Below are 103,948 nucleotides of genomic sequence, written 5' to 3' on the forward strand. Positions count from 1 at the left end.
GCCCCCTCCACAAAACTGATGACTTTACCCCCCTCAGGACAAAGGTCCTCCCACCTGTGCTTTGCCCTGTACTGGGGTCACGTCTGTCCAGGTGCCAGGACTTGGCCCTCGCGGGTCAGCAGCTCCTGACTGATGTTGATGGGACCCAGGGAAGGACACTTGTTGTCCTGTGTGGAAGGTGGCCAGAGCCCAGCAGGTGCCCCTTCCAGTTCCCTCCTGCGCCCCCTCTACCCCCAGCTCTGAGCTGCAGTGCCAGGGGCTCACTCTGGGCGCCCAGCGGCTCCAACTCAGAGGAGCCAGGCCCTCGCCATCCCTCTGGCTCATGGTCCCTTCTTCCCTTGCATTCCTCACAGTTCTGCCAGCCAGAGGTCAGGGCAAGACTTGAGGGTTCCTGATGGCTAGCTGTGTGGGGCAGTCCCCCAGCTGAGTAGAGACATGGGGGGGCCCTCTGCAGCCCCCTGTGAGGGCCCAGGGTCCCTCTTGTCATCAGGAACCACCCCACCCACATGAAAGTCTAAATTCCCAGGTCAACAGGGCCTGTCCCCCTCACTGTCCCCTAACCCTAACCGTCCTCCCTGACCCCCACCTCTGTGGTCTTAGCAACAGTTGGGTGCTTTTCCAGTTCACAGAAATGTTTTATCTAGTTGTCAGCTACAGTGTTGGGCCAGTGACCAACCCAACACCGCAGGCAGGCCGGGGTGACAGCCCCCCCCCCCCTGTCTCCTCTCTCTTCCTCCATTCTGTCTCTCTCCTCCTGTCCTTCTTTCTCTGTCTCCTCTTTTTTTCTCCTTATCTTCCTCTCTCCCTCCCTTTCTTTTTCTGTCTTCTCCCTGTCTCCTGCCCTCTTTCTCATCTCTCTTTCTCTCCCTCCGTTTCATTTATCTCCCAGTCTCTCCTCTGTCTTCTCTGCCTCTTCCCTCCCTCTTTCTCCCTGACTCCTGCCCCCCCCCTCTCTCTCTCTCTCCAGTTCTCTGAGTCTCCCTCCCTCCCACCCCCCATCCCTCCGCGTCCCCGTGAGGGCCCTGCACTGGGCTCTGCACATCTCCTCCGCCTCCTCCACTGAGCTCGGCGGCTGGGTCAGCCTCCCCTCCGTCTCTTTCTCCTCTTCTCTTCCGTCCCCACCTCCTCCCTCCTTGGCCCGTCTCTTTGGCTTCCCTCTTTCTCCCCAGTCTTCTTCCTTTAGCCCTGGCCGCCCATCGAGACAGGGGGAGGCCTCTGCGGGGATGGGGGTCGCCTTCGCCGGTGCCGCCCGGCCCTGGCGGCCTTGGCTGGGCTGAGCGAGAGCCAGGGTCCCGGACGGCGCTGGCGCTGCCTGCGGGCTCCAGGGACCTGCATCCCTCCCTCCGCGCGTCCCCGCTCCTTTCCTCTCCCCGGGGTGCGCCCTGCCCAGGGCCCGCTCCCGCCCTGCCCTGCTCGCTCCCGGGCCTCTCCCCCATCCCTTCCCTCCCACTCGTCTCTCCGCCTCCCGGGCTCACTCTCGGGCTCACCCTCCCCCTCTCCCCAGCAGGCCCAGGGGCCCTGGCGCCTCTTCCTGGCTCAGCTTCGACTTCAGGTGCGCGCGGTCCCTGCAGTTCGTCGCTGCAGCTGCCCTCTCCTCTTTTCTGTTTCTCGCTCCCTTCTTCCCCACCCGTGTCTCCTCCCCACTCCTTCCCCTGACGTTTCCTCTTCTCCCTCGCCCCCTCTCGCCAGCCCTCCCGCTGGGCGCGCCCCTCTAGCTGTGCTCCCCTTCTCTTCTATCTTGCACTCTTTCCTTTTTTCTTCCCCTCTCACTTTTATCTCTTTTTCTTTCCTCCTCTTGTCCTTTGAGCTTTATCCTCTCTGAATCTGCCTCCCCTTCCTCTCCCTCTTGCTCCCCACTCTCTCCTTTGGGAGATCCGTAAATCTCCCCACACCCTCTCCCTGCTTTGCTTTGAATCTCTCCCCACCCTCTCAATCCTCCGGAGTCCGGCCTCCTCCAGTCTCAGGGAGGCGCCTGCACTCTCCCTACTCCTCTCCTGCTCGTGCCCTCTCCCTCCCTCCCCTGCCCCAGCACTCAAGGTTCCCAGGCTGAGAAGGAGGTGGCTTCCACCCAGTGCAGGAGGTGGGCCACCAGAGGCAGAGCTGCCAAGCCAGAGCCCAGGAGCTGAAAGAACTTTGTGACGTTTGTTCTCTCTCTTTTCTGTCTGTCCTGGACGCTGGATACCCCCTGGAGAAATCAAGCCCACCCAAAGCCTGGGAAGGAGGAAATGAGGAATGGGACCAGAGACAGAAGCAAGGTGCATGTAAGTGACAGGGCCAGGACTGGGTGGGCCCGTGGGGCAGGCTAGGGATCAGCTCCTGGACTGGAGTTTGAACTTGGTGGGAAGGGGACGAGACCTACTGCTTTGTTCTCCTTCCCAGCACTCCACCCTCTTCTCAGCAGAGAGCACGTCCATGTGGAGGACCTTCCTGGATCTCCTTTTCACCCATGAGAAACAGGCGCCCAGGACTTCAAAAGACCAGCAGCAGTGAGGACGGAGACTCCAGGGAAGACCTGGCCTGAAGGACCAACAGCGCCACCTGCAGGGCACTTCATCCATGCGGGGCCCTCAGTTACCACCTCCTGGCAGCAGATGGAACAGCACCCGTGCTCTATTAGAACTGAGTCTGTCCTCAGGGATAAGGATAATGCCAAGAATGCCTGGGGGAGGTGGGGAGACTGGGTGGGGAAGACAGATTTGCAAAATGCTGCAGAAATAACCACTTTTACTTCCAACATATAAATATCCTGCCCCACAAGCTTCCTGGTATGCCAGCTTACACCCGGACCCTCCCGTGTTGTCAGGGCATCCATTCAAGGAGTCTCTCCTACACCCTGTGACCATGCAGTGGGGACTGCATTATGGGAGAGAAGGGCCTGGGATCTGGCTTACACCGGCTTGCTTGAAAAACTATTTCCAGGGACTGGGCCTAATCGAGTATGTCCCCTTTGTAAAGGGAAGGTAGATGTGAGCCAAGGTGGGGGACCAACAGCTGGAGGCCCAAGAACAAGTCCCTGTTCCTTGCCTTGGAGTCTTCCAAGGGTAAAAAGCCCACAGACTTATTTCCAGAAGCCACAGTGGGGAGCAGGAGTCTCACAATATCCAAAATCTAGCCTTCCACATCCTAAGGCCACGTGCCACACAATTAGGGCTAAAAACAGCCAAATGCCAGTATGAAACCCTAGATTGGAAAGGGGGAGTACTCACATGCCAGGGACCAGAAAAGGGCATTGGAGGGGTGAGGCAGTCCCCTCGCTGGGGCCTCACGTCTTAGACCTGAAGCCATGCTGGGGACAGAGTCCAGAAGAGAATGAGGACTGAGCTGGGGCCAGGACCATGGAGCAGAGGAGGGAACATGGCAGAAAGAGGCAGGAGGGATAAGGCTGGGGGTGGGCAGATGAGGACAGTGCCACAGGTTTGGCCTGGTGATTACCTAACTGATCCCTCAATAAGGGATATGGTATCCCTCAATGCCAGGAGGAGATGGCATTTTGTCCAGTGGATGCTGGGGAGCCACAGGAGGGCTTCAGTAGAGGCAAGCTGCGGTATCAAGCTCCCCATGAGGAGGATGGATGGTGAGTGGGGAAAGCTGGAGGCTGGAGGCCGAAGAGGACGCTGGGCTGATGGACCAAGATTAGGCTTGAGCTGAGGCTGTGGCCACATAGGAACAGAGAAAAGAGAAGGGACCTGGAGGGGTAGAAGAGTGGAACAGGGTCCTGGGCAGGATCCCAGAGCAACTAAGGGTGGGAAGTGCTGACTTCTTCAGTGCTCCCTAAGGCAGGAGGCAGGTATGGTCCAGGTGATGTGGCTCCCTGGTCACCAAGCCATGCAGCCAACCCACTGGACCCTGCTGAGAAGTGGCAGGGAAACAGTGAATCAGCAGAGTGGCAGCTGGGCACACAAAACACAGGCTGAACACAGGGTGCCTTGGGGAGCCCTCCATGCCAGCGTGGATCTGAGGTGCGGTGGACCAGCACCTAAGTGGGCCGGGAGAAACCGACCTGTTACCCCACAGCAGCCCAGCCTGCACACGGGCATGGATGCCTGTGGAAGCGCACTCCAGTGCTGCATCTCCAGACACCTGATACAGTTACTGAGCATGTACAATTCAATGACTTCAACCTCCCACTTCCCAAAGTTAGGAGAAAATGAAAGCAAAGTAAACCTGAGTGGAATTCAGGGCTAACCAATAGCGGTATTAATTTTCCAATGCTACTTAGGTTAAGTTTGTACCAGGAACATTGGCCCAAGTGCTATAAACCCCTATCACACCCAGACAGCAACCTGTCAGGTCCCCTCTAATCCTGTGAGGGTTATTTCTATGCACCCTTAAATAAATCCTGCTCTTATACTCACTCATCCTGGTCTCTGGATTTCATTCTTCAAATGAAATCGAAAGAGCCCGTTGGCATGGCGGGCTCCCCTAGGCACCCTGTGTTCAGCCTGTGCTTTGTGTGCCCAGCTGCCACTCTGCTGATTCACCATTTCCCTGCCACTTCTCAGCAGTGACCAGGTGAGCTGCTGGGTCTGCTGCAACACTAGAGGGTGTGGCCAGCCATTAAGAGCTGCAACACTTCCTAGCTTCAGAGGCTGCAGCTTGTGCAGAACCCACCAGCGGAAATCTTTCCAATTTATGTTGGAGGAAGGGGTGGGTCAAGAGCAACACACTTCTGCAAAACAAGAGCATCTGCTTGTTGATGTAGAGACTGTCTCTAAATCAGTGGTCAGGTCACAAAAACCCCAGGCTGCCCCCTGCCAGGGGAATTGGGGGCAAGAGCCTGGGGTGGGCAGAAGGCTCCTTGCCATGGATCCTAATGTATTGAAGACCCTGGAAACCCTGGTCAGTAAAATAAAACAGTGAATGAGTTCTACAGGGACAAGCCGGAATGGGAAGAGAAATTTAATAAGGACAAAGTCCTGGGGACCTTGAAGAAACTCAGACATCTTCTAGAATACCAGAGTAAGTGCCAGCCTGAGAGCAAGCAAAAGTATTAGAGGAAAAGAATGTGATCAGATATATAAAGATCCCAAAGCCTAATCCAGATGGCCGTGCAAACTGCTGTGGGAAGAGGGATGTGCAAATTTGACCAAGGTTAAGAACTGAGTAGTGAACAGATTCCCAAAAAGCATCAGTAAACACTGCTGGGGTAATCTGAGAGACAGAAATCCACATGGAACAGACCTAACAGAGCGTGGTGGCATCATAATCTCTCACCATCAGGGAAAGATGTGGAAGTCAGAGGAACCCTGGGACACCTTTTGTAGTACAGCTACAAAAACTTATTTAAAAGAGGTACCCCATGGCTGACAGGCACGTGACACAGCAGACCCTTTGTAAATACTGAGAGTATGTAAACTGGACAATGCCTGGGAACTCTCAGGCCTTATGCCAAAGTGCACAGGGGAGGGGTGTGAGCCACTGGAGTGCTGGGAAGGAGTGAGAAGGTGAAGAGCAGGCCCCAGTGAGAACATGCACACCTAAGCTGCCTCCCGGTTGGGCTGAAGTACCAGATGAGCTCTAAGAGCAACTCAAACCGCGTGTACGTGCCACCCATGAGCTGGCTGGAGTTCTCCAGAGCCCTTCGCAGGGCTTGCGCACACACTGTTCTGTTTTTGGAAGCACAGGATTGGAGCAACACATGCCGTTTTGGTTTTTGACGTAGGGCCTGGCTAAGTTGCTGAGGCTGGCCTGGAACTTGTGATCCTCTCACCTCAGCCTCCCAAGCAGCCAGGATTATAGGCATGCACCACCATGCCAGGCTGTGTGATACCATTTTCTAACCTATCAGACCCTGGCCCAGGTTTGAGAAGTCTGCTGGCAAGGATGTGGGGACAAGGCTGGCTGCCTGTGGGCTGGCCTGGGACCTCACCCGAGTTAGGCCTACGTGTGTGGAGCTGGGACAGGAGGGGTTGAATGGCCCCAGTACATCCTTCTGGCAGGGCTTCATAGCAATTATAACGTTATAACGACAACGATGGCCATTTTCTTATTTCTGAATAAATATATTAAGTGAACAGCAGAACTCAAGCCACACTTGGCTGTTGAAAGCTGGGACCTTCAATATAATGCAAACGTTTTTCAACAGACAAGGGGCAACGAACAGCAGAGGCCCAGCAGCCTGTCCAGGTGCTGCACCCTGGGTAAGGTGACCCAGGTAAGACTGAGGAGGGGATTCTATTCACATCACTTGGCCCTGACTCCATTGTCATTTCCTGATTAAACACCACCACTCTTCACACCCAGAAGGCTAGTAGAGGCCTGGCGTCCAGAAGGCCCAGTGCTTCCCCCACAGCCAGGCAGGGTGACAAGGGTGCTGCAAGTGGAACCCAAGGGCACCCACAGCCAGCTACTCCCAACCACATCCTCAGAGGGGAGACCGTGGAAGGCCAGAGACACACACCAAGTGAGGAGGTGCCCTGGGAACCTGGTCGAGGCCAGGCAGGGCAAGAACACCCAGAACAAAGGCACAGAGGCTGGAGAGGACGTGGCATGTTCCCAGACTGCAGGGCTGGAGTGGGGTGGGCCATGGGTTGCAGTGACAGAATTCCCAGAGCTTGGACTCCAGCCTGTGGTTTAAGGGGAGTCCATGAGGCTGAGGTGGGGTCATGGGAAAGGGGGCACAGCAGATGCACCCTAGTTTGCCACCCCTCTGCTAAAAAGAACAGAGAGGCCCCCGGAGAATATGGGCTCCCCGGGCAGCCTACAGGCCCCCTAGAGAGGGGGCATCTTTCTACCTCCATGGGATGAGGAGACAGGAGGGGGCCAGCAAGTCCTTCTTGGGATGACCAAGGACATGGGAGAATGGGTAAAGGAAGTTCTTGGGTAAAAGGGTGTGCTGCTTACCGGCCACTACCCCCGCTGCCACCCCCACTCCCACCGCCACTCTGGCCCCCGGCGTCTGGTGCTCCTGACATCATGAGGAACAGGACAACAGGAATGATGTACATCCACTGCAGGGCAGAGGGGGACAAACAGAGACAGAAAGGGAAGTAAGTGTGGGTGCCACTCTGCTCAGGGTAGGGAGGGGGTTGGTGTGGGGGGGACCGCGTGAGGGGAGGGGCCCAGGTCCCCTACAGCACTACAGGCAGGGGCAGGGCCCGCGGGGTACAGGAGGGTGGAGGCGGGAAGGGGTCTGGTCCTCACTCAGGCCTCCTGCGGTGGTGGCGCGGGCCCCGGGGCAGCAGGACGCAGGGCCGTAAGCAACACGGCCCCCCCCAGGATGAGGTGCCACTGAGGAGGGAGGGGAGCGCAGGTCAGTGGGCTCCGGGGGCCTCAGGGAAGGGTGGGCCCTCAAGCAAGCAGCAGACAGAGCAGTTGAGCTTCCACCTCTCTGGGCCTCTGTTTCCTGCAGCTGAACTACCCTGACCTGGGAGCTGCTGAGGGCCTCAGGGAAGGTGCTCAGCACTCACAGGCCACCAGCACCCTTCCAACCTGAATAACACTGACCCTGCTGTCACCTACCTTGCCTGGGGGCCTGTGCCATGGGACATGAAGGTTGGATGAAACCAACCTTCTCTAGTAGGGCTTGCTTCTTCAGCACCTCCCCAGCCTCCCGCCCACCTCGGCCTCTAGGCCTCTGACCACAGATCTGCTTCCAGCAGTGCAGGTCCTTCCTTCCTGGGCCCTGGGCCCATTCCTGGCCACCTCCACCCTTATGTCCCTGAGCAACCCTCCCCAGATCCACCCCTCTCTGCCTTCCTGGGTGCCCCCCTCCCCCAAGCCTCCCTCACTCCTCTGAAACCTCCGCCCATCCCTGCCTCTCCATCTTAACAGAAGCCTGCCCCAGCCTGTGCCCTCCACCCACCCCACACTATTTTTCTACCAAATAAGCCTGTGAATACTATGCCCGCGAATCCCTGGCTGGGGCCTTCTGGGCTCCTAGGGCTACTCAACTCTGAACAGTTTCACAAGCTGACACAAGCAGGAGTCCACAGCCCTCGCCCCTGACTCAGCCCAGGTGCCAGAGACAAGCACAGGTCATCTGGCCAGGAGAAGGGAGGCCCAGCCAGCTGGGCAGGACCTGTAGGGAAGAGGGCAGGGAGGGCAGGGGAGCCCCACTCACATATTTGGCAAAAAAGGACTTCTGCTCCTGGGGGTTCTTGGCCTTCTGGGCCTGCTCCATCTCTAGGCGCTCAATGAAGGCTGCTGTTTCTGGACTGGGGAGCAAATGGAGGGGAAAAAAGTGGGTAAGGAATCCAGGGACCCAGAGACTTGAGGCAGCCAGTCAGGATGCCAGCACAGGCAGGAGCAGGACCCTCCCTCCACAACCTCCTTTCAGGTACTCACCCTGGGGCTGTGCCTGGGGGCCGCAGCTGCACAGATGTATTAAACAGCTCCAGGTCCACATCCTCCACCTCATGGCCTCGGCACCCCCCAGGGTGTGTCACCACTGACACACCCACCACATTGCCAGCCACATCCACGTGCAGGGTCAGCTGGTCTGAGAGATGTGACTCCACCAGGGAGCACTGGGGTGGGGGGGGAGCCAAGTCAGAGGAGCAGGGAGAGCAGGAGCTACTCTTCCAAGACCTCCTAAGCATCTCTCAAAACCCTCCCTCAGCTCTCTGCCACTCTTCTGTGAGCCCATGTTCCATGTCCTGCTATGATGCCACCCCACCACCACCTGGAGTGATCCCTCCAGAGCAAGGTCAAGTCTCCAACCACCTGCCCTCTGTTGGGCAAGGGGTTTGATGGGGACCAAGGTAGGCAGAGGGAACAAGGATGGGGATAGTCCTTGTAACGAACTCACCGCAGGGACAAAGGAAGAGACATAGCCGCCAGCTTCAGACCCATCAGGGATCCCTGGCTGCCTTGGGACCCGCACCCGGTACAGGCCATTGATGGCTGCCACATCCTGCAGGTCATGCAGAAGAGGGTGCTAGTGAGAACGATGGTCCACCAGGCCATGAACCCACTGGGCCTGTCCCAGCTTCCCCACCCGGCACACTGCATTCCTGGCCTGGCCCACCCTCGTCTGTCCAGGCTACCCATTCTGGGGGAAAAGCTACCCAGGACAGCAGAGCCCCCAGTTCAGTAGCAGAGTGGGTACCAAGGATATCTGTCCCATGCCTCACTCTCCAGTTCCACTGGAAATAAAAAATTTTCTTTGGGGGCAGCTGGGACAGTGAACCACAAAGGCACAATGCAGGCAGGCTATCTGGGTCAACCTTGCCCTGCCCTCTTTCACAGGGAGGGCACCCTGGGCACGTGGCTTCCAGAATGAAGCTGATGCTCCCAGCCTCCCTCCTGCAGGGCACAAGTGGGACTGACTGTGCAGAAGAGAAAAGAGCCAGGCCAGGGGGAAGCCCAGCCCATGAGGAGGCCCTGGAGGAACACCCTGTCTAAGGAGGGCCATTCTTGAGGACTTTTCTCCTCACAAGTAAGCCTCCTCCCAAGGGGCCATGAAATGACTGTTATAACTGGAAAGGCAGGAGGAGCCAATCATGGGAACCTGTGGGAGAAGAGGCAGAAGCCCGGATCAAGGCCTTGAGACAGGCACCCCAAAAGGGGCATAGAGGGTAACCAAGGTACCATCCAGCCTGGGCAGCTGCAGGGACAAAGGGCAGGAGGGCAGAAGGGGCACCTGAAGGGAGGGGGGCAGCTGGAAGGGCTCACTGGATGCCCCCCATCCCCAGTCCAGCCTAGGGACCCCACCTCACCCGAAGTCGGCCCCGCTCCTCCTCGCTGAGCTGCCGCTGTGATAAAGACAAGGTGCCATCCTGCTGATTCCAGAGTAGTGAGCCCCGTTTCCGAAAGTGGGCACTGTCATCTGTGGGAAGCTGGGCTCAGTGACCAACACCCTACGCCAGCCCTACTGCATGACAGCTGAATTCATATCTTGGTCTGGCTCTGCCCAAGAGTGACCAGGTGGCTTCTTCATCCTGAGCTGCCAGTCTCCCATCTGCAAACTGGGACACCCCTATCGTGTACTGATCCTGGGACAGTTACATAAGTTCTCTGAGCCTAAATTTTCTCTGGGCTGACCAGGGTCTAGCTTGGGAGGTCTGGGGAGGTGCCCCAGCTTCACTGTAACAAATGCCAACACTCTGGAGCCTCTGACTTCGTTACTAAGCCCTGTGTAGTGCTGACAGCTGGCTCTGGCTTGCCTGTCACAGCTGTTTAAGTGTGAGTTGGTTCCAGTTCTGTCATTCACTGATGCAGGGACCATGTGTTAAGCCTACCCTAAGCCTGTTTCCTTTTCTGAAAAATGGGGCTAATGCTTAAATCCACAACCTGGAAAGACTGTCACGAGGATATCAGACACATCCACAAAGAAGCATCAAATCACTAATGCAGCAAACTTGGCAACTGGTCAGAAAAGCTCCGAAACCATTACTTCAGCATTGGTCCTATAGGTCAAGGGTACTTGAAGCTGGTGTTCCATCTCTCTCTCCTCCCTCCCCAGAGCAACACTGTTAATGAACAGGCAGATCACACATTGTAAAGACTGGACTTCACAGGGCACCAGATAAGTGTTGAGAAAACCACATCGCTGGACTCACCGGTCTCAAAGGAGTGCTCCAGCAGCAGTCCCACCGTGCCGCAGCCCTCAGCCTCTCGCCCTTCAGTCCCCACCTGCAAAAGAGAAAGAGGGCCCGAGGTGAGGACTAACTCAAGCTCTCTGCAGGGCAGGACCCACAGGTTCCAGGAATGCCTGGCAGTAGGACTTAAGAAGCCTCACCTTGATGTTCAGGTCCAATTATGCGCATTTCACCAGGACCTTCCATTCATGATTATTCATGACCTGGACTGCCATTCTCAGAAACCAAGACCCTACAGACATGCTTAGGATATACTCTTATTTTCAAGGCAACTACTCCCAGTCACTTTCATGCCTTGCATTATAAATATAGGAAACCCTTCTCCCCGGGGGCTCCTTTGGTTGCTAATATCTAAATGTCCTCGTTTGCACCTTAAAAGTCCCAACAGCCAAGATGCTGCCTAAGTACCGCCCCCACCAAGTACACTCAGGATTCTCCGCCTTTCTCTCTCTAACCCTTCAAATGTCCTCTGCTCTGCACTCTCCACCTCCTCACGCCTCGCTCCTGCGCGACCGGGTATCCTGACGCATATTCAAGAGACTAAACTCCTCTCCAGGCCTTGGAGCAGCCCGCGCGCCTTTGTTTCATTTTGATCACCTTGACGTCTGATTCGCCAGGATTCCATCCTGGCCACACCGCTCCTGCGTGTCCACGAACTGCGGGCCCCTCACGCCCCAGCCGAAGCGAACGTGCCCAACCAGGCCTCCGGCAGCGTGCCTTCCCGTTCACCGCCAAGGCCCCCACAGTCCGCGGCTCTCCCTCCAGGTGGCGGCGGGCTGGTGCCGGGCCTGGCGCCCTCCCACGCCTGCCTCACTCTCCAGGGTTCCTTCACCTCTCATCTTTCCTCTCCACCCTGCCCGGCCTCGTCACCACCTTAATCCACCTACAGTCCCACGACTTCCGTCGGCCTCTCCTGGTCCACGAAGCTGATGGGCACTCACCCCTCGCGCGGCGGCGCCGGCCCGGCAGCCGCTGCCCCGGGCTCGGCTGGGAGCTGCTGCCACCATCAGCAAGAGCAGGAGCAGCCGGGCGGCCCCGGCGCCGGCGGCCGCCATTTCAACGCTTTCCCATCAACCTGGAGGATGTGAACCAAGCACCGCGGAGCACGCTGGGAGCACCCGGCTGCATCCTGACACAACTGCGCCTGCGTCGGCCCCTTGCGCCTGCGCATTGGCGTGCATCCGCTGGCACCAGGGCCTGACGTCATCGGGCTGCCGCCCCTTTATCCGGGTCTCCAGGGCCTGCTTTTCAGGTGACGCCGCCGTTCTAGGAACTTCTATGACGTCATCAAATTTGGATTTCTCGTTATGACGTCACAGCGCTCGCAGTTCGTCAGTGTGGTTTTCTACCCCGGCTCCTCCCTTCGCTCCCACCAGGGCTCTGGGCTTTGCGATGAAGCGGGGGTACCATCCTAAGCCAGCCCTTGGTGGAGCAGGTGAGGGGGGACATATGAGATTGGACGTGGGATGGTACGAGGGAGGCGGAGCCAGGCCTGGAGGGGTTGGACCTGGTGAGCACAGAGTAAGGCATGGGATCAGCTTTTCGGAGATACCCCATACCATCGCCTCAGCACTGTGCTGCTCTGGGCCCGACCTTCTGGGGGGTCTGGGCTCAACCTCTTGGCATAGACCCTCAAACTTTGTCCCTCTAGAACGTCCCGTGTTTCCAGCGTATCCCAAGGGACGACCTGGACGGCTCCAACGCCACCTCCTGAGCGGCGAGTTTGACCAGCTGCGGGACTTCCCTATCTTTGAGAGCAACTTCATGCAGGTGTGAAGTCTGGGCACCTCGGCCCAGAGCCTGGGCCCGACCTTCATCCTTCTGTCTTGGGGAACCCCATTTCTGCCATTCCAGCTATTTCCCCATAATCCTTGCACAGTTGTGGACCTCCAGCTGCACCTGTGCCATCTGACCACCTCCCACCCCATATCTCTGGCCCTTTGGTTTGTCTGTGAACTCTGGCCTTGGAGTCCTTTGTCTCAGTTTCCCTGACTTCACACCCTCAGTTCTTGTCTTTAATCCCAAGGTATCTGGCCCCTAGCCCCATGTTTACTCCCTTGGTTTATGACCTTGTATTCTACTAAGATTCCTGACCTCTAGTTCCTTTCCAATGTTCCCCTGTATCTTGCCTCTAATCTCTGATCTCTGGTCCCAGGTGACCCGGTTTGGAGAAGTTGCCAACAAGGTCACCATGGGGGTGGCAGCCTCGAGTCCAGCCCTGGAACTCCCAGACCTCTTGCTGTTGGCTGGCCCTGCCAAGGAGAATGGACGCCTGCAACTCCTCGGGTGACTGTCCCAACTAGGCCTAGACCACTTCCTCCCTCCGCTCGGGGAACCCAGGCCTCTGGCAGCAGCTCCTTTCACCCAGACCACCCAGGAGCACTGGGTGGCTTCAGCCCTCTGGGCAGCTGTACATCCAGGAGAAAGAGGACAGGGCAGTCCACAGGAACCAGAAATCAGAGACTAGACAACAGGGCAGGGACAGTTCTCAGCAACACCCTGCAAAGGTCAGGACAGTGACCATTTATGAAGTGCCTACTACATGCCAGGTGCCCTTGGGCCATGCACATAGCCACATTTTACCTCATATCCTCATGGTGGGGCTCCTTAGTTCCATCCTCCAAAGAAATAAAGTGAGGCTAAGAGAAGGGAACAGTTTCCCAGGGTCCCATGTGGGCCAGGGGTCACATTCCTTGTAATCTCAGATCTCCTAATTCCTGAATCCCACTGCCATGTTACATGCTATACTGCCCCTCAAGGTCTTATTTTTTCATTAAAAAGTAACCCACACTGGGCACCATGGTGCACACTTGTAGTCCCAGTGACTTGGGAGGCTGAGGCAGGAGGATCATGAATTCAACTCTGTCTCAAAATAAAAAATACAAAGGGCTGGGGATGTAGCTCAGTGGTAAAGTGCTCCTGAGTTCAGTCCCCAGTGACACACGTGCACCCGCACACACGCATACAAGGACAAAAGTGACATGGCAGGAGATATACCTTTTCCCATCCTAGGCTCCTCCCCCCAACTCCAGCTGCAAATCCAGAAGCACAGGCTGAGTTTATAGACAGTGCTGCCAGGGACTTTACTGTTTTGACCACATCTCATCGTTAATGAAAGAGATGGCAGGTTGGGGAGAGGAGGAGGGAAGGGAGGGAAGAAAGTAAGGAGTGAAGAATGAAGGGATGTATCTGAGCCTACTGGAGGTTCACAGCCTTTAGTTATCCCCCCACCTAAGTGGAGAACGTTTCACAAAGCACTATCCTGTCACTATTGTGTTTTTTTTTTTCAAATATCTTAAATGCTAATTGTGAGCTGGGCATGGTGGCACATACCTATAATCATAGTGCTCAGGAGGCTGAGGCAGGAGGATCACAAGTTCAATGCTGGTCTCAGCAATTTAGCGAGGCCCTGAGCAACCTGAGACCCTGTCTCAAAATAGAAAACTAAAACGGGCAGGGGATGTGGCTCAGTGGTTAAGTGTCCCTCGGTTCAATCCCTAGCACCAAGAAAAAGCTTATTGGGTCCCCCAGTTGATCTCACCACCCGCCAGGAGATCACCTGCAGTTGGAGAACACTAGCACCGTGCTAAGGGGAGACTTTGACCTTCCATCATCTCCTTCAGCTTCCTAAGCTCCCTGCCCCAAATAGACCACTGAAGGAAAAACAAGCAGCTTGCTCTGCAGACAGGGCCTGGGGACTCACCCTGGGTGCCCAGGGTACAGCCCTGGGCTGTGGCTGACAGGCACATGTGAGTGTTCACCTTTCTGTGCCAGCAGCAGTGTGCACACTGCCTCCTGCTGGGCTCCCTCCTCCGCACTAGACGCTGCCCCCAGGACACACACCCTGAACAAGCTTTTGTCACAATGTGGCAGGGGACATCCTTGAACCAGTCTGCCTGCAGATGGTCTGGGTTCAATCCTGCCTTCAAGGTTTCTTCACTGGGTTTGGCCAAGCTTCCCATCTGTGCCTCCGTTTCCTCATCTGGAAAGTGGGAATGAGGGGAAGTCACTTCCAGGGCTGTTGGGGGGTAAACTGAGTCGGTGTGAGGTGCAGGAGCAGCACCTGGCAGAGCCAGCCCTCTGTGGAGGCCAGCAGCTCCTCCTCCGTATGGGGGCATAGTCAAGCTGCCCACTGTGGGACTCTGGTTTTTGTCCACTGACTTGGAGTTACAGCCAGCGAGGCAGGGGACATCTGTGTGGATACGTCTGTGCACTGGGGTGAGGGTGTCTTGTTAGATCAGTTCTTGGAGGTCACTGCCAGAACAGAGCTGGATGTGGCTGCCCAGTTGTCATTAAGAATGTTTTGTGGTTATGAACACAGGTCTTGGTCCCAATCTCAGCTGTGTGGCCTGGGCCAAGTTGTCAGCCCAGTGACTGTTTCCTACTCCATCTTGTTGAAATTTCAGTCCAACTGGGGGCCTGAGCAGTTCATTTATTCACATATGTAACAAGTGTCCCTTGAGCACCCGCTAACATCTGCTCAGGATGCAGGGAAAACGGCACTGGAAAAAGCCAGACCAGGTCACTCAGAGCCCTCAGGTCACTCACATTCTATTGACAAGGCAGATAGGATAAAGGGCAATTTGCTGGTCAGGGTATGGTCTGTGAGGAGATAGGGGAGGGCCAAGAGAGGTGTACGAAGATGGACGTGGTTGTATGTAGGCCAGGATCGTAAATTCAATTCTGTTTCAAAATACCACTGTAGCTCAGTGGTAAAGTAGCTTAGTGGTAGATGCTCAGTGGTAAAGACCTCCTTGAGAAGGATTGCCCAAGAGAGAGATGAGGGAGATGAATAGGGGAATCACAGAAATGACTAGAGAAAGAGGGTTTCAGGTGGAGGGAACAGCCTGTGCCAAGGTCCTGGGGAATGTCAGAGCCGGCTGTGTTTATGGACAGAGAGAAAGCTGGTGTGGATGGAGATGCAGAGATAACAGCAGATCAGATCCCACAGGGTCTTGTGGTCCGTGGTGAGAACTTGGACTTCAGGTGAGCTTTTTGGCGCAGAGTGGAGGTAAAGTGTTGACTGGCGCCCTCTGGCGGCCTCATGGGGAACTGGTTGTAAGCCTGCCAGGCAAAGCCCTGGAATTGAGAAGACTAGGGTGGCCGTGGAGTTAGAGAAGGTTGGATTATGGGTATGTTTTAGAGGTGGAGCCATCAGGATTTGGTGGCACGATAGGATATGGGTATGGAAAAGAAAGTTGAATCAAGGACAACTCCCAGAGCAAGTGTAGGGATGTAGCCAAGACGTGAAGACCCAGAGGGGCAGATTTGGAGAAGGGGAGGCCTTCAGGGATGTGGTTGCTGAACACATCATGGGACCGTGGTCGATCCACTGTCCAAACGGGCATGTCACATAGGCATGTTCGGGTCCGGGGTTCAGGAAGAGGCCCAGGGGAGACAAAAGGGATGGGAGGCTGGAAGGAGGTTGGGATGAGCTTAATTCAACACTCAACGAAAGTAAAACGGAAGCCTCCCGGGCAGAGGGCCGCGGGGGTGGTGGGGGCAGGCTGGACGGTGAGCAGAGCCGCCTGAGCCCGCCCTCCCGCCCGCCGGCGCAGGCTCTTTCCCTTGCAGTTCGTCCAGCTGTTCGTCCACGATGAATGCCGCCGGCAGCTCAAGGTCAAGTTCAGCACTGGCCGTGTCTTCTACCTGCAGCTGCGGGCCCCGCCGGAGACCCGCGACCGTGAGTTCGGCCAGTGGGTGCGGCTGCTCTACCGCCTGCATTTCCACTCGGCTGAGGGAGCTGTGCCGTTCACACAGGAGTACGCGCTGGAGGACGACGGGGAGGAGGAGGAGGACGACGAGGAGTCGCGGATGGGCGGGGAGGAGGTGAGGGGCGGGGCGCCTGGGTGTGAGAGTCCAGGTGACCCACCCTCTCCTGGTCCTTCGGGGTGTCTGAGTAGAAGACAGCAGGGTGGGGCCGCAGGACCTGCCACTCCTAGCTAGGTGGTCTAGCTTGCTAATGGGTCCAGCGGGAGGGATGCCTGCACCTGAAGAGCTGGGCTCCCACGCCAGATGACCACTCCCAGAAAGGCCGGGACAGGCGAGGAGCAGCCCTCCCAGACCCTGAGGGTGCTGCACCGGGCTCCCCTGCCTCCCCCACCGCCCAGAGGCCCACCCCACCCCACCCCCCGCAGACGCCCCTGCAGGTCAGAGCGCTGAGAGACACTCTCCCCACCCAGCTCCAAGCCACAGAAGTCAGACTTGACCCGCAGGCCTCTGAACTCTGGGGACTGTGATTCTGCCAGCATCCTTCGAGGTCACCAAAAGACCCCGAGATCAAGTACTTTACCTCAGGGCCAACAAATGAATTATAAAGCTTAATAAAGATCGTTCACTTAAGAACTAACCACCACAGGCACTTCGCAGCGGGCACTTCGCAGCCTCCCGGGGTCTCTGGTTAGCTGCACCCAGCTCCTTGGGCCATTGTCAAAACCCGGTGCCCACCACTGACACATGGCTCCCTCAGGAGCATGGCCTTCCCGGCTGGGCCTGTGGCTCATTTTCGATTACTGCAGCTGCAGCTGCGGCCAGCCTGCCTCCCTTGGCTCTTGGTAGCTGGTCCCAGGCTCCTGCATACGGGCTGCACCTCTGCAGCTCCAACCATAAGCCATGGCCTCTGGTTGCCCCCTAAAGTCCCTGCTGCAAGACGGCAGCCCCAGTGCTGGCCTGGTTCACTGTGACTGCCCCATGGTGGTGGCTGCTAGTCCCACATTACCCACCCAGAGAGCTGGGGGACAGGAGGGGGCAGGGGAGCAGATTCAAGGAAAGACACGTGAGAGTCCAAGCAACACTGTCTTGTTGTGTGAGATAAGTAGAGGAGGGGACAGAGGCAGAGCACTCGGGCTGCAGTCAGGCTTGGTCACCTCCACAGGTTGGAGTCGGTTTCACTGCGGCACTGTGGGGACAATGAGAGAGGTGCCTAGATCTCCAGCTGTGTCCACATGACATGTTCCCGTCCAGCGACTGTCCCTCATTTCCACCCCAGAGTAGGCTGTTCTGCTATAGACAGCTACAGGACTCCCGAGGTCAGGCCATTTTTAAACAGATTCAGTTGGTTAGAAGGGACAGAAAAATGTTGGATGTTGGGGACCCCAGAAGAGCAACAGTCTAGAACTGCAGCTGCCTGGGTGTAGAGAAGTCCCTCTGAGCCCCTGCTGAGGGTCTGCAGTGAGAGTCTTCTCTCTGTTGGATGGTCACCACTGAGTACAGCCCTAAGGGGCCTGGTAGTGTCCTCTGCACTGGCCCCTGACTGGCTCCAGGCCCCAGGCGGGGGAGGTTGGAAGAGTGTTGAAGAGGCACCGTGTGTACTGAGTCCCTCGGGGGCATCTTATGGGCTGTCACAACACCAGGGGCTCCACGGCCATCCCATTCGCTCAGCCCCCAGCGCCTCTCCCCACATAGGCCCAGGCCTGCTGGAGGCCTTGGGGACACTCACTGGGCTCTCCTGCCTCTCCGCCTCTGTCCTCCTCCCCTTTGGAGAAACCTCACTGAGCTCTGGCCAGGTGGGCAGGCGCCCCTCCCTGCCTGCACGGCCCCTTGTTGCCGGCCCAGCCCTGTGCCCAGGGCCTCCCCGGGCCCCAGGCTGGCTCAGGTCTAGCATCACTTGGCACAGAGCCCCAGTCAGGTGGGGTCGGCCCGGGTGGGGACCCCTCCTCACCTCGGACATCCAGCTTGCACTCAGCCAGTGCCTCCCCCAGCTCATTGAAGGCCCGGCAGGAGTAAGTCCCCGCGTCAAAGGGCGAAGGGCGGCGGATGTTCAGCGTCAGGACCCCCTGGTGGTTGGTCATCAGGAACTTGGGGTCTTCCCTGATTTCCATCTTGTTCTTCATCCAGACCACCTTGGGCTGCCGAGGAGGGAGAAGAGGCCAACTCAGGGTGTGCCCTGGGCCATGGCAGGCGGGCTCAGGAGGCAGGTTTGGTTTCTAATCCTGCTGGGCCACCTCCTTGTCAGTTTCCTTGAACTTCCATTCTCTGACCCTCAGTCTCCTTTTCTGTACCCCACTGCACAGGTAGTGGTGAGGGCTTCCCACTGTCCTCAGCATAGCAGCCCACAGCCTGACGTGACTTGACCCCGTTACTCTCTGCCCCCACCCTCCAGGCGCTGGCTGGGTGCTGTTCCCGAAATGACCAGATGTGCTCCATCGGGCCTCCGCACTGACATTCCCTCTTCAATACTGTCCCTCCTCCTCTCGTCTCTGGTTAGCACCTGCTTGTCCTTCACTCCATTGCTCATGTCACTTCCTGACCCCTGCCCTGGGACAGGGACACTACTCTCTCAGAACTGCCTGCATTTCTTGTCACCCTTTGTAGTTTTACATTATTTGGGTGATTTTGGATCAACCCTCAGTTGATCGTTGATCCCCAACTTCTTGGACAGGAACTCCTTGTCCTATTTGTCTAGCACATAAAAAGCCTTGAAAGACTAAATGGAGCGAATGGAGGCATCGTGTCAGCTCCTGGCAGAAAGGGCTGAGCCGCGGGGGTGGGAGCAGGGGAGGGGACGACGGAGGGCGTGACTGGAGGGGGGCTGACCAATGCCTCCCTGTGAAGGGCCAGATCATAACTATGTCAGGCTTTGTGCCCCCAAGGTCTCTGTCACAGCTGCTCAGCTCTGCTGCTGTGGTGCAAAATACAAACGAAGGTATGTGGCCCACGTGCCGATAAAACTTAATTGGGAGAAACAGGCAGCAGTCAGCCTTGGCCCCTGAGCCCGAGTCGGCCAGCCCCGGGTCTGCACGGCTCCCTGGAGCTCAGGGCTGCAGGTGTCCATATTTCCCAAAGAGCAGCGGGAAGCCCTGGGGGTTCCTTGCAGATTTAGACCCCCCACCAGGTTTCTGTGTCCAAGGCACCGATGTGTGTCCTTGAGCAGGACAAGAGACCAAGTGGCCTCTCCTCAGGCTGCCAAGATAAGCTGCCCCCTGGAGGTCACACAGCAGAGAAGAGGCAGGGAGATGACTGTCTGACTTGGGCTTTGGCCAGAGGAGGGGAACAGGAAGTGGGTCACAGGGAGTGATTCCCACAGGAAGAGCTGTGGATGGGCCCGGGCTGTGGGGAGAGTCCCCGCGGGGCCCACACAGGGGCACCTGCAGGCCAGCCTGCCCCCACACCTTCGGGTGGCCTCTGACAGCACAGTTGAGAGCCGCGGAGTATCCAGCCACCACCACCCGGTCGATTAGAGGTGTGAGGAACATGGGAGGCGTCCGGAAGTCATGTTCCTTGTACTCGAGGGGTTTGAAGGTGATTCCTGGTGAGAGATGCCAGTAAGATGGCCCATCTAGACGGTCCCAGCCCCGGCCAGGGAACAGACTTGGCCATCTCCACCTTGTGGCCAGGTGCCCTCCCTTGGAGCCCCAGGGGTAACGGGGCCCCATGAGAGGGTGGCAGCACCTGTCTTGAGGATGCAGGCCGTGTTCTTAGAGACCCCAGGTGAGTCACTGAGGCCACAGATGTTCTCACTGAAAACGCGGAAGTAGTACTCATTGCCCACGATGAGGTCAGACACAGTGCAGCTGGTGTGGCGGTTGTGCTCATAGACGTTGAACCACTCCTAGTGTGGGGACAGGGGACATGGGAACATACACAAGTGGACACAGACACAGGAGGGTCATGGAGAGTTGAGAAGACCTGTCATTGACAACAGCGCTATTCACCATGGCCATCAAGGGAGACATTAGCAAAATGACAACCCTCATATATTGGAATATTATTCAGCCCTAAAAAGGAGAGAAACAGTGACGAGGGCCACCAGGGTGAACTCTGAAGACACTGAGCTCAGTGAAGAAACCAGACTACTGAAGCCCCAAGTTGATTCCACTCATGTGAAATGTCCAGAGCAGATGAGTCAATTGAGACAGCACGTGGGCAGCCTGTGGGGACTGGTGGGTGAAGTGGGGGCTGCCAATGGGGACGGGTCTCCTTTTGGAGTGATGAGATGCCTTCACACTAGATGGAGGTGGTGGCTGCAGGCCTTGGAAATGTGCTAGAAGCCCCCGGGGGCTCCTGGAACTCTGGGGCCTGGGGTATGGCTTGGTGGAACAGCCCTCGCCTGGCAGGGGTGGGGGTCTCTGGGTTCCATCCCCAGCACCACAAAGGACCAGTCAGTAAAATGGTTACTGCCTAATTCTGTTCTGTGAAGTCTATCTCAATCCAAAAAGAGCTGCATCAAGCCTCAGCCTCGAGGGCCCCCCCAGCCCCTGCCCCCTGCCCCCCCCACTCTGGCCTCCTTCCCCGGTGAATGGGACCCTGGGCTCCGCTCTCGAGGCCCTGCGTCCTCTCACCATGGTTTTCTTGTCTGCTTTCTGGACGAAGTAGCCGGTGATCTCGCTGTTCCCGTTGTCCTTGGGGGGCTGCCACTCCACCAGCGCGTTGGTGCCCCACACCTCCTTCACCTGCACGTTCTCCGGGGGCCCTGCTTTCTCTGGAAGGAGGCCCCATGGCCGCTGTCCACACGGCCCCTCAGTCCTCTCCGCTTAGACGCCCACCCATTCTGGTGCCCCAAACCTCCTCCCTCTCACCTCCTCCCACCCGTCCTCCGCCCCTCACGCCTCCCCTCCTGCCCCCTCCGCCCTTCCCCTCCTGGATCACGTCCCCCCGCCCCACCCCCACCCGCTGCGCACCCACGACCCGGATGCGGATGGTGGCAGTGTCCTTCATGTTCTCAATCTGCACGGTCAACTCGTACTCCCCGGAGTCGGAGCGGGCCGCCTGGCGCACGAAGAACACCGTGTCGAAGTCGCTGGTCCGCACGTGCACGCGCGAGGTGTCGATGGGGGCTCCGCCCTTGGTCCACACCACCTGGGGCCGGGGCTTGCCCTGGGGGAGCGGGCCAGCGGGTCAGGGGCCTGCAGCACCGTGGGGCCACCGCAGCCGCCCGTCCCGCCCCAGCCCGGGCACCTGGAAGGGGATGACGAGGTTGAGGTGCTCGCCCACTTTGCGGATGTACGTCTGGCGCAGGTGGCGCGGGAGGCGGATCTTGGGTTGCTCTGAGGGTAAGACCCAGGTGGGGGCTCAGCGCACGGCCCAGGGGACATTTGAAGGACAGAATGGGTGAGATTGTCTGGGGGAGGCCCTGGTGACCACCCAGCAAGGGCAGATGGGATGTCACTGACTTGGGTTCTAGGAGGGCTGGGTCACCCACCCACAATCTCCCGGATGGTGACCGGCTGGACCAGGGTGGCCGGCTCACTGCGACCTGCAATGTTGACCCCAACCACCCTGAAGAGGATCTTGGCTCCGGTTGGGAGATCCTTGACCGTGAAGCCACAGCGCTCCACGGGCTCCTGGTTGGCAGGAAGCCACTCCTCGGCTGCAAGAGAAGTGCCAGGCGGGTGCCTCAGTCCCGGCCTCCAAGCTCCCCCGCCCCCTGCTCACTGTCCCTCTGGTGACCTGGGCCCCAGCACAGCCAATACTGAGTATTGCCCAGCGTTCCTGTGAGGGTCCTCAGGGCAGTCATGCGTGAGTGTGTCCACCTTGCTTTGACCCATGGTCTCCCCATTTTAGGGACAAGGAAACCGAGGCCCAGAGAGCTCAGACCAGGCAGCCTGGGCAGCAGAACCAAGCACTGCTGAGCTCTGCTTAGGGGCCACTCTGAGGGCACAGCAGAAGAAGGCTGGGCAGCCACACCCAGGGCTGCCCGAGCAGGCAGCGAGGCTAGAGCTCCCTGGACTTCCGCCTCTGCTGCCGCCTCTGGGTAGGTGAGGCACTGAGGGTCAGAGCAACCACCAGGGGTGTGAGCCCTCACGGCCCAGCTCCAGAGTACCAGGCTTGGGCATAGGGGATCAGCCAGGTCAGACAGGGTGGAGTGGGCTGGCAGGGGGAAGGTACCTGTCAGGATGGGCTCTACCTCCGCCATATTAGGAGGGAGCTGACGCCTGAAGTCTCGGCCAGGGCCACACAGGCACAAAGCACAGGGACAGGAGGGCAGCCATATCTGCCTGGCTTTAAGGCCTCCCAGTGACTGGCCACATCAGAGACAGTTCCACATCTGTGGCCCTGGGGCTGGCTACAGTCAGTGTCCAGTGAGTGTTCAGGGGCCAGTGGAGAAGTGGAGGATGGAAATATGGATGATGGATGGACAGGTGGAGAGACAATATGTAGATAGGTAGACAGGCAGGCAGGCAGTCACACAGGTAGAAGAAGAAGGGAAGGGAAGAGAAGGCTGGATGGATGGGTGGGTGGATAGATACATGGGTGAAAATGTTACTGGATGGATGATGTGTAGGTGGGTGGATGAATGGGTGGGTGGATGGGTGGATGGATGGATGGGTGGATGGATGGGTGGATGGAGGATGGATGGGTGGATGGACAGATGGGTGGATGGATGGGTGGATGGAGGATGGATGGATAGATGGGTAGGTGAGTGGGGGATGGATGGATGGGTGGATGAAGGATGGATGGGTGGATGGAGGATGGGTGGATGAGTGGATGGGTGGGTGGGAGATGGATGGATGGATGGAAGATGGATAGGTGGGTGGGTGGGTGGATGAAGGATGGATGGGTGGGTGGATGCGTGGTTGGGGGATGGATTGATGGGTGGTTGGGGGGTGGATGGATGGATGGGTGGGTGGATGGATGGATGGGTAGTTGGGGGGTGGATGGATGGGTGGATGGATGGATGGGTGGGTGGATGGATGGATGGGTAGTTGGGGGGTGGATGGATGGATGGGTGGGTGGGTGGATGGATGGGTGGTTGGGGGGTGGATGGATGATGGATGGGTGGATGGATGGATGGATCAGTAGCTGGATGATCCAAAAGATTTTCCAATGGAAAGAAGGATGGACAGATGACTGACTAGGCAAGTGGAAGGAAGGATGGAAAGGAGGGAGGGAGGGAAAGAGAGAGAGGGAGAAATAAAAAGGGAAAAGGAAGAAGGAAATATGGCTGTCTGGCTGGATGGAAGGAAAGAGGGAAGCATGTAGGTATGTGTAGTAGATCAATGGCTGGAAGGACAGAAGGACACATGAAGAGCCATTGCTGTGCGGGGGCACGGGGAGAGAGGAGAAGCTGGCCTGAGGGTTTGGCTTGACCGGTCCTTCCTGCAATCCACGCCAGTACAGACATGGGGCGAGAGGCTCCCTCCCCAGGTGCCTCTTGCTGCCCAACCCCTATCAGCTCCCTGGACAGGGCTCCCTTTGGGGCCCCCTTGGGCCACCACCCCGCCAGGGCACTCACAGCCCTCGAGGCAGTACTCCACCAGGTACCCGTCGATGCCGCCGGCCCCGATCCTGTCCGGGGGCCTCCACTTGAGCGTGGTGGTGGTGTCTGTCACGTCCTCCACTGTCAGGTGCAGGGGTGCACTCGTGGGGGCTGTAGGAGCCAGGGAAAGGGGTGTGGGATAAATGAAGGGTCAGGGTCAGCAGAAAGGGGCAGGGGTCAGAGGTGGAATCAGTCCGGTTGGGAAGGGGGTTGCGGGGCTGACTGAAAGTGCATGAGCAAGGAATGTCATCCGGGAGCCCGACTCAGGTCAGGGCTGGTGCCCGCCTGGCAGGCAGAGGCCACCGAGGTATCCAGGCATCAGCACGAATCTAGGGTGGTGGGGACCAGTGGTTAGTGCATGGGATCAAGAGGAGAGGAGGAGGGTGGGGTGGGTGTTGATGGTTGGGTCAATGAGGGCCCAGAAATCCGCAGTCTGTAGGGTCAGAGGTCAGGGTGCAGGTGCGAGGGGGACAGGGCAGTGAGGGGTCCAGAGGCATCACCAATGGGCATGAAGGGCTTCGTGTTCATGCTGGGCTGGGAGACGCCGATGGCATTGACAGCAAAGACCCTCATCTCGTAGAGGATGCCCTCGATCATCTTGGTGGACTCGTAGGTCGTCTCCGTGAACACCTCGAAGTTCAGCTTCATCCAGCGCTGAGAGCCCTTCTTCTTCCGCTCCAGGAGGTACCCTGAGGACTCCCCAAGCAGAGGAGTGGGGATCATGGAGAGGTCGTGGGGTCACAGGCCACTGGGACAGTGAAGGTGCCATCAAAAGGCTCCCATGGCCCATGGAGGCCTTAGGCCACAGGTCTTGGGTTGGTCTCTGGCACACAAAGCATTCCAAGGCCACCCCTCATAGGGTCAGGAGTCAAGAAGGTCACAGGTCATGAATCAGGGGGTCGGTGCATAGAAAGTCCCAGGCCTGTCCCGGGTTGTCGGGATGAAGAACAGTGTTGGACAGGCAGAGACCTGGGTTTCCATCAAAGGTGGACCCAAGGCCCAGGCCCATGAGGACATCGAGGAGAAGCAGAGACTAAGGCAGCTCAGAGTCGTGGGGATGGCCCACAGGCACTCACCAGTGACTGGCTGTCCCCCATCATACTTAGGTGGCTCCCAGACCAGGATGGCCCAATCCTCTCCCACCGATGTGACACGCACAGCCTCCGGGGGATCTGGGACATCTGGGAGACGAGAGAGTCAGGTGACCCTTCCAGACATCAGGAAGCCACCCACTGGCTTGGCCCTTGGCCCTCTGCTCACCCACAACCCGCAAGAAGATGGAGGCCACATCCTCGCCCGCGGGGTTGGTGACTTTGATGGTGTAGCGTCCCTCATCAGCGCGCTCAGCACTCTCAATGACGAAGCTGCTGCAGTCCACACGCTGCTCGATGCGGGTCCTGCCCTCGGTGACTGAGAACACCTGGACAGGCAGCAGATGGCCTTGCTGCATCAGCTCTCCACCCAGGCCTGCCCCATCTCTCCTGTGCTCAAAATCCTGCAGGGGCTCCCCTCGCCCAGTTTGCGTGAGGCCTGCGTGAGGCCCAGGGGCCCTTCAGGTCTGCACACAGCCCACCATTCCCTACGGCCCTCTCACCCTCCAAATACTGTCCCTCATTAAAAAACACCAGATGGTCTGGTCCCCGAAGTCTTGCAAGGCTGTTCCCTGTGCATGCAGCCAGATCCTCTTAGACACCCAGAAGTCACCTCTTCCAGGACGCGCTCTTGGAAGCCCCCAGCTGAATGTGAGCATCCCTCCCTATCCTTGGAGCTCCTGCTCGCTCCCTTTATCTCAGCCCCAGAACCCTAGGTGACTGCTGCTTGGCTCACATCTGCCTCTCCAAGAGGGAAGGCCCGCAGGGGCGGCGGCTGCGTCTGATGCATGGTTGCAACCTCGGCACTACCAGAGAGCCTGGCCCAGGAAGCCTCAGAGGATGCTGGTGAGTGAATGAGCAAGTGAGCGCAGACTAAGCTAGTCTGTCCACTTTACAGAAGGGGAAACAAGCACAGAACCTACCCAGGGTCTGGTACATACACAGTCACAATGGTGGATGGAAAGATGGATGGATGGATGGATGGATAGATGCATATCTAGCTAAACAGATGAGTTTCTAGATGAATGGATAGATAACTGAATTGATAGATGGTTAAATGGTCAAATGAATTAATTATTTCACGAGTGGATGGATGGATGAATTAATCAATTAACAGATGCATGAAAGGATGGATGGTTGGATGAGTTACTGGATGGGTGACCTAGTTGATCCATGATTAATTAGCTGTTGGGCAGATAATGGAAGGAGTACCCACCCTGTGCCAGGCGCCTACCAGGTGGTGTACAAATATAATTCTCCAATCTTCAAAACAACTCCATGAAGAAGGAATCCTTGTCCTTATTTCATACAGGATAAAACTGAGGCTCAGAAAGGGCAAGAAACTTGCCTGGCGTCACCCAGCAGAGCTAAGAGGAAGAGGAACGCGGCGGAAGCCCCAACCTACATCATCTCCCTTCATCCAGGTGGCGACAGGAGGGGGCTCCCCTGTGATGGCCACATCCAGCCTCAGTTTGTTCCCAGCCACAACCACAATGGAGTTCTCTGAGGTCTTCCCCGAGCAGTCCAGGTGGATCTTCGGTGGTTCTGGAGGTGCCGAAAGACACTAGGGACCTTGACAGGCAGTCAGACCCCAGCCCACGAGAGCAGCCCCTGAGAAGCTGGGTTCCCAGAGTGGCCGAGGCCCAGGGGCCAGCCCAGCCCCCTCCCTCAGGCTGAGCGTGGGTTCCCAGCCCACCAGAGCAGACCTGGTCCTCACCTTGCTTGGGGACGTACTCCACCTTGATTTCTGGAAGAGCAGAAAGACGGTGATTAGGTCGAAGCCATCAGCACCCTCCTCCCACCTTCACAGCCCAGAGGCAGAGGTGAACATGTGGCAGAAACCCTGGGAACTGGTGCCACCGCTCCCCGTTGAGTAACTGTGCTGTCTCCCATCACCTCATCTGACCCCCCCCCCAGCTCCGTGACACGCGCTGTACGTTAGGGAGGCATCTGGGGTCCTCAGGTCTGGGAGGGTGTGTTCTGTATCCCTGGGGCACAGGAAGGGGCATCTTTACCTAGGAAGTTGAGCTTGGCCGAGAGGGACAGGGCGTAGCCATCAGGCACAAACGTGTAGTCGCCCTCGTCCTCAGGACGGACGTCGTCAATCACCAGCTTGTGGAACCTGAAGGGTGGAGGGAGCAGGGTGGGGAGGCGGGTCTGCCCCCACTCCTTCCTTCAATGCCAGCGTGAGAAACACCCTCCTCAGTGCAATCTACATGCCCATCATTTTTATTCATGGCTTTAGGATGCTATGGCCTGGGTTTGAGTCCCACTTACTAGCAGTGTGACATTGGGCAAGTTACTCAATCTCTCTGTGCCTCTATTTCTTCATGCATAAATAGGGGTAATGATAACACTGTACGTAGGGGTTGTTGAACAGCATCTAGAGAGGTGCCTGGCACACAGCAAGTGCCCTACAGATGTCAGGACAGCTGTCTTTAGCGCTCCTGGTTCCTTCCACAGAACACAGAGAAAGTCTGCGTCCTTCAGGAGTATTGCCGAGAAAACCAGGAGGGCGTGGCTGCATGCTGCAGGTGGCAGGTGCTGATCTCAGGTGTGACGTGCACCTGTTGAACTCCAGCCTCTTGCTGTCCTAGCCGGAACCCCCGTGGCCCCAGGCACCCCCCACACATGGCCCTGTGGCCAGGCCTGTCCCCACCACAAGCTGCAGTCTTCTTCCCACCCCTTGAGCCTGGTCTGGCCTGGCACTTTCTTTGCCCAGTAGATTATGGGCAAGTGACACTGAGACAGTTCCCAGCACAGGCCACTGGGCCCACCTTCACTTCTCCACTCTCTGGGGACCTCTGCCTCTCGTGCGGCCTCTGCTTCTGCCACGGAATAGCCAAGACTCGCCTCCTGGATGGGAGGCTACATGGACCAGAGTGCTGTCAGCTGAACCGTCCCACCTGAGGTCCTCACGGAGCCCAGGCAGGACCAGGGGACATTTGCCGGCCACACAGGCAGGAGGGAGGCCCCCTGCCAACCCACACACTCACGAGGAGGTCAGCCCTGGCTCTTGTGAACCAGGAAGAGGGCCCACAGCCGCCAAGGAGCGACAGCCACCGCGCCCGGCCCTCCACGCTCCTCACCTGCCTATGTGGGAGATGGTGATCCTCTTGCTGGGCCGCACCTCCACCCCATTCTTGTACCACTTGCCTGTCACCTTCTCATCGGACACCTCACACTTGAACACAGCCTGCTCCGAGGCCTTCACGGTCAGATCCGCGATGTCCTGCAGGACCTCCAGCTGTTTCTCTGAGCAAAAGGGAGGCGGGGCCGTCACTACTCCAGATGGCCCGCAGACTCATGCGCACCCGCACCCGAGGCTCTGGCCCTGCAGGGCAGCCTGGACCACTCGGAAGCCACCACTGGCCCTGGGTGGTCCTGTCCTGGTGGGGAGGCTGAACAAGGCCCACCATGAGAGGGAGTAAGGTGGCATGGGAAGAATCCACAGAGGATGCAGAAGAGACTCCCAGGAAGAGGGAACGCTGTGCTGTGTGGGGGGGCCCCAGGCGGGGTGGGGGTGGCTTAGTGGCACAGCACTTGCCTGGCAGGCTCAAGGCCTTGGGTTCAGTTCAATTCCCAGTACTGAAAAAAAAATAAAAGGACTCTGTCTCTGAGTGGGACAGGGGCCACCAGAGGAGACTGCGTTAAATGCTTGTCTCTTATTAAATAAGATGCCTGATTTAGAGCAAAGTGATTATAGGGTTTAGACAGAGGAGCGGCGCTCTTCCAGCCATCCTGATCCCCTCTGCAGCTGTAAAAGCAAACACATCCCTGTCCCTCGGGATTGGCAGGGCATTGATTCCAGGCTCCCTGCAGATACCAGAGCGGCAGATGTTCCAGTCCCTCGTAGTAAATGGCACAGTGTCTGTGCATAACCTCAGGTCCCTGTGCTCTCAGTCATCTCTGGACGACCTGCACAGCCCGACACAACCGAAGTATGCACTTCAGATGGTCACAGGTTAACGACAAGGAAAGGGTCTGTGTGCTCAGCTCAGCTGCAGGCCCCAGAGGGATGCGAGGGACATGGCTGCTGGAACCCGGGGTTGCAGAACCTGGGGCCCGGGGCGCGTGCTTGTTCTTCTCTTCTTTCTCTGTCTTTATACATATGGTGACTTGTTTGTTTTGCACCTGTCAGTTGATCTTGGAAATCCATCCTTCCATTCCAGGAAATTCAGCTCTCTTCTTTCCTTTTTTTCTTTTTCTGAGATGGGGATGCTCTAAATTGCCCAGGCTGCCCTCAAGCTCACTACCCTCCTGCCTCAGGCTCCAGAGTCCCTGGGGTTACAGGTGCATGCCACCACATGGGCTCCGTGTTGTCATTTATTATGGTAACGCAGGGACACCCCGTCATCTCCTTGGCCCACACGTGACAGGGTTTGTTGGGGTTTTGTTTGTTTGCAGTGCTGGTCTTGAACCCAGGGCCTCACACATGCCAGGCAAGCATGCTACCACTGAGAGACACCCTGCACTTGTCATTTTATTTTGAGACAGGGTCTAAGTTGCCGAGGCTGTCCTTGAATTTGCCATCCTCCTGCCTCAGCCTCCATAGTCGCCGGGATCACAGGCATGCACCACCAACTGGGCTTATTGGTTTGTTTTCGCCATTCATTTGTATAGACCTACAGACTCGAGCAACTTGCACAAACAATGCAGAGTCCTTTGGACCCTTCTCCCAACATCCCCCAGCGGTGACACCTTACATGACTGTGAACCAAAATCCCAGCCAGGATGTCACCAACTGTGCCTGTGAGCTGGATGACACCTGGTGCTCAGTGTTCACCACAGTTTAGGTAAACGAGGCTGCCTCAAAGGTATGAGGTGTAGAGAGGTCACTGTAAGGGGACGAGTATGGACCTGGCAGCCAGTGAGGAGACTGCTACAGGCACGAGGTAACAGGGGCCTGGGCCAGGAAGGGGCAGCTGAAGATGTACTTTGAAGATGGGACAAACAGGATTTCCCTGGGGTTGAAGGCAGGGTGGGAGGATCTGGTTCAGCTCCCAGATTTGGGGCCCAGGCCATGGGGGGCTGCAAGGAGAGGCCCCACCGCCCGAGCCCTCACCTTCCACAATGAGGTCAGCTTCACACTGGCCGCCATTGGTCATGACCTGATAGCGGCCCCCATCCTCCAGGCTCACGTCGGAGTAGATGAGGATATGGCGCTTCCCGTCCTTCTTGAAGCGGTACCGGGCCTTGAAGGAGTCCTCCCGTGTCAGCTCCACGCCGTCCTTCATCCTGGGTGGACGCACATGAGAGGGGGTGTAAGGGGCCCGCTCAGCTCTGGGCCTGGTCTTGGAGGTGATTGGGGAACCAGAGCAGAGGGACTGAGGGAAGGTCACAGGAGGAAGGGAGACAGGGGATGGTAGAGACATCTGGAGGGCTGGCAGGGTCCCAGGGGAAGTCAGAGGAGAGGTCAGGGACACAGAAGGAGGCCATGGGTAGAGGTCAGAGCACAGTGGAAACCTGACGGTCTCAGAGAGATGTCCAACACTGACCCCGGTTCGTGGTGCTTCTCCCACTGGGATCCCTCCCACGTCACCCTGCCGCCTTGTCACACAGATCTCAATTGCAACCCAGGAAGGACCCCTCCAGGAAGCCTGTCCAGACTCCCGAGTCCCTTCCCCCTTTGAAAACGCTACAGCATCTCTCTGCTCCTCTCAATCACTTGTCAAAGAAGAACTTGTATATTTATTCGCATGAAATGTGATGAATGCCTGCCTGTCTCCTTACACACATGTGCACACACACACACACACCACCAATTTTCCAGATTATAAGGGCCACAGAGGTAGGCACCAGGCTGATTTTTTAAAACTATTTTTTTAGTTGTAGACGGGCACCTTTATTTTATTTACTTATTTTTATGTATGAGGATCAAACCCAAGGCCTCACACGTGCTAGGCAAGTGCTCTGCCACTGAGCCACAACCCCAGCCCTGATATATTTTTAGTAGAAGAGCACAACCTGCTATAGGTGCTTAATAAATATTTGCTGGATGGGTGAATCAATATATGGATGAATGAATGAAGGGGCAGAAGGTGGGCAAGTGGGTAGAAGGGTGGATAAGCGGATGGAGGGTTAGAGAACCATCCAAATGGACAAGGCAATGAATGGGTGAATCCATGGAGGTAAGTGTGTGACTGGATGATGGGAGATGGGTGGAGGGAAAGGGGAATGCAGGGATTATGAGTGGATGGAGGGTTGGGGATCTCCTTGAATGGATGAGGAGGTGGATGGGCCGATGGATGAATTAATGAATGGGACGGATGGATGGAAGGTAGATGAATAGCCAGACCTAAGGACAGATGATGGACTACATGGATGAATAAATATTTAACAAAACAACAGGGACCAAGGAATAGACCCTGAAAATGATGGGTCAAGGTCAGAAGTCCCAGAAAGAGGCACTGAGGAAAGGTCAACATTTGAAGAGAAAGGCTGGGTAAAGGTCAGGAACGTCCCTGGTGGTGCCAGCGCCCATCAGGATCAGGGCTGAGACACCTATTTGGAGCTCAGGGGTCAAGGTCACTCACCACATGACCTGGGCACCCTCTTCTGACACCTCGACCGCCATTTCCACACGGTCGCCCACAAACACCTGCTGGTCCTCCAGGGGTGTGACGATCAGGACTGGAGGCTCTGTGTGGTGGGGGGACTGAGGTCAGTGGTGTCGGGTCCCCCTAAAGAGCTCCACCCCTCTCCACACTCACCTTTGACGAACAGCTCCGTGAAGCACTTCTCATCCTTGACAACCACCTCGTAGGCCGCGTCGTCAGCCAGTGTGCACTTATTAATGGTAAGGATTCGCTTCTTACCAACATTCTCGAACACGTACCTGGCGCAGAGAGCTCACCTCAACCCGTGCACAGAGGAAGGCCTTGCCCCAGGCAGCTCTGCCCAACTATTCTCAGAACACATGTCCCTCTCCAAGTCAAGGTGTGTGGGAGCAGTAGAGAGCCCATTTCATTATGTGAACAACCAGAGTGAAAATACCAACTGTCCACTTGCATCCTCCCTCCTTTCCTTTGAGCAGGGGCACATGACCACCCACTTAGAGAATTACATTTTCCAGCTTCCTTTGCTCAAGGATGGACAGAAGACTAAGTCTGAGCCAGTGGAATGTGAGTAGAAGTCATGTGGGCTCCTTCCAGGAGGATGAGGCAGTAGGACTGCAAATTTGAGGTCAGCCTCAGAAACTTAGTGAGTCCCTAAACAACTTAGTGAAACCCTGTCTCAAAATTTAAAAAAAAATAAAATGAAATAAAAAAGGCTGGGGATTTGGCTTAGTGGTAAATTGCCCCTGGGTTAAATCCCCAATACCCCACTCCAAAAAAAAAAAAATGCTCATTATAGCCAGGTGTGGTGCTGCACACCTGGAATCCAAGCAACTTGGGAGGCTACAGCAGGATCACAAGTTCAAGGCCAGCCTGAGTAACTTATGGAGACTCTGTCTCAAAATAAAAAATAAAAATGGCTAGAGTTGCAAATCAATGGTAGAGTGTCCCTAGGTTCCACAGCCCCAGTATTGGGGGGGGGGGGCTTATTATAGAAAAAATAGCAAAGCAAAAAAAGAAACCCATCCTTATTGCTGGGTGTTCTTTCTGGACTGGATTTCAACCAGGCAGCAAGCCCCACGCGTACTTGCTGCTTGGTTTGATCTCCTGGCCATTCTTGAACCACTTGAGAGGAAGGTCTGGGTCGCTGATCTCCACCACCAGCTTGATCTTGTTGCCCCTGTCCACCTGGTAGGCGGGGTCCAGCTTTTTTGTGAAGGCTGCACGTGGAGAGAAGCACAGGGGCTAGAGATGAGGAGCCTCACCACCCTGGGCACCGAGGAGAAGCCACATCTCCCTCCCCAGGCCACGGGCTCTCCGAGGTCAAGGTCAGGGGCCTCCTGTGAACCTCCCTGAGAGCAAGATTCAGCTACTCCCCGGCTGGGGTCTCCAAGATAGGTCCCGTGTCCAGACAGCAGGTGCCCATGGTTCTGGGGTCCCTGTGGATGGGCCTCCTCCGCTCAGAGTACTGACCTGCGCTCTTCTTGACCTCGACCTTGGCCTTCTTGAGCCGCTTCAGCATGCCCCGGAGGTCGGTGATGCCGTACTGGAAGGCGATTTTCTCATACTCGCTCTTCTTGGCCCCTTTCAGGAGCTCCCAGATCTCCGGGGGGATGCCCAGGTCGTCGTCGTCCTTCTTCTTCTTCTTCTTCTTCTCCTCCTCGACCACCTCCCTGAGGGCGGGAGGCAGGCCGAAGCCACCAGGAGTGAGAAGGTGAGCGAGCGTCTCCTCTGCTTGCTTGCTTGCTGTGGGACTTACCCAAGTCACCTTCTCTCTCTGGCCTTCCACTGTCCCACCCCAGCCTCCTCCTAGGCCTCTGTTCTCCAGCCTCCTCCCCTCTCCACATGGCCCCTCGGATGCCATCCCTAGGCTGCTGAGAGCTCTCACAGCCCCCATGCGACTGCCCTCAAGAGGAAGGCCCCACTCCCCAGCCTGGCGGTCACATACCCACCCACCCTTCCAGCACTGCCCCCACAGGACAGATGAGCGGGCACATAAAATAGAGCAACGGGTGAGTGACAGATGCGTCAATGGATGGGGAAGCAGAAAGACAGGCGGGGGGTTGATGGGAGGTGGCTGGCTGAGGGGATGGGCTGGTGGCTAGCCAGAAACGTGGGCAGCTGGGTGAATCTGTTGATGGGAGGTGGCCCAGGCAGTGGTTGACTGGCCAGGGAAACGGGTGAGTGGATTAGTAAATGGGGCTGGTTATGGGGTGGGTGGGGGAGTGGGGGATGGAGAGGTTGACCAGCAGGTGGTGAGCACTACATGGGGCAGCATGACATGACCATCATTCAGTCATTTTTGACCTAGAGAACACTGATTTCCTCCAGTTCAACCTAACAGAGAGCTACGGGTGGGGGATGCAATGTCTCAATGGAGAAGTGAACGGCTGGTAGAAGGATGTCTGGATAGACAGATGGGGGATGAGTAGATAGGCAGACAGGATACTGGATGTGGTTGGGAGAGAGAGAGGGTACAGATGGCTAGATGGATGGGAAGGTGGGAAGGTGGATGGATGTAAGGATGGATGCGAGGTGGAGAGGAGGACAGGAAGGGACCTCATCAGGTGGAGAAGTATATGAAGCAGGGAGGTGCAGGACGAACTGATGGACTGACATGGATGGCTGAGCATAATGGCAATTAGGTGGATGGACAGGCGGAAAGATGGTGGGTAGATTAAGGGATATGTGAGTGGGGGTATTGAGAAATGGGAAGATGGGTGAATAGATGAATTAGTGGATGGGTGGATGGATAGATGAATGGGTGGGTGGGTGGATGGATGGATGGGTAGGTGGATGGACAGACGGATGGACTGGTGGGTGGGACAAGAGGATGCACAGATGGTTGGTTGGATGAGTGGGTGGATATGGAAGTGAACTGGAGCCTGAGTGATCAGGAGAGTGGATGTGGGGTCATGGGTTAAAGAGGAGTAGGTAGGCTAATTGGTGGGCAGGTGGTGGACTGGGTGAGGTTGTGGGCAGGGGCAAGGGGAACAGCTGTGTAGGTGGGTAGTGAATCGACAGGTGACTGGATGGGTTGGCAGGTAGGAACTGAACAGAGGGAGAAAATGATGGAGGGAGAAGCAGAGAATCCGGGAGAATTTGGAAGTAACAGGCAGTGGAGCTTCGCCCGCCATCCTCCTCCCTTGGGTCCCCAACTCCCCTCTGTGAAGTGGGCTCACCTCTTCTTCAACAGGCCGCTGAAATCCAGCTCACCAGCATCCTCTGGCTTCCCTTCACCCCTGTGGCCATTGAGAGGGGAAGTGAACCTCACTGAGATTCATCCTGGGGTCCCCACTCCCTGCCTTCCATGATCCTCCCTTCTCCCACATTTCCACCGCCCATGATCCTTGGCACCAGGAGATCCCCTCTCCCCGGAATCCAAAACCACTTACGTTCGCTTGAAGCTTTCCAGGCTCTGCCCAGAGGCGTCCTGACGGGGTGCTGGGAGAGGACAATTGGGGAGAGGGAAGGTGAGCAGGAGGCGATCTAAGAACAGGAGCTCCTCTCCAGGCCCGGAGGCTCTCCCAGGCCCCTTTCCTCTGCCTGCCGGACCAGCACGCCCTCCTGCCTGGGCCTGGCCCCTCCACTCCCAGTCCCACTCACTCACATCCCTGGCCACCAGAACTGTCCCTCGGCAGCTTGCACCGCTCCCTCCGGGGCCTGGGCAGCCTCATCCTCTGCACCCCTCATATCTAAGCCCCCCACGTCCTGAGCTCAGACTCCCTAATGCCCTCAGAGCTCATACCTGTGCCCCCATGTGTAGCCTCCTGTTCGTCCCCTATACCCTCGCCCTCAGCCCACACCCCCGCGTTCTCTACACCAGGACGCCCTCATCCCCCAAGCCTTGATCCCACTGGCTCAAGCCTGGAGTCTGCTCACCTCCGAGGATTTCACAGGCCGGACACTTTCCCCCTGAACCTATAGCTCCTCCTCTAGCCCGTGGATGGTCTCCCCGGTTTTGAATACCATGAACCCTGGATCTCTACTCCCAGATCCACACACCCAGCCTCCCCACATGTCTCCACAATCTCCCTACACCCCCAAGCCCAGACCCACAAACCTCTACCCCACCACACCCCCGCCAGCGTACCCTCCACATCAATGTTGAAGCTACAGCTGTCACAGATGTCCTTGGCTTTGACCTCAAGGCGGTAATCCCCACGGTCCCCCAGTACCACCTTCCCAATGTGCAGCTCCACAGCGTACACCTGGGGGCCAGGGCCAGGGGTGTGGATACACTGGACTACCCCACAGCCCCTCACCTCCCCCAAGCCCACTTCAGAACTGTGCCCAAGTCCTCACCCCTACCCAACCCAGGGGCCTTGAAGGCCTAGCACAGGGGCCTCAGCACCCAGTGGCCAGCTCAGTCTCTCCTGGCTGGACAATCTTGACTCCTGGGCCCAAATGACCACACTCAAGTGCACTATACCCAACCCCAAACACCCCCCACTGCTCAACAGAGCCTCCACCCAGGGGGCTCCAGGCCACAGCTGTGCCTCAAATAATAGGCCTGCTCGGCCCCCAGCCCGCCCGCGCACCCCCCATACTGTGGAGTCCTCACATTACTGGCAGAGTCGTGGGACTCCTTGAAGGAGAATCGGGCCCCACTCTTGCTGCCCAGCTCTAGCCACTTGCCCTTGAACCACTTGATGGCCGGTTTGGCAGGAAGCTCCTTCCCGTTCACCTTGGCTGTGATCACAGCATCCTTTCCTGGGTAGGGTGAAGGGACAGCCATCAGGATCCCCAGAACTCTTCAGAGGGGGACTGTGAGCTTGAGAGACCCAGTGCCTCCTCCCTCAGACCCAGGGTCCAGGCCCAGCCCCCTCCCTCAGACCTGGGGTCCAGGCCCAGCCTCCTTCAGGCCCCTCACCAGTCTCCACGGATACAGAGTCTGGCTTTTGCAGGAAAATGCCAGTGGGCTCCTCAGCAGTCGGGGACTGGTCCTCAGGTGGGGCTTCTGCTCAGGAGACAGGATTAGGATATCAGAGAGTGGCTAGGGTCGAGCAGCAGGGCATGGGGAAGAGGCCCCCTGTTCAGTAGACTCAGAGACCATGGGGGCAGAGTGGCTTTTCCTGAACTGGGAAAGACCGTGTGTCCTATAGCTGCCTGTGTGACCTAACTAGACTCCCCCAGCCCTTTAGCCTCGGCTTCCCCGTATGTGAACCAGAGGGTGTACACTAAATGGTCCTTTAGGGTAGGAGAGGCTTAAAGATGGACTGGGGCATTCGGAGCTGGGCAGGACGTGGTGACCAACTAGCCAGTTGATGGGAGCCTGAGGCCAGGCTGAGGGGCTGGCGCTCTCCTAGCACTAGGGAGCCATGGCAGACTGTGAGCAGGGAGGGCTGGTCACCTCTGGTGCTGTGTGGGGACAGACCAAAGGAAAAAGACCAGGAAGAGGCTGGGGAGAGGGCACAGAGGAGTGCAAGAGGGAGACGGGATGACAGGCCAGGGATACCCTCTCACCTTTGGGGGGCTCTGCAGGAGCCTCCTTAGGGGGAACTTCTTTGGGGGCATCTTTGCCTTTTGGGACCTTTTTGGCTGCTGAGATAGGAAATGTTCACACTTGAGCATGTGCTGGCCACCTTCCTCCCTCAGACCCAGGGGTCCATGCCCCAGCCCCCATCTCTCAGACTCAGGGTCCAGGCCCAGCCCTCCTCCCTCAGACCCAGGGGTCCAGGCCCAGGAGTCCAGGCCCCAGCCCTCTCCCTCAGACCCAGGAGTCCAGGCCCAGCCCTCCTCCCTCAGACCCAGGGGTCCAGGCCCCAGCCCCCCTTCCTCAGACCCAGAAGTGGGGGGTGGGCATTCTAGGTGTAAATTTATATCTAATCCTGAGTCTGTGAGATCAGGTTTCCCCTACCCCAGGCAGGTGGTGCCCCAGCTACCCAGGCCACTGGGCCCTGACCTTTTGGTTTCTGGGGGTATAATTAGCTCTTCCTCTAGGCTAGAAACTGGACACCTCCTGCTGACCACAGCAGCCTTCCCTGGGGTGCTGGTTCCATGGGGGCGCAGGGGCAGAAAGGGGCTGGACCCCCACCCCACTCCTGGTTGGCCTGATGCCAGGGGACGCAACACGCCAAGAAGAGGTCCACCACCCAGGGCCTGTCTCCTGTGCAGACTTCCTCATAGAGAGGGAGCCCATGCCTCTACAGAGAAGTGCCCTCCAGTCCCATTGGAAGAGGGACCTCCCAAACTGTACAGAAAGAAAGGGCTCCAGGGCTGGGTGTGGCTCAGTGGCACTGTGCTTGCCCAGGAAATGCAAGGCCCTAGGTTTGATCCCCAGAACTGCAAAAGAGAAAAAGAAAGATCTTGGGTTCCTATTCCAAGAAGATCCCCTAATTCCTACACAGGGCAGCCCCAATTCCCATGGAAAGAGGGCTCTCCACCTCCTTATTGGAGAAGAGTCCCAAGTCCCATGCAGACCGGAACCCCTAAGCTCTATACCCACCCACGATCACTCCTAAAAAGATTCAGTCTTCATCCAGGGAGGAAGCCCCATCCCTGCCTAGAGGATACCCCCTCCAAATGCAAAGGACCCCACCACCACGCAGACTCCCCAATCCACATTCCAGAGACCCTTCCCCCACTGAGAAAAAGGAACCCTGATTTACAATCAGAGAATCCCCATTCACCTGAAATGGATCCCTAATCCGCTACAAAAAAACCCTCTTTTTTGCAGGGGGAGGGGACCCCCCTATCCTACAAAGACATGCAACACCTCCACCTCACACAGGAAGGAATCTCCCCCAGCTTTCCACACAGGGACAACCTACTCAGATATGGGGCCCCCATCCCACGTAAAATAAATAAATAAATAAACATTTCCTCACAGAGAAAGCACCCCATTCTCCCCAACTCACAAAAACAGGAGCCCCAAATCCCCATTTAGAAAAGAAGACCCATCGTCTCTTAGAAAGGGGTCCTGGTAGCCACCTGGTTTGGCCTCAGGCATGGCTGCGGATCTCTTCCGGCTCCTCTGACCCAGCCGCCTCTAGCCAGGCCCTAGGGAGGACAGGTGGGACCACAAGGGGGGGGGGGCTTTAAGAAGTCCGGGGACTCCCAGGAGGCTCCGGGAGGCATCGGAAGGCTGCCCCACATTCCTCGTGCGTGCTCTAAAGGGCGAGAAATAACAGCTGGACAGAGATAGATGGGTGAACGCCAGGTCCGCGTGGAGGACAGGCCGCGGGGCTCAAGACACCTGGTTCGGAGGGAGGAGGTGCCAGGAGCGGGGACATCAGGGTCTCGGGTAGGAGGGGGCTGGGTGCCCTGAATCGTAAGTCCGGGAGCAGAGGAACCCGGGCCCCGGGTTCTGGTTCTCGGTCCCGAAGAAGGAAAGAGGAGGCGGAGGAGGGCCAGGATGCCTGGGTCCTGGGAGGGGGCAAGGGAGGGGCGGGGGTCCTAGGTGGGTGAGGCCGGGAGTCAGAGGCTGGCGTGGGGGTTGGGGAGAGACATCTAGAAAGCCATTCTTAGTATCTGCAAGTCAGGAGTTTTCGGGAAACCAGAGCCGGGAGGGAGGGTCCGGTTTCCCAGCGTAGGCAGGACAACTGTCGGGGGGAGGAGGTCTCTGTGACCCCAGGGAGCGCACTGGGGCTCTGGGACTCCCGCGTCCCGCTCGGCGGGCGTGGGCAGATCCAAAGGCCTGGGCCCCCGGCCACCTGGGGCTCTGGACTGGTCGCCGCGCCCCTTGGGACCGAGCCCAGCCGGCTGCCGCGACTGTTCCCGGAGCGAGCGAGGCGGGCACCGGACGCAGGGGAAGGGTGGTGTCCCCATGGGGGAGGGAGGGGAGCTGGGAAGGCCCTGGAGGGCTGCCGGGATGTTGGTGCCCTTCCCAGCAGGGGGACCTGCGGCTTTCCGAAGTGGGGTGGCGGGTGGCGGTGGGGCTGGAGGGGAAGGGGCGGGCCCCGGGGCGGGGCGGGACTTGGGGAAACCAGGTGTGTGGGGAGCGCTGGGTGGGCGTGGGAGGGAGGGACAGGGGTAGGGCGGGCCACCGAGAAGTGACGCTGCGTGAGGTACCCGGTAGGACGTGAAGCCCCTCCCCTTTTTCTTCCTACGCGTCTCCCACCCCCACCCCCCTTTTTCAAAATCCCCTAAGAATTGAAAACTTCCCTGCCCCCGGGGAGCGCCAGTCCAACCAGGAGGCAGCCTCCGTGTGACGCCTCGGGCTGCCAGGCAGACTGCCTCGCCTCTCCAGGACCCAGCAGTTTCACAGGGCCTGGTGACAAAGAGGGACTCTAACAACTGGAGCTTCGCGTCCACCACCGCCAGCCCGAGGGTTCAATTCGGAGAGAGGAAGACAGAGACCTAGAAAGAGGGAGATAGAGACCTAGACGGAAGAGAAAGAGAGGAGGAGGTGGGGCAGAACTCTAATTGGCTGGAAGAAAGGGAGACACAAAAATTAAACGGAACCCCCAATGTCTGCACATCTACATCCTCATTTTGTCATTCACTGCTCAGCCAGGTCTGGCCGTCATTGTTGCTTTGATTTCCTCTTGTATCTCCCCCTTCTCTGTTGCTCTCGCGATGTTTAAGCGACAGCCAGCCCTACTGCATCAGGAGGTTGCAAAGAGACCCAGGACATCCCTCCACTTTGACTCCTTTTGCTTTATTTTTATTCCACGTTTAGGGTGATGATGATAGCTTTTGTATAAAGTACCTTCTTTGCAGGAAGAAGCCCCAGGGAGGATTAGCACCAACGCTGTGTGCTGGGTATGCCAACATGGACCTTCTCTGGGTCCTTAAGGCTTCTCCTCCTCCCACCCTCCTTGGGGGTGGATTTCAGGAGATGTGTTGAAATTCAAGAGGGCTGACAGGTGGTTTTGTTTTTGTTTTTGTGCTGGGATGGAACCCACGGCCTCATCCGTACTGGGCAAGTGCTCTGCCACAGAGCTAGATCCTTAGACCCTTTTATTATTTTGAGGCAGGATCTCACTAAGTTGCCCAGCCTGGCCTTGAACTTGCAATTCTCCTGCCACAGCCTCCCCAGTAACTTGGATTACAGGTGTGCACCACCCAGACCAGCTTGCAAGGTTTTTTTTGAGATCCTTCTCCTTTCCCCCACTTTTCAGAGGGACAAACTGAGACTTCACTTGCTTAGCCCACCCAGCCTCGAGGCTCCGGACCTTTGACTCCCATGGTTCCCAAGTGACAGCTCCCACACAGGCAGGCTCTGGCTCCTGCTGGATTTTTGCACAGGGTAGAAACTCAATATTGGGACCAAGGAAGTGCAAGAATAGATGATGCGTTATGAGGAGGCCACTCTCCTGCTGCAACCTCTCCACATCAAAAAGCTGGCTCACTGTCACCAGATCGTCCAAAGATTTAAGCGAAGCCAGAAATCTGGACCATGAAACATCTCCCTATTTCAAAGATTGGCTGTTAATTCAGGTTCTTCCCCTCAAAACGCTTCAGTGAACTAAAGAAAACACCACCAGGGACCTAGTTTGCCTGGGTGGGGGTGGGGATTCACCAGCTTGAGACCTCTCCCTAGAATTGCCATGGGAGGGGGGAGGCCGCCCAACACACAGAAATCCCCGTGGTGGCAGAAGGGTGCTCACAGGGGCCTACAAAGGGCACCCCAGGAAGGTCCAGAGATCTCAGACCTCCTTTGGGACTTCTAAGGGATCCCCTGAGGGGGGGTTGTCTCAGATGTGACTGGAGGATCCCAGATATGACAAGAGGGGCCCAAACTAAGTGCTACTGAACCCCTACCCCAACCCTAGACCCTAACAAGTCATTTCAGACATAACCAAAGGATCACAAAGGTGCTCTAGATGTGATTAGAGAGTTCCAGACTCCCCCCCCCCCGCCCCTCAAAAGTGATAGTAGAGTGATTCCATAGAACAGGGGATCTCAAAAACGGCAAAGGGATCTGAGGGTACAGAGTGACAAGAACCATAGATGGACAGAGATCTGGGAAGATAAAGGGTTCCACAGAGGGCTTTAGACGTAACCAGGGGACCTCAGATCTGACAACAGGGATCCAGACTTGAGAAGGGGATCCCAAAGGGACCCCACGCCCCACCCCAGGGTTTAAGGTTTCTGGAAGCACCCCCTCCTGGTGTGATGATCTGATGAGATTGAAGGTTCACAGACACACAAGGGGCTTCAAAGAGGTGACTGGCCTGGATGGAGGGGACCTCAGACATAAGGGGAATCCCCCAGAAGTTCTTGGAATTCTGGACACACTGCCCATGCCCCACCCCCCTGCCTGCCACACACAATACAGTGGTCCATAGGTCCTGTGACTCAAAACATGACGATCCTGGGGGATCCTGTACATGACAAAAGAGTCCCAGAAACACACTGGGGAGTCCTAGAGGGGCCCTGGGCAGGGCTTAGGGATTGTGGCAGCCCCCACCCCAAATGTAGGGATCCATGGATCCTATGTCCTAGAGTGCCATGACGCCAAGGTGACCCAGGGACTCTGGAGGGGTCCTGGCTGAGCCATGAGGTCCCCAAGCGGCTCCACAGGCGAGGCTCGGTGCGCTCAGGCCCGGCGGGCGGCCGGCAGCAGCGCGCTGTCGAACTGGTAGGTGAGCTTGCGCTTGACCTTGCGGATCTCGCCGGTCTTGGCGTAGTTGCGGAGCGCGCGCGCCAGCTTCTGGTAAGTCATGCGCTTGCGGTTGCCCTTCTGCTGGCCCCAGCGGCGCGCCAGGAGCTCCTTGTGCTTCGAGGAGAACTGGAAGACGCCGGCGCCCGGCTCCACCCACCACACGCACTCGCGCATGTCCCCGCGCGTCAGCAGCCCCAGCAGGAACTGGTACAGGCGCAGCTTCTTGCGGGCCCCTGCAGCAGCGCGGGACACGCGTCAGCGGACGTCCCTCCGGCCCCGCCCGCTTCCGCCCCAGCCTCTGGGTCTGGGGAGTTGGCCGTTGGGTACACCTGTCTCTGCCCCCTCCTGAAGCCATTAGCTCCGGAATACCCACCCCTCTGCCCTGCTTCGGCCTTCAGGATTTGTGTGCCCTGTTCCCTGCTCTGCACTCGTTTGGTCTTGTTTATGGTCCTGGGGATGGAACCGGGCGTTGCGTGGTATTGACCGCGCTCCTATGGGACCGACTGGCGGGCGCTCTGGAGTCAGCTTGGACCCCAAGACCGATTCTCCAGCTCCTAGTCTAACCCTAACCTCTCTGCCCCAGGCAAGGTGGGGTCCTGGTAGAGGCCAGGGCATAGGACTCCTGGGCTCCTACAAGCAGCAACGGCCCCACAAAACTGGTGACTTCAAAATGGGGCACGCCCACCTGCCCTGTCTCAGCACTGTGATCGGAGGTGGTGACCACCTCTCTGAGCTGGAGTCTTCTCAGTCGAAAGTGGGCTCCCGTGCGGGCTTATTTTACTGTTATAAATTTCGAGGGAGCTTTTCACTCCAGGTGTCTCACTGGGCACTTTCCAAATGTGAGGTCATTTCATTTTCATCATAACCCACAAGACAGGGATGAGGACAGCGACGCCCAGTTCACAGATGGGAAACAGGCCCACTGGCAAACACAATCCGTGGCCAACTTCCCAGTTGGGTGTGAGATATAGACTGTGGGCAGCAGCAAGGGTTAACAAATTGGGGGTGGGTCCTGGGATTCCTTTTGCGGCTCTTGCCTTGGTAATGATGGTGAAGATATGGACATACTGGGCACTCACTGTGCCACCCAGTGCTATCCCATCTGCACCTACAAACCCATTTAGTCCTCCCTACAGCCTCGCGGGGGGTACTGACTATCACTCAAAGTCACTCGAAGGCCCCCCTCCCACTCAAAGTCATTCCCTCTGTGCAGACTGGAAACCAAGGCACAGAGAGGTGGAGGTGCTTGCCCAAGGTCACACAGCCAGCAGGTGGCATGGATCTGGAACCTACTCTCAGAGGTGCAGAATACAGTAGGAGAAGCCATGATTCCTTCAGACCCTCCCTCTGTCTCTATTGGGCATTTCCTCCACCTCCCCACTCCCACGTACCTGCCTCGGATCCCCTTCCTTCAGGGCCAGTCATGAGGACCTCGTCCGACTCGCTGTCTGAGACTTCAAGGGCAGGACTGTCCAGCAGCAGGTCTTCCTCCTCTGACAGCACTGGGCTGGGGTACGGGGCACACACCAGGGGGCCCAGAGTCTGTGGAAGGCCAGTGTCACCTGCATATCCAGGGACCCTCTCTCCCTCCCTCTCCCTTTTCTGTGGCTCTCTTTGCTCTGTCTCCATTTTATTTTTAGTTTGGATGCTGGCCTTGGATCATATCTCCATGTCCAGGCCAGGGGACACCTGAGCTGCCTCCATTAAGGCCTGGCCAGCACACAGGGCCAGTCTGGGCAGCCCCTTGGTGCACTGGAACAGGGACAGCTCTTGCCCTGGGGCACTGAAGGAACAAGAAGGTTGCTGTATGCCCAGGTTTGGCTGAGCACAGTGCCTGGCCCTTCGGACACCTGCACCAGATGATGGCTTTGGTTTTCATTGTCCCCTGCCCCTCACCTGGCTGGTGAAGTCCTCGCTGGGGTATGCTGGGAGGCTGGGCCCAGAGGCCTCCAGGCTGGGAGCTGGGTCCAGATTCCCTGCAGGACTGTAGGCTGAGGGTCCATAGCAGAGCTGGGCAGCTGAGGGATGACCATAGGTGGCCATTGCTGGGTCAAAGCCTTCATAGGAGGTGGCTGGGACAGGGGGGGCCTCGGCCCAGCCCCACAGAGAGTCTGGGAGAAAGCACTGAGTCAGAAGCCAGGAGGTCTGAGGAGGCCCCCTCCCACTCAGTGTCCCCAGCACAGAGGGACTATTGTGGGCTGTGCAAATCTCTGACCCCAGGATTTGCATGGGGGAGTGATGTGGGGGAGAGGAAGGGGAGGCGGTCTGGAAGCCTGGGCCACCCTTCTACCATGCCACATGAGACCTCCCTTGAGCCTCAGCTTCCCCATCTGTGAAATGGGCCCAAGGCCCAGGTGGGGAGGGGTCTGGGCCAGCGCCACTCACCAGAAGCCCCCTCTGAGTCGGGGTAGCTGGAGTGCTTGCAGCTGTCCAGGTCGTAGAAGACGCCATCTGGGTACTGCTGGGGTTGGGGGGAGAGGATCAACCCGGGGTTCAGGGAGCCCCATCTCCACCCTGGACCCCAGGAGAGACTGACAGAGCCAGAGGAAGAGGAGAGGCTGGTGAGGGGAGAGGCTGGTGAGGGCAGAGAGACTCAGAGACCAGGTACCACAGTCAGGCAGGAGCGGAGACAGGCACACTGTGAGCAGGACACACAGCAGTTGTGGCTCCTGAGGACCTGGCAGCCGGTCTACGTGCAGTCGGTATGACAGGGTGCTGAGGAGGTGTGGCAGGGGTGAGGGCTCCACACTTCCTTAAAACACCTCCGTGCTGCTCTGGGTTGTTCCAAGAGTCATGTGTTGCATGAGCCTCAGAAATCTAGTGGACACTAAAGCTAGCATCAATATCCACCATCCCTGTGACCCTGCAGCCCCCGTAAGCCCAGGACAGCTGAAAACCTTGCCCACAGAAGAGCCTTGGTCAGGAATAATCAGAGCAGTTTTGTTAAGAGTTCCAGACCGGAAGCAGGGTCCCCAGCAGGATGAATGAACAAGCTGTGGCATAGTTGGCTAGAGTACTATACAGCAAGGAAAAAGAACAGCCACATTTAATGTAGAGGGAAGAGAGTCAAGTCCCCAACAGGACCTGCTGCATGAGTCATTTCATATAAAGTTCAAAAACAGGCAAAACAGGGCTGGGGATGTGGCTCAAGCGGTAGTGCGCTCGCCTGGCATGCGTGCGGCCCGGGTTCGATCCTTAGCACCACATACAAACAAAAATGTTGTGTCCACCGAAAACTAAAAAAAAAATAAATATTAAAAAAATTCTCTCTCTCTCTCTCTTTAAAAAAAAAAAAATAGGCAAAACAATCGATGATGCCAGGCAGGTATTTCCTGGGAAGGGACATGAGGGAATGCTCTATTCTGGAATAATGGGAATGTTCTGGATCTGCATCTGGTCAATGGTGGCAAGGGTGTGACAATGTGAAAACTCATGGACATACACAAACGTGGACAGTCAGCTGATGTGTAACTTATATTCAATTGGGGGAAAAAAAAGAAAAAAAAAAAAAAAAAACCTCGAGGCTGGGAAGTGATCCAGAAGTAGTTTTCTTTCAACCACATCAGGAAGGTTTTCTCTCTTGGACTGAATTGTGGCTCCTGGGAAGTTGGGTATAGTATTTTCTGTGTTTGAAGAATTATGGAATAAAGGAAAAAAGTTTAAAAGCCAGGTGTGGTGGTGTACATCTATAATCCCAGCTACTTTGGAGGCTGAGGCAGGAAGACTTCTAGTTCAGGGCCAGCCTCAGCAACTTAGGCAGACCCCATCTCAAAATCAAAATTAAAAAGGACTGCTGGGCACAGTGGCCCCCACCTGTAATCCCAGTGACTCAGGAGGCTGAGGCAGGAGGATCATGAGTTCAAAGCCAGCCTCAGCAAAAGCAAGGCACTAAGCAGCTCAGTGAGACCCTGTCTCTAAATAAAATACAAAATAGGGCTGGGGATGTGGCTCAGTGGCCGAGTGCCCCCGGGGTTCAATCCCCAGTACCCTCTACCCCCAAAAAAGGACTGAGGCTCAGTGATAGAGCACCATGGGTTCAATCTCCAGTACTAGGAGTAGGGAGTCAGGAAGAGGAATGAATACACTTGCCAAGTATGGGACAGACAGACACTCAAGTCCCAGGGTGGTCTCAGAGCTTGCAAAAGGGATAGAGAAATCAGAAATAGGTCTGGGATGGGAACAGGGTGGGAGGATAACAAGCAGGAGTTCAGAAAGACAAAGAGAGAAGAAGGCACTGAAGGGGAAACTGAGGCAGAGGTGACCTGAGGGGCTCATGGAGGGCCATAGGCCCCACCCCAGGGGACCCAACTTACCAGACAGCTGAAGTGTGGCCCATCGAGCCTGGCAGGGGAGAGACACAGGGGCATGTCAGAGCCACCCTCAGCCACCTGAGTCTCCAACTGGTTGGGGGCTGATGGGGGAGGTGGCAGCAGCTGTGCCACTGCAGCTCTGAAGTCTGCTGGGTGTCCCTGGGTGAGACCAGCCCCGCCACATTCACCCCCCACTCCCCCACCAGGACAGGAAGTGGGGGGGCCAGGCAAATGTCCCCCCCTCCCCAGAATTTGCATAGACAAAAGCTGCAGGGGGGCAGGGAAAGTGAAGAAGAGAAAGTCCCCGAGAGGAGGTTGGGCACCAGCAGGTGGGGGGTGGCCAGGGCCCTTAGTGGGCAAGTCTGGCAAATGGGTCCGACTTGGACCAGGGAGAAATGTCTGGGCAGAGGGAGAGAGAGACAGGGAACCAGATGAGGGGGAGTGGGAAGTGGGAAGAGGAGGAAGGCATGGAAAGAGACTCCTGCACAGGGACAAGATATTTCTTGGCCCCAGGAATGTAGATAGGGTGGTGGGGACCGACCAAAGGAGAGAAGCCGGGGGACAGAACTGAAGGGAGGAAACAAGAGGAAGCAAGAGGCGGAGAGCAGAGCCCGAGGAACAGAACAGACATGGCAGGGAGGCCCGGAGACAGACACAGGGCCACCTGGGAGAGGACATGGCCCGAGAGGAGAGCAGCAAGTGTCCCCAGATGCCACTTCTGGGGACCTGGAGAAGCAGGCTTGGGAAGAAGGGAGGGAAGTCTGTGGTGAAAGAATCAGGGCAAAGGCAGCGTGGACCCCGGTTCCATCCACCTGCTCCTGGGCGGGGCAGGCGTCCATGAGGATGGGGCCTGGAGGAGGGGCCCAGGGGGTGGCGCAGGATGGGGGTCCCAATGTGGGCTTAGGGGGACCCACTTACTGTGCAGCCTCCAGGGCGAGCATGTTGGTGCCGGGCAGCTGGACTTGCTGTGGGCGGCAGCTGCCACCCCTCTATATACCTTGGCCCAGCCCCCAGGGGAGGGGCGGAGCACTGGGCACGCCCCAAAAATCCCCTTGGGGAGGGGTCAGGGGAAGGGGCTGGATTGCACAATGCATTTGGTCATGTGGTGGGAAGGGCAGACCCACAGGCCGTCTGGATTTGGGGATCCCCATTTTTGGGGGCTGGCTCTGGGTGGTAGAGATGGGATAACTGGATTTGGTGGGGTGATGGAAAAAGGAACAGATGTGGCTGTGGTCAGTGAGGAGAGATCAGGACAGGGGGCTGTGGACCGTGGAGTCAAATCTCAGAAGCAGAGTGCCAGGGGCCAGCCACCACAGGATAGGGTGACAAGAGGCAGCTGGAGCAGGACAGCACAAGCACCAGGGGCTGTGGAGACAGCTCTGTGGGCACAAGGGGACCTCACAGACACTGCCTGGGGGGACTCAAGCTGGAACCGACCATCAGGACCCCACAGTGGAAACATCTGTGGGTGTGACATGGCAGGGGTGTCCCCTTGGTGGAGCCAGGGAGTGGAACCCTCTTGTCAGGGGCTGCCCCAGGGACCAGAGGAAACAGGTCAGCACCTGGCAGGAGGGGTGGCCACCCAGCCCCCAGGGAGGGGCAGGCTGGGGCCAGACACCTGGCCCCCTGAGCAGAGAGCCTGGCAGAGATGCCCACCCAGAGGTGGAGGGGCAACGGAGGCAGGCGGGGCCCCACAGGCCTGGCAGTGGGAAGGAGTGGACCCTCAGGGTCTCACCTGTGGGAGAGGAGACCCAACTGGGGCCTCCAGGGTCCCAGGGAGCCAGGGCTCATGAAATTGGACCTCGTTCCCCCAGAGACCACAAAGAACCACATAGGAAAAGGCCTTAATTTTATTAACGCCCCGCGGGGGGCCTCCAGGTCACCAGACCTCAGGGCCAGGGGGGCCAAAGCGCCGCAGCAGCTGCTCCTGATCCTCCAAGTCCTTCCGCACCTTCTTGCGCATGTAGAAGATGGGGCAGTCCCGGCTGCGGAGGTGGGTGTGGTCAGCTGGGTGGCCCAGCCAGAACCCAGCCCAGGATTGGGGCGGGGGTGGGGGGCCACAGGCAACCACCCCAGGGCTGTTCCCAGGACTTTGGCCCCCGCCTGCTGCCCCCTTCCTCTGGGGGCTGTTTGCTCAGTGGCATGGGGGGAGCCGATAACAGCGGGTGCCTGGCAAGGCTTGGGTGGCTGTATATCACCTGTCACCTGGCGTGGGAACCCACCCCGCCCATTTGTTCCCTGGGGAAAGCCCAGCCCCACCCTGGGGGAGGGAGGTGGATTGGGAAGATGGCCATTTCCAGGGGCCAGCACCAGGACCCTGTCCCACTAAGGCCCAGAGGCGATGCAGTGACAGGGAGTCAGGAGTTTGGTCCCTGTGCCACAGGCTGGGAGCAGAGGGCCGAGTGCACACCTGGTGCAGATGACGTCCTCGTGCAGGCTGCCCTGACAGCGCTGGCACTGGGTCCAGAGGCGGGAGAAGCGCTCCTCCAGAGCGTTCAGGTGGGACACCTGGGGATGGCAGGGGCTGAGTAGGGCAGCCCAGCCCCTCTGCTCCCGCCCCCAGGCTCTGTCCCTTACCTCTTTCTGATACAGCTCTGACTCCCGGGATTGGCAGAATTTGCACACGGCTCCTGGTGGGGGGGTTGGGTCAGCACAGGGGTGCTGGCACTGAGCCAGGGCCCAGGCCACCCCATTCCTGTCCCTTCCCCACCCGCTGCCCATCCCGGTTTGTGAAAGTCCCCGGAGGCTGGAGAACAACGGAAGGAGTGTGTGGGGAAAACTCCCCTGGGGAACTCCCAGGGTGCGGGTGAGGACCCTCGGGTGGGGGTGCAGGCAGAGGGGAGCCCCCGACTCAGGGCCAAGGTGTGTTGACCACCTTGCATCAGGGACAGGGGCTGGGGTCTCACCCTGGTGGTTGAGCACCGTGCGGCAGCCGATGCAGCAGCTGCGGCGCTGGGCGAAGGCCAGGAGCCCACCCACCTTGCCCGTGAGCACCGTCTTGCAGCGCGTGTGGTCACCCCCTGTGGGAGGGGAGGTCGTGAGGCGAGGTCAGGCAGCTGTGCCCGTTGGTGCCTTCCACTTCCCAAGCCCCTGGCTCTTACGCAGTAGCACGGCCTCTGCGCGGCCCTCGCCCAGGATGGGCTCAAAGATGCGCAGGAGGGGCTTGGCCAGCTGCTGCTCCAGGTAGTACTGCGTGTCGATGGGCAGGCTGTGCTCCAGCACGAAGAGGGGGTCCTGCGGGAGGCCACATGGCAGCGTGTGGGCCCCTGAGGGCTCATCTGGTCAGGGGGCAGTGGCGAGGGGCACCACCCTGGAGGCGTAGCGAGGCTGAGCAGGACTGGAATGGGGTCAGAAGTCACAGAAGAGGCCTGCTCTGTGAACCCATGCTGGAAGCCACAGGTGGGGCCCTCTGGTCACCAAGGAAGTGCCAGAGTTCAGGGGAGGAGGCAAAGCTGTGGAAGGGGTCACAGGAGTCAGGGGCCATGGGCTGAAAGCTGGGTCAGCACACTTCTTTGTGGGAAGCGGGTGGTGATGAATTAAGGGAGTCAGGGCTGAGCAGAACCAGGGAGACAGAAACCACGGGGGAGCCAGCCAGGAGCGCAGGGGACCCCTTTCTGCAGGAGGCAGGGGAGGGGCAGGATGACTAGGCACACTGCAGCGCCTGAGACACTGGGAGCAAAGCCTCCTGGAACTGTGTCCCAGGGGCGTATGGGGGTGTTCTCAGGGCCCATGGGGCCCGCCCATCTTGGAAAGCAGAAGTGAGAGCCGCAGAACCGGGAGGCAGCAGGCAGCCCAGGTGGGCCTGACCTCGGACTTCATGTAGGCAGCCACGCCCTTGGCAGCTCCGATGATCACGTAGGGGACACGGTCGCCCAGGCTGGGTGCACTCCCGGGGTCGCGCTTCCTCATCCTGTGGGGAGACCAAGGTGGCGGGCGGGTGAGGGTGGGGGGTGTGCAGGAAGTGGTGGGCCCAGCTGGCAGGAGGGGCTATTTCTGGACGCCCAGCCACCCAGCAGACCTCTCGGCCAGCTCCACGTGGGCCTGCTTGCCAGCGTAGTCGGCTGCGGCGCGGGTCAGCTCCTTGGTGATGACCAACTGGGAGATGTCGATGCGGTTACACAGCAGGTCTGAGATGACGTCCTTTGCGTGGGCCACAGCGCCCTCGGGGTCTCTGGGGGTAGGGTGGGCCAGACAGGCAGGTGTCACCAGTGGCAGATTCAGACTGGAGCCAGTGAAGGCACCAGGATGGGCTCTGTGGGCTGAGACTCAGGGCAGGGAGGGGCCAGACCAGAGACCACGAGTGGCAAGGCAGGTGTCACTCAGCCGTGCAAGCCTGTGCACCAGAGGAGAGCTGAGCCCGACACTCAGGTTCCCAGGGGACAGGAGGACAGGGAGCTGGAACCTTGGGTCTAAGGGAGGAGGCTGGGGTCTGGGTAGTCCACATACCTGTCCACAAGCAAGCGGCGCAATGAGGCAGTGACCAGGTTGGCCACGAGGGGGCAGTTGTCCCTGCGCACAGCCTCCAGGCCCTTGCAGTCCATGCGGTCATGGGCATCTGGGCGGGAAGAGAAGAGCAGGCCAGCGTAGCGCTTCTTGCTGATAAGCAGGTAGGGGAAGTAGACCTGGGAGAGACCCATGGCAGAGACCCCTGAGACTGGGGACGCCCACAGTTCTGAGGCTCCTCCCAGAAAAAGGACAGGCAGGGCAGGGCCTGAGGCACAGGCTCCAGGAAGCCAGAGCCCGATGCGGTGGAGCCCAGGGTTGATTCTGAGCACCCTCAACATCCCAGAAACCCCCAATGTGAAACAGTGGGATAGGTCGAGAGGTGGCCCCTGAAACATGGAATCCAAGCAGGGGTACAACAAGGTGTCCCCTCAAAGGGAGAAGAGACCAAGTCCAGATAACAGAGTCCCTCTCAACAAGAAGCTCCATATTAGTCAATGTTTGAGCCGTGGGGGAAAGGACAGTGTGAGGACTCCAAGTCACACAGTAGGTGCACCCTGGAGCTGGGGACACCAGACAGTGGTACAGACACAGGTGGACCTCCCAAGGACCACCACTATATCTGACAGATACTGGGAATCCCCCAAATCAGGTACACTGTGACAAGATTTTTTTTCTTTTTGTAGTAATTGGGATGGAACCCAGGGCCTTACTTGCGTGCCAGGCAGACACCCTACCGCCAAGCCACACCCCTAGCCCATGACCAGGTTTTCAACACACGAATGCTATATTGTATAACAAAGGCCCAGGCCTGGCAGTTCCAAAGCTCAGACCACATTCAGGAGAAACCAGGTAGCAAAGCACTCGATACTGGGTTTATGGTATGTGGAACAGTCTGATGAGGTTCCCCAAGACAAGAGGCCCGAGCAGCACCAGGGCACACCAAGCTGTGCACTCTTAGCTTTGTAGGCACCCTGAGAATCAGAGATGCTGAGCCAGGCAAAACCCACTGAGTGGAGTGCAGGGGGTTCCATGTACCTTCTCAAACTCAAGCCGGATGGGTGGTGGGAAGTGACCGGATACCCAGTTTGCAGCCTCCCGTCCCAGGGCCATCGCCTCAGCCACAGAGGAGACACCGAACCGGCACATGACTGAGTCAGTGTCACCATACACCACCTGGGAAAAGGTGAGAGGGAGGATGCTTTCTGCCAACCAGGGGCCGGGCCCAGCTCCCCCAAAGCCCACCTGCCCCCAGGTGTGGGTGGGCAGGCCAGTTCCTGACCTTGGCATCTGAACTGTAACCATTCTCCACCGTGTACTTGGACTCAACCAGTTGCTTGGTTTTCTCAATCATCTGACGCCCAAATCCAGTGACACTCTGTGGGGTACAGAACCAGGCAGGTGAAGGCCCAGAAGCTACATGCAGTGGACACTGGTTGGAAAGGGATCCTGCCTCTGCCATTTCCCAGTGGCGTGGGCTTGGGTGAGCCCCTCTGATTCCCTGAGCCTTGGTTTCCAAATCTGCAACCTGGGTTACTACAGTGTCCCTCAACAATATGCTAGAAATACTTGGGCTCCCCAGTTCAGAGTTCTGGGCATGGACAGGAACTGACTATGCCCAAGGACAGACAGAAAGGCTGGAATCTGAAGAGGTTACAACTCAGTGCTTCTCTGACACTGATACTGCCAGTCACCTCCTGAAAGCCAGCAGTGCCACCCCCCTGTGCATGCTATCAGGGCACCCCAAGCTATGCATTCTTAGCTTTGCAGGCACCCTGAGAATCAGAGACGCTGAGCTTGGCAAAACCCCCCGTTGGCATCTCACATCAGGCAACGACCTTTCTACCTGTCTTATTTTACAGACCCCTGAAACTGGACCAAGGAGAGAGGATTTTTTTGTTTTTGTTTGTATGGATCCAATCAGATAATTTTTTCCTCCCAAGTAGCTTACAGGTGTGTACCAATGTGCTGACAACCTGCATCTTTTTAAAAATATCTACCTTTACTACTTACTTTAATATTTTTTATTTTAGTATTTATTGTATTTTAATATTTATTATAAATATATTTTTTTAATTTTTAGGTGGTGCTGAGGATCAAACCCAGGGCCTTGCACATGCTAGGTAAATGCTCTACTATTGAGCCACAACCCCAGCCTTGCATCTTTTAATTAGAGCACTTAATCCATTTATACTTAGTGTAATTACTTATGTATTTATACTTAAAGCTGCAATTATACTATTTGCCTGTTACTAGTTCTATCTGCTCCATGTTCCTTTTTCCCCCCTCTTTTTTTGGAGTGAATTACTACTTTATTGTTATTCTATCCCCTGCCCTTATGTGCTTGAGACAAAAGAGTCCAGGGCTGGGGCTAGGGCTCGGTAGTAGTGCACTTGCCTGGCATGTATGAGGCACTGGGTTTGATTCTCAGCACCACATATAAATAAATAAAGGTCTATCAACAACTGAAAAACAAAAAGCCAAAAGAGAGTGAAGGAGGTGAGAGAAAAGACAGAGACAGGGTCAGTGACAGGCAGCTGAGGAAGGCTGGTGTCCTCCTGTTCTCGCCTCTGCTTTGGGATGCAGCTTGTTGTCCCAACACTCACCCTTTCCCACCAGGGAGGCACCTGGGGATTGAAAGGCCAAAGAGGGAGCAGGGGTGGCACAGAGTAAGGGGGTCACGGACCAAGGGAAGGTCTTGCTCTGGCTTGGCCCTGGGAGAGGACCTCCAAGTACTTGGATTGTCCTGCCTGTTAAGAGTGGCTTTGTTCACATGAGATCTTCAGCCACACCAGGCAGTTCATAAAACAAGGCCTTGGTCAGGGTCTTGGGCCACACAGTGTGACTTCAGGGTAGGAAAATCTGGAGACTGAACAATAACTAAGGTCAGTCACAGGGGTGGCTTCAGCCACCCTTTTACAGTGACCCCTGTAAAACTCCTGGACACCAAGGCTCTGGTGAACCTCCCTGGTTGAATGCTCCATGAGTTGTCACATGCCACTGCTGGGAGGACAGCTATGCTCCATGCTTGGTCCCTCCCAGGTCCTATCCCACAAACCACCTTCCCTAGCTGGTTTTACAATGTAGCCTTTTGCTATATTAAATCACAACCCTAAGTAAACAACCATTCTGAGTGGGAGTACTTCCAACCAGTCAGTGAATCTTCCAGCCAGTAGTCTTGGGGGCCCCAGAACTGCAGATGGGCATCAGTGTGCTCAGGCTCCCCGACCTGGGTTCCTCTGGCCAGCATTCCCACCAAGCCTTCCGTTCAACCCTATGAAGCCTCACGGGCTGCCAGGGACAGAGGGAGGTCCTCATGGCCAGAGACAACCAAGAGAGGAAAACGTCATCCAGAATGTGCTACAGTCCCCAAAGCCCAGGGCGGGCTGAATAGGAGGTCCCTTCTGAGGCTCTCTTGGGCACAGACTCCAGCTTGGCAGACTCAGGCCCTCTGAGGTGTCTCTGAGAATGTTCTGTCCGAGCAGCAGCACTGCCTTGGGTCAGCAGCCAGGCTGGGCTGCTGAGGGAGATGGGGCTTCTCAGCTGTGATCCTGCTCAGAGCTGGCGTTGGTTAAGCCTTATCACTAGGGTCTTCACAGTCAGAGCAGAGGAAGACCTGTGCCTGGTCTGACTGTGACTGAGGTCAAGTGGCCCCGCTGAAGTCACAGCAAATCCAGGCCGGCTATGCTGCTGCGTATCCCCCAGCCTTCCCCCAGTCCCTGAGCAGACATGGCCCTGTCCCCCCATCAGGAAAGCAATCTGCCCTACTCCCTCTCCCCCTTGCAGAGACCCGGGAAGTGGGCTGACGGGTAGAATGTGGGGGCAGTGGGTTCTGTCAGGTGATCCTGTGGCACCTGGAGAAAATGGGCAAAGCTGCTTCCCTCCCTCAGGTCACCTGGCTTCCAGCTGGGCATCCTGAGTGCCCCTGCCTGGCCTCACATCCCTCTGCAGAGCCCTCAGCACCACTGCATCCTAAACATTTCATCGTGGTCCACGTCCCTACTAGGCTCAGTGAACTGCATAGAACAGGAGTCCTCATGTTTTGCTACTGTCCTTCAAGGCACAGAGCAGAGCCCAGCTCCCAGCACATGCTCGACAGGAACCAGCTGCTCAAGCCACACTGGTCCCCTCTCCAAAGGCCAGCAGATGGGGCAAGTAGGCCCTGACCTCCCAGTCAGCTCCTACCCACAGAGCTCTGCTTTCCCTCTGCAGCGTCCACCTGCCACCCACTCCTGTCTGCCAGGGGCCTACAGGCTCACCTGTGAGATCTCCAAGCATGGTAGCTTGCCCACCTGGGCACCAGTGAAGCCATATACGGAGTTGGCGCTCACCTTCAGCGCCAGCTGCCGCCCATCAAGGACCTGCCGCCGCAGGGGATCTGTCTCCTGGGCCAACTCTGCCTTGGCCCTAGGATGGGACAGGGTTGAAGGCTATTCAGGTAGTGCCCCAGGTCTCGGGGGGAGACCAGAGGCCTAGCGAGGGCCCCAGGCCTGCACACTGTTCAGGGTGCCTTTCTTATGGGGGTGCCATGTACTGCAGAGGAGCCTGACCCACAGGCAAAGGGTCCTGCCTGGAGATGGTGCATGCACAGCCACAGGTGACTGCAGACAGGCCATCCTGTGGGGAGGGGTGAGGTAGTGAGGAGCAGGGATTGCTGAACTCCCCTTGCAAGTCTGAACTCTGAACAAGGGTGGGAGGGGGCTAGGGAGACCACCTCTTCCGGGCACTGAGCAGGTTCTCCAGGATCTGAGGCAACAGCCCCTTGCGCACAGATGTCTTCACAAACTCGTCCCCGGTGGGTGTCCTGATGAACTGGTCTGCGGTCAGGCTGGTGGGAAGACAGTGAGCTTCTTCAGGATGTGAGTGCCTCAGGCTCTCAAGTTCCGCCAGCTCTTGTGGTTCCCTTTCCCTGTGCACAACTACTGGGCCTGCCTGTCTCCCCCACAGACTGACCCCTAAGGCAGGGCCCAGGCCACCTGGGCAGATACGTGCTGAATGTGGGGCCATACCCCAGTTTCTGGGCAGCCCCGGGCCGCAGAAGCGTGGTGTAGCACAGGTTGTGGGCCATCATAATGGACGGGTACAGCGAGGAGAAGTCGAGCGTAGCGATGGGAACATCGTAGTACCTGAGTGGCCACAGGAGAGGTCAGGGCCAGGAGCCACCATTTCGTGCCCTCCCCTGGTCTTGGGGCCTCACCCTTTGAGGGGCTCGATGACTGTGGCTCCCGTGTAGTCCTCGCCGCCCTCTGTTTTCACCACGGGCATCAGCAGCCCCTCACGCATGGCCTGGGGAGAGACTGGGTGAGTGACCACCATGGGTGCATCTGGCAGGGCCCCTCAGCAGAGACGGGTGCAGATGGGCCTGCCCTAAGCCACTGACCTGCCGCAGCAGCTGGGACACGACCTTGACCTGCTGGCCACGGCTAAGCAGGTAACTGAGGGGCACACCGGTGACTCTTGCCATCTCCACAGAGTTCACCAGCACCATGAGCCGCTCGAGCAGCCGCAGAGGCAGGAAGGCGTCCTTGAGGCAGTAGACGGCCAGGCGGCGGCGGGTCTGGTCATTCCCGTTCTGGGGTCAGCACCACGGGGTCGGGTCAGGGGCAGTGTGGCAGATGGAGCCAGGGGAGGACAGTGCATGGTGGCTGGGGTGGTGGGGTGGAGTGAGGGGGTGTGGGGAGTCACAGGATCTGAGGGAGGGGCAGCCTGAGGAGCTGGCATGAACGAGATCAGGGCAGGAGTGAGCAGGCCAAAGATTCCAATGACGCAGATCATGGGAGTGGGAAAGATCAGGGGAAGGTGAGTGGCAGGCCGAGGCCAGAGTGGATGGGCAAAATCAGAGGTTGGGCCAGAAGTCCAGGTGAGACCAGAAGTCAGTGGGGTGGACGAGGCCAGGGCAGGCCTGGTGGAGGGTGGAGTGGGACGGGCACCTGTAGGTCGGTGATGATGCTGTGCTGCACATCCTCCTTCTGCTCACCCAGGAAGTGGAAGCTCACAGCATTGAGTGTGTAAGAGCGGAGCTTATACTCCCGAAGCAGCACCTGGGGTGGGCAAGCACGGCTTGGGCGCAGGTCTGGGCAGTGGTGTCCTGAGCCTAGAACCTGCCCAGCCAGGCCATACCTGCAGCATGTCCATCTGCACACGGCCCACCATGCTGACCACCTTGCTCTCTCGCCGGCCCATCTGCTTTGACTGGAATGATGAGTCCCGGATGTTGGAGCGGAGTCCGGCCACACGGCCCAGGAAAGGGAAGGCCTGCACCTGTAAGGGTAGATGATGGCCACACAGCCAGGATGACATCCCAGTGGGGGGCAGGTTAGCCCCTGCCCAGGGCCCAGGCCCTACCAGGCACAGCAGATGGAGACTAGCCACAACCCTACACGTGATGTGAGGTGCTGGGAGCAGGGGCAGCTCTTGGTGCACAGACTCAAGGGCTGGGGGGATTGAAGGTGGGAAGGATACAGGGATGGGGGAGCTGTGGCTGGACTGACATAGACAGCAGGGTCCTGATGGGCTATGGGCAGGGAGATGCCCAGGGCTGCACCAGCTGAGGAGAAGGGATCTCTGGGGGATGCTGACTGCTCTGGGGGAGTGGGCAGGGCCTGGGGGCAGCCAGAAGGGGGCAAGGCAGGAGGCGCCTAGAGAGCCCAGCTGGAGAGGTGGAATGAGCAGGGATGGAAAGGGGTCCTCTCAAGCTGCTGGGGCACACATGGAGAAGACTGAGGCACTGAGGGAGCACGGAGAGCAGCGGCCTGGCTGCCAAGGCCAGGGTCAGGGCTAGACTTGCTGGTGTGGCTGGGGGCCCCTGAGTCTGTTCTGTTGTGTTTTCATTACCAATTGGCCAAACATACAGGAAAATTAAAAAGTAACACATTACACCTCATTAAAGGTTAGTTATGTCCCCCTAAAAGCCCTAACCTCCAGTGCTTCAGAACATGATCTCACTTGGAAACACAAATCTGCAAATGGATTAAGATGAGGTCCTCAGAGGGGGGGACCTTAATCCAATATGACCATGTCCTTTGAAAAGGGCAAATGTACACCCAGAGACACACAGAGGAAGGGCGATGTGCAGACCCAGGGAGGAGCAGGCCCCCGCAAGCTAAGGCCTGGGGAGATGCTTCCTCCGGCCCCAGAGGGACCAGCCCCCTCCCCACTTCACGCCTTGGTCTTCAAGCTCTGGAACTTCAGGGAGATCCCTTTCGGTGGCTTCGAGCCACCCAGCCTAAGAGTCTTCATCCCAGCAGCTAGGACACAGGGCTCTCACACCGCATCTACAGCCCCATCTGACTCAACAGTATCTGGTCTTGCATGGACTTGGTATGCTCCCCCTTTCCTTCCTATTATTCTTTTGCTCCCCTTATTCTTTTCCTCCTTCCCTGTTAACATGTTTGGCTCCTGAGCCCCTGCCTGCCGCTCTCTGCAGCTCTGAACAGCGGCCACTTCCTTGCTTATCTTCAACGCTCGCCTTGCCTTGGCCTGAAGCCACAGTAGCCTCTTTGAGCAGGGCAGGGCCAGGCCCAGTGTGTCCTGAATCACTGGGGATGACAGGCTGCAGGTATACAGGGCAAGGCCCTTACCTTGAGGGTTTGGGCCCGGGAGATGAGGTAGGGGAGGTCGAAGTTCTGAATGTTGTAGCCGGTGATTACATCGGGGTCCACGGCACGGACAAATGCAGACCAGGCCTGGAGCAGAAGCACAAGGGGTAAGCTTCAAATGCCACTGCTCCCGGAATATTTCAGAAGACCCCCGGCACTTCTGAAAACATCAAAGAACCCAGAGGAGAAGTATTTAGGCCAAGCATGCAAACTTCAGAACATAGCTGTCTCCATGCCCAGGGGCTTATCCACCACAGCCTGGGATGGGGGTGCTGAGAAAGTATCAGGGCACAAAATGAGAGCCACCTGGAGAAGCTCCTCTTCCTGCTCGTAGCTCTGCACCCTGGCACCCAGGATAGGAGCACAGGGCCGCAGGGTGAGCGCCAGACGCAGGAAGGGCTCTGGCTCACCCCAGCGCAGGCCCAGAGAGCAAATCTGGATCACGGGGTCCCGCTCAGGCTCAGGGAAGATGCCTGAGGAAAGACGAGAGGGAAGAGGGGATGCAGGGGACCTGACTCCTGCCTCTCCTCCCAACACAAAGAGGGTGCTGCACCTCCACATTTCCCCCAGAACACCCACACCTCTGTCCCCATGGCCTGCAAGGTTCATGCACTTCCCCCGCCCCTGCTCACTCCATGCCAACCACACTGGCTGGCAAAGTCCTGCTCCACCCTCCACCAGTCAGAGCTTGGCACACCACTGACATCCAGATGGGTGAGGAGCCAAGCCCTGGGGACAGACCTTTGCGACCAGCACACTCAATGTCGAAGCTGAGCACACGCAGGGGTGCAATGCGCTGCCATGGCCCTTCTGGGGGGTGACTGACCACATCTGACCACAGCACATCTGCCTCCAGCTGACACAGTGTAACCTGTGGGGTGGGGAATGTCAGTGGCAGCAGGGCCCTGGCTTCCTCTCCCCCGGGGAGCCACGTACCTTCTCCTCTGGCCTCAGGACGTATTTCCCAGCTTGGAGTTCCAGCCAGTTGCAGCCAACGATGTCCGCATCCACCATGAACCTAGAGGGGATGGAGGGTCAGTGGGCAGAGGCTGGCTGAGGGCGTGTGGGAGTGAGACTGGGGGCAGAGGGAAGAGGGAGACAGGAGCATTACCGGATCTCAAAGTCCACGTTGGCCTCATAGGGCACAAAGCTGGGGGTGCCGAGGCCTGCCACCCGGATGCCCTGTTCCAGAAGGCGACGGGCAGGAGCCACAAGGCGGGGCAGCGCCAAGGTGATGCGCAGGAATGGAGATGGGCCGTGGCCATGGTACCCGAACATGCCTGGGGAAAGAGGAGGCTGGGACCAATCCCTGGCCCCAACGCCCCCTGGTCCCCAGGTGACACTCACTTTCTCGAGAACACAGCTCCACGGCCAGCACGGCAGGCCCTGTGAGCTCCTTGCCCCCGCGCTGGTCCCGGCTGATGGCTGCATTCAGCTCCTTCTGTAGGTCGCCCAGGTGCTCGGCTCCAAAACCTGGTGTGGGGAGTCCAGTCAGAGGGGCCTCAAGACCAGGAGTGGAGACTCCCGGGTCAGGGGCCACTCACCAGGGGGTGCTGGGGTGTAGAAATAGGGTGCGAAGCCGTGGACATGGCAGCAGACAGAGAAGCCCTCATCCGTGACCCCAAAGGCACGGAGCACTGGCACAGTACCACGGGGCGGCACAGGCCGCCCTGGCAGGGGACGCGCTGGGCCTGGGGGTCACAGGGTAGGGAGGGTCCCTCAGGTTCCTCAAAGGTCTCTTCCCCAGATCCACACCCACAGCCCGTGTGCCCCACACGCCCGCTCTCCTGCCCACTCGCCCTTGGCAGCCCCCGCCCCATTCTCTGTCAATGTTGGAAGAGGTCCAGCCTTGGAACCAGGGCACAGAGGACATTGCTCGTAAAGAGCAAAACTGACCACTGGGGCCTAGGTGCAATGTCATGAGCACTAACGCATGGGTGGACATGGGATGCGGGCCAGTTCCATGCTACAAGCAGTTCCTTTGGGCTGCCACTGTCATCCCCCTGGCCACGGTAGCCCCTTGATCTGTCATTAAGACCATACATATAAATGGAACCAGCCACGACAGAACGTCTTGTCGGTCTCTTGCACTAGGCACAATGAGAGTACATGCCCCTCCTCACCTTCTCCTCCGGGCAGCACTCCTGCCAGCTGCCCCATCCCTCCCTCCCTCCCACCACCAGGTCACTGTGATGGGGACTGCCTGGGTCCACAGGTTGTGGCTGCCAGAGGGGCAGAGCCAGGGCCCCTTCCCACAGTCTACTTCTGCTCCCCCAACTCACCCACATAATGGTCAATCTCCAGTTGCTGGAAGATGAGGGGCTCTGTTTGAGGGTCCAGGGGAGGTGGGGCAGGCCGCACCCAGCGGGAATCTATGGCTTCAGAGAATTGCCCTGGATGGGGGTGGGGAAGCAGGGTTTGATGGTCTGCCCTTGGAAAGAAGTGCCTACCCCCCAGGCCAGCCCTTGGTTCCTCAATGGCCCAATTCATAGGATGTCAGGTGGAGGTGGTGATCTGAGTCAGGCAGGAGACTCAGGAGAGACTGGGGTCGAGGGTCAGAGTCAGAATGGAAGCTGTAAGCCACGAATGATGATCCTGGTGTGGGGTCAGAAGTCGCCCCTTTCGAGGACCCCAGGCGAGCCAGAGGTCAGTTCTGTGGCTGAGTCCAGAAGCAAGACTGCAGGGGCTCCCACTCCAAGCCTCACCACCCGCGGCCCCCTCTAGGGCCGGCTGCAGCTCCTCCTCCTCCTGCTCGCACAGCCGCTGTTCTGCCTCCAGCAGTGCCAGGTCCTCTTCAAACTGGGATGGTGGAGGCGCCTCCTCCTCATCCCACAGTCCCCTACGGGCCCGCTTCGGGGGCACCCCAGGACCCAGGCCTGACTGCCACTTGCCATCCATCCTGCCGAGAAGGGGGCGCTCGGTGGGTTTCTGACCAGACCCTCCTCCCCCTATCTTCTCCCCGCCTCCCAACCCCTACCCTGACCATGAGTCCTTTAGTATTCTGGAGTGGCCCAGGAGTAACCCAACTCCATCCCACACTCCAGACACTCAAGTACTTCTTAAGGCACCCCTTCTACCCCACCCATTTAACCCCTTCCTCACCTGCTCCAGCCCCCACATCCCCTTCCCTGTTTACCAGAGCCCTATCTCCCTGTCCCCCATCAGGATCCTTGGCTTATCCCTTAATTTCCTAGAAGCCCCTGTCCCTGATGCCCTCCTTACCCACCATCCCACGTGCCCTTCAGGTGAACAAGGAGCCTGTAGCTGTGCTCAGTGCCAGGAAGGGCCTGAAGGCACATCCGACCATGTCCCTTCCCTGCCTGAGGTTCACACAAACACAGGACACCACACTGTGGCCGATTCCTGCTGTGATTCACGGCCAAATTCCCCCTTTCCAGGTGAGGCAGTTTCGCCCACAGTACCCTGTGCCCTTCCCCCAGAGGCTCCATGCTCCTGTGCGAGAAAGCTTGCCTGTCACTCTCTGGCTCCCTCTGCAGCATGCACACGCCTCACCATTCCCTCTCCCCTGCATCGGAGAGCTGGGTGCAGACACCACGTCCCCCACACTTGAGCAAGCAGCTCTAATAAGCTCTAATAAGGACATTCCCTTAAACAAGCACAGTGCAAGGATCAGGCCAAAGACACTTAACAGTGACTCAGGAAAACAACCAAATAGTGTTTCTTAATTTCTCCAATTGTCCCCCAAGTGTTCTTTACAGCAACCCTCCTGACCCAGGAGCCTCATGGCGACTGCTCTTTATGTTTTTTGTATTATTTTTCTTTTCTTTTTTGTGCTACTGAGGTTGAACCTTTACCACTCTGAGACACCCAGCCCCACCCCTGTTCTCTGCAGTACTGGGGATTGAACTCAGTGAGCTCTATCAGGAAGCTGCATCCCCAGCCCCCCTTTTTTATTTATTTACTTTGGGGAGTACTGGAGGTTAAGCTCAGGGGCACTCAACCTCAGAGCCACATCCCCAGCCCTATTTTATATTTTATTTAGAGGCAGGGTGTCACTGAGTTGCTTAGTGCCTCACGGTTGCTGAGACTGGCTCTGAACTCGTGATCCTCCTGCCTCAGCCTCCTGAGCTGCCAGCCCTTTATTTTTGATTCTGAGAAAGAGTTTCACTAAGTTGCCCAGGTTGGCCTTGAACTTGTGATCCTCCTGCTTTAGACCCTTGAATTGCTAGGGTCACAAGTGTACTCCTTTGCGCTCAGCTTAGTCCAGACCTTATCAAAGAAAGGCTGCAAGATGCTGAACTGCCAGAGGATCTGTGAGGGCAGGTGTGTGGGCGTGGCACACAGAGGAGCAGGTGACTGAGAAACACAGAGGAGACAATCTCAAATACAAACCGTGTATGTGGCGGTGTAGCTCAGGGACAGAGTGAGCTCACCACCAGCACTGCAAAAAACAAAACTAAACATGCTGCGGGAGAAGCCAGACACAGAGCGTGTGTGCTTGGGGAACAGGGACTGACAGGGTGTGGGACTTCTGAAAGTGACGGAATGTTCTGAAACTAGACAGAGGTGCTGGATGAACTATAGAGTGAATGTCATCAAACGCTGAAGAGTTGTTCACTTTACAAGGTTGACTTCATCTCAGTACCAGAGGAAAGTCCACACCATGTGATGCCATTTATGTGTAGAACAGACACACTGGTCTATGGTACTAGAAATCAGACTAGTGGCTGCTTCTAAGATGGGAGGGATTGACAAAGAAGGGGTACAAGAAAATTTCCTGGGATGACGGAAACATACTGTACATCAAACTGCACACCTGGGACCTGTGCATTTCACTAAGCGTAAATTACAGTTCAATTACAAATTACAAACATAAAGGTGATTCCATATCTTTGGATTTATGCTGCAGATATATTATCACGTCTGAAAAAACTGCATTTACAAGGTTATTTCCGGCAGCATTGTTTGAAATCCCAAAAGACTGGAAACCACCTAAATGCCCGCCCCTGGAGAACTGTCCAAATAAATTACATTAATTCTACTCCAAGGAATACTATGCAGCTCTATAAAGGGAGGAGGAAGCTCTCCAGTGCTGATAGGGAAGGCGCTCAAAGAGGTATTGTTCAGTAGACAAAGCAAGGTACAGAAAGTGAACTTTGACTTTCATGTTTTGCATTAAAAAAAAAAAAAAAGATATTGAAGAAAAAAATGTTTGCCCTAATACTAGTCACTGGGTAACAATCAAACAAATCCCAAGTGGAGGCTGGCCACAGCTGGTCTGGATCTTTAAAACTGTCATTGCCATAAAAGAAAAAGAAAAATCCACCGTGATGACAAAATGCCATGTGTGAGCCCAGATGTGACCCTGGAGTGAAAGATCAAAACCAGCTCTGAAGGATGTAACTGGGACAACTGGGATTCGATGACAGAATAAACCAGCTCATGTTAAACTGCCCAAGTGCGGTAGCTATACCATACTTGTGCAGTGGGCATCCCAGTTCCTGGGGCATCCCTGCTGGAGTTTTTGGAGGAAGAAACATCATGATCACAACTTTCAAATGGTTCAGCAAAAAAGAAAGAAAGGAATACATGTCCATGTGCTTAAGACAAAACACCCCAGGCGGGGCTGGGGTTGTGTCTCAGAGGTAGAACGCTCGCCTAGCATGTACGAGGCCCTGGGTTCGATCCTCAGCATCACATATAAATAAAGGTATTGTGTGCAACTACAACTAAAAAATAAATAAATATTAAAAACACACACACACACACCAGGCCTCGCTAATCATCAATGAACAGGCAGAGGGGAATGGTACCCTGTTCATGATACTCAATAGGCAACTTCTCTGCAGGTTTGAAATTTTTCAAAATAGTAAGCTTGGGGGGGGGGGGGGGGCGCGACACATAAAAGAGTAACACTGTTTAACAAGGGTATCACTGTTTAACAAGATGGGTGGTAGAAAACATGTGTCCCTAATGCATCACTCTGGTAGTGCTGGTTTCCAGGGGCAGAATGGACAGATGGCTTTCTGAAGTGCTTTATTCAGATATTAATCCAGACACCATGCAACCCACCTGCAAGTACCTTCAGTGGTCGTGAGAGTATTTACAGATGTGCAACATCTCCACAATTCGATTTAGAACACTTTCACCCCCACCAGGAGACAGACAGTGGCTTCAGCTATCACCCCCACTGAGCCGATGCCCCAGCCCTGGGGAACCACAAATCAACACTCTGTGGATCTGCCTCGTCTGGGCATGTCCTGTACGGAATCTTAGAACATCCTTCTTCCACTTGACATTTGCAAGGTCCATCCTGTTCAGTGCTTGGCTCTTCCGTGCCTGTTTTCCCTCTGCACAGACAGACCACGCTTTCTTTTTCTATCACCACTGATAAGCACTAGGAAGGAAAGCCCCTCACCAGGGTCTACCCCTCTCCCCAGCGCCGGCTTGGGACAAGCCCCTGGCAAACACTGCTCTTCCCCTCTCCAGGCCCTTCAGTAGCACGTGCTCAAAGGCAACCAACCGCAGTGATCAAACACCACCAAGGCTCACTGGGGCAGAAGCAAGTCTGAGTCTCCTTCTCTCAGTGACCTCATCCCATCTCACAAACTTGACAGCTGTTTTTTTTTTTTTAATTTTGTTTTTTTGAGGTGCCAGAGATGGAACCAGGGCCCCCACATGCTAGGCAAGTGCTCTGCCGCTAAGCCACGCCCCCAGCCCTCCTGGGCAGCTGCAGACTCTCCCCCATTGTGTCTCCAGCCTGGGACCTCTCTCCAAGCTGCCGACGGCCCTCCCAATGTCTCCACTGGGAGCTGAGAGCATGTCCTTCCAGGCATCCTGGACTCCAAAGGTAAACAAGCTGCTCTCTGCACCCCATGGTCTCCCCCAATTCAGCAAGTGGCATTTTCTATGAGGCCAAGACCTTGGAGCCACCAGGACTTTTTTCTCCCCCCAACACACACACACTCCACTGCAAACTCTGCCCATCTGGCCGTCTACCAGATGCAAGCCCAACGGCTCCCGGGCCTCTTTTCTTTTGTGCACTGCTGCTGTCTGCCTCCCTCTGCTGGAAGGTGAGCTCAGCGCAGGCAGAAAGGGCCAGTGTGGCAGAGTTCCCCAGGAGCCTCTAAGGGTGTGTGGCACAGAGTGCTCTGGAGAAACAAGAATTGGATGAATGGCCCCTCTGGGCCTCCCCCATCCCCCGCTGCCAGGGTATTCTCCACAGGCAGGAGGATTCTGCACCACAGACAGGACCATCCTCTCTCTCTGCTCAGACCCCACCTCCCACCCTTTCCCTCTGACTCAAGTGGCTCCAGCGACTAGGCTTGTGGCTTTGTAACCACCAGCTGCAGCCCAAGCTTAGGACCTGGCACAGGTGGTTCCCACCCAAGCTCTTCCCCAGGCATCTGTCCCCTGGCCCCCCCTTCGCGCCTCTGCTCCGGCTGCTTCTCAGCAACTTCTGCTAGCTGGGCAGCTGCCCTCCTGTCCGCCCCCCAACCCCTCTCCTGCTGTTTTTTCTGGGTGGCGCTTACTTTCTAGTGTGCTGCACCCACCGGTTCTCAGAGTTTTCAGAATGGTCCCAAGAGCTTCGGGTAAGAGTTTGTAGGAAAAGCTCATTGTCAGGCTTCACCCAGACCTACAGAACCAGGACTTCTGTGGGGCTGTGTTGTGGTCATCTCGAGAAATTTTAGCTTATGAGTTCCTTGAAAAGAGATCAGGGTCTTGCCCATGTCAGGGTCCCCAACATTACAGGTCACTTCAAGATGTGAGTGTAGTCTCCTACCAAGTGTCCCCAACTTTGATGAGTCTCCCCTGAGCCACCAGATACTTAACTTGGCTCCCAAAGACCAGCACTGCCTCCCTCACCCCCAACTTCAGCATTTAGCACTGACTTTTTTTTCTTTTTCTGGGATACTAGGAATTGAACTCAGGGGCACAACCACTGAGCCACATCCCAGCCCTATTTTGTATTTTTTATTTTTATCTAGAGTTGCTTAGCACCTCACTTTTGCTGAGGCTGGCTTTGAACTTGATCCTCCTGCCTCAGCCTCCTGAGATGCTGGGCTTACAGGCAGCTCTGACTTTTGAGAGCTCACAGCACCCTGAATCGAGATCTCCTGCTCTCCCAACCAAACCGAATTATCACTGGCTCCCCAGTACCCTGCAAATGGTCTGCCCCAAGAGCAGGTGCTTGAAGGGCTGAAGAAGGTGCTGGCAGGAAAGGCCAGGCTTAGGAAAGGAACCCCTCTAAGGGACAGGAGAGGCCCAGGAGGAAGAAGTACAAGAAGGAGGGCGAAAGACAAGGTACAGATAGTGACATCATCTTTCCCTGCCTCCTCACTCTGCTAAGCTGTGTCCTTGATGGCACAACAAAGCTGCTTCTCCCTCAGCCTTCCCATCTAGACTGTTGCTCAAACCACAAACCCAGGAGTCTTCCTGGGCTCATCCTCTTCTTACCCACATGGTCCATCTATTCTCTCTGCCAGTCCTGTAGGCCTCAGACCCCCACTGCACCCTTATCTCCTAGTTTGGCTCTCCTCCCACTCTTATTCCTGATACAAGACAATCTCCAACTAGCAGCTGTTGAATTTTCCAAAATGCAGGCAGATTTTATTGTCCCATGCTCAAATCCTCCCATGGCTCCCCAGTGAACACAGAATAAAAGCTAAGCCCCAAACCAAGGCTTACAAGACCCTACCGGACCTAGTCCCCATCATGTTTCTGACTTCATCTGCATTTTGTATCTCTCCTGTTTCCTCACCTTCAGCTACAAATACACCAAGCTCCTTTCTACCTCAGGGACTTTTCACTTGCCAGTCCTTTGCCCAGATCTTTCCTTACCAGGCTGATTTATCTCAAACATAACTTTCCCGGTCAGGTTGATTCCGGGTCACTCTAGCTAGTGACGCCCCATCGTGATCACGTGAGCCTGTTTCATTTCTCCTCCTACAAGGCACCACTACCTGAAAGCATGGCTTTACTATCACTTCTTACACGTCTGTCGTCTGCCCTCCCCTGAGGTGAGGACCTTCTCAGACTTGGTGATGCTGCAGCCACTGCTCCTAAGATAGTGCTCTGAAAGCCGTTCTATCAACTTCTAGCGAATACGGGACCACACCGTGCTCACACGTGCACCAACCAAACCCCCAGCGCCTCGCGGGCCGCGGCCCCAACTCGCGATGCGCCCCTCGCAGATTCCCTGCAGCCGCACAGTCCAGCGCCGCCTGGAAGATCACTGGCCCCTGCCCCGCTTCCTCGCGCCCCCGAGTCAAGGGGGGTCCCTCCCGCCACCGCGTCCCACGCCACCTGTTAGTACACCCCCTCAAGACTCTTCCCGGCTCCTCGAGATCCCCTCCCTGCCTGGCAGGGATCCACAGATACCCTCTTACTTACTCACCCGCTTCAAACAGCGTTTCCCGCCACAGCGTACGGCGCCGTGACCCCTGACTCCGGCGCGCGCAGGCCCAGAGCCGCCGCGCGCCGAGCCGGGCCACGCCCCTGACCGCTCAGTGCGACCAAGGCCACGCCCAGCCAGGCAACTTGCCCCACCCCTTTCCCCCCAAGACGAGGCAAGCCACGCCCCTGGGCTCCGCTAGGGTGATGACTAACCCCGCCCCGTTGCAAATTCCCGACAACCCCACCCCTCATGACGTATAGGACCCGAGGCCACGCCCCTCCCGGCTGCGGCCGTCCCAGCTCGCGGGGTCGGCCTGGCCAGCTGCCCCGCCACCCCTACTACCCCTTCGGGCCTCCCGCCTTCGGGCGCCGTGCGTGCACACTCCTCTCCTAACCTGCCTCCCTCCGAGGTCGCCTCCCGGGAACTACCGAAGTGGACGCCGCCCTCACCGCAAAGGTTGGCCGTTATGGGTCGGCCCCGAGCCTGTTTCCCCATCTGCAAATAACTAGCGCAAGGTAGAGACACCTTTGGGGTGCCCAGCACAATACTTGGAATAAGGCAATTGCGTGTAACCACTCTCATTTCCATTGTCTCCTGCCCCCAATAAATGCACTTTTCCGGTTTCCTGTCGCTTCCTCTAAGCAGCCCTCCCCGTCGCCCCGGGCTCTCCACCAAGCCCACTGCCGTGTGAGAACTTCACAGCTTGCCCTGTGTGTGGTCCCTCAACTTGGAGGCCCAGCACCCAGGTTCTCATATTTTGGGTGCCCTCAAAGACATCGCCTTGGAAAGGCCTCCCCTTCCTCTCTCCAGCTCCCACTGTCCTGTGCTGCCGCCAAACCTCCTTGTCCCTCCCCTCTACCAGTCTCATCCACGTCCCATGTCTCAACTTTATTTTGTTCACTGTTTCCAGGCCAAAAATTGCTGGGCATGTCTAAGCTCTCCATCAGCACTTGGTGGATGAATGGTGCATACCTGGAAGGGGCAGCACAGTACCCACCCACCCACGAGGGGCCTTGGCAAATGCTTGTTGACTGGACAAAAGTCCCAACCCTTCACCAACTTAAATCTTATTTGTCCTTCAAAAGTGGTTCCAAAGCCAGGTGTAGTCAGAGACTTGGGAGACTGAGACAGGACTGAAAGCTCCATGGCAGCCTTAGCAACTTAGCAAGACTCTCAGCAACTTAGAGGGAACTTGTCTCAAAAATTAAAAAGCTGGAGATGTAACTCAGTGGTAAAGCACCCTTACACCCAATCCCAGTACCAACAGGAAAAAAAGGGAAAAAAAATGACTCCAATCAATCTTCTTCAGGGAGGTCTTAACTTGTCAGGCATATGGCCTGGACCCCCCACTCAGCAGCCAGCCCCTATCTTCCTAGATTGGGATGGTCTGTCACCTCAACAGCCTGGCAGCCTGAAGAGGCTGCTGGTCTGTCTACTGAATTAGATTCAGAGGCTGGTGTTAATGAGGACCGTGAAAGCTCACCCCCTCTCTACCTATACTTAAGGGTTGGCTTGTTCTCGTATTTTCTTGTTTTTGTTTTTAGTTTTTATTAAATAAAAGGAGCAGAGGAAGAGGGGGACCTATGGTCTTCAGGGCTGTGAAGTTATGGGCCCTCCCCTTCCCTCCCTCTGTTCAAGGTGCATTGAGCAGTAGAGGTGTAAGCTGGGTGGGAAGGGCAGCTGGGAAAGGTTGGAGGTCGGGACCAGTGACCATCACCCTTCCTGGAAGACTCAGTGGGAAGGGAGGGACCACAAGGGTGCTTCAGGTCACAGGTGAAACCATAGGCCTGCCCTGGCCCCTTTCCACCCCAGGAAGAAGAGAGTGATAGCGTCCATCTGTTGGAGGGTGGTCAGGCAAGGTTGTGGACCAGGATGACCAGCCCCTTACTCATGGACGTCCCAGATCTCAGACAGCAAAGGTGGCAACTTCTTGTCCTGGAGTCGCAGGGCAAAGACCTGCTCCGAGTGGACGGAGCTCAGCGTGCGTAGGCTCACAAGCTTCATCAGCATGCGTGGGAAGCGAAGCTGGTCCTGCAGGCCGACAGGAGGGAGGTGGCTGCTGGCAGGGCCCCTGCCTGCAAGGAGGGCCTCCCTTCTCCAATTAGCCAGGAGAGCCAGGGTAGGGAGCAACCAGGCATAGTACAGGCCCCACCCAGGGCTGGGGAAGCTGTCCTTTGTGAAAGGATAGAAGCCTGAGGACAGCTCTGATGACCAGACAGTGCCTGGAGCTCAGAACATCACAGTGGGGCAGGCAGAGTCCGGGCTCAGACTAGGAAGCAAGACCCTAGCCCCAGAGTGACGCTTTGTGGGCATGGACTCCCCTCCCACCCCAGGGGGCCACAGGCTCTAGGTGGCTCCAGGACCTAGTACCTGTGGCCTCTTGATGCGAGTGTAGGAGAGCAGAGCCTCCACATAGGGCTGCTGCAGGGCCTCCACGCGGCTTGGCTCCTGCACATTGGGTCGGTCAGCAGAGAAGATGTTAATGGCAATGAGGAGTGCATACTCTGCATCGTCCAGGCCCAGGCGCCGCATGGCCCGTGAGAACTCGAAGATGGGATTGATGAACTCCACTTGCAAGCCTGTGGGGAGAGGGCCACCTGATCAGCTCTCAGGCCTAAAACCAGGGTCCAGACCCCGGTCCCCATGCCCAGCCAGTAAGTGAGGGGATCAGCAGTGATCAACGTCCTGTCATTTCTACACCTGTCCTGTGCAGCTCCTCCCTGTTTTCACAGACTCTGTCCTTGCCTGCACAAGAGCAGAGGGTATTTAACCCAAGTAGTGTTCTGCCAGTCCCTGCATGGTTCCACTGCTCTGGAGGTCAATTCCAAACTCATTTGAAACTGATGTGTTCATTTATTCATCCAACATTATTGAGCATCTTTTTGGGCCAGGCCCAAGGGTAAAGCTGTTCTTAAGATAAAGTCCTGGGGGGGGGCTGAGGTTGTGGCTCAGCGGTAGAGCACTCACCTAGCACATGTGAGGCGCTGGGTTCGATCCTCAGTACCACATAACAATAAATAAAATAAAGATATTGTGTCCAACTACAACCAAAAAAATATTAAAAGAAAAAAAAAAGATTAAAGTCCCAGGCTGGGGTTGTGGCTCAGTGGTAGAGTGCTTGCCTAACATGCATGAGGCTCTGAGTTCGATCCTCAGCACCACATAAATGTAAAATAAAGATATTGTGTCTACCTAAAACTAATAAATAAATATTAAAAAAAGAGAGACAAAGTTCCAATTCTTGTAGGACTCTGGGGTTGAAGGAACAGATGACAAACATATTAATAAATACCCAGCTTATCAAAAGGTGATGAAAAAAAAAAAAGGTGATGAACTTTTGGAATAATGTACAGCAGAGTAATTAGGACAGTTGAAATCTGTTTACATCTTACATGTGGTGGACAGGAAAGGCCCCACTGCAGGAGAACATTTGAGCAATGACCCAAGGAGGTGAGGGAGCAAGTTCCAAGACTATGTGAGTGTCGTGGGCAGGGCGACCAACTATCTGTATCCAGGCCACAAGACTGTGTGTGTTCAAACTGGGCAGATCCTGGGCAAACCTGAACAAGTGGGTCACCTGGTTCCAGGGGAGAGAACAGCAAATGGAAAGGCCCTGAGGCTGGAGCATGTTTGATGGGTTCAAATAAGAGTGAGAAGGTCAGGGATCCAGGGGGAGAGGGCAGAAGCTAAGGGCAACAGCTGAGAGCAGAGAGGAAAAAGCCAAGTCTTGAAGGGCCTTGTTGGCCACAGTGAGAAGTCTGACTTTTCTCCCAGGAAGACAGGAGCCATGAAAGATTGTGAGCAGAATAGGTAGGAGTTGACTTGGGTGTTGACAGGATCTTTTGAACTGCTTAAGAATAGACCCATTAGGAGGGTAGAGGCAGGAAACCCAGTGAGGGGCCCTTTAAGTGTTCCAGGGAGCCGTCCATGAGTGGTAGCAGAGGAGGGGATGGGAAGTGGTGGGATTCCTGACCTCCTCTCCAGCCTCAGCTCTATCACATCTCCTCGTAGTTCCTTAAAACCATCCAGCTCTTTCCCACCTCAGGGCTTTACACATGCCAATCCCCCTACAGCAAACACTCTTCTTCTCCCAAACAATGCCTCTTACTCCCCAGGCCTCGACTCAAACACAATTTCTCCAGGAGCCCCTGCCTAGGTCATGCCCAAGTACGTGCTCTTGGAGCACAGGATGTCCAGGCTGTCCTACACACCAAGGGAAGCTTTGTTTTTGTGATGGGCTGGATTGAGCAGCCTGCCTCCCACTGAGACAGGTTTGGAGGGAGGTGCCTCTTCCTGATTCCCACTAAGATGCTCTATGTGTTGGCAGAGACTCCTTCCATACAGGGCTCACTAAACACACTCTCATCTTGCTCTCACGTTGGCTCCATGCTCAGCACACTTTGGAGGCTCAAACAAGAATGAGAAGCTGAGGTCCCCTAGCCAGTGGGCGCCAACCTCCCTTCATCCCGGCCCCCTTGGCAACCTGCACGGTGGAAGTCATCCTTGCTGTAGGTGAAGTCCTTCAGGAAGGTGATGCACTCTGTCTCGTGGTTGTAGCGCCGGGCCGTCTCTAGCAGCATGATCTGGGGGCAGCAGGGGGAGGGCATCAAGGGGGTCCCACAACCCTTCAGCTGTTGTCCCTCCCACCCAACCTGAATGGGAGTCCAATCTGGCAAGGATCACCCTCCTGTGCCATGACAGCACACAAGTGGCAGGTGGGACCCTCTGAGTGCTCTGCCTCCAAGCTTCAGCTTCAGCCTGTGCTGCTCCACTCTGGGATACTCTCTCCCCTAGTGGCTATAAGGGCCAGGGGCAGAAGTTCTGTCTGTTTTGTTCATTGCCATATGCCACAACTTAGGATCGAGCTTCAGATACTGTAGACTCGTTTCCTATTCACTATCTACGATTTGGATCAAATGTCAGTTCCTCTGAAAAACCTTCCGGGCGTGTATCCTCCAAAGCTGGCCTCTCCAGTGCAGCCATTGACTGCTCTCTACCTCAGCTGCCTCTCTGCTCTCTCCTTGGCTTATGGAGGCTCTGGATATCTAATTTAAAATTCAGATGATCCTCCGTGGAATGCCATCCCCACAAGGGTAAGGACTAGCCTTGTTCTTCACTCTGCCCCCAGCATCTGTCCTGGAGCTGTCCCTGAGGTTCCTGTGGGCAGGAGCAAGAGTGGTCTGGTGGTTACCTCAATGGTGGATGCCTTCAAGAGGGCAATCTGGTCCTCACGGCCCAGCTGTAGGAAGCCAGGCACCTGCTTGGCAAAGTCCACGATCTCCTGCACTGAGATGATGGCCAATTCCGTGAAGTGGGCAAAGCGCTGCTGGCGGGCATCTCGGGACTGGGGGTCTGCACCCAGGGGCCAAGGCTGGGATATAGAACAGCAGGGTCACTCCCAGGAATCCTGCACTGAGGGACCCTCCTTTAAAGAGTCCCGCCCTCTGAAGCCTCATACCCCCCACATCCTGGCCCCAGCCCTGCTGGCTCTCCCCACTGGGCCTGTCACTGCTCGAGGCTGTGGAAAGGGCAGTACCGTGACTTTGGGCTGGTCAGAGAAGGAGCGTTTGTTGCACTGCAGCTGGGCCGCCACCAGTTGTTGGATCATTAGTTCCTGAGCCGCTGTTAACTGGACACCCTCGCCTTCCCCTGAGCCCTGGCCACCTGCCTCAGACCCTCCAGGGGACGCCCCAGGCCCAGAGGCTGAGCTGCTGCTGCCACCTGGCTCCACAAGTGACTGCTGCTGCTGCTGCTGCTGCTGCTGTTGTTTCTGAATCTTCTTCTTCCGGATCTGTTCCTCAGAGAGGACACCTGTGGGGGACATGGGCCTCAGCAGAGGCTCCAGGCCTGGGCAGGGGCAGGCTGTACCACCCTTCCCTGGCACTCACACTGCTCCCGCATCCCTGCCTCCTTGCACTTGCGCAGCCGGCACTGCTGGCACTTGCGCCGCATGAAAGCGTCCATCTGGCAGGTTCCACCACCCCGGCAGGCATAGCGCCCAGCCCCACCGTGGACCACACTACGCCGGAAGAAGCCCTTGCAGCCTTCACAACTGAGCACATTGTAGTGGAAGCCAGAGGCCTTGTCCCCGCACACTCGGCAAAGTTCATGGCCCAGCATCTTCGGAGCAGGGCCCTTCTTCCTCTTGCGCTCCGGCTCCTCCTCTGGCTCTAGGATGACTGGGATGGGCAGACAAAGGCCATGAGAGAGAGCCACAAAGAGAAACAGCTGCCAGAGGGTCAGGCCCATGAGAGATCCCAAGGCGAAGAACCAGAGGACGAAGGGTGAGAGGAGATGTGCACACCCAGAGGGGCTGCAATGCAGAGGGAAAGACGTCCAAGTCAGTAGACCCCCAAGAAGGAATCAAAGTAGGAGGCATTAAGGAGAAACGGAAGGAAAAAGAAAAAGAAACGGGCCTCCCATCTCCCCATCCTTGTTTCTCCCTTTCTAGATCCCTCCATGAGCCCCACACCAACTTCCAGACCCCTATCCCTATCTCACCTTCTATGAAGGCGGAGCTGGCCCCATCAGTGCCTAGGGCTTCAGGGTTCAAACCCTCTGGCCACAGCTCAGGGCCCTCCTCCTTTATAGTGGGTGAAGAAGAGGAGGTGCTGGGCTGAGGAGGGCCATTTCCTGGGAAAGGGAGGAAACAGAAGGAGGGACATTGAGCTTCTATTGCCAGTGTATGATGGGGAATAAATGGGGAAGTCTCACTCACCAGGCACGGGGCTGTCCAGGGAACTTGTGGTGGGGGAGGACATGGTGGGGTCACGGAGCAGCCTACAGAATATGGAAGGGTTGAGAGCTTTCTGAGGCCAGGGACAGGCAGGTCAGACCAGTTGTCCTGATGGGGGTGCTCCTCTTTCACCTCCGGCAGAATTTTTTTAAAAACGACTACACAAAGACTCCACTCTCAGCCCTAGCCCTACTTTTTCTTTCTTTCTTTTTTCTCTTTTTTGGTGCGGGAATGGAACCCAGAGCCCCCACGTGTTAGGCAAGGGTTCTACCACTGACTCACACCCTCAATTCTTTTAATTTTTTCAATATGAGACACAGTCTCACTAAGTTACCCATGCTGGCCTTGAACTTGCCACCCTCCAGCTTCAGCCTCCCTAGTTGCTGGGATTACAAACTCGGGCCACCTCACGGGGCTCTCTCCCCACCCATTTAAACAATGCCCGCCCCCTTCTGCTCCATGCCAGCCTTCACCCTCAAGTCCCGCCCCTTCTCCAGGTCCCACCCACCAGCTCCAAGAAACAACCCTTCTTAAATCAAGCTCTGTCCTCAAGTCCTCCCTCCACCAAGTTTCACACCATCTACTTTTACTAGGCTCCACCGCACTTCTGCTGAGAGCGCCCCCAATCTCTCATCCGGATCCCATCTCCTGTTATGCCCCGCCCCATCTTTTCCTCCTAGGTCCCGCCCACTCCTCCCAGGGCCGACCCTCATTCCTCCCACCATGGAACGTGCCTGCCTTAGAACTCCGCCCCCACCCCCAGCTTCAGATCCCGCCCATCTCCTCTCTCCATGCCTCGCCCCCACACCTCGCTCCAAGTCCCGCCCCTCTCCGAGCACCAGGGGAAGGCGGGGCTCATGGCTGCGCGCAGGGGTCTTGTGGGCGGTCTTTCGCGGGGTCTCCTACTCTGTTGTTCTGGAAACAGCCAGGGGAGGCGCCAGCTACAGAAGAGAGGGACGTAAAGGAGAGAGCGAGGCTGAGTGGAGTGGCGCGGACCACCCAGGAGTCTCTGGCCGGGCTTCTCCCGCGCCTCCCCACTCTTGGGAACACTTGCCTCCGTCCCCTTGCTCTGCTTCTCTTTCTCCTCCTCCTCAGCCCCTAACAGACGACCGCTACTGGGTCCCCTCAAAAGTAACTTCGGGGCGTTGGGTGTGTAGCTCAGAGGCACAGCACTTGCCTAGCATGCGCGAAGCCCTGGGTTCGATCCCCAACACCGCAAGAAAAAATAGGAGGAAAAGTAACTTCGCCACTTCTTCCGGCAACCCCGCCGAGCGTCACCTCCGGAAAGGGGCGGAGAGCCAAAGGTGACGGACTTCCGGTCCCCTTAGGACCCGCCTGGAATCCATTGCCCCGCACGGAAGTCATATGCTCACCGGAAGTGTTCCCTACCGGGTAGCTCCACTGGAGTCACGAAAAAGAGTTCCGGAAAGTTCCGTTCAATGTTGAGCAAGAGGGGCGCAGGTGACCCCCAAATCTTCCGGGTCCGCGCTCTGGGGCCTTGTTCCACCCATGCGCTTCCGTCGGCCGGCGCCCAAAGACTTAATGGACATAAATCTCCCCAGCAATGACTGCCTCTCGCACAAGATTTATTCGAAGACTGTTTGCCTTTTTTTTGCTTATTACATGCTTTTCTGATATTGTGGGTGTGGTGTATGTTAGTTTTAAATAAGTTAAATCACAAACATAGATCCAGAAAATATATATATAGTGCGGGATATGAAATCCAAGGCCTCATTCATGCTGTGCGAGCGCTCTACCACTGAGCTTGCACCTGAAAACATTTTGGAAAAAAAAAAAAAAAAAACCCTGTTGATTGAAACCTTCAAAAATAAGAAATATGGTCTCCACTACCCAAAATGGTAAAAATAAATAGCTCTTTAAGAAAATTCAGAGGGGCTGGGATTGTGGCTCAGCGGTAGAGCGCGTGCCTAGCACGGGCGGGACCCGGGTTCGATCCTCGGCACCACATAAAAATAAAGGCATTGTGTTGTGTTCATCTACGCCTAAAAAATAAATAAAAAGAAAATTCACATAGAAGATGAAATTGCTCCAAAGATTTTTTTGCTCACTGATAATCGATTTTTAGCATATCAGTTTATCAAGCATATATGATACTTTTTAATTGTTATAATTTTTGTGGTGCCGAGAATTGAACTCACCAGGCCTCACTCAAGCTAGGCAAGGCCTCTAGCACTCTGCTGCACTCCACCATGAATGTTTTTTCAGTTTATTTATTTATTTTTTTTAAGAAAAAACAATGTGTAATGCATGCTCTTCTTCAACTTGCATTGTTCATTCAGACTGGCCTTTGTAGCTATGGAAATTTCCATCCAAGAACATCATAAATAAAATGTGGTTAATGTGAGCATCCAGATCTGGCAGAACCTGGTGTCTCTGTCACCTCCTTGCTCTTCCATGGTTAAGCCAGGATACTAGAACTGACCTGATTGTATTGTTCTTGTAATTACTTGAGGTTAAAGGGATGAAGAGACCTGGGCTCAAATTAGTCTGACATGTTGGAGCTTTGTTTATTCCTATGGGGGTTAAAGTTCTTTCTAACTTAACACTCTTAGAAAAGTGCAAAAGGCTGATAGGGACTTAATATGAATCACTGTACCACACTTTTGGGGTGAGTCACATGAGGCTCAGTATCCACTGACCTGATTGTAAAATGGGGGAAATTGTATGTTGTGAAGAGTGTAAGAGCTCAGCAAACCCTGCATCTGGCATTTGTAAACATCCAGTCAGTAGCAGTGTTGCCTGAATCTAGTTGTGGACCAGTGTTTTCATTTGTAACTGATTCAATACCCACACCCATTTAGGTAACAGCTTTATTGAGCTATAACTCACACTCTATAATTCACCCATTTCAGTAAAATTCATTTTTTAGTATATTCACAGAGTTCTGCAACCATTACCATCAACAAATTTATTTATTTTTATTTTGGTTATTGACTGGTTGGCTGATTCTATTGTCTTCTGGCCTGGTGGTGGTCCTGTTGCCTCTTTCATTATTCTGCAAACACACAGAAAGCCTGCAGGCCTCAGAGCTCCCTATGAACCACTGCATCAGGCTGGTTCTTCTTTAGCTATCATTATCTTTTATTTAAATGAAACAGTAGCTACCAATCTTGTTACATAATACAACAGTAACTAAAGAGTGTTAAACCAATGCAGAAACTATTGTTGACAGGAATATTCACTAATGACATAACAGAAATGTTGTAATGTTTCAGCAAGCTGACTCCTTGACTCTTTATTTAGAAATTCAGAGCTGTAATTGGCTTTAAAAACGTCTAACTTCAACTTCCTTATTTTATTTATATTTGCAGTGCTGGGGATCAAACTGAGGGCTCATACATGCGAGGCAAGTTCCCCCAGTGATCATCATGAATGATTTTAGAATATTTTTTTTGCTACCCCCACAAAGAAACCCCACAGGCATTAGACGCTACCTACAATTTTCTCATCCCACCTGCAGCCCTAGGCAACCATTAACCAACCTTTCATCTCTATGACATTTCCATATTCTGGGCATTTCCTATAAACAGTATCTAGACTGTTCTTCTTTGTGAGGTTATCTTTCACTTATGTTTTCAAGATTCATCTATGTTGTAGCATGTATGAGTGCTTCATTACTATTTATGGTTGAATGATATTCTATTGTATGGATATACCATTGTTTATCCATTGGTCAAAAATTTGTCCATGAATATTTTTAGCAGCATTATAAGCCAAGAATAAAAACAACCCAAATATATGTAGATTCATAGGCCTGTATCATGAAGTACCCACAAGTAGCTCAGAGGGTTAGTGAACTATTATTTGACTTTCTGCCAGTGGCGCTAGGCCAGAAAGGGCAAAGTGACCCAAGTGCACAGGCACATGCCCTCAATTTTCACACAGTGCTATTTCCAAGTAGGGAGGCTACTTGTCCCTCTGAGGTTTTGTACCACTGGAAATTCCCACCCCTTAACCTAACAAAAGCCCCAAGCCTCATCATTTTGGCACATTTGGGTCCCTAACCTCTCTCTGCCCACCCCTTTCTGAGCTGCACCTCCTTTCCTCTCACCTCTTCCTGGCTTACTGTAATTCCTATCTCTGCCTTGCTGTGCTTCTGCTTTTGTCCTGCACATATTGTCTAATCTTAGGCATTATACCGATTAGTATTTGGGTTGTTTTTATTCTTGGCTATAATGCTGCTACAGATATTCATGGACAAATTTTTGTGTAGGCATGTTTTCACTTCTCTTGGGTTTGTACTTTGGTGTGGGACTGTTGGGTTATTTGGTACTCTATGTTTAGCCTTTTGAGGAACTGTCAAAATGCATGCATCATTTATATTCTTATCATTTGAAATCTTAAATTTCTCCACTTTTTTTTTTTTTAAAGAGATGAGGTCAGCCGGGTTTCTATTCTCGCGACTAAAAGGCTCAGGGGTCACTCCAAACTGGGCTGACTGGGGTGTGCAAAATAACCACACAAGAGACACAAATACCTTTTTCTTTGGGGTCACTGTGATGGCTCCTCTGACCTTAAGGGTCCGCGGGAAGAGAGAGAGCTAGAGCAAGTGGTGACCCCTTTTATTGAGGAGAAGCTATTCAAATGAGGCAAGGGGTCAGGTTTCAGGGGGCTGAGTCTATCTTTTATGATGTCCACTGTCAGCAGGTTGACTGACACCTGGGTAGGCCACACCCAAGGGCACAGTAAGAGGAGGGGACATACACAAGGCACTTCCATGGAAGATTCTATCCTAAACAGGGCAAGGGGTTATATTACAAAGGAACAGGTGAGCATAGCTTCACCCATGGGGCTGTAGGAAGACACATCCATGCACGAGACACCAACTCTCACACCCAAGAAGGGTGGGGAAAGCTCTGCCACATTTCTGTGACTGAGTGCCTCAGCACCCAGTCGGGGAGTGTGACCCAGTCACGTGCAATGTTGGTCTCCCACAGAGGTCTTTTTGCTCTGTTGCCCAGTCTGACCTGAAACTCCTGGATTCTAGTGATCCTTCTGCCTTAGCCTCCCAGTTAGCTGTGACTATAGGTGCTGACCAGTATTCCTGGCTCCTATTTTCTCCACATTTTTTTTTTTTTTTTTTTTTTTTAGTACTGGGGATTGAACCCTGGGGTACTTAACCACTGAGTTACATTCCCAGCCCTTTTTATTGATTTATTTATTTATTTTAAAATTTTGAGACAGGGTATCAGTAAAGGGCCCAGGCTGACCTCAAATTTGCAAATTTATAAATTTGTGATCCTCTTACCTCAGCTTCTGGGATTATAGGTCTGGGCCCGCACAGGTAACCCAGCTGGTTACCTTTTTTGTGTTAAGATTGAGACAGAAAGAATTTCATTACCATGCTAATTGAACTAGCCTGTTTGGGAAATTTGTGTCTTTAATGCTGATTTCTCTGAACAGTTTAGTTTCATCTTGGCACTAGTGACTCCATTTTTTTAAAAATTTTATCTTTATTTATTTATTTTTATGTGGTATTGGGATCCAACCCAGGGCCTCGCCCATGCTAGGCGAGCACTCTACTGCTGAGCCACAATCCCAGCCAGAGTGACTCCATTTTGATTCTTAGTCTGTTGGGAGTTTAAAAGAATGACCTCCTGGGGCTGGGGTTGGGGCTCAGTGGTAGAGTGCTTGCCTAGCACAAGTGAAACATTGGGTTCAATCCCCAGCACCCATATTAAAAAAAAAAAAAAAGAATGACCTCCTGTAACTTTTATTTAATGTATATAATTCTGTGGTTGGCATAGAGATAAGAAGGCAAGGGAGAAGGGGGAGGCAAGAGGGAGTAGCTGTCAAAGGGCTCCTGGCCTGTAGTTGACCCAGGAGAGTCAATACCCAACATACCACCAAGTGAGGACATACATTCCTCCCTCCCCTTGAGTGGCTGGGGCTATGAAAGAAATCCATCTTAGGAAGGTGGGCAGTCTACTCAGAGCTACCAAATGTCAATACCAGACTCCCCAGCATTCCACCAAAGGGGCCATCACTTTTCTCTGTAGATTCATAGGCCCGTATCATGAAGGACCCGCAAGTAGCTCAGAGGGTTAGTGGACTATTATTTGACTTTCTGCCAGTGGCGCTAGGCCAGAAAGGGCAAAGTGACCCAAGTGCATAGGCACATGTTCTCAATTTTCACACAGTGCTATTTCCAAGTAGGGAAGGTACCTGTCCCTCTGAGGTTTTGCACCACTGGAAATTCCCAACCCCTAACCTAACAAAAGTCCCAAGCCTCATCATTCTGGCACATTTGGGTCCCTAACCTCTCTCTGCCCACCCCTTTCTGAGCTGCACCTCCTTTCCTCTCACCTCTTCCTGGCTTACTGTAATTCCTATTTCTGCCTTGCTGTGCTTCTGCTTTTATCCTGACAGATTGTCTAATCTTAGGCATTATACCGAAGGACCAAAAGTCGTCACCCTGCAGTCCACTCAAACTCCAGTAACAGTTATTATTCTGAAATGGAATTCTGAGATAATGTAACCCACCTATGTGTACAACAATAAAAGACCATCTTATTTCACCAACTGTAACACAAAAGATGAATAGGTGAAAACTCATTTGTAATAAAATGATAACTCCTCCAATATAGGTAACAAGATAATGTGGCAGCCAGATCCTCCCTGGAGATGCAGAATCACTGGGAATTTAACAACTGCATTGCAGTCTCCTCAGGTGTGCTGTGTCATCAGCTCAACCTCCTCAGGCAGCGTTGCCCTAGGTGACATGATTTTTTTTTTTCCCAAAAATGCAGCTAAATAAAATCATCAACAACATAAATTATATGAAAAATTCTGCGATGTCCTCAATTTAACTATAAGGACCATAGGATAGTGGTGGTGGGAGAGAGATAAGGGATGTTAACCAATTTCTGGCAAAATCAACAAAAAGACTGGTTCACATTTCTGAACTTATGTTGAAACATTGACTTAAATCCCTTCAAGAGGCTGAAGTGTGGCTCAGTGGTGGAGCACTTGCCTAGCGTGAGAAAGGCCCTGGGCTCCATCCGCATCAAGGCAAACAAACAAACAAAAAAGAAATCAGAGAGGGAACAGCAGTTCTGATCAAGTGTCCTTCCAGACTAGAGGTGTCCTATGCTGGCTGAGCACTCACCAAAGGCGTCCCTTACCCTGGAACTACAACTCCCAGCGGATCGTGCAGCTAGATGTGGTCACGTGGTTGATGCCAGCCAATGGGACTGCTGCAAAAGTAAACGGGCAGAGAGGGAAACGAGGTGTCTGCACGAATTCCTAAGTGTTCCTGAGTTCAGTTCCGACGCGCCTGAGCTCCCCTGTCATCCCCGCTACTCGAGAGCCTGAGGCAGGAGGGTCGTAAATTCAAGGCCAGACTGCACAATTTAGTGAGACCCACTCTCGAATTAAAATAAAAAGGGCCAGGGGTGGTAGAACTTGCCTAGCATGCATGGAGGCCCCCAGTACCCGGAGAACAAAACAAAAAAATAATCCGGTTCAAACCCCCACTGAGTGCACTAGGGCCGGCTGGGGCATCTTTGAAATATGGAAGATAATCCCTTTCACAAAAATTAGACGATTAAATAAAATACTGGATTGAGAAAACTCCCAAGGTTTTCCCTAGTCCCACCCTGAGTCCCCGGAACGGATTGTGATTTTGAAGATTCAACAAAGTCAGGTGCCTTCGCTTGAGAGCCTCTTGGTCTGGTGGTGGAGGCCGACGTGGGCAGGAGATGCTAAGGGACGAGACAGGAGGTAATGTGGGTCCCTTTTAGCGGGGCTGTGTTCAGAAGGGCAATTTCTTCCCGTCGGCTTGGACAGTCAGGAAGGAAGTGAAAGACCCCAGCCCAATAACTTTAGGCCCAGTAATAAATCACCAGGGCTTGCTTCCGCACCTGCACAGACGTCAGATGTATTTTTCAGAAAATCAGTTAAGTGTAACCGATTAAAAGGGAAAAACAGGATGGTTGGGAAAGAGCAGAAGAATAGATTCCAGGGCATGCCTGACTAAACAGGGGCTAATAAGCAGGAATAGAAAAAAAAACAGAGTGTTCATATGTAACTGTCATATGGTGTAATTCCAGGAACATAAAATGAAAAATAACTTTACCCTTTAGGTAACCTGTATGTTGGGTTCAAAATAACCAATAAGAAACCTGTTGCTTACCGCGCGCGCGAAACCTGCTCCTTGACCCTATAAAAAATTCTGTACCCCAAAGCCCGGTGTGCCAGTTCACCGAAGCTCCGGCTGAGGTTTCGCTGGGCACCCGCAGGCGCCTGTGTATCAATAAATCGCCTCTTGCTTTTGCAGCCAGTGCCTCGTGCGTCTTTCTTGGACAGGGAATCGGTGGGTCTTTCATTTGGCGAGCCAGCCAGGAGAACTCCTGTAACCCCGTCCGGATCCCTGCCCGAGGAACACCCGATAACCACTGGGAGGTAAGCTGGCCAGTTCGTGTCATTTTGTGTCTCTCTCTGTCTGGTTGTTATCTTGTTATCTGTTCATGCGCAGCGTCTGTACGATTACGCGTAATTGCTCTGTATTCTGGGCAGCTTGAGAAGGAGTTGACGAACTCGGACTTCTCCCCTGCCACCCTGGGAGACGTCCCAGGGGCTCAGGGAGGCCCATCTTGGGGGGCCTCCAATGTTCTGTAGAGTACATTGTACTCGTGGGTGACGGAGGTGACGGTATCCCTCCTCTCCCTAATCCGTCAGGTACGTTCGGTTTGTGCTCGAGCCGCGCAGCGTTCTCTGTGTCCAGTCTGATATTTGTGTCTGTCTTCTTGCCTTTGCACTTTCTCACTCCATCTAAGACTAACATGGGAAAATCTATAACAACTTTAACATCTCGCTTTGACTTTTCTCAAAGCCCTGTCCTCATTATTAAATTAGTGTTAATTGGCTTTAGAGATGGGAACCAAATTTTCAGTCACAAATTTTGACACTCTCAAGGGGACTTTTAAGGAATCCCCAATCTGCTTTCTTGGGGAAGCCTAGCACTCGAAACAACTGCAAGCAGAGGATGGACTTTTTGGGAGCTGGCTACTAAAAAGTTAGGAAAAAAAAAAAAAATGCCTAATGCCTAAGGTCAAACCAAACTGGAGGAACTGATCCTATGGGTGAAAGATGGGATTAAGGGACTCCCAGCAGCTGCCAGAGCCATTTAGCTCTGGGGAGTTCCCTGGGTCCTTGTCTACATCTTAAGGATTACGCCACCTCTGTTTACTTAAAAAGAAGGGACACTGAATGCAGTAAAGCCAGTCACACTGAGACCCTTGATTTTACACCTATAGTTGCCCCTACATGAAAACATCTGGTCCACTCAATGGGAAAGTCTATGGTGCCACTGATGGGAGTCATAATTAAATGAAAGTTCAAAACCTGGAGAGATATTTTCTTATCTGGTTGTCTGATTGTTTCTTAGGGATAATCTAGGTTAAATGTGTGTCTAAAAAATAATAATAATAATAATTTTTTATTGTAACAATCTGGTATCTGAATGGGTTTCTAAAGCATTGCACTATCTTGCAGTTAAAAGTTGGGTTTAAGCAATTGTTTAGTTTGATTTCAGATGGTTCATGCCAAAAAAAAAAAAAAACTTAAATACTTGGGATAAAAAAATAAATTTAAAGAGTTTCAATTTTGAACTGGGTAGCCTGAAAAGAAATTAAAATGTTGGTCTGGCTCATAAAAATGACATTAGATAAAATACCAATAGTCTTAGAAATTTTCAAAGCTTAATTTCAGATATATATGGTAATGTGTGGGCAAATTTAATATAACTCAATGCTACTTTAGAAACTTCAGAACAAGCAAAGTGGCTTAGAGGTACTAAAGAAATTTCTTCTGATGGTAGAGATCCTATTTCCAGTTCTATGTGAACAAGTTTTTCTAGTGTAAAAAGATATAAAATTTTAAATTTTGAAAATTGCTTCTTAAATTTGTATCATAATTTTCAACATCTAAACCTGGAAATATAACTTAAGGTTAAAATGTCTTAGGCCTAAAGTGTCTGCTCAAAATAGCAGTTTTTTTCCCTGCTCCTTCCAGACCTTGGTCAGGGCTTAAACTGATATGCAAACAGAAGCAGCTTGGAGCTCAGGCCCAAGGAAAAAAAAAAAAGGGGGGGGGGGGATAAAAGTGTCTTTTTACCTGAACTCAAACTAGACCAAACCAAGAAGTAAATTGTATGGTATTTACTAACTACTGGCCAGTCATCTTTTTTAGGATTCTTGTTTTTTTTCTTAGATTCTGTATTTTTTTTGAGCTCGTGATTCTGATCCTGCAGACCTAGGTTAATGTTTTTCTGATCAGTAAAGTTTTTTTTAAAAAAAAAAAAACAAAAAACATTGCAATGGAGATTTCATCTGCGAAAAGCTACGAGGCCTTTATTATTGTTATGTGTGCACACTCTTGTTATGTGTTGTATGTCGGTATGTCTGTATGTGTGTATGTCCATATATCCTGCAGTGATATAACAATTGACAGATGAGGAGCGCTCATAAAAAAAAAAAAAATTAAAAATAGATCCAAATATCTTTAATTCACGTGATTCAAACGGTTCAATTTAGATTGGGTAAACAGATAAAAGTAAAAATGTCCTCAAAATTAAGCTTATAAGTTTCTCTAGGTGTTCAAAAAGGCCCTAATAAAATGTTAACTCTGCTTAAATTTAAAAGTTTACAAGTATTGTTTCAAAATGTGAACAAAAGGAGGTTTATGTAATTATGGTGTTATTAATGTGTTCATATCTTCCAGGTATACAAGTCTGTAAGGTAGAAGCTTCAAAAGAACATTATATCAAGCTGGTGTTCTAAAGTTGTATGGTAATTTTAGGCTTCAAAAAAACATGTTAGAGATTCAATTATATCATTTGTGTTCTAAACTGAACTTGTTATCAATAAGATATGTACGGTTCCATGTTACTTTCTACTCTGAGGGTCTGAGAGCCTAATCTGTGTAAAGGTTTTATTGCAAAACACAAAAGTACATTACAACTTTTCTATAAGAGGTTAAAAGCTTTCAGCCTTTAATTCATGTTTTAGGTGTGATATTAAACTTGAACAACAATTTATGTAAACTTTGTAAAATGATCAGCTTCAGAACTATAGTACTTGAGATTTATAAAGAGCCCTGCCTTACTTGAGATAAGGCTCTGTCCCATCTCACTACATGTGAAAGTGGCTATGAAAAAGTAAGCCAGATTTCAGTACAGTTAAAGTTGTGTCCCAAAATAGGTTTGTGCCAAGATTACTAGGATCTCAAATAGGAAATTATGATGTACAACCCTGCTAGAATTCAAGGTAGCTATTATATAAGCTAAATATGTTTTTACCCTAGTTAGTTTTGTTTTGTAGTTTGCTTATAGATGGTTTAAGGATTGCCTGTTAATGTTTTAAAGAGGTATTGCTTTAAGAACACAACCTGGGTCAACATAAGATAAGGAGTTATCACCTACAGGATAGAGAGATAGACATTAAAGCCCAGTGCTCTTAATATAAGGCTGTTGACTTATTTGCTGGATGTTTAAGATCAAGGTTTTAAAATTAGTTAAATTAAAAGTGCCAAGAAAACCAATATTCGGCTCTTGCCCTCTGAGTCAGTCTAAATCAGGGAATAGGGGACTTCTTCAAAGGGCTCAGCAACTCTAGGCCACATAACCTCCTGAGCAGGGAGATTAATGAGACCAGTGGAGGACAGAAAGCCAATCGGTGCATTTGCTGTAAAGAGGAGGGTCATTAGAAAAGGGAGACATCCCTGATGCTTCTGAGGGAAGCCATATGGTCAAGCAAGGCCTGGACCCATCCTAGCGCAAATGGCACTAGCAGAACTGAAAAGCTGCTATGAAGTTCCCGAGGACTCCCAGGATAACTCAGCTGACTGTAAACAATAGATAGAAACAAAAGTCAGTTTGACTTGCTTCATCTTAAACACTTAGCAAAGACAGTCAAAGCCAAAGCACAGCTGTTCCTGGACATCTTAAATGATAATAATAGTTAAATGTAACTTCCATAAATAAGTAGACTGGAGGCTACAAAAGAGATTCTTAGACAGAAATGCCTGATAACTGTCAAAGGGACTGCTAGAGTAGTTTTAGTCTAAGGCCTTTATTTCTAGCCAACGCAGGTAGGCTTGATGTTTGCTAATATGGTTATCCAGCCCTAAGTAGCAGAATTAAAGATTTCTCTATTAGACACAGAGGTTATACTAGTAAAAGGATTTTGCAGGATCAGATGGCATTAAATTATTAAACTATATCTTAAAGAAAAAGACATCTGTAACCCTACATGTTAGTTGTTGTGTTGACATCCCTGACATTTCTGACAATGTGACAAATATCCTTAAAGATTTACCTGCTCAGATGGAAGCCATGTTCTCAGCAACTTTTTCATGGAAACAATATCCTAGCTCCTAGTTCCTGGTACTGCCTGATGGAAAACATTGTTAATCTTTGTCTTGGCCATTATACTCATTGGCATATTTCTGTGCTGTGGCATTTATTACTGCATCAATATGGTTCCAGTACTAATAAGTTCTTGTTTCTCTTATAGACCACCCATCACTCAAATGGCCCTCCAGCCTATTACTTCTCAATTAGACTTTCATCATGGACCACTCGATAGACCCGATATTTTTAAGGGGGACTCCAAACTGCTTGCCCCACGCCGTCCCTTTTCAGCCTGAAGAAGCCAGAAAGATTCTCTTCGTCCCCCTTCCTCACAGCAGTAAGGAGTTCCCAAATTAAAAAAAAAAAAAATGAAGCCAGATTTAAAGTTAGGAAGTCAGTGTAGTTAGATAAATCGGGGGTCTAATATCAAGTGACCAAGTCTATCACTGCCTTAGAAAAATCTGTCTCTTCCCTCGCAGAAGTCGTACTACAAAATAGGAGGGGATTAGATCTGTTATTCCTTAGGGAAGGTGGTCTCTATATGATTTTAAAGAAACAATGTTGTTTTTACGCTGACCATACAGGGGTAGTCCAGGAAACTATGAAAAAAGTCACTGAAAGGTTGGCAAAAAGGCAAAAAGAATTTGAAGCACAACAAGGATGGTTTAAACAAATCCCCATGGTTAACTACTTTGCTATCCACCATAGCGGGACCTTTAGTTATTCTGCTAATAATCCTAACGTTTGGACCCTGCATACTCAATAGATTGGTGCAATTCATGAGAGAGAGACTTTCTATAATCCAAACTATGGTTCTAACTCAACAGTACCAGTTGCTTAAACAACAAACAGAGTCACACACAAGCTTAATCCAAGAACCTGAGCAAGCAGAACAATGGATATAAGATTCTATCCATGATAAAGAAAAAGGGGGGAATGAAAGACCCCAGCCCAATAACTTTAGGCCCAGTAATAAATCACCAGGGCTTGCTTCCGCACCTGCACAGACGTCAGATGTATTTTTCAGAAAATCAGTTAAGTGTAACCGATTAAAAGGGAAAAACAGGATGGTTGGGAAAGAGCAGAAGAATAGATTCCAGGGCATGCCTGACTAAACAGGGGCTAATAAGCAGGAATAGAAAAAAAACAGAGTGTTCATATGTAACTGTCATATGGTGTAATTCCAGGAACATAAAATGAAAAATAACTTTACCCTTTAGGTAACCTGTATGTTGGGTTCAAAATAACCAATAAGAAACCTGTTGCTTACCGCGCGCGCGAAACCTGCTCCTTGACCCTATAAAAAATTCTGTACCCCAAAGCCCGGTGTGCCAGTTCACCGAAGCTCCGGCTGAGGTTTCGCTGGGCACCCGCAGGCGCCTGTGTATCAATAAATCACCTCTTGCTTTTGCAGCCAGTGCCTCGTGCGTCTTTCTTGGACAGGGAATCGGTGGGTCTTTCAGAAGCATCTGTTCTGTTTGTACCATTGGTGGAGACAGTGAGCGAGGCGGCATTCCAGGCCGTGGAACAAAGGGCCAAAGCAGGGGATCTGGAAAGAGCATGGTGTGTGTTCCAGTTCGGTTAACAAAAGTTGCAGCGGAGGTTGGAGTAAGTGTGTGTGTGTGTGTGTGTGTGTGTGTGTGTGTGTGTGGTGTTTACCTGGGAAAATAGGTCCCCACTACCACCGTGTGGCCATTTGGGGATTTGCAGGCAAGGTTTCTCAAACTAGAAAGTCAGAACAGGGATGCTGCAGACAGCGTGGTCGCTGTTGTGGTGGTGGGGGTGAGCTAAGGGCCTCTAGATGGAGGGTTCTGGATGCTGAAACAAAGAGAGATGGATGGTGAGGGTTATTATAGAAACTCTGCCTGTGTGTTTACTGTGTCAGAGAAATCCCCCATCGCTAGGCCATTTTAGTTTTATTTGAGATAGGAACTCTCTAAATTGCTACTGCAGGTTTGAACTCACGATCCTCCTGCCTCAGCCTCCTGAGCTGCTAGGATTAAGGTGCACACCACCACACGGATTTTTCCCTCCATTTTGCTCCCCTCCTTTCATGTCCTCTTGTCCTTCCAGCAGAGAGTGTATGATCAACCGCCATCATCACATCTTGCACACTCTAAACTTGACTCCCCCAGTTACACTTGCCTGGCGAAACCCTCACTCCAGCTCACCCAGCTGAGCACAGTGGGCACCTTCAGACACATAACTGCAGGTGGCAAGTGAACACTCAGAGCCCTTCTCCATTGCCTAAGAAACCAGTCCTCACTTTCTTTCCCAGCCTCCAACAGTTCTCCTTCTCCTTCTCTTAAGTTTCACTTCTTCTTTTGTGGGGTGGTGGGGGTGGGGAGTAGGGGTGGGGAACAGAAGCAATCAGGAAGACACTCCGCAGATCACTACTGGCTCATGGGCAAAATATACTTACATCATTGTCCCTCCCATGACCATGATGCCCCTCCCCCCCACATAAGCACTGACCCCTTCTTTTCTCCCTAGGCAGTCTCCCCTCCCATGTTTTCCTCTCTCTGCACCATTATTTATGCAACTCGTTAGTTTTTGTCCCTTTAGATGTCACTATAGACATTAGAATGCTACACTTCCTCATGGTGCTGCTGAGAGTGATTCCAGAGACCTGGAGGTCCTGGGTCCTCCTCTGCCTGGGTACTCCTCTTACGTAATTGAAGATTTCTTTCCTCCAGGGTCCAACTCTGGGACTTTCCCTCTGTAGCATCTCAAAGGAAACCCAAGTTTAAGAGTTGTCTTGGGCTGGGGAAGTAGCTCAGGGGAGTATGCTTGAGCCCTTGGTTCAATCCCTAAGAGGAGAAGGTGAAAAGAGAGGAGGAGAAGGAGGAGGAGTAGAGGAAGAAGAGGAGAAGGAGAAGCAAGAGGAAGAGGATGAGGAAGAAGGGGAGGAGGGGGAAGAGGCAGATGAAGAGGAGACTAGTGAGGGGCACCACCTACTACTGCCTCAGAGGGAGGTGAATGTTGGCATCCCACAGACCCAGAGAGGGACACGACTAAGCATACAAAGTGTTCATTTAATTTATTTGACACCCTTTATTGGTTGCAATGGGAAATGGAGAGAGGAAACAATGGCCCAGCTCCCTGCTGTCCCCAAGCTGGTCATCTTTTTAATATTCACTATTCTGATGAGAGTGTGTTGGTGTCATAGTTTTCTTTTTTCTTTCCTCTTCCTCCTCCTCCTTCCCCTTCTTCCCCTCCTCCTTCCCCTTCTCTTCCTGAGTTTGGGATGAAACCCAGGGCCTCACACATGCTAGGCTGGCATTCTGCTACTGAGCTACAGCCCAGCTCCGCACTATAGTTTTAACATGCATACCCTTGATGAGATATGACCATAGGTGTTCAGTATTGACCTGACCCAATCATTACATCATCATACAAAGCCAGGTGTTAGGAGAGCGGGCAGGGGGCAAAGAGTCAATTGCCCAGTTTTCACAGTGGGAAGGCAAAGAATAATGTCGAAAATAGACAAATCAAGACACAGTATTAGCCAGGCATGGTGGCGCATGCCTGTAATCCCAGCAGCTTGGGAGGCTGAGGCAGGAGGATTTCGAGTTCAAAGCCAGCCTCAGCAATTTAGTCAGGTGCTAAGCAACTCGGTGAGACCCTGTCTCTAAATAAAATACAAAATAGGACTGGGGATGTGGTTCGAGTGCCCCTACATTCAATCCCTGGTTAAAAAAAGAAAAGAAAAAAGAATAAAATAATTAAAGAGTAAGAAAGAATAAAAAGGCTGACAGCATTAGTAATCAGGAAATGGGCGTTTCAATAAAGAAGAAAAAAACATTCTTTTTACACCATCTGACAGCAGGTAGCATTGTACGGATGTGGGCGGGTGGTGTTGCTCTGGGCCTAGGCCCTGTAGTGGGAAGTACCAACCCTTAGACCATTATACCAGCTCTGGGAAGCAATCTAGCAATAGCTGTCAAAATCTAGAACTCACATGTGGTCTCTGCCTGAGGGATTATGGTTTTAGAGACTGATGTGTGGATACTATTAAAGGTATGCACAGAAAATATAGCTAATGTTTATAACTAAAAAGGAAGAGCAATAAATAGATTGGTTATATAAATAGTTTTTTTTTTATACTCTGAGATACAATGTAGCTATTTAAAAGAAGGTTTGCCCCTTTGCAACAAATGGTACTGATATCTGGAATTTATTTTGGAATCAAGAAAATGAGGAGCTGGGGTTATGTTATGGCTCAGTGGTAGAGTACTCGCCTTGCACATGCAAGGCCCTGGGTTCAAATCTCAGCACCACATATAAATAAATCAAATAAAGTTATAAAAAAAGAATTTAAAAAAGAAAGAATGAAAGAAAAATGAGCCTGGCACGTTGCTGCACGCCTGTCATCCCAGTCACTCTGGAGGCTGAGACAGGAGGATTGCACGTTTGAATCCAGCATCAGTAACTTAGGGAGACCCTGTCTCAAAAAAAAAAAATTAAAGGGCTGGGGATGTAACTCAGTGGTAAAATGCCCCTGGGTTCAATCCCCAGTACCAGAAATAAATAAGATTTGTGAATTTTATCATAGGTAAATTGTATCTTATTCTTTCTTTTCTTGTCTGTACTGGTACTCGGTCTGAAGCCAGGGTGCTTGACCACTGAGCTCCATGCTAGACGCCCTCCAGTTCTCTCCTTCCTCCCTTTCCTTTTTTTTTCTTTTTTCTTTTTGAGACAGCACCTCACTAGGTTGCTAAGGCCAGTGTCCAAAAGTTTAAGTTATATAGTTAAATGGGAAAATAAGATGCAGATCAACTAGCAAAATCTATTTTTATTTACTTAAAAAAAAAGAGATGTGTCTGCTGATATTGACAGGCAAATCTAATCGAGTGAACCAAAAAATCTGATATATATATATTTTTTGTTTTTGTAATACTTGTAATTACAAAAAATTACTCTGGAGACTGAGGCAGGAGAATCACAAGTTGGACACCAGCCTCAGCAACTTAGTGAGATCCTGTCTCAAAGTAAAAAAAAAAAAAAAAAAAAAAAATTAAAAAAAAAAATCGGGCAGGGGATGTAAGTTTGTAGTAAAGCACCCTTAGGTCAATACCTGGATCCTCTTTCTTGGGTCCCCAGATCTCTAAATAGCAGCAGGCACGTGCACACACACACACACACACACACAGAGAGAGAGAGAGAGAGAGAGAGAGAGAGAGAGTCGGAGAGAATTTTTCAGTAATGTTTGTGGTTACAGGCTCATTGGGTTTCTCTTTTCTTTTTTTTTTTTTTAATGCAGATTCTTTTTCTTTTTTCTTTTTGGTATCAGGGTACGCTCTGCCACTGAGCCACATTCGTAGCCCAATTTTGTATTTTATTTAGAGACAGGGTCTCACTGAGTTGCTTAGCGCCCAGCTACATTGCTGAGGCTGGCTTTGATCCTCCTGTCTCAGCCTCCGGAGCTGCTGGGATTACAGGCGTGCGCCACCTCGCCAGGCAAAATGCAGATTCTTTAGGGCCCCCATCTCGGGCCTCCTTATCCAAAATTTCTAAGGACAACCAGGAATCTGCATTTTCACTTGATTTCTCACGTTTGTTAAAATTTGCGATGCTTAATCAAGGAAAGGGGAGGGCTACATGGAGGGACGGAGACAATTCCTGCGAATTATTTTAAAACTTTTCTAATGGTGGTGCCACTACCACTTGTGTACGTGTGTGCATCCGTGTGTTTCTATGTTTTCCGAACACAACAAGAGTCCGGGCTCCTAGCCCCCAGCGGCGCGTGCCTGTTGTCCAAGCTGGGCGGAGGTTGAGGTAGGAGGCTCCCTTGAATCCAGGAATTGGAGGCCAACTGGGTGACACAGAGATCACGTTTCAAGCAGAAACATGCACACACGACCACCCTCAACAACAGCTCCAACAAAAGTCAGGGGTCCCGAGACACAGGCGGAGCGTCACGTGGGAAGCCGGTGTCTAATCTGAAGCCCTCTCGGTTCCCCCAGAACCTTCGCAAACACTCACCGTACCTCCCTCTTGTTCAAGGAAACATTTCTAGTCTCAGAAAAGTGAAGTGAAAGTTCAAAGTAAAAACCGATAGACTAAAGGAGGGGGGGAGGGAACGGGTCCCAGCTGAGGACGGGTCCCCCACCCCCATCCCCGCCAAAGGTAGGGGTGAGGAGCCAGGGACACAGGAAAATACTTTGGGTGACCTCTCAAAAAAAATACTCAGCGGTAACCTTTAAAACATCCCGCCTCCCCGCCATGGTGTCACACACCGAGGGACTTCACCTCCGAAACCGGGGGAAGGGCGTGCACAGGGCGGAGTTTCAGGGGAAAGAACAGCGGCCCCAGGGCGCCTGGGTCCACTCCGGGTCTCCAGAAATGTCGCCGGCGCCGCTGTGCCTGCTGCTGTTGACGCTGTTGAATGCAGAGCTGGCCCGGGCCAAGCTGATCCGGTATGGGATCCCACCCGCCACCCCAACTCTGAGGAGGCTTCTCCACCTATTGCCCTTTAAATCTGGTGCGCCCTAGTTCCGTGGCTTCCAAACTCAGCACCCCAGGATCCCTGGCTCCTCTTTCTTGGGTCCCCAGATCTCTAAACCGGGGTCTCACCCCTGAGGGCTCTAACATGACATCCTCTGAAGCCCCCTACTTCCATTTTTTTTCAGTCTAGGATTCCCCAATATAGAAACCCATGTTTGGGGGTCCTCTCCTTCTCTTCCCCCACCCTTTTGTACCAGAGATTGAACCCAGGGGCGCTTAACCACCGAGCCACATCCCCAGACTTTTTATTTATTTATTTAGAGATAGGGTCTTGCTGAGTTGCTTAGAGCCCACCTAAGTTGCTGAGGCTGGCTTGGACTGGTGATCCTCCTGCATCAGCCTCCCCAGCTGCTGGGATTACAGGTGGGCTCACCATTGTGCCTCCTCCTCCTTTTAGGACAGGATTTTTGTGTGGCCACTTCAGATCCCATTCTGAGCTCTGAAGATCTGGTTTGGGGGTCTTTAGCCAGATGATCCCCCCACCTTCCAGATCCTGAAGAATTTGCAATTCCCCGAAACTCACATCCTTCAAACTGTTCAGGCCTTTGAAAGTCCAATTTTGGGGACCCCCATTCAAGGGTCCCTTTCCCACCACCTTGCCTCTGTTACCTCCCTCCCTCCCCCCTCCCTTCCTCTTCTCTTCTCACCCCTCTGGTTCTTGATGGGGGAGGGGGGCTCTTCCAGGAAGTATTTTCCCCACTTCACATTCTCCTGCCTCTCAAGACTGAGTCATGGGAGTTGGGGTGAGGGCAAAGGTGTGAGCCAGGGGACAGAGCTCCAAGGCAGGTACAAAAATATTACGCACATGATTTTTGTTAACCTGGTTTCTGAACTTAATATATCATGGGCATTTTCCAAGTCCATGCAGAGCAGTGAGTCTCAGAATGTTGTCCAGGATGGAGAGCTTCTGTACCACCCAGGAATTTGGAAATGCAAATGTTCCATCCCAGACCTAATTAATCAGAAGCTAAGAGATCTGAATTTTAACTAGCCCCCGGGTCAGGGATTGGCAAACACTCTGATCAAGGGCCAGTTTGCAAATAAAGCTTAAGAGAACTAGTCCTGTTCATTCATTTACCTAGTGTCTGGGGCTGCTTTCATGCTCTATTAACAGAGTTTAGTTATGACAGAGAGTAACAACCTGCAAAGTTTTTACAGAAGGTTCGCCCAGCACCCCTGATCTAGGTGATTCTGCTTCATGCTACAGTTTTGAGAACCATTGGTATAGTGAGCTCCTTCCTCATTTTTAGTGGTCAAATGAGATTCTGTACATGTAAGTTCTACCACAGAGCTAAGCCAAACCCACTGTTGGCCCCTGGACAGTTTCTGGTTTCCACCCTCAGGCACATTCTCATGAACACATCTTTCTGCACTCGTCTCTTGTAGATGAAATTCCCAGACTGACATTGTTGGGTAAAAAGGTGTGTGTCCAAGGGTGTTTTTGGTTCCTTGGTTTCTTTTACTTCCTGAAAGCCTCTAGTAATCTCAGTTTTCGACATCACTTTCTAATTAATGGAATGTTGATGTAGGACTAACCTCTCTTTCTGTCTCTGTGTGATACTGGGTGTTGAACTCAGGGTCTTTCACATACTAAGAAAGCAAGTACCACTGAGTTACGTCCTTAGTAACACCCAGCTCCCCACTTTTTGCTAAATTGCCCAGGTTGGCCTTCAACTTATGATCATCTTTCCTAAGCCTCCCCAGTAGTTGGGATTATATGCATGTGCCACCATGCCCAATTGGACATATCTTAATGATTTATCTGGAAAGCAACGGAACAATTAGCCAAACACAGAACTAAAAAATTTCTCAACTAAAAAAAAAAGGCATGCTGTCAGTGTGTCTCAGGGATAGAGCCTGTGCTTTGCACGGGTGAGGCCCTGAGCACTATCCCCAGCGCGCGCGCACACACACACACACACACACACACGTATAATTTTGGGCTGGGGTTGTGGATCCGTGGTTGAGCACTTGCCTGGCATGCATGAGGCACTGGGTTCGATTCCCAGCACCACATAAAAAAAAAACTAAATAAACAAAATAAAGGTATTATGTCCATCTACAACTAAAAATATTTTTTAAGTGTTTAATTTTAAGGTATTTGGTACCTATTTGCCAAATCAAAAATCATCCTCCTAAAAGTGTGTATCACTTTACACTCTCCTTTTCAACCAGAGACAGTATTTTCAGTTCTTTCCCAATTTGCAGAGTGAAACAAAGTCACTTGTATTTATTTGATGACTGTTGGGGGTCAAACATCTTTAATTTGTTTAGAAATTTTGTACTTTTGAGAATTATCCATTTGTGTTCTTTGCCATTTCCCTCCTGTCAAGAACTGAAATTATCTTGCCACAGTATCATATTGCTCAAAGAAGACACAAGACTCCCAGATCAGAGATAAAGACAGTTTATTACTCCCAGCAACAGCAGTAGCAGGACTATCAGCATTTGTTTCAGTTTTCGAAGTCCCTTTCACAAGATGATATGAAGGGGGTCAGGTGATTCCTACACATGCAGTGAGGTCATTATAGGAGAAGAACTCTGAGCTTAGGTGACCTGGAATCTTTTAAAATGGATCATAAACCTGCCTGTTCCTTAATCCAGAGAAAGATGCTGTCTATCTTCTGCTGTGACTATTCATGAAGCAAAATCTTTGAAAGGGCAGTTGGCACAAAGCCAGCCAGTGCCTCTGTAGAAATGTGAGACCCATGGAGAGTTTCATTATCCTTATTCATTTGTAGAAACTCTTTGCATATAGGGAATATTACCTCTTTGACATACAACTTGTATTTATTCTCCCAGATTTTTTTTTTTTTTTGCTTTCTTATTTACTTCTCTTTTCCTCCCTCATTTTCTTTCCACACCCCCTGCCCCAGGGTTTAAAATTTTAGAATCTCACTCATCAATAGTCTTCTCTTGGTGTCATGCTTAGAAAAGCAGTCCTCTTCCCAGAGTTATTTTAACATTTCATTTGCTCCTGGTGATCTTATAATTTTATATTTCACTTTAAATCTTTGACATATAGGCAATGTATTAGTTATTTATTTATTGGTACCAGGGATTGAACCCAGGGGGCTTAACCACTGAGCCACATCCCCAGCCCTTTTGTATATTTTATTTGGAGACAGGGTCTCACAGAGTTGCTGAGTTGCTGAGGCTGGCTTTGAACTTGTGATCCTCCTGCCTCAGTCTCCTGAACAGCTGGGATTACGGTGTGCACCACTGTGCCCAGCTCTGTGCAAAGTATTTTAGTGTAAGGAATGAAGTTATGATTTTTTCTTGCTCACATTCCCCTCTTACATGATGAATGAAGCATACAAAAGTTCATAATTCTAGGTTTTTGCAAGGGCTAGATTTTTGTTAGTGTCTTTGGAACTCTTTAAGAATGGTAATTCCCCAGGAATGGCTTATTTTAAGGTGTTCAGAAATTTAAAGGTCTTTGAGATGCTCTATTTGGGATGATGTATTGCTATTTTAAAATCTCTGAGGATATTCGTTTTCATGGTGCTCTCCATTGTATTTCCAGGAAGGTTGCTATTGTAAAGTTTCTAGTAGCTGCTGCTGATGGAGATGTCTAAGTTGCCATCATATCCTATTTGGGAACTGTATTATAGGGGGCTTCCAGGAAGGGTAGCTTCCTAACTGTCAGCATCCTCTTTCCCTTCAGGATCCCTCTTAACCGAGTTCACCCTGGACACAGAATCCTGAACCCACTGAGGGGATGGGGAGAGCCAGCAGAGCCCTCTAGGTTGGGGACTCCATCCACTGGGGACAAGCCCATCTTTGTGCCTCTCTCCAAGTTCTTGAATGTGAGTCACAGCCATACACAGCCCCACCCTTATGCTCTTAAGCCAAACTCTCTTCATTTATCCTATCTCCTCTTTGCCATCAGGTCCAGTATTTTGGGAAAATTGGCCTGGGAACGCCTCCACAAAACTTCTCTGTCGTCTTTGACACTGGCTCCTCCAATCTCTGGGTTCCATCCAAGCGATGTCACTTCCTCAGTCTGCCTTGCTGTGAGCTTTCATCGTGGGGAGAATAAGGCTGAACAGGGATGAAGGGAGAAGGAGGGACGGGGCCTCATCTTTCCTAAGGGTTTGAGCCACCAATGTCTTCTGATGTCCTCACCGGTGAGAATTCTAAGGGGCAGGAGTCATGGGAATCTCCTGCTCCCCAGTGACACCTCTCTGATCTTCTGAATTAGGGTTCCATCACCGTTTTGATCCCAAGGCTTCCAGCTCCTTCCGGCCCAATGGGACCAAGTTTGCCATTCAGTATGGAACCGGGCGGCTCAGTGGAATCCTGAGCGAGGACAAGTTGACTGTGCGTGATCACAAGAAGGCTTGACCTTGGAAGAATGCAGTGACCAAAACCAACTGATTCTAGGAGGGGCTTAAAGAGGCGGGGTCTCCTGGGCAAAGAGGCAGGGCTTGAGGGTGGGGCTTCCCAAGCAGGGAGGCAAAGTTTCCTGGGCCGTTGGGACTTGTTTCTGGATGTTCAGAAACAAGGATCCATGCCTTGCTTTGGGGATCTAAGGGATAGGTAGATAATGTCCTTCCAGAACTAACTGGCCCAATCTCAATCTACTCCTAGATTGGGGAAATCAAAGGTGCACCAGTGACTTTTGGGGAGGCTCTGTGGGAGCCCAGCCTGGTCTTCACTTTTGCCCATTTTGATGGGATACTGGGCCTCGGCTTTCCCAGTCTGGCTATGGGAGGAGTTCAGCCCCCGCTGGATGCACTGGTGGAGCAGGGACTACTGGATAAGCCTGTCTTCTCCTTTTACCTCAACAGGTACTGGGGGAGGGTCTCCCCACCTACAAGTCCTGGCCCCAAGAAGGAAGTTCCGCCCCCCAACCCCAATTCAGGAAATCTCATCATCCTTTCAGGAAGTCATCCACTTAACAAAGTGATTTTTTAGCCTCATTGAGGAAAGTGCTTGTTTCATATAAGAAATGCCCCAACCCTATTCATGAGTTTCACAGCTTAAGTGACTACTTAAACCATACTAAAGAAACTCACCATCACTTCAAAATGCTCCACTTTTCAAAATCAAACAGAGAATTTCATGCACTTTCCTTCAAATACTTGACTTAGGAATACTCTCTTCACCATAAAGAAAACTCAAGTTCCATTTGAGAATACTCAACAGGAAGTCAGGAATTACCCATTGAGTACCACCTTACACTCGAAAATCCTGTTCACCAGCAAGTCTCCGCCCCCTCCCCAAATCTCCACCTTGCTTCCCAGAGGCCCATCACCCACAGCCAAAAAGCCCGATGTCCACTCAGTTACCCCAACATGCAACCCACTCAGGAGGTCCAGCCTTCCTCTTAGTAGATGGGCCCTCCTCCATTTTTCAGGAAGTCACTACTCTCTCTTCTGGTCACTGACAGCCAACTCAGGAAGCTTAACACCTCTCTTGATACCAGGACACACAATTTAGAAAGTCTCACTACCTACTCAGGAAGCCACCCCACCCCTACACAAATCACACATCCAGAGCCAATTCAGAAACCTCAGTGCTGTGTTTGGTAACTACGGCAGTTCAGGAAATCCACTCCCCCACCCCAAGAATTCTGCCTTCCAGTCAAATGAAGTCTCATCTCTACTTCAGGATGCCCCCAAACACACTAAAGTCCTTCTCCACCAAGAAAAGCACCATTTCCCTTCACTTCTTGCTTTGCTGCCAGTTCCAATATCTAGGCCCCACCCACACTCTACTACCCCCATCTAGAACTGAGAAAAGACCAACTAGCACGAAGTCCCAGCAGCCCTGGTCATTCCTGGGGCTGGAAGGGGAAACATCAGTGACACCACAGCACTCTGCTTCTGCAGGGACTCTGAAGGGGCTGATGGAGGAGAGCTGGTCCTGGGGGGCTCAGACCCCACTCACTACATCCCACCCCTCACCTTCGTGCCAGTCACAGTCCCTGCCTTCTGGCAGATCCACATGGAGGGGTGAGTGGCTTGCTTCCTGGGCCTGAAGTTGGAGGCTAGGGGTGTGCATTTCTAGGGTTCTGTCTAATACCTGTCCCCTTTCCCTTCACAGTGTGAAGGTGGGCACAGGGCTGACTGTCTGTGCCCAGGGCTGTGCTGCCATCCTAGACACAGGCACATCCCTCATCACAGGACCCTCTGAGGAGATCCAGGCCCTGAATGTAGCCATTGGGGGATTTCCCTTGCTGGCTGGGCAGGTAAGGACACAGTCTCTGGTGAGTGTGGACTGGGGAGGCTGATGGGAATTTGATGGCAGACATTGGGCAGGATGCTGGGAACAAAGGGGAGGAAGCAGGTAGCTATAAAGTGTCCCAGGGCAGAAGGAACTGGACCTTTGCTTGCTGGGCTGCAACACGGAGGAAGGAAGCAAGGACATTTCCAAGCATCTTCTCTGAATGACTCAGGTGTGGTGGGGAGAGGGATGAGAATTACCCATTGAGTGCCACCTTACTTATTTAGGAGTGGATGAGAGAAGGCTTGGTGACAAGGCCTGTCCATACAAGGCCCTGAATATCTAGTTGTCCAATACAGACAGTACCCTATGGCGCTGGGGAGGTGCGGAAGGTATTTGAGCAGGCATCTCCCATCTTCACTTGTTCTTCTCCTCTAGTACCTCATTCAATGCTCGAAAATCCCATCGCTCCCCGCAGTGTCCTTCCTCCTTGGGGGGGTTTGGTTTAACCTCACGGCCCAGGACTACGTCATTCAGGTGTGTGACTCATTGACGTCAGCGTAACACAATACAACCCAACTTGAGGGGCGGAGCTGGGAGTGAGACCACCAGGGCGGGGTAGGAGCCCCCACAGAAATATTTCTTGTTTTCTTTTGCGGAAGTGGGCGGGGCGAAGCATTAGCTCCCGGGGAAAAGGCAGGTACAGTGGCGTGTTGTGACACTCAGTGGTCCTGTCTTGTCGCTTTGCAGATTGCTCAGGGTGGCATCCGCCTGTGTATGTCCGGCTTCCAGGGCTTGGACATGCCTCCGCCTGCAGGACCCCTGTGGATCCTCGGCGACGTCTTCTTGGGGACCTACGTGTCTGTCTTCGACCGCGGGCACGTGAACGGCAGCGCCCGGGTGGGCCTGGCGCGCGCTCGTTCCGGCGAAACTGGCGGCAAGGGGATGAACCCGCGCAGGCGCGGTTCTGTGGCTGACGCCCTTGCTAGGCGCATGCGCACCGACAGGTAGCGGAGGTCCCGTATCCTTGTAAAAATCTAGCATTTCCTTTTAAACAACTTATCTGGATCGCTTCTTACTAAGCACATACATCTTAAAGGGAAAAATTAATGTCGGACCTCCGGAATCGAGGAGGGGAAGGGTATCACGACTATTCTGCTGGGTTTACACTAGCGAGGGGAGTCTTACACTACAAATACCACGAATCCCTAACATTTTCTCTGCCTCCAGTCGAAGGCTCCCGGCCTCGCGAAGCATCGTGGATGTTGTAGTCCACGCCATGTTACATTTTTAGCAGAGGCTGGCGCAGCCACAACATGCGTGGGAGGCGACAGGTCGCGACAACAGCGACAGGTGTCAGGTGTGTGTGTGTGTGTGTGTGTGTGTGTAGAGAGAGGTGGTGGCTGAAATCGATAAAGGGTTTCCTAAACCCTTGTTCTAAGGATGGGGGATACCGTTCCTGTGGGCCTCATCTTTTGTTCATTTTCTCTCCCCTTGGGATTCCAGGGACCCCTGGGTCCGCCATAAAGGCGGAGCTTGATGCCCCCGAGTTGGGGGGAAGCGGTGCTGCCCCTCCTCCGGTGGTGATGTCACTACCCTTTCAGCAGCTTCTTTCTGCTCAGTGCTGCTGGGGCTGGGTCACCCTCCCCCGTCGCCAGCCCCGGATTCCCCCATCCCCGCCTCGCCTCGACTTGGGGTGAGTACGGGGGAGGGGGCGGAGGCTCAGGTCCGGGGGGGGGGGGGCAGTAAGACAGCCCAAGTACCAGTTTGGGAGGTAGGGGACTTAGAAGGCAGGGATCCCCTTTGATTCTGAGCTTTGGGGCCAAGGTACTTGAAGGGTCTCAGGCAAGGAGTCCCGTATTTTCAGCATTAGTGGGACTCCCCTTTCCTGGATTTGGAAGTGATGGGAATGCAGGTGAGTGCATAAGAAAGGAGTCCTAGAAGTCAGGGAGAAGATGACCCATCCTCAATTTTGGGGTCCTTCGGTGAATGGGGGAGGGAGTGTCCAGGATAAGGAGTGGGAGTTTGGAGCTTTCAGAAATTCTGTGTTTAGTGTCAGGGAAAAGATGCTCTGTAGAGGAGCTGGGGTGTGAAAAGGTCTGAAGAAGTGGACAGATAGCCTCTTTCCTCCTGGGTCCATGGCCAAACGTGGAATTCGTTTTCCTGTGGTCTGTGAGCACAGCTGGGTGTCCTGAGCCCCATCTTGTCTCCTGAAGGCCCCTTTTCTCGGATGGGTGAGAATCCAGGCTCACAAAACCCTCACATACCCCGATGAGGTATGGAGAGGGCAATAAAGGAATGAATGATAGCATCCAAATTTCCCATGACTGAGTCCGATCCATCCTGTTACTCCTGGCTGCTGCCCCCATCCCCAGCTTCTAATCCCAAATCTCATTCCATATTCTCCCCTTTTCCAGCTCCTTCTCACCAACAACACCCACCTTCTCCCACACTTCTGACCTCTCGTGGTGGGGGAGGGAGGACCCAAAAAATGAAACAAAACAAAAACCAAAACCCGCTGATTTAGTAACTTGATCCTGGGCCTGGCTGCTGTCAAAAGCAGAAAGTAGGGGTGGAGGTGGGGTATAAAGGATGGCTGACTTAGGTTCTCACCCCAGTCCCAATTCCCTGCCCCTAGTGCCTACCCAGCCCCTTCTCCAGCCTCCATCCCCATCTCTAACTGTCCTTGGAGCCTCATTCAATGCTCACTACAGATTCACTGCTTTTGCCTAGGACCACATCAGAATTCAGGGTAGAGAGAGGTAGGAAGTGCTGATGTATTTTCTCTGCCTAGGAGGGTCCCATCAGAGACCCAAGGGCTGTCCAAGGATTGTGGATACTGGATTGGAGGCTATGGGAGAGCCCAGGGTCTGGGGAGGGAGATAACTACCTCCTTGTCTGCAGGACAAACCCCACTCTGTAACTGTCTGCAGTGACGCAGCATGAACCCTGGCCAGGATGGGGGTTAGAGTGTATGGAGGAGAGCCTTGTGAGAAAGAATAAGAGACCTAGAGAGAGAGGGGAGCCCCAGGAAGAGACAGACTCAGGAGTGGGTAAGACATGGGAGAGAGACCCAAAGAGGACTCAGAGAGAAAGTAGGATTAGAGTGAGTCAACAGAGCAGACGACAAAGGGCAGAGATGAGCAGGTGAAGGGGGCACACCAGGGGGCTGCCAGTATCCTCTAGCTACCCGGTGCCTGGCCTGATGCCACCCTCTGCAGGTGCAGCAGCTGGCTGGTACCACTCATAAATAGGGAGAGGGAAAGGAAAGGAGAGGGAGTTCGTCAGAAAATAAGAGGGGGGCCCAGAGATCCAGAAAAGGCAGAAACAGGTGAGGTGGGGTGGGGGACTGAGACACAAAAGAGGATAGAGATCATGAGGTGACAGAGACTCAAAGAGGGACAAAAGACCCAATGGGAGGAAGAGAGACCTAGAGAGGCACTCCCTGAGTAAAAGGTAGAGACCAAAAGAATGAGAATGGGGATGGGATTCTAAACCATGGCCAGGCAAGGGAAGACAACTTTAGAGAGAAGAGGAGCAAAGCCTCTTCAAATTCAGAGACCCAGGGGAAGGGCAGAGAAAAGAGGGGCCAGAGACACAGAAACGGGAGCAGGATGGGGTGGAGAGGCGACACCAACCAACCGCTGCACAGGCAGAGGGAGGCAGCGGGCAAGGCAGCGCGCAGCCAGAGGATGCCCGCAGCCCTCTGACCCGCCCCCTTCGCTCCCACAGGCACCTCCTCGCTCAGAAACCCAGCCGCAGTCGTTGGCTCCGCCCCAGCCCCTGCGTCTGCGCACTGCCTCCTAGAGCCCAGGTCCATTCTGGGGGCGGGGCCTGACGCTTCAAGGCGGTCCTCCTTGTTCTGGCCCCGCCCCTAACTCTCCATTCGACCCCTGCCCCCACTCCAGACCTCTCTGACATCTAACCCGGCATCATTTTGCATTGGTCTCACCTATTGCCTCAGTTTAGACGCTTTGACTTCTCCCCCTCCCCTCTCTTCTGTGTGCATTCGGCTCACTCCAGTTCTTATCCATCTCTTCATCCTCCAATCTGCAGTCCACTGTGGTCTAATCATCATCTCTTTTCCTTCACCAATTGACGTTCTCACCCTGCCCCTTAAATCGTCAGTGATCCTTAGTCATTGAGGATCTTTGGCTCCAAGGACTCCAAGACTCTCCTTCTTCCAGGTCCCTCCGCTCTGTCCAGCACAGTAGCCTTTCACTCTGCAAGTCTCACTTTTCCTCTATTCCCCCGCCCCTCGTCCCTTTCCTCCACCATCTCGCCCATGCCTTTCAAGCTCCTTAAAGTCCCGCTCCTTCCATAGTTTCACCTTTCTACAGCCGGTTCAAGGGGGTTGTCTACCATTCGTAGACCCCACCTACTTTTCTCGGTCCCGACCTATCCTTCATTCATTCATTCATTCTCCAGGCCCAGCACCCTCAGCTTTCTGCCTGGGCTCCTCCTCCCTAAGTCCTATTCAGACGCTCTCAGGTTTTCAAGCCTCACTTGTTTC

At 53.8% G+C, this 103,948-nt stretch overlaps 7 protein-coding genes, 2 long non-coding RNA genes and 1 other non-coding gene across 21 annotated transcripts; 5 read left to right on the plus strand and 5 right to left on the minus strand.

Moving 5' to 3' along the window:
- The first annotated feature begins 1,226 nt into the window (after positions 1–1,226).
- On the plus strand, positions 1,227–2,757 carry LOC114079189 (uncharacterized). The gene is made up of 2 exons (XR_003580454.2): positions 1,227–2,261; positions 2,380–2,757. It is a non-coding gene; the product is annotated as an uncharacterized lncRNA (long non-coding RNA).
- Positions 2,758–5,981: 3,224 nt separating this feature from the next.
- Positions 5,982–11,640, minus strand: Emc10 (ER membrane protein complex subunit 10). 4 transcript variants are annotated; one of them, XM_027920329.2, is made up of 8 exons: positions 11,429–11,640; positions 10,503–10,575; positions 9,660–9,769; positions 8,750–8,854; positions 8,287–8,468; positions 8,063–8,156; positions 7,144–7,230; positions 6,865–6,950 (listed from the first exon to the last, which is right to left on the minus strand). In XM_027920329.2, the coding sequence occupies exons 1-7, from the start codon at positions 11,594–11,596 to the stop codon at positions 7,144–7,146; spliced, it is 819 nt and encodes a 272-aa protein (XP_027776130.1). In that variant the 5' UTR covers positions 11,597–11,640; the 3' UTR covers positions 6,865–6,950. The 4 variants fall into 4 exon arrangements, with proteins under 4 accessions (XP_027776129.1, XP_027776131.1, XP_027776130.1 ...); XM_027920331.2 differs by having other exon boundaries at positions 11,483–11,638; XM_027920328.3 differs by lacking the exon at positions 7,144–7,230 and having other exon boundaries at positions 5,982–6,950; positions 11,429–11,638.
- Positions 11,641–11,730: 90 nt separating this feature from the next.
- On the plus strand, positions 11,731–16,886 carry Garin5a (golgi associated RAB2 interactor 5A). Of its 3 annotated transcripts, XM_071604540.1 has the most exons (6): positions 11,731–11,976; positions 12,193–12,311; positions 12,697–12,827; positions 16,100–16,224; positions 16,302–16,370; positions 16,679–16,886. In XM_071604540.1, exons 1-6 carry the CDS (start codon positions 11,934–11,936, stop codon positions 16,747–16,749), a joined length of 558 nt encoding a protein of 185 aa, XP_071460641.1. In that variant the 5' UTR covers positions 11,731–11,933; the 3' UTR covers positions 16,750–16,886. The 3 variants fall into 3 exon arrangements, with proteins under 3 accessions (XP_071460641.1, XP_027776200.2, XP_027776202.2); XM_027920399.3 differs by having other exon boundaries at positions 16,100–16,370; XM_027920401.3 differs by having other exon boundaries at positions 16,100–16,370; positions 16,724–16,886.
- A 437-nt stretch (positions 16,887–17,323) lies between these two features.
- Mybpc2 (myosin binding protein C2) lies at positions 17,324–38,877 on the minus strand. Its single transcript, XM_027920371.3, has 28 exons — positions 38,321–38,877; positions 36,854–36,931; positions 36,261–36,347; positions 35,952–36,100; positions 35,481–35,598; positions 34,783–34,831; positions 34,570–34,629; positions 32,861–33,060; positions 32,475–32,607; positions 31,544–31,668; positions 31,367–31,472; positions 29,896–30,068; positions 27,920–28,085; positions 26,846–26,952; positions 26,548–26,577; positions 26,236–26,375; positions 25,000–25,159; positions 24,816–24,920; positions 24,240–24,428; positions 23,716–23,850; positions 21,682–21,849; positions 21,438–21,526; positions 21,161–21,356; positions 20,822–20,961; positions 19,932–20,091; positions 19,652–19,788; positions 18,202–18,388; positions 17,324–17,439 (listed from the first exon to the last, which is right to left on the minus strand). Exons 1-28 carry the CDS (start codon positions 38,337–38,339, stop codon positions 17,429–17,431), a joined length of 3,417 nt encoding a protein of 1,138 aa, XP_027776172.2. The 5' UTR covers positions 38,340–38,877; the 3' UTR covers positions 17,324–17,428.
- Positions 38,878–39,968: 1,091 nt separating this feature from the next.
- On the minus strand, positions 39,969–47,218 carry Spib (Spi-B transcription factor). Of its 3 annotated transcripts, none has more exons than XM_027920294.2 (6): positions 47,168–47,218; positions 46,253–46,280; positions 44,325–44,397; positions 43,836–44,050; positions 43,331–43,481; positions 39,969–42,172 (listed from the first exon to the last, which is right to left on the minus strand). In XM_027920294.2, exons 1-6 carry the CDS (start codon positions 47,188–47,190, stop codon positions 41,874–41,876), a joined length of 789 nt encoding a protein of 262 aa, XP_027776095.1. In that variant the 5' UTR covers positions 47,191–47,218; the 3' UTR covers positions 39,969–41,873. The 3 variants fall into 3 exon arrangements, with proteins under 3 accessions (XP_027776095.1, XP_027776093.1, XP_027776096.1); XM_027920292.2 differs by having other exon boundaries at positions 44,325–44,400; positions 47,168–47,210; XM_027920295.2 differs by having other exon boundaries at positions 42,033–42,172; positions 43,335–43,481.
- An 863-nt stretch (positions 47,219–48,081) lies between these two features.
- On the minus strand, positions 48,082–67,728 carry Pold1 (DNA polymerase delta 1, catalytic subunit). Of its 3 annotated transcripts, XM_027920290.2 has the most exons (28): positions 67,649–67,728; positions 60,996–61,189; positions 60,573–60,683; positions 59,835–59,981; positions 59,638–59,763; positions 59,402–59,570; positions 59,227–59,308; positions 59,032–59,161; positions 58,597–58,763; positions 58,273–58,377; positions 56,813–56,953; positions 56,623–56,733; positions 56,073–56,264; positions 55,890–55,978; positions 55,702–55,818; positions 55,407–55,520; positions 55,247–55,309; positions 54,952–55,099; positions 51,975–52,070; positions 51,731–51,868; positions 50,696–50,871; positions 50,268–50,420; positions 50,057–50,159; positions 49,351–49,483; positions 49,156–49,269; positions 48,827–48,879; positions 48,660–48,757; positions 48,082–48,234 (listed from the first exon to the last, which is right to left on the minus strand). In XM_027920290.2, the coding sequence occupies exons 2-28, from the start codon at positions 61,186–61,188 to the stop codon at positions 48,129–48,131; spliced, it is 3,375 nt and encodes a 1,124-aa protein (XP_027776091.2). In that variant the 5' UTR covers position 61,189; positions 67,649–67,728; the 3' UTR covers positions 48,082–48,128. The 3 variants fall into 3 exon arrangements, with proteins under 3 accessions (XP_027776091.2, XP_027776092.2, XP_071460927.1); XM_027920291.2 differs by lacking the exon at positions 55,247–55,309; XM_071604826.1 differs by lacking the exons at positions 48,082–48,234; positions 48,660–48,757; positions 48,827–48,879; positions 49,156–49,269 and having other exon boundaries at positions 49,396–49,701.
- Positions 67,729–69,171: 1,443 nt separating this feature from the next.
- Nr1h2 (nuclear receptor subfamily 1 group H member 2) lies at positions 69,172–75,672 on the minus strand. 2 transcript variants are annotated; one of them, XM_071605122.1, is made up of 10 exons: positions 75,562–75,672; positions 75,193–75,325; positions 74,367–74,428; positions 74,150–74,281; positions 73,537–73,827; positions 73,185–73,459; positions 72,840–73,019; positions 72,132–72,231; positions 70,019–70,227; positions 69,172–69,679 (listed from the first exon to the last, which is right to left on the minus strand). In XM_071605122.1, exons 3-10 carry the CDS (start codon positions 74,407–74,409, stop codon positions 69,533–69,535), a joined length of 1,377 nt encoding a protein of 458 aa, XP_071461223.1. In that variant the 5' UTR covers positions 74,410–74,428; positions 75,193–75,325; positions 75,562–75,672; the 3' UTR covers positions 69,172–69,532. The 2 variants fall into 2 exon arrangements, with proteins under 2 accessions (XP_071461223.1, XP_027776137.2); XM_027920336.2 differs by having other exon boundaries at positions 75,439–75,672.
- On the plus strand, positions 70,740–70,812 carry Trnav-aac (transfer RNA valine (anticodon AAC)). The gene has a single exon. It is a non-coding gene; the product is annotated as a tRNA-Val (tRNA).
- Positions 75,673–82,206: 6,534 nt separating the features above from the next.
- On the plus strand, positions 82,207–88,170 carry LOC139702634 (uncharacterized). 2 transcript variants are annotated; one of them, XR_011705206.1, is made up of 3 exons: positions 82,207–82,808; positions 85,128–85,195; positions 86,921–88,170. It is a non-coding gene; the product is annotated as an uncharacterized lncRNA (long non-coding RNA). The 2 variants fall into 2 exon arrangements; XR_011705205.1 differs by lacking the exon at positions 85,128–85,195.
- Positions 88,171–93,013: 4,843 nt separating this feature from the next.
- Positions 93,014–101,752, plus strand: Napsa (napsin A aspartic peptidase). The gene is made up of 9 exons (XM_027920397.3): positions 93,014–93,176; positions 96,932–97,073; positions 97,157–97,280; positions 97,469–97,587; positions 97,858–98,057; positions 99,102–99,224; positions 99,316–99,460; positions 99,874–99,972; positions 100,186–101,752. The coding sequence occupies exons 1-9, from the start codon at positions 93,103–93,105 to the stop codon at positions 100,444–100,446; spliced, it is 1,287 nt and encodes a 428-aa protein (XP_027776198.2). The 5' UTR covers positions 93,014–93,102; the 3' UTR covers positions 100,447–101,752.
- The last annotated feature ends 2,196 nt before the right edge of the window (positions 101,753–103,948 follow it).

Source organism: Marmota flaviventris, chromosome 18 (assembly GCF_047511675.1).
Source record: "Marmota flaviventris isolate mMarFla1 chromosome 18, mMarFla1.hap1, whole genome shotgun sequence".
Lineage (NCBI taxonomy): Eukaryota > Metazoa > Chordata > Mammalia > Rodentia > Sciuridae > Marmota > Marmota flaviventris.

Excerpts from the sequence above, each read along its gene's own strand:
- Emc10 (XM_027920328.3), bottom strand. The coding sequence starts at position 11,596 with ATGGCGGCCGCCGGCGCCGGGGCCGCCCGGCTGCTCCTGCTCTTGCTG. Across the intron at positions 9,770-10,502 it reads GGAGCACTCCTTTGAGACCG|ATGACAGTGCCCACTTTCGG; the intron begins GTGAGTCCAGCG and ends AGCTTCCCACAG. Across the intron at positions 8,469-8,749 it reads TCTCTTCCTTTGTCCCTGCG|TGCTCCCTGGTGGAGTCACA; the intron begins GTGAGTTCGTTA and ends CCCCCACCCCAG.
- Garin5a (XM_027920399.3), top strand. The coding sequence starts at position 11,934 with ATGAAGCGGGGGTACCATCCTAAGCCAGCCCTTGGTGGAGCAG. Across the intron at positions 12,312-12,696 it reads TTGAGAGCAACTTCATGCAG|GTGACCCGGTTTGGAGAAGT; the intron begins GTGTGAAGTCTG and ends CTCTGGTCCCAG. Across the intron at positions 12,828-16,099 it reads GGACGCCTGCAACTCCTCGG|GCTCTTTCCCTTGCAGTTCG; the intron begins GTGACTGTCCCA and ends CCGCCGGCGCAG.
- Mybpc2 (XM_027920371.3), bottom strand. Across the intron at positions 23,851-24,239 it reads GAAGCCCTTCATGCCCATTG|CCCCCACGAGTGCACCCCTG; the intron begins GTGATGCCTCTG and ends TGGCTCCTACAG. Across the intron at positions 20,962-21,160 it reads CATCCGCATCCGGGTCGTGG|AGAAAGCAGGGCCCCCGGAG; the intron begins GTGCGCAGCGGG and ends GCCTCCTTCCAG.
- Spib (XM_027920292.2), bottom strand. The coding sequence starts at position 47,190 with ATGCTCGCCCTGGAGGCTGCACA. Across the intron at positions 44,401-46,252 it reads GGCCACACTTCAGCTGTCTG|CAGTACCCAGATGGCGTCTT; the intron begins GTAAGTTGGGTC and ends CCCCAACCCCAG. Across the intron at positions 42,173-43,330 it reads AGGAAGGGGATCCGAGGCAG|GGGCCCGCAAGAAGCTGCGC; the intron begins GTACGTGGGAGT and ends GCGCTGCTGCAG.
- Pold1 (XM_027920290.2), bottom strand. The coding sequence starts at position 61,188 with ATGGATGGCAAGTGGCAGTCAGGCCTGGGTCCTGGGGTGCCCCCGAAG. Across the intron at positions 60,684-60,995 it reads CCTAGAGGGGGCCGCGGGTG|GGCAATTCTCTGAAGCCATA; the intron begins GTGAGGCTTGGA and ends ACCCCCATCCAG. Across the intron at positions 50,421-50,695 it reads CGCCGCTTGCTTGTGGACAG|AGACCCCGAGGGCGCTGTGG; the intron begins GTATGTGGACTA and ends CCCTACCCCCAG.
- Nr1h2 (XM_071605122.1), bottom strand. The coding sequence starts at position 74,409 with ATGTCCTCCCCCACCACAAGTTCCCTGGACAGCCCCGTGCCTG. Across the intron at positions 73,020-73,184 it reads CTGACCAGCCCAAAGTCACG|CCTTGGCCCCTGGGTGCAGA; the intron begins GTACTGCCCTTT and ends TCTATATCCCAG. Across the intron at positions 70,228-72,131 it reads GGATGACTTCCACCGTGCAG|GCTTGCAAGTGGAGTTCATC; the intron begins GTTGCCAAGGGG and ends CTCTCCCCACAG.
- Napsa (XM_027920397.3), top strand. The coding sequence starts at position 93,103 with ATGTCGCCGGCGCCGCTGTGCCTGCTGCTGTTGACGCTGTTGAATGCA. Across the intron at positions 97,281-97,468 it reads CTTCCTCAGTCTGCCTTGCT|GGTTCCATCACCGTTTTGAT; the intron begins GTGAGCTTTCAT and ends CTTCTGAATTAG. Across the intron at positions 98,058-99,101 it reads TTCTCCTTTTACCTCAACAG|GGACTCTGAAGGGGCTGATG; the intron begins GTACTGGGGGAG and ends CTGCTTCTGCAG.